The sequence below is a fragment of the Dreissena polymorpha genome, chromosome 7, assembly GCF_020536995.1.
Source record: "Dreissena polymorpha isolate Duluth1 chromosome 7, UMN_Dpol_1.0, whole genome shotgun sequence".
In the NCBI taxonomy this organism is placed as follows: Eukaryota; Metazoa; Mollusca; class Bivalvia; order Myida; family Dreissenidae; genus Dreissena; species Dreissena polymorpha.
This window is the reverse complement of record NC_068361.1, coordinates 54,034,416-54,150,383: the sequence shown is the minus strand read 5'-3', so window position 1 is coordinate 54,150,383 and position 115,968 is coordinate 54,034,416. Positions and strand designations below refer to the sequence as shown.

The window sequence follows — 115,968 nt, the reverse complement described above, 5'->3', positions numbered from 1 at the left end:
AATACCGGTGATATACAAGCAATTCAATAGGCTAAACCAGCTGTACAACTGCGGTTGCTGTTATTTGAAATTAAATATATAACTATGCGCTTGTCAATGAATGGGTGTATTGTACGCATGGGAAAAAGAAATGGGCAATATCTCCCCCAAAGATCAAATGATCGGAGGGACCTGACTATATACTCGAGACATTTATAACTCAAAGGGCAATAATTCCGTGGAAAATCGTTGTAGCCAATCAATATTAAATTACAAATACAAACAGATAATATTAATTTATCCACACTTTAAGGGTACTGCAGTTAAAAAGAACATCGGGTCATCTGTCTACGAGACGTACCGACATGTGCAATACTTAATGCCTCTCATTCCAGGAGGGTATTAAAATGAAATACTTATATCGAAGGGCAATAACTCATTGAACAAGAGCACCGCATAACGGGTGCCAAGCTCGGCTACGGTGCAGTTTTTAATAAATGAAAGCTTGTCAGAATTATTTTTTAGAGGTCACAGTGATCTTGACCTTTGACCAAGTGACCCCAAAATGGGTGTGGCGTGTAGAACTCATCAAGGTGCATCTACGTATGAAGTTTCAAAGTTGTAGGTGGAAGCACTTTGATTTTAGAGCCAATGTTAAGGTTTAAGCACGACTCGGACGGCGGACGTTAGACGGCGGACGTCGAACGACGAGCTGGCTATGACAATACCTCGGGTTTTCTCCGAAAACGCCGAGCTAAAAATGATTGAAATCATTGGTTGCTGCATATAGGTTCCTAGAGTATGACGGATAAAATTGTCGGCGAAATTGTTTTACACCCGAACAAAATCTGTTTGATACGTAAGAAATCGGATAAAAAAGCGACAGCTGTGATAGAGTATTTTTCCAAACTAATAGTTTTCCTCATAACTTCAGTTTGGCCTCATTAGAACAGTAAGAGAATAACCAGCTGTATATCCACAGTAACGCATAGTACAGCCCATAGACTAATGCAATTAGATAAAACGCACGTTGTGCAGTAAAGAACACTGGAAATGAGACTGGATGCACGTCGTGTGGTAAAGATGCGGTAAAAAAGACCAGTGTTCTTTACCGCACGACGTGCGTTTTATCTAATTGCATTTTACTGCACGATGGATTTTCAGTATAACCTGCGGAGTTCTTTATACACAAGTCTTTATAAACTTCAATCATTTACTGTTACACTTGTATATTATAACAACTCGTATATTATTATTAAAAGCTTCAGTAAGAATACAGTTAATTCAAAGAAAAAACAATAAAAACGTTGTTACATCAACAAGAATATGACAATAACTCTCATAACATAACAATTGAGACATGCATGTCAATAAAAAAAGCCTCATAAAATGATTATAAATCATTGTTAAATGTTAAATCCTGGAAATGAAAATTATGATATCAAACATAAATATTTGTTTCAAATCAATTGCTGCATACAATTAAACAGATCATTCAATCAAAATGGAATTTATATGGTAAACAAGGTTTTATTTATATACGAATTACAAACAATGTATATATAGAGAGAAAGCTGAATAGAAAGAAATAAAAACAAAAACGTCTAAAAAATCTTATTCAAAAGAAAAAAGTAGATTGTCTACTTCTTCAATGGTGGAACATTTTCAACAAAATGGCCAACAATATTGCCGGCAGGTCGGTAGTTGGCAACAACAATGCACTTTCCTTTAGAGGTTTTTGCCTTGCCAATTCCCATTTCCTTTGATCCCTTCCATACCATTTGGGTGAAATGACCTGAAAATAAATAATAAATAGAAAATACAAGTACAATAACTGTAGCTTTTTTACAATGTGAGAATAGCATGACAGGTCTAATTTCTATGTTTTGGTTTTATTTGGCAGGGAGTCGCAACAGTCTAGCTGTACCTTGAATAACACAACCTTGGGAAAATATGGTTTTCATTGGCTCACCTCGGAGCCTATTTAAGGTGCACTAAAGTTGCCTACAAACAAAATAACAGCACAATAACTCCATCCAAACTCAAATTATGAGGGGAATCTTTCATCTATTTTTAGTAAAAGACGACCTTAACCTCAATGGCACGAAGTGCAAACCAGACATAGGTTTGCTTGTAAGCTACCTAGCTTAAATACAGAAGACAAATATCGAAATCCAGGTTATCAAAGAATACTATATTAACATGTTCAAAATAATTAAAGGATTCATTTTAAAACTTCATATATTCCATTTTTTTACCATATTAAATAACTTAACATTGTTAAGTCTAATAAGTTAACTATACATTTCCTGGGATTTTGTAATTAGATGGATTTCAGTATTTCGGATCTTGTGGACAAAGCTGCGTCACAAACGGCAGCATTCACATTCTAATGTTAATTGGATCTAAAGAAATCTTGTTTATTAAGTAACGGACAATTTTGGTCCTTATGTGTTCTTTACTTTTTGCACAGCAAATACCTGTTACTAAATTTGGAAATCCATTGATAAAGGGAATAAGGGGTACTTTTTTATTTTACCTCAAGCAATTCCAGAGAAAATAATTTAACTAAAAACGTTACCTGCATACACTGTAAAGTATATTTGGAAATTTGTAGTGCATCCCTTATACTTCCTCAAATTTCATACTTGAATTACCAAACTTGGCTGATCAACTCATTTTAAATACTTGAGGACTGAATTACGTCCTGTCAGTTATTCCTAAGAAACTAGAAGATATTTTTAAACTAGCTTGGATGCCGACTTTGGACCATGAGAATAGCTTGCCTTTTCTGTGAAAAGTCAAATACAAAATACCAAGAGCATTCAGGTTAAGACCTAACTACAACTACACACCTAATCAACTACAACCATATACCTGATCAACTACAACTACATACCTAATCAACTACAACTTCACACACCTAATCAACTACAACTACACATCTTATCAACTACAACTACACACCTAATCAACTACAACTACACACATAATCAACTACAACTACATACCTAATTAACTGCAACTACACACATTATCAACTACAACAACACACCTAATTAACTGCAACTACATACCTAATCAACTACATCTACACACATCTTATCAACTACAACTACACACCTAATCAACTACAACTACACACCTAATCAACTACAACTACATACCTAATCAACTACAACCTAATCAACTACAACTACAAACACAATAAACTGCAACTACACGCCTAATCAACTACAACTACACACCTAATCAACTACAACTACACATAATCAACTACAACTACATACCTAATCAACTACAACTACACATAATCAAGTACAACTACATACCTTATCAACTACAACTACACATAATCAACTACAACTACATACCTAATCAACTACAACCTAATCAACTACAACTGCACACACAATCAACTGCAACTACACACATAATCAACTACAACTACATACCTAATCAACTCCATAACCTTATCAACTACATCTACACACATTATCAACTACAACTACACACATAATCAACTACAACTACACATAATCAACTACAACTACATACCTAATGAACTACAACCACACACCTAATCAACTACCAACACAATCAACTGCAACTACACACCTAATCAACAACAACTACACACCTAATCAACTACAATAACACCTAATCAACTACAACTTCATATCTAATCAACTACAACTACACACCTAATCAACTACAACTTCACACCTAATCAACTACACATACACACATAATCAACTACATACCTAATCAACTACAACTACACACCTAATCAACTACACACCTAATCAACTGCAACTACACACCTAATCAACTGCAACTACACACATAATCAACTACAACTACACACATAGTCAACTACAATTAAACACACCTAATCAACTACACACCTAATCAACTACAACTACCCACCTGATTTTAATAAAAAAGGAACATTACAAGCTTGGGAAGTATTACTTCATATCGTCCTCTGGTGGATGCTGGTTACTTACTGGGAAGTATTACTTCATATCGTCCTCTGGTGGATGTTGGTTACTTACCCGAGCCCAGTGATCGGGGTTCCGAGCTGAAGTCATGCTTGCTGATCTCACTGTACCACTGCTCACATGCCTCACGACCTAAACACACAGAATGAGTAACTGAGTTAGAACTGATGTGCCTTACTTCATACTATTACAAGTTGAAATATGTCCAAAAACTTTAAATACTGAAACAATGTAGCATATTTCACACAAAATGACGATGTGCACCGTTAGTAAGAGGAACGCTCACCTGTGTAGTCGGCCCCTGCCGAGGACCATTTGCAGCAGACATTCTCACCAAGCCTTTCTCCATCCAGCATGCAGTCGCTGTGCTCAAACAGATCTTTGGACGCAAGGTGCTCCGCCCACTTTTGAGCAAATGCTGACAAATCTTTGGCATGCTTCAGTTTTCCTGTTCCGTGCTTGGCCCTACATAATTATTGTCAATACAATATATGCTTGAGCCTTGAGGAAACATTATACAATGTACAATGTACCTAGAGGGCCATGATGTCGCTTTATTGCTCACTTGACAAACAGTCCTTTTGTTACATATCAAATGCAGCTACAGATCAATTAATCCATGACTGAAATGTTTTGAAGATAAAGCTTATCTGGTGACTAAATTTTTTATCCCACGTTGCCCAAATTCAAACTTGCCATAGTTATAGTCAAAATAAACATTCTGACCAAGTTTTATGAAGAACAAGTCATAAATGTGGCATCTAGAGTGGAAACTTTTTTTCTAGAAGTGGACTTGGTGACCATGTTTCCTGCCAATTTTGACCTAGATTTAAACATGACTTAGATATTGTCAAGATTAATCTTCGGATCCTTATCTATCAAGAATGAGTCATAAATGTGGCCACTAAAATGGTAACAGGTTATTTTTTTTATAAGATTTTACTTTATGACAATGTTGTTGATCAAACTTAAACCAGATTTGAATATCGCGTAGATATTGACAAGATAAACATTCTGACCAAATTTCATCAAGAAAAAAAAATGTGACCTCTAGAGAAGAAAGGCGCTAGATGTAGACAATGACAAGGTTTTACTAACATTTAACTTGGTGACCTAGTTTTTTACTCACTTTAAACAGATTCAAATCTGGCAAAGATATTGTCTAGATAAACCTTTTGACAAACTTTCATCAAGATTTGATGAAAAATGTGGAATCTAGAGTGGTAACTATGCTCACCTTGAGCACTTCATGACTAGGTGTGGTACTTAAATATATATAAAAGATCAGTTCAACAATGGAGTGGAAAAACATTCCATTAATAAAGATCTATTATAAGTCAGTTCAACAATGGAGTAGAAACACATTCCATTAATAAAGATCTATTATAAGTGACAGTAATCACATAAAGGTATGCACATTTTAAGAACTGGCTGATTATACACGTTTGACACATGAGCACGTTCGACAATCAAAGACGTATAAGGTATGTACCTGAGGTCATTGTGCACTTTGACAGCCTCATCAATAAAGTCACTCATCTTCTGGGGTTTCTTCTTGGTGTCTTCATCCGAGGAGCTGGAGTGGCCCTGCTTACTCTTGCCATCCTTTGTACTCTATAATACAGTGGGGGAGTCTAGATGTGCTCTTTCAGTCATGTCATGTAAAACTTTACCTCCATCTTTTATTTTAGTCTCGTTCTGTGAAAATGGGTCTTACTGAATGTTTGTCTGCACAGGCTTATCAGGGACAATACTTTCCGCTTTTATTGCACTTTTTTGCTTAGAGTTAGTATCTTCTTTGCGAAAATACAGTTTAGGCTGTAAGTATCTTCCTTTATTAGCCTGTGCGGACTGTACAGGCTAATCTGAAACTTCACTTTACGCACATGCATTAAGACCTTTTTTCCCAGGACAAGGCTCAATTTTAACAAGGGCTGTTTGTAAAACATGCATGCCCCCCATATGGGCTCTCCGTTGTAGTGACAGCCATTGTGTGAATATGTTTTTTGTCACTGTGACCTTGACCTTTGACCTAGTGACCTAGAAAATCAATAGGGGTCATCTGCCAGTCATGATCAATGTACCTATGAAGTTTCATGATCCTAGCCATAAGCGTTCTTGAGTTATCATCCAAAAACCATTTTACTATTTCGGGTCACCGTGACCTTGACCTTTGACCTGAAAATCAATAGGGGTCATCTGCGAGTCATGATCAATCTACCTATCAAGTTTCATGATCCTAGGAATAAGCGTTCTTCAGTTATCATCCGGATACCATTTTACTATTTCGGGTCACCGTAAACTTGACCTTTGACCTAGTGACCTCAAAATCTATAGGGGTCATTTGCGAGTCATGATCAATGTACCTATGAAGTTTCATGATCCTAGGCATAAGCGTTCTTGAGTTATCATCCGGAAACCATTTTACTATTTCGGGTCACCGTGAACTTGACCTTTGACCTAGTGACCTGAAAATCAATAGGGGTCATCTGCGAGTCATGATCAATCTACCTATCAAGTTTCATGATCCTAGGAATAAGCGTTCTTCAGTTATCATCCGGAAACCATTTTACTATTTCGGGTCACCGTAAACTTGACCTTTGACCTAGCGACCTCAAAATCGATAGGGGTCATCTGCGAGTCATGATCAATGTACCTATGATCCTAGGCATAAGTGTTCTTGAGTTATCATCCGGAAACCATTTTACTATTTCGGGTCACCATGACCTTGACCTTTGACCTAGTGACCTGAAAATCAATAGGAGTCATCTGCGAATCATGATCAATGTACCTATGAAGTTTCATGATCGTAGCCATTAGCGTTCTTGAGTTATCATCCGATAACCATTTTACTATTTCAGGTCACCGTGACCTTGACCTTTGATATAGTGACCTGAAAATCAATAGGAGTCAACTGCGAGTCATGATAAATCTACCTATCAAGTTTCATGATCCTAGGCATAAGCGCTCTTGAGTTATCATCCGGAAACCATTTTACTATTTCAGGTCACTGTGACCTTGACCTATGACCTAGTGACCTGAAAATCAATAGGGGTCATCTGCAAGTCATGATCAATCTACCTATCAAGTTTCATGATCCTAGGCATAAGTGTTCTTTAGTTATCATCCGGAAACCATTTTACTATTTCGGGTCACCGTGACCTTGACCTTTGACCTCAAAATCAATAGGGGTCATCTGCGAGTCATGATCAATGTACCTATGAAGTTTCATTATCCTAGGCCCAAGCGTTCTTGAGTTATCATCCGGAAACCACCAGACCGACAGACCGACCGACATGTGCAAAGCAATTTACCCCCTCTTCTTCGTAGGGGGGCATAAAAAGTCACATTTGATTTTACTTTATAATAAAAAGGTCATTCACATCAAGTCACATTATTCCCACATAAGTGCAAAAGAATGGTATACAACGTTTAAAACCGATCTGCTCTACTGAACAGGTAATATTTTTATTAATCATAAGAGCCAAGGTATGTATACTGTGTGTGAAGGGATGTGTAACATACCGAGATGTTTGTCTATCTAAGGCGTGGCTAGACAACATATTTAGTATATTTCAAATTACATGCTGTGTGGGTTTTTCATTGATGTCTGTTATTGGTATTACTTATTTAAGCAAATATTTCTCTCTTATGATTAATTATTTTTTGAATTCTTTTGTTCACATCTTGCGACAAAAACAGAATTTGGTCATAAACCTCTTCCACTCTTATACATTTTTGTGTTTGTTTTGTAGAATTTTTTTCTATATTGGTTCATATAAACAAACATCAATTTGAATACAAAAACACTATTAAACGATTACCGATCTATTTATAACAAATACAACCATCGCAATGATATTCTTCCACGCAATTAAGCATGCTTTCTTTCCTGGAGCAATTGTTTATCAAAAGTCAGAATTATTGGAATGCATCATGTTTCAAAAAATAATTATGTAATAGACTATAGCATAAAGATTATTTTTTGTATTTAGTTCTTGATTTACATTTGGTAATACTAAAATATAAATTTAATACTTTAATAATCACTGCAGATTTGTGATACATTTCTGCATAAAGGACTGTGTCAGGTTATTAAATGTGTGAAAAGAGAAGAGACTGTGTTGATGTTGTGGGTATCCATGGTAACATGCAGCCAGTATACATGTTCAGTTTACCTTGTCATCATGCAGACTGAGGGTGGCCACACTGGTGTCACCCTGCAAACAAAGTACAGAGGCAGATACACATGAGTACATGCTGCGAAAGATAGACATGCAGTGGAAACATACAATATAGGCAAGTCCATCATCATGCATAGGGGATATAGGCCAGTCCATGAACATGCATTGGCCATAAAGGTCAGTCCATCATTATGTATAGGTCATAAAGGCCAGTCCATCAATATGCATAGATAATAAAGACCAGACCATCAATATGTATAGGTCATAAAGTGCAGTCCATCATCATGCATAGGTCATAAACGCCAGTCCATCATCATGCATAGGTCATAAAGGCCAGGCAATCATCATGCATAGGTAATAAAGGGTAGTCCATCATCATACTTAGGTGATATAGGCCAGTCTAACAACATGTATTGGTCATTAAGGCCAGTCCATCAACATGCATATATCATACAGACTAGAACATTCATATGCATGCAAAAAGTCAGTAAAGGGCAATTACTCCTAAAATCTTGAAGAAAGTTTAATTTCTTTTACCCAACTCTTCCTCTAAATGCCATATCAATGTGCAAAATTTCTTTCAAATAATTTCAATACTGAAAGAGTTTTCTCTTCACAAGAAAAATGACTTAAAGCTCTGTAAATCCTGACAAAAGCTCTATACTGTAAGTATTAGAAGTTTCATTTGAATTTCTTTATTACATCCAGAGTCAAGCTCTGCAAAATAAGTGGGACAAAATGACAGAATGAACAACGGAAAGATGAGTGGACAAGATATTGACCATTGACAGAATGAACAATGGAAAGATGAGTGGACAAGATATTGACCATAAGCCTTTCTTTTTGGAATAAACATGTAAGATCTATCAAAACATTCCATGTTCACCCAAAAAATTAATTTTGTATTTGAAATATTGTTTTCACGTGATACTGTACATAATCCCAAATATTTTTCATGTTTTTTATTTCTCAAATTAACTGCATACTCCCTTATTGTTATAGTGTGACTACATGCTGATTGTTTCCAGTTCAACACTTTCTGAGTGAAGACACTATGAACATCGATACATATCTAGTTATGGAGATTGTTTTTGAACATCGGTGACCGACCCCATAAACATTTCAATTGGCAGAAAAGTTACAAGGAATCTAAGTATAAATGACTCTTCCTTCTCGAGTTACTGAAGACAAAACACATTTATCTACAATTACAGTGACCTTGATCTTCAATCCACCCATGGCTTTGCAGTTCCCAGTAAGTTCTTGATAAACTGGCAGTATGTAATTACTAATTTTAACAAACATATCTCAATTCCTACATGATTTTATAGGCAGATGCAAATGTTCATGGTTGAATAACAAGGTTTTATATAACACAAATACCATTTTAAAGGTCAATAATAACAAGTTAGTATATTTTTATTTTTAGTTGAATGGAAATGCCACTTTAAAGTTGAGCCCTTTGTGTTCAGAGTATCTGTGAATATAGTTCCTGATAATCAATCAGATTAAATTATCAATGCCCAGCAATAGGAATATGAGAGTACTTTAAAAGATGTTGATCCTGCTGTTGTTGTTGTCTCCCTTGTGGTGGTGACCTTTGAACCATCTGGCTTGATGACCGTCTCCTCCACAATGGTCTTGGTTACCCCACCTATACACATGAAATGAGGTGCAGGCTACATGTATCTCCCTTTTCATTGTTAACTATAATTGCATGACCAATTTTACAATCATCAGTTTAAATAGAAAAACAGACAATAATCAAGTTATTTATTTTAAAATTATTGATGTTGAAATATCAATATTCCAAGAGAGAGTAATTTATTTCACTGTTTTTGTTTAATAACAGACAGATAAATTATTGTCTCCCTTTGTTTCTAAATTGCAAAAGCATCTGATGATCAAATTTAACGGAGTATTATATTTGGTTTCAATTGAATGCATTTTTGCTTTAAACATTGGCATGAAGGGCATTGTTTTGTTGAACAGTTTATAAGTGTACAAATATATTTTTTGCCCATCAGCATATTTAAGCATTTGCAACTCTATGTAAGTTTATTAAGGTAGACTGTACAAAATGCCCCAGTATTTCTATACAATATGTAGATCATAAGATTAAGCAAATGTTAACAACATAAGGTCATTGAAATCTAACAATAATGACTTATCTTCAATAATAATAATAGCTTTACTACTAATATTTGTAAATGTCCATGCAGCAACAGTGCAATTTTTTATAAAAAAAAGTTTCTGCTTGAGTAAGGTGTCCATTTCTGCAACTAAACTTAAGCACAATTAATTCGAACTGACAGGTCTCCAACATTATCTGTTCTTTACAACATTGTGATATAAATAAATACTCTGTTATAAGTAAAAATTTGAAATAAAATCAAGTACCCTCCGTCCTGGTGGTTGTTTTCACAGTCTTCTTCTCTGTGCCCCCGGTGGCCCCCTGCTCCCCTCCCCCCCTGCGTCCCTCCTCGAACCGGCCACTGAATGGCTTTGCTTCCTTGTCTGAAACAGCATGTTAGAAACTTGGTGTACATAGACAACACACATTCAGTAATTAGAGTGAATTAGCAACTCAAATTTAAATACAATAGTGGAATTGACTGGTATAACATAATCATACCATTTCTGCTTAAGACTGCTATTGTGTTCAAAATGGTTTTTTTATACACTGCTCAGTTGCAGGTAATGAAACAGTTCCTATATATAAGAGTTGTGTTTGACCTTTCTGTACTGGCAGCCTGATCTTGCCGTCCCGGGGTGGCAGCACGTTCTCTGCATAGTCGCCCATCATGTTGCCGGCTGGACGGTAGCTGGCCACCACGATGTACTTGCCACTCTTGTCCTGGGCCTTCCCCACGCCCACCTCCTTGCTGCCTTTCCACACAACTTGGGAGAAATGGCCTGCAAAATAGTTTGTGATGCTAAGTGGTGCTCTTGAAAACAAGGGATTGTGTCGAGAATATGCGTTATTTGTCTCAGATATTAACCTTAACTTAAAAATGAGAAGAGAGGTTATGTTAATAAGATATAAGAGGGCCTTATGGCCCTAAAGCACTAAACCGAGTACAGGGACATGAATTGTTGAAGACATGACCTTGTGATCTATTTTTTTACCCAACTTGACCGAGATTCTAATATGGCCTTCATATTGTCAAAATAAACCTTCTGACCAAGTTTCATCAAGACTGAGGCATAAATGTGGCGCAAAGTCAAACTCGGCCTTGATATTGTCGAAATACATTCGGACAAAGTTTCATTAAGATTGAGTAAAAAATGTTGCCTCAAGAGTGGGAACAAGGTCGTTCTAAGATTTTACCTTGTGAAATAGATTTTGGACACACTTGATCCAGAATCAAACTCGGGCTAGATATTGTCCACATAAACATTTTGATTGTGCGTCATCAAAAGTGGCGTCTTGAAAGGTTACAAGTTTTTTCTAAGATTTGACCTGGTGCTCAAGTTTTTATACAACAAGAGCTGTGTTTGTTAAACACAATGCCCCCTACTGCGCCGCTTTGAAGCCATATATTTGATGTTTGACCTTGAAGGATGACCTTGGCATTGACCTTTCACCACTCAAAATATGCAGCTCCATGAGATACACATGCATGCAAAATATCAAGTTGTTATCTTCAATATTGCAAAAGTTATGATCAAGGTAAAAGTTTTGGGACACACATACAATGACAAACAGACAGACAGGCCAAAAACAATATACCCCAGATCATTCGATCGAGGGGCATAAAAATGACCCAATTTTTTTTCTTAGCCTTGATATTGTAAAGATAAACATTCAAACAAGATTCATAGATTGGGTCATTATTTTGGCCGCTAGATGGTAAAAAAGTTGGGTTTCGGATTTGACCTGGTGACCTTGTGTTTGGACGCATATGACCCAGATTCAAACTCAGCCCGTATATATTTTTTAGACATTCTAACCTGGTTTCATCAAGGTTGGATGAAAAATGGTATATGTCTGTGTCACACATGTATGTATAGTATATGTTGATGTCACGTGTATGTATATTTTATGTCTATGTCACACATGTATGAAGAGTTTATATCTGTGTCACATATATGCATAGTATATGTCTATATCACATGTATGTATAGTATATGTCTATATCACATATGTATGTATAGCATATGGTTCTATTACACATGTATGTATAGTATATGTCTATATCACATGTATGTATAGTTTATGTCTATATCACACATGTATGTATAGCATATGGTTCTATCACACATGTATGTATAGTATATGTCTATGTCACATGAATGTATAGTATATGTCTATGTCACATGTATGCAGAGTATATGTCTATATCACACATGTATGTATAGTAAATATCTATGCCACATGTATGTATAGAATATGTTTCTGTCACACATGTATGTTTAGTATATGTCTAAGTCACATATGTATGTAGCATATGTCAATGTCACACATGTATGTATAGAACATGTCTATATCACACATGTATGTTTAGTATATGTCTGTATCACACATGTATGTATAGTATATGTATGTCACATGTATGTATAGTATATGTATGTCACATGGATGTATAGTATATGTATATCACATGTATGTATAGTATATGTATGTCACATGTATGTATAGTATATGTATGTCACATAGATGTATAGTATATATCTGTGTCACATGTATGTATAGTATATGTATATCACATGTATGTATAGTATATGTATATGTCACACATGTATGTATAGCATATATCTGTGTCACACATGTATGCATAGTATATGTTTGTGTCATACATGTATGTATAGTATATGTCTATGTCACACATGTATGTATAGTATATGTCTATGTCATACATGTATGTATAGTGTATGTCTATGCCATACATGTGTGTATAGTGTATGTCTATGCCATACATGTGTGTATAGTATATGTCTATGTCACACATGTATGTATAGTATATGTCTATGTCACACATGTATGTATAATATATGTCTATGTCATACATGTATGTATAGTATATGTCTATGTCATACATGTATGTATAGTATATGTCTATGTCACACATGTATGTATAGTATATGTCTATGTCACACATGCATGAAAAGTACATGTCTTTGTCACACATGTATGTATAGAATATGTCTTGATCATACATGTATGTATAGTATATGTTTTTCACACATGTATGTATAGTATATGTCTTTGTCACACTCGTATGTATAGAATATGTCCATGTCATACATGTATGTTTAGTATATGTCTATGCCACACATGTATGTATAGTATATGTCAAACATGTATGTATAGTAGATGTCTATGTCACATGCATGTATAGTATATGTCTATATCACACATGTATGTATAGTATATGTCAAACATGTATGTATAGTATATGTCTATATCACACATGTATGTATAGTATATGATGTCATATATATATATATATATATATTATGTCTATATCACACTTAAATGTATAGTATTTGTATATATCACACATGTATGTATAGTATATGTCTATATCACACCTGTATGTTTAGTATATGTCTATGGCATACATGTTTGTATAGCATATGTCTGTGTCACACATGTATGTATAGTATATGTCTGTGTCATACATGTATGTAAAGTATAAGTCTATGTCACACATGTATGTATAGTATATATCTATGTCACACATGTATGTATAGTATATTTATATGTCACACATGCATGAAAAGTACATGTCTATGTCACACATGTATGTATAGAATATGTCTTTGTCATACATGTATGTATAGTTTATGTTTCTGTCACACATGTATGTATAGTATATGTCACACATGTATGTATAGAATATGTCTATGTCATACATGTATGTATAGTATATGTCTATATCAAACATGTATGTTTAGTATATTTCTATGTCACACATGTATTTATTGTATATATATATATATATATATATATAACAAGTGTTACAAAAAATTTGTTAATATAATTTATCAATACCGCACACTTATTACAAACACATATGTGTAGTATATGTCTATGTCACAAAAGTTTGTTTGCTCAATTGTAAATAACATCTTTTTACTTGTTGAATCTGTGAAACAAAGATGCCAATCTGTGAACAAGTGGATTTAAGTCTTCAGAAAGTGTCTCAGTATTGATTGAATTTTTTCGGCGTAAGCTGCATTAGCCAGCTTTTCACCCTGACTTGACCTTTGTAAGTGTCCAATAAAATTCAAATAAAATTTCCCGCGGCTAGGTACGAATGAATACACTTCATTTATTCCATTGGCTGATTTGAGTATACCACCAGAACATTGGAAACATATCCGCGTCTTTGTACCACTGTTTAACTGTATGAAACAATTTTATCTCTAATGAAAAGGCTTAATAGATAGAACAGTTTTACACTCAATTCTCGACATCAATACAGTTTGTGCGTACACCTTTTATTTTCAGAGTATTACCAGCGCAAAAGCGTTTATACTTAAAAGGCTATGTTCTCATATTTAGTACTTACTTCCATATTCCTGTCAACATGTTAACATGTAAAAGTATAAAGAGCAGTGGAAGCGAGGCCTCACTTTAAAGAATTGCATTTCAACTCGCGAGGTTTCGGGTCAAGTCGCGGACATTCAGAGTTTATATACAGGTCATCACCGGAGTTCGCGGTCAGTAAAATAATCGTTATATAATAAAGACGCTATCCGTGAACTAGGTTACCTGGAATTTTTTTTAGACCAGAAATATGTTAAAAGAAGATATTCAGCAATATAATTATGGTATGTCAATAATAGATTCTTAATGTGTTTTCAACAATACAATGATAAATATTATTTTTAATAAATTTAACAATAATTATTCCACCATATTGCCTAATGTACTAAAGTGATATTATGAGCATGTAACAGTTTATAGGTGTCTATCGCAACCGTTGATTATTTTTGATGTTTCTACTTCATATACACTTATAGTAATTAATGCAGCATCAACATACTAAAACAATATACCAGAAAGAGAAAAATAATGCATTTGAATATTAACCGTACTTTCGTTTGACAACTGATCATGCGTTTACGAGTTGAACCTAAATTTAGTTTTAGTGCAGATTTGTTCATACGACACAAAGACACAATATTGTTTTACGGATCATTTCGGCTTACAGGACTGGGTGGGTCACGTAAGAATATCGAATATAAAATATATTTTTATAAACAACTGGTAGCAAGGTGAGTTGCAGATAATTGATCAGTAACCACATTTTAACTAACTATTTTGACCTGTTAATTCTTTTCAGCTCAATTCAACAGTGCAAAATGCCCATAATATCACTTTAAGCATGAGCACGATGATTCTCGATACTGTTAATAATCGAATCAAATAGCAATGCCCGACATACCACTAAAACAGGTTTGTTCTCGTGTGGCCGGTTGACTCATATGTTTAAATTTCACTTCCATTCTTCTTTTGGTTTTCTGTTTTGTATCTATAGGTTTATGACCAGCAATATGTTATAATGTAAAATAAGCCGCGAAAACTCCCCGTAACATCCCGTACTGCGTGTGATGCAGCTAAGAACTGCACAGAAAAAGACATTCGCTATCCTTGATCTCATTCATTAAACTATTTACGCCGTATATCTTTTTTAAAGATATTTCTTGTTTGAAAGAAGTTCATTCTAGGATGATTCCTGTAAATTTACCTTCATAATTTGTTAATATAATTATTGAAAAATGCCGAATGAAAAACATATAAGTAAATTGTGTGTCTTAATTTATGAAGATGCTGATTCTGTACCTGTTCCACTGCTGCCATTGCTGCCTCCAAATGTGTGCTTGGCCACTTCACTGTACCACTGATCTGTGCAATCCTGACCTGCAAACACGGCAACAGTCTGCTCCGAGGGATACAGGTCTCAAAGTCAAGTGTACAATTAATAACTTTAACATACACCACCACAAGTTAATTGGTCTAATTTTGGCAACAATTCCATTATGGAAATTAATACCTCTTCTTTCTTAGGAACTGTTATCAATATTTGTAGGTGAGGAATGTTCCTGAAGTATTATTTTCACAGAAGAGAGAGTTATGGTCCAAGTGATATGCACTCAATCTGAAAGGCTGCCATCCTTTCAAACCTATTAATACTAACAACAGGGCAAAGGGCGCTAAGGCCCTCACCTTGCACTTGAAGGAACATAACTTTTCTGAGAATGGTTGAACTGAAAAGGTGACAACTAGAGTTTTAACAAGGTTTCATTATATCCTTATTAAGACAACTGCACTGCCCTTTAATGTCCATGTTTTTCAGTGGACAGGAACAGTTTTCAAACTTGGCCCAGGTATCATCAAAACAACTATCCTGACCTAGTGTCATGAAGATTGGACTAAAAGAGTGACTTCTATAGTATGAACAAGGTTGAACTAAGGCAATATAATGGACCTTCACAGCCCCCTGGCAGCCTTATTTTGCAACAGACTTGAACCATTTTTTAACTCAGCAAAAATATTATTATTAGACCAAATATTCTGATCATGTTTAATGAAGATTGGACAATAAATGTGGCATCTAGCGTGTTAACAGGTAAATGTTGACGCCCATGTACTATTCCCTTCCTCTCTTTGTCATCTATTGTCATAAGAAGTATTATAATAGTTTGATTTTAATCAATACAAATGGATCTATGCTCCAAGAAAGAAGCCTACCTGACAAACAGATGGGCAAAAAGACAATAAGATTTCTTTATGCCCATAAACACAACTTCTAACTAGAAAAATGGCAAGGCAGAGGCCGACGCATATCCCCACGCCGAATAGATGTTATATTAAAAGGCAATTTTGGGTGGACAAGGCCTATGTTGGTGGGGCCCCGGGGTGGGTAATGTGGACATGGATGGTCCAGATAGACTGTGTTGTCATAAGAGATGTTCAGTATTAATTTGAAGTCAATTGGTGAATAAATGAAGAAGTTATTTCAAAACAAAGTTGTGGGTGGGCGTGGTTGGCCACTATCTCCTCCTACACTATTAGCACTAGAACCTTGAAACTTACACACATTGTAGCTATGAGCATATGTGCGACAGTGCACTATTTGGAATTTTGATCTGACCCCTTACTCAAAAGTTATTATCATGTGCGCCACATGTTGTTAGTAAAATGATTTTTTTTTACCAATTATTTACCCATAACTTTTAACCCAGGGTAAAGATACAAATTATGTCTTTGTCATTGCTACCATGTGTGTAAGTTTCAAGGTTCTAGTGCTAATAGTGTAGGAGGAGATAGTGGCCGAAAGGACAAACAGAAAGATGGAGATCAATACAATATCCCCACGCTTTGAAAAGTGGGCATAATAAAAATCATATGACATTAAATAGTTGTTTTGCTATACTTAATTTCAATCATGTTTTCAAGCTACAAGTTTGTCATGCAATTTTTTCATAACAGTTATCACTTTCCTGAAACAACAAATGACTGCCTTGTGTATTTACCTATTTCAATAAAACAAGTACCCCATGTTTACTAAATTCTTTGTCAGAGTACTTTAGCCTTGATCAATAACATAAAACTCAGCCAAGTGCAAACATCACAGTCATGTTAATTGAAAGTATACCTCTCTGTGACCCTTGTGTGAACATAAACTTCCTCTCCTTGAAGTCCATTTATGTGTTCAATGTTTAAGTTAATTATCTTGGCCTGACCCAATTAAGCACCATAAAACAATCACTGAAGTGTTTAATGGAATTTTAAATCTTGCATTAACATTCACTTGAACTAGAACTTCTTGACAACAACCACTATAAATTGCCTCATTTACTGGTTACGCATCTTAATGAATCATTTAACATACAAATTATTTATAATGTATAACACATAACACGCATTTAGCAGATGGCCCAACTGTAAACATTTAGTATTTAAAAAGCATAATACATTTCTGCTCTGTATGTTACTGACTACAACTGTGATCTAATGCATGCTATTTAACCGATGTTGAACACAAGTGGTATAGGTTGGGATATTTAACCGATGTTGAACACAAGTGGTATAGGTTGGGATATTTAACCGATGTTGAACACAAGTGGTATAGGTTGGGATTATCAGTCATATCCTGTTTGTCACCAATATGGACAACATATCACTTTAGGAAGGAAGTTAGTTGATGATGCATGACAACAAAACGTTTTCAGTACAATTGCCAAGTCTGTTGTTCAGGTATTAATGAGGTCAATACAAAATTAGTGTCGGTGTAATTTTCATATTTTGTCCCCCACAATAGTTAAGTGACACAGACTAATGGTATCTGATTTATTTGGTGTCTGTTCATATACAACAATGAAAATATTTAGTTGTTTTTTTAACAAAATATTAGGTAGTGACATTAAAATTATTGTGTATGTAAATTCTGATCAAAAGTGAAACAATATTAGGTTTCACAAAATATATTGCTTGACATTGCTTGACATAAAACAAACAAATAACCAATTGTTACTTACCAGTATATTCAGTCATACTGGAGTCATACTTCATGGCGATGTTTTCCCCTAACCTTTGACCTTTGAGGTCACATGGGCTGTGGTTGAAGGAGTTTGTGGCCACCAAGTGGTCCGCCCATTTCTGGGCGTAGTCTGTAAGATCTTGGGCATGCTTTAATGGCGGCGCCTACAGAGAGAAGAGTATCTGTAAGTCTAGACACATTATTATGACAAACTAGATCCGTAGAGGGATATTTCTACAAATGTGACTCACAATAACATCTTGTTTATGTGATATTTATTACTTGGATACATCTTAAAAACATGTTAAACTACATGCAAGAGAGTTAGGTCATTTTAAAATTAGTAATGAATGCAGCCTCATGTCGTCACATATTTAGTTCATACTAAAATACTTTTACATAAATAAAGAATAATAGGTGTTAATTATAGATCAGGTTTATCATGCGAAGCTTAATTATAGATCAGGTTTATCATGCGTGGCTTAGAAAACAAAAAAATAAATGCGGAGGCTCGAGCTTTTTCGTTTTTGTGCCAGTTTGTCTGGCATATATAAGTCTGCTATTAGTATCATACAGAATTTACTTTATCAGTATTCCTGAAGCATCAGTTTTTTTTAGCCTCTTTTCTTCTTCTCTGTTTTCAGTTTTGGCATTCCTTGCGTCATAATAATTTTGCAGAATTTTTTTAACATATATTTTCAAATATAGTTTCACTGCTGATGCAAGAACATATATTAATCTTTTGAATTTCACATGCCTTACTTTCTCATGTGTCAGGTAAAAAGATGGCTTTATGTGGATCTGGATACATACCTGGTGTGTTGCTCTGTACTCATTGTGGATACCTACCTGGTGAGTTGCACTGTACTAATTGTGGATACCTACCTGGTGAGTTGCTCTGTACTTGTTGTGGATACCTACCTGGTGAGTTGCTCTGTACTCATTGTGAATATCTACCTGGTGAGTTTCTCTGTACTAATTGTGATACCTACCTGGTGAGTTGCTCTGTACTCATTGTGGATACCTACCTGGTGAGTTGCTCTGTACTCATTGTGGATATCTACCTGGTGAGTTGCTCTGTACTCATTATGGGTACCTACCTGGTGAGTTGCTCTGTACTCATTGTGGATATCTACCTGGTGAGTTGCTCTGTACTCATTGTGGATATCTACCTGGTGAGTTGCTCTGTACTCATTGTGGATACCAACCTGGTGAGTTGCTCTGTACTCATTGTGGATATCTACCTGGTGAGTTGCTCTGTACTCATTGTGGATACCTACCTGGTAAGTTGCTCTGTACTCATTGTGGATATCTACCTGGTGAGTTACTCTGTACTCATTGTGGATACCTACCTGGTGAGTTGCTCTGTACTCATTGTGGATACCAACCTGGTGAGTTGCTCTGTACTAATTGTGGATATTTATCTGGTGAGTTGCTCTGTACTTATTGTGGATACCTACCTGGTGAGTTGCTCTGTACTCATTGTGATACTTACCTAGTGAGGTTCTCTGTACTCATTGTGATACCTACCTGGTGAGTTGCTCTGTACTCATTGTGGATATCTACCTGGTGAGTTGCTCTGTACTAATTGTGATACCTACCTGGTGAGTTGCTCTGTACTCATTGTGGATACGTACCTGGTGAGTTGCTCTTTACTAATTGTGATACCTACCTAATGAGTTTCTCTGTACTGATTATGGATACCTACCTGGTGAGTTGATCTGTACTAATTGTGATACCTACCTGGTGAGTTGCTCTGTACTCATTGTGGATATCTACTTGGTGAGTTGCTCTGTACTAATTGTGATACCTACCTGGTGAGTTGCTCTGTACTAATTGTGATACCTTCTTGGTGAGTTGCTCTGTACTAATTGTGGATATCTACCTGGTGAGTTGCTCTGTACTAATTGTGATACTTACCTGGTGAGTTGCTCTGTACTAATTGTGGATAGCTACCTTGTGAGTTGCTCTGTACTCATTGTGGATACCTACCTGGTGAGTTGCTCTGTACTGGTTCTGGATACGTACCTGGTGAGTTGCTCTGTACTCATTGTGGGCCTTAACCATCTCATCTACAAACTTCTTGTCTGGCATTTTGCTCCCCTGCAATCAACAAATGCTTGAGTAACTCAAGTCCTAGCAGCATTGAACCTTGTATATTCCATAACAAGATATATATTTTAAAAAGATATTGGGTGTATAACATAATTTTAAAATAAAGGAGGGAACTTAACATTTGTAAATAATTAAATTGAAAAAAAAAGGTTTAATTGTCGTTTTTTTTTTTCCATATGTTTCCTCACATTGCTTATTATGAAATTAATTTTTTGCCATAGTAATATACGTTAACATTTGAGTAAGATGCTGTTTTTTTTCCACACATTCAAGTCACATTTCTAGTTCCGCGTCATGTGAAAATGTGTTTTATGGAGAAGGCATCCAGTGTAGGTCAAGCGCAGCCTGAGGAAGTCTGTGCACATATGTTGTAAGACCCATTTTTGCATGATGCAGGTCTTTCAAAATTATTAATAGCACATTGGTAAATATCGGTAGCCTTATCCGCATTTAAGGATTTCCACATTATCACACTTTTAGTGCCGAATATGAAAATGTGTCTTATGGCTTAGGGGGCCTGCATTGCTCAAGCCTTGCCAGAGCAAATGCTCAGCCTGAGGAATTCTGGCTGCATTTGACCTATTTAAGCATGACGCGAGTCTTTAAAAATCTCATTGTATCATGTAAATGGAGCTTCTTACCATGATACTTTTTGATATAAAATATATGTCAGACTGTATGATTAATTGCACACTGGCAAATATAGGTAGCCTATTCTGGCTGACAGGAACAATTTGCAGACAAGCTGACACAATGATATATAAATGCTTTTTGTCTTATCAAAACACTCTTCTATTTCAGTACGTTTTTCGCACAATCCATTTCTTTCCCAAAAATTCGTGATCTTTGGTATTTTGATACTGAGTTACCCACATAAGGTGTTTATTAATTAGTCCTTTCTGTCTTTCCCTGGCCATTTACTGACCATCAAGAACTGACCCCAAAATTCTGCAAGATTGAATTTTATGTGTTACTGTAAAAGTGTCTATGTGTAGTATTTACATGCAGATACAAGTCTGGATGTCTCTACTCTGAAAAGTTTAAGTTTAAGTTTAAGTTTATTCTGTCTTTGATTCAAGGCCACCGGCCCATAACAAAATGCATATATACTGACTTGAATATAAGCATATATGTACATACATTAATAATTGTTATCTGACAGAGTCGGAACAAAAAATAAAAAATAAACAGTTTTATATATAACTAAACAATGGTTCAAATGCAAACAAAGTGGTTACAAAGTTGACATACTACGAAGGGTGTACTTGATCATAAGTATTACTTATCTTCAGTATATTAATACTATCTTCTCATTATATTATTTATCAGCTTACAAACAGCTAAAATTTCATAATTTCTTCCAGAGTTTAGTAAATTGTAAAATCTACCAACTGTAAAATGATTAGGTTGTATATTAGGCAAATAGAATGAGCGTATATCTGAGTACTTTTTACAGTCAAATAAAACATGGTGCTCATCCTCAACAACAGCGATATTGTGGTTTAAACAGTATGTACAAAACCGCTCAGCTCTTGATATACCAAAGTGTCTTCCTGTTTCAATTGCAAATTTGTGACTAGAACATCGAAACTTGGCATAGCTATTCCGAAGAGAAAAAGGCAAGTCCATTAATACATATTTTTCAGTCTCTAATAAAGATTTAAAATGTTTATAGTGATCACATCTAGGAGAAGAGTCAATATGATTTCTCCAGTCTTGTTTAAGGCAATCTGATACTCTAAGCCTAAAACAATGTATAAAACTATCAATGTCTCCGATGTCTTGAGAAAGCCAAACAAGTCCAAAACCGTACTTACAAAGGATTATTCTTACTTCTGATGCCCATGTATGCCTACCTACTGAGTCAAGATCATATAACATAATATAGGTTTGTTTAGGATACCTATTTGAACTCATTTGGAGTATTCTACACCAGTATTTGATAAAACGACTTACATAATCAACATAAAGAGGTAATCTGCCACATTCACCTAAGACCATATCTGTGTTTGTCGAGCGTGAAACACCAAGAAACAATTTACAATAGTGCGTTTGAACACGTTCAATTATAGGCGAAAATTTAAAACCCCATATCTCTGAACCATAGAGTAGAATAGGTTTAACCATAGAATCAAACAATTTAAAACACTCATGAAAATGAAAATATCCATATTGTTTTTGATAATTTCTAATACAGACTATAGACTTTGTTGCTTGACATGCAAGTTTTCTTTGCGATCGGGACCATGACAATTTAGGAGTAAAAATTAGACCCATATATTTGTAAAATGAGGCTATATTAATAGGGCTTGTTCCATAATTCCACTGTTCTATGCATTTAACTGGTCCACCATTTCTGAAGACAACAATTTCAGTTTTGCCAATATTCAGAGCCATCCCAGAATTTTCACAAAATGTCTTTATCACATTAATTTGTCGTTGTAAATTGATAACTGTATCGGCAGGATTAGCAACGTCATCTGCGTACATAAGAGTTAATATTTCAGGGATGTCTTTAGTTACAAATATGCCGTTTGTACATGTGTTCCTGAGAAGTGTATTAAGGTCATCAATAAAGAGAATGAACAACAACGGGCTGCTTATATCACCTTGACGGGTACCTTTAAGACATGGAAAGCTCGCTGTTAAACCACCATTAGTTTTCACAGATGCCCTCATATTAGAGTACATAGATCTCAAAGCAATGAGGAATTTTCCATTGATGTCCTTATTCATGAGACACGCGAAGAGTTTATTGTGAAGTAAATTATCAAAGGCATCCTATAGGCTGTACAAAGACACAGTAATATTGCCAACGTTCTGGGGGATTTCTCTCAAATCAGCAAGTTAAAAAATTCTGATGTATTCATTCAGGTCTAGTGGCAGGAAATTTCGCTTCCATTTAATAGGCTGATGAGAAAGGTCATTTAAGGTAAAAAGCTGGGTTAAACATCTGCTCATTCTTGTGATGAATACAGTCAATCTTGTATTAAGAGACCACTCAAGGGAGTAATCAAAAGTGGTCTCTTAATAAAATGGTCTTTAGATAAAAAAGGCCATTCTGGAAGAATGCTTACCCTCAGTTTTAATCTATATGAAGGATAATCTCTTTTGTCAACAATGATTTTAATTTTAATAATAAAATGAATATAAACACAATACATAAACAATATTTAACTTATAATGTTTTTTATTTTTTCACTTATTATAAATTATCATTTATTATAAATGAAATGTGTGTACATATTTATTTGCATAGACAAGGAAATATTTTTCGCATTTTTTTCAACTGACACATTATTTTTCCACGTCTTCAAGCTTTACGCTTAAGAATGTTCTGAATTTGAGTTTTACTGACTCCAAACTCATCTGCGATTTTACGTGCACGTTTACTCTTTGACAATTCCAAAACCCGAATTTTCTCATTCAACGTTAACACTTTTCGTTTTGACATTTTAATTTCTGCATGTACGCTTAAGAATATCTGACTCGATTTTGATACATAATGAGCTGAAAAAAATAAAACACGTCAATTGAAAACAAACAAACAGACCTGATTGTAAATTTATTAAGTAAATAACAATGTGATTGGCTAACAAATATCTACTAATTAGCATAATTACAAATTGGTAATGTACAGATTTCGACAGATGTTGCCGATTAATAGTTTATTTTCCGCACTTCTCAGGAAATGTTTGTCGCGTACAGTGCATTGTTTCTGCACCTGTTATCTATACTCGAGAAAAATCGGCGTTGTCTCTTAACGTTGAAGACTGTGCGCAATACGTTCCTCTATTATTCAACTCAATAAATTGATACGCAGTTTACAACAATACCAGTCAGAACCGGTCAACGAGACAAAGCATAATCATAATGGTTGGTGTGAAAACAAAGCAGAGGTGTAACAGTACGTCTTATCGGCTTAGATAAACAATTAACACGGATTTGTCCCTGAAAGATCAATAGATTAACCACTTTTACCTCCTAGTGGTCGCTTAATTCAAGATTCGGACATCAAAATACACAAAAATCAGCGGTCGCTTAATACAATATCATTATATAGCGAAAAAGCTCCGTGGAATTTCAAAATGGTTGCATAAGACAAAGGTCGCTTAATACAAGTGGTCGCATCCACAAGATTGACTGTATAAGGTTAAATCTCTAATCATTAAAGTGAATTGCTTTATGGTTATGTGGGTAAATTTTAAACTGTAAATTTTATGTTTATACTGGACGCTCTTTGCACACTTCATCTAATAATTTGGGGTGACAGTTTAACACCATAGTATGCTGCAGATAAGCATGTTCAGGCAATGGTGAAATGTAATTGTATATTCATATGTATTGGGACAAAAATGATAATAAATCTGCTCATTTAAATAAAAGAAACATCATTTAATTGAAATAATTAAATATAGTTATGCTATAACTTTGAGTTTTTATTATAGTTTAATTATAAAGTATTAAGAATATAATTTTTATAGTGGTCACATTTAAGTTGATCAAAGAAATATGAGTAGGACCTTCAAATAAATGTTTGATTATGAGTAGGACCTTCAAATAAATGTTTGATTACTTTTTTTTTAACTCCATGTAACAAAAAAAAAAATCATTAGTCTGCGATGTGCTTAAATTATTTGGATTGACTGTTTTTAATGAAAAATGTTAATTCAAACTTTGAATTTACTGTTTTACATTTGTGATTACATATTAAATTCTATGTGAGTACTGTCATTATTAATAAACTTGTATACCATGTCTCTATAAATCTGCATTTATTTTTTCGTTGAGCCCTGATCAGTAACTGGCACTCCCTTAAATCCAACATTTAGCCATGTCCTGTTGGTGATCGGAAAAGAGAGAGTTACAAACTTTATTGGTGTACCTGTATACATGTATATAGCGGTTGCAGATGGAGCAGTAACTGTATCGCAGTATGAATATTACATGTCGTTATTTCAGAAATTTGTTGTTAATGGTTCATCATATCTGCGTATACATTTGTAAAATGATTATTATTATGCCCCCCTTCGAAGAAGAGGGGGTATATTGCTTTGCTCATGTCGGTCTGTCTGTCGGTCTGTCGGTCGGTCTGTCGGTCGGTCTGTCGGTCGGTCCGTCCACCAGGTGGTTGTCAGACGATAACTCAAGAACGCTTAGGCCTAGGATCATGAAGCTTTATAGGTACATTGATCTTGACTCACAGATGACCCCTATTGATTTTGAGGTCACTAGGTCAAAGGTCAAGGTCACTCTGACCTGAAATAGTAAAATGGTTTCCGGATGATAATTCAAGAACGCTTATGCCTAGGATCATGAAACTTCATAGGTAGATTGATCATGACTAGCAGATGACCCCTATTGATTTTCAGGTCACTAGGTCAAAGGTCAAGGTCACGGTGACCCGAAATAGTAAAATGGTTTCCGGATGATAATTCAAGAACCCTTATGCCTAGGATCATAAAACATGATAGGTACATTGATCATGACTGGCAGATGACCCCTATTGATTTTCAGGTCACTAGGTCAAAGGTCAAGGTCACAGTGACCCGAAATAGTAAATGGTTTCCTGATGATAACTCAGGAAAGCTTATAGCTAGGATCATGAAACTTCATAGGTACATTGATCATGACTCGCAGATGACCCCTATTGATTTTCAGGTCACTAGGTCAAAGGTCAAGGTCACAGTGACAAAAAACATATTTACAAAATGGCTGTCACTACAACTTAGAGCCCATATGGGGGGCATGCATGTTTTACAAACAGCCCTTGTTTGTATAGGTTTTGTATAAACAATTTTTCTAGATCAATATCATTATTTTAATGTTGCACTTTGAATCAGCTCTTAATTAATTTTTTTATAAAGATGATCAAATGGTTTTCTATCCAACCAAATTGTACAATTTACAGCTCAATGAATTAATGTCTATGCAGTGCTTTAAGGCCATGGCCATTACATGCAGAGATGGATATTATACCTTCCCATCTAATTAACTCTTTTCCAAGATTTTTTCATCAAAATTATGCTGTTTGTGATAATTTTTTAACTTAATTTATGCATGCATAATACAAAATCATTTTAGGTGTCTTTCTTTATGCATACAAGCATACAGTTTCGTCATAAAACCCATTTTTATTATGCACTAATGTATGCAGGTGTCTATTCTTCTATTCAGTTGTCAATATTAATTATTGCAGCGTGCAACATGGCATACAAAGCATTCTTGAAATTCAATACCGTTTATTCAAAGATTTACGTTTCATTCCGAATTCCCATAATAGTTGGTTATACAATTATATAAAATGTTATACATGTACAAATGTTTATACTGAAACATGATCATTCTGCATGAAAAGTATTGTGTAATTTTAAAGGGAAATTCCTTTAAATTTCATAACCACTTTTTGTAAGCAAACCTGAAATTTTGATTTCATAATAACTATCAGCGTAAATGAAATGCAGTGATATTAATGTATGAATTCCCCCAAACCTTAATCCAATATTTGAACTATATTCCATTTAAAACTAATATTTTATATGTGTATGATCAGTTTAGATAATTGCAGTATGGTCATTTTATTTGGGTACAGCAAGAGATTTTAAATTTTTACAATGCATTTGTAAAATATTATTATAATTAAAATAATTATAGTAAATGTTAACATAATTTTAAAGGGACCTAAGTTTTCACAGACTTTGGCATGTATTGAAGTTTGTCATTAAATACTTTAAATTTAACTTTAAATTTTTTAATGAAAACGTTGGACCTAAAAATCTCCAGTACAAAAAATTAATAAAATAAAAGCAATAAAAAAAGTAGTCCTTAACAGGGCTCAAACCTGCACTCACCCTTGGAGTAAAAGGCTAACACTTTAACCAATTGGACAACCAATCGCATACACTCAGATAGAAGTGTATTTTATACGTTGTATAAGCGATCCCTACAGTTGTCTCACAAAATAAAACAAAAACAACAGAGCTCTCCAAATTATTCAATCATTTTGCATTTGTAAAGCTTTATAATTTTCATGTATTTAAATGGTCAAAAGATTCATATACCTATTGGATATTTTAGAGCACATTAAATGTTCAGTATTACTGTTTCCTCGTAAATATCATAACTACAACACAAATGTGCAAATCTGAAACTAATTTTTGAACTTTGTCATTAATGACCAAAACGCGAGGTCCCTAAAATGAAATGTAGCAAATAGCTGAGGTCTGTACAACACATTCTGAAGTTGTCAATGTTATGTCTTATTTTATACTAAGCACTATTATTATGGACATTCTATGAACAAATACAAATAAATATATATGAATCAAAACACAAAAGCTGTAAACATGGCTATATCCCATGCTAGAAATGCAATATATCAAGTCAAGAACAGGCACACACATGATATCATTCACGGGGCTTTACACAATTTAGAAGACAAAAACATTTTTTAATCATTTTAAATAAAAGCATGTATTATTCCAGATACATTAAAGCATATTTACATGGCCGTTAATCACGCACACCACCTCTTTTTTGAGATGCATTATCAAATGAGCCATGATGCTACTTTCGAGGTGGCGCTCAGGCCCAGATGTTTGATATTTAAGGGATACTTTTACAGGGTGATTAGGTTTTATATGTTTTTTTCAACATATTTAGTTTTTTTTTAAATCGGCAAATGTAGTGCGATTTGGCGATTATTAATCAACCACAGATATATAATCTCAACCCATTTGGAAAGTGAGGACCTTTATAAGTTGTGGCATGGAAGAATTTCGTAAAAGCAAATTGATGTCTTTTGCCTGTGTGACGAGCTTATTCCCAGCCATTTAAATAGTTCATTACATAAAACGATTGCTTTGAACCTGTACAAGTTAATGCGTGCACAAGAACATTGGTTTCTAGCCAATCTAATAGATAAATTTGCATTTTTCAAAAAGAGATGCAGTCAATGCCAAGTATTGGTGCTCAGATTAGGAGGTGGCGCCAATGCACATTCAAAGCTATTTCAAAGTGGAATATTTTATGTAATGGTTATTATTATGTTTTCAGGACTTACATATTTTTTTGTGAGTTTACTACTTCAGCACATTTGAGTTGCATGCATTTTAAGTTAGAAAAAGTAGTTTTCTAATAATGTCTTGATGGATTTAAACGCTTGTCTTTGTAAGATAAGAACATTTAACATGTATTATACAAAAAAGTTATTGGAAAAAGACCAGCTATCTTCATTTTTTTTAGTTGATAGTGGGAAAAACAACATATATGAGCCTAATTAAGATTTGTTGACATTGACCTTTAAGTAAATAAAGCATTTGGATTAAGGGACACAAATCATCGTCTTAAGAAGAAGTATTAATTTATATTTATTTCGTGAATTATCATATTGTATACAAATATTGCTGTCAATAAATTATTTTGATAATGTTGAACATTAAGTTATTGGTTTTATTTAGTATTACAAATGTTTGGTAATCGTACAATATGTTTTATTCATGTTGTTGACTGCTTAATTGATTTAATCACTTATATAATTTTTAAAAACTACATTTTATTTATTGTAGAATGTGTTTATGTTCTGTGAAGATTTAGGCCTTCATATGTACATTGCAAAATAAATTAAATATAACAAATAACATAATCTATCAAATGTACATCATGTGATAATGTTATTGCGATACGACTGTTAATTGATACACCCTGCATTTGCGCGACCTCCTTTAATTAGTGCCAACTCCTAAGCATTGGCACCATCTCTTTTAGAATAATGCATAATTATCTACTACATCGGCAACAAGCCAATGTTTTTGTGCATGCAGCATCTAATAAATGTTGTACGCAATTGTTTGATGCCGTTAGCGAGTTAATTGGGTGGAAATTTTCTAGTAACACAGGAAATACTCATCGATGTGCTTTTTAAAACTCCACCATACCACAACTTAGCATTAGGTTCTCATGTTTTTAAATAGGTTGAGAATGTATGTTTCTGTACATTTTTTGATGAATTTATCTTCCATGATTCTCTCTACATCTCCTGATTTAAAAAAAATGCGAAATATGTTGAAAAAACAACAACAACCTAATCACCCTGTAAAATTATGCATGAAATTTCATAACATCAAGGCCTGAGCGCAACCTTGGAAGTTGCATTGGCTCATTTATTAATGCATCTCAAACAAGAGATGTGTTTGTCAGAAACACAATGCCCACTACTGGCCGCTTTGAAACCATATATTTGACCTTAGACCTTGAAGGATCACCTTGACCTGTCACCACTCAAATGTGCAGCTCCATGAGATACACATGCATGCCAAATATCAAGTTGCTATTTTCAATATTGCAAAAGTTATGGGCAATGTTAATGTTTTCGGACGGACGGACGGACTGACTGACTTGCTGACAGACTGACGGACAGTTCAACTGCTATATGCCACCCTACATGCAATTCTTATACTGTTGGTTTATACAACTCAGGCCTGTAGCCAGGGTTTTGAAAAGGGGGGTGCGAATTTTGGCCATCGACGATTGTTATTGAGCAACGAAGTGGCGAAGGGGGTATGTGCGGGAAGGGATGTCCCTCTTCTGCAATCGGGGGCTTTGGAGGTCCTCCCCCTAGAAAATTTTGAAAATGAAACGTAAACTACTGCATTCTGGTCACTTTTTAACTGTATTTAGAGACTGAAGTTATAGAGCATTTTTATATGAAATTTCACTTTCATTGACCATACTCAATGACTGATCGACATGAATATGATATAACATACATGTATTCCCCACCACGTTTTTCAATAACCACCTTGTTTGATCAGTCACGGATATACATCATTTTATACGGTGTTTAACCCGACACTAGTATGCGCGCACACACTTTGTTTACATATGCAACAACAAATTTATAGAATGTTAAATCAAACAATAAGAACGGTATAAAATATCATTATTTATTTGAATCTTGGATCCGAATCTTGATAAAATTGGTGTGTTTCACCATTCCAACATATTATACCATTCATAAATCGAGCAAATTAGATGGAAATATTTGACTTATTTTCAAAACAATTGTTTGTCTGCTACTATGGATAGTACCAGAGGGTTAGCATTGCTCTAAAGGTGATTATAGTGTATTGTACAACAAACACTGATTAACAAAACTGGGTCTTCTCTAATCTGCATCAATACTAAAAAGAGATCAAAATGGTATGACTGGTTATTTTATTTATTTTTTTAAAACTATTTTTAAGAAATAAGTTATCTTTTTCTAAACGAATTTCAGAAAAATATAACACTTTAGGCTTCATTAAGACTCTTTAGTCACAAACTACTGGTCCTATGGTCTCAAAGTCCTTAACAATGTATACCAGGACTTCGAAGCAAACAGATGTACTTATTTGCCCATTATATGCTCAAGATCCGTCACAGTTGATGAACATTAAACGTTAACGTCCACCTTATCATATGTTATAACGTTTTAAATTCATTATAACAACTGTTTGAGAGTAGGGCATTCCAAGTGTCAAGTTTGACATGATTAAAACATTGTGGAAAGTTATGTATGTGGAGCAGAACAGATGCCATTAAGTGTTAGTAAACTACAAAAAAAAAGCTACATTGCTTTGTAGAAATGATTTGTTTTCTTGTCATCCAACAACAAAATTAGCCTGTCTTGAGCATAGCTGATATTTTTGTTGCTGAAAACCCATTTAGGGGATCCGAAAATGGTTGTACGGGGATATATCAAAAAGACAGCGCAGTTTGTCGAAAATGCTGTGCACAATGTGTAATTGTTATAAGTCGTGGCTTCATCATTTTGTTATGATATCTATTAAAGTTATGGCTTTAACAGACATTAATAACGATGACAAAAGTTACAAAACAATCATTTAGTATCAAATGATACTAAAGTATCGATTTTATACGGATTAGAGTGCCAGGTTAATAATTATGAATTACACAGAAAACAAATATCCATTTATAGCAAAGAATCCAAATCCATTTTGTGGGGACCGGCTTCCTAGCCCTTCTCAAATTTTGCTATCAAAACTTCTGTTGATTTCAACAATTCTACGGTAAAAAAGTTGTAAATCAAAATCACGCGCTATCTTGGGAATGACTTAATCGAGAAATTAATAATATGGTAACCTGTCAGTTGCATATTGACAACATTATTTTAACGCTTAAATACGAAGACTCGCTGGGTTCCTGGAAAAAATAAATAACCGTTTTCGCGTCAAAAAAAGTTGGTTACAACTTATAGTACATTTTTTTTACTCGTCCAAAAAGATTGGGTGCGAACGCACCCAACGCAGCCCCCCTGGCTACGGGTATGCAACTTATTATGGAAAGGTTGGTTATGACATAAATTGGTTTCGGTTACTTGATCAAACTGTTGAAAATGTGTCTTACAGAATAGATTACATTGACAAAAAGGTTTATTGGGTATTGCTTGCTTAATTTGTTTGTTAAAAATCATGCCAATATTTCTTACAAGTATCAAGTTATTATAATTATATCATACATACATAATTGTTATTATTATATAGATTCAATGGAATTGTCATTATCATGCAAGCAAAGAGGCATATCTGTGCACACCACTGGCACAAATGGTTGATATCTGCTCTCTTTACTGGTCTTAAAATTAGTGAATGCTTTGCCCTCAAAATTTTTTTTCTGTCTTACATAAAACACCTATTCTTTTATTCCAACTCTTTGTTTGTACCTGATTGGTTGACTTATTAGGTTGTTTGACAGCGGGAGAGTGGGCTATTATATGAATTATATCATGCTTCATTTACCACCTGAAATTAAGGTACTATTTAAAAAGTTGTTTTTATCCCAGTTTAACACCTGAACTGTCTCAGAAAATTAAAAGATAAAACTGCTAAGTGCTGTTGAGAATAAGATATTTAATTTATGAACTTTGGATTGAGATTGTTCCATCACAAGATTTATCAATAATATGATTCTAATTTTACTTTAACACATGTGTGCATCCCTTTCATGAACATTTAAAACTCCTTTTTAACTATCCAATTTGTTTACCAATTTTTTTTTATTCCAATTATCAAGTGCAATAAACAGTTCAAGTTTTATAACAGTGTTTTAGTAACATAAAAGAGCAGTTGATTAAAAATTCATGAACATGTTTATTAAATCAATGAGCTGGGTATTTAATTTAAAACAAGTGCAAGGCTGAAAGATAGATTTCCATGGTCTGGTGTTTGGACAAAAAAATTCAATACTGGTTAACATTTCAACAATCATCCTCCTCCTCCTCCTCCTCCTGCTCCTCCTCCTCCTTCTCCTCATCATCATCAATCCCTTGACCAGTTTGGCCGTTGGGGAGAAATAAGGGATGATACTACTTTAATAATCAAGGACATCTTTTTTTTATCAAACTTCACCAACCTAAAAACAAGGGATCAGCTGAGACCCAATGGAATTAAACTGTTTTACAAAGCTTCTTTGACTTTTCCATAACCATTTAAAAACTCAACCAAGATATCATTAGAACAAATGTTCTGAACAAGCTTTATAATGATTGGGCAAAAATATGAATTCTAGAGTATTCACAAGATATGACTTTAGCCATATAAAGAAAACTGCCTAACCTCCTGTGGTCATGTATTATGTTAACCGGGTACTATACAAACAGGGCCCTAATTCTCCTTATCTAAATTCACATTTTGATACAATTAAGTGATCTTGGGAAAAAAATTCCAATAGGTAGCATGTTGAATGAGGAAACCAAGTTACCTTAGCCAGTGGGGCCAATTCTGGACACCTAGAGTGCGTTTCACTAAGCTTCATACGCAAATAATTTCCGTAAATATTTGCGTACGCAAATCTTGTTCTCAAAAACGCGTTTCACTAAACAGCGTAAATTAACGCAGTGCGTAAATTCTGTGGTAAATTTACGCCACATATGTACTTAGCGTAAATCAGAAAAATTGGCGTAACGCCAATCTGTCGTGGCTGCCGTTGCTGAAGCGTAAGCAGTACGCGAGATACGTCCTCGAATATTCCGAGCACAAATCGACCCCTTTTTAAGTTATCTAATGCCTCAGTCAAAAATAATCTGGTCGCTGGCCGATGTGTCCGATCTCCAGGCATCGTGAAGACTGGACACGTCGGAGCCGTCCGCCGTTCGATGGGTGACAAAGTTTAAAACCTCAGTCACAAATAGACACCGATCACTGTCCGATCAGCAGCCGACGTTTTTTTCCGCTCATCGGGCTGGCGCCGGCCGATGATCGCATGCACATCGGGTCATTTTGTAGCATCGGGCCGCGTCCGGATTAATTTTTTATATCACAGTTTGTTTTACCTGACATAGGGCCCGGAAAGAATCGAGTTGAGATAAAAAAAAGATCGGACGATCAACGAACGGTTATCGCCCTGCGTGCGCCTGACATTGGATTCATTATATGTGTATCATAACGAGCATCGTCAGGCGTCCGTCTGGGATCGTGCGAAGGCCCTCTGGCAATCAGACGGTCGCAGGCCGATGTATATGCCTCTGGGAAATACCTTTACTTTTGCCGATACACGTTCAATTAATCCGATGTCGGGCGATCGCAGGGCAATACCCGTGCATTGATCGTCAGATCTTATTATCAGAGTAAAGGTCGTCGGTAGACTAAATACGGACAGTTTCACAAAACAAAACTATAAATACCCATTCTCTTTCTTAAAGTAAGACTTTAATAAATGATATTTCAAAAATTATAAAACATATAAATATTTTATTATAATTATAAGTGGTGTGGATGCGATAATCAGCGATCGAAATTTAGTGTTAGAGGTGCATTGAATCAGTTATAAAACAAAGCCCTAAAAAATTGCAATACATTACAATCTTCAAATATAGTTTTTAATTTATTTACATTGAATGAATTTTTGTTTCGTTTACATTGAATGAAAATATTAATAAAATTGAACATTCAAATAAAAAAAAACGTTCATCCAGGACCTGAATATTTTGTAAATTGAATGTCTGTGCATGTGCATGAATATTGAAAACTTTTTAAAGTGATAATGATCAATACAAATCTAGCCATTTTATGATACCATAAATCGATACATTTAATTTATTTTACGCAAGTATTTTATATCCCTTTTATGATCAAACGTGATTGCTTGCATTCATGATGATGTTTCAAAACTGCAGTATACAGAATTGTATTGATACCCAGATTTTTGAGTTGCAAATATATGTTCACTAAAAAATGCAATTTCAGTCTAGCAAAAATTCATCACATGTTATACTTTTACAACCAGCACCAGTTATAAGCTCCAACAATGAAAAAAAACAAACGATAAAGAATAAATACATGTTTTCAGATTTAACACTGTAACTTAAATTTAGCAATGACACTACATGCTTAAATTGTATCAGTTTAATTTCAAAAAGGGGCTTCAGGAAAATTGATCGATCATCAGTTACTAAAAAGTTTATATCTAAATTATTATCCCCATGTTTTTCGGAGAAAAAGTGGGGATATTGTATTAATCTCTGTCTGTCCGTCCATCCGTCCTGGCCACTATCTCCTCCTACACTATTAGCACTAGAACCTTGAAACTTACAAACATTGTAGCTATGAGCATATGTGCGACCCTGCACTATTTGGAATTTTGATCTGACCCCTGGGTCAAAAGTTATGGTGGTTGGGGTGGGGCCAGGTCAGAGATTTTCACTCATTCTTTTATGTTATTTTACATTTACTTCTTCATTTCTACACGGATTTACTTCAAATTGATACTGAACCTCTCTTATGACAATACGGTCAATCTCAACTATGCATGGCCCCATTACCAACCCTGGGGCGCCCCGCCCACATAGACCACACCCACCCAAAATTGCCTTTTACTATAACTTCTTTATTTCTACACCGATTCACTTCTAATTGATACTGAACTTCTCTTATGACAAAACGGTCAATCTCAACTATGCATGGCCCCATTACCAACCTTGGGGCGCCCCTGGGTCAAATATGCGACGTGGGGATACCCGTTGGCCTCTGCCGCACCATTTCTAGTTGTCTGAATTTTCTTTTGTTTCTTGAATTTTTGTGTTGATATGATTAATCTGGGGCTTTGCATGTCGAACCACTAACGCGCCCGTTCCATAACGCTTTCCCAAGCTTTTCTTTGTCCGAACCAGTGAGGGAAACAGACAGATCACCTTGAGCACGTCAAACTTGTTTTCATACTGGAAACGAGCGTTTCAAACTCGTTTTTTGACCAATTTGTTTTCTTTTTCTTTGTTTTCACGTCCATTGTAACGATTGTTTACAGCGCATATATACAATCTTGTCAAATATTTATGAATTAATATAAAATGTGTAAAAAACTTATTAAACATATATTTTTATATAAATTAAAATAAAAGTTAAGAAGAACATATGTCTAAAAATGCTAAATAAACCAGATATTTAATTCTGAAATCGAAAAAGGCTGTACAGTCGAATTCGCCAGCATGTAAATCATGCATGTACGATGTGAATCTAAATTTAGTTTAACGGTTTATTTTAAATTTCTGCAACAATACCTATTCATACGACACACAAACACTAACTAAAAAGACGAATGCTTCGGTTATTGTAGGAAAATATGTACGAAATACATTCGTCACAATCGGCTCGGGGCGCTTATTTGTCTTTGCTGCATGTTATGAAATTCGTCTTCAATGTATAATTTTTCTTGCCTATTTTATGTCATTGTAACATATTTTATCAATATATTACAATTTAACACATGTAAAAAATAGTATAATCTCGCTTTACAGTAGATACTGTTGCAGACGATTACTTTCTTACGCGTCCGCGCGCACCTGACAGGCAAAACAACACTTACACGCAGCATAAATTTTGCGCACACTTTAGTGAAACGGCGTACACATTAATTTATGTTCGGCGTAAATTCTGTGCGTAAACATAAAGTTGCGTAAATATATGCTATGTTAGTGAAACGCACTCCTAGTCAAGACTTCAAACAAAATACCCACTAACCTCTGGGCATTGTGATTTAAGAAGGAAAGAAACTATGATGTTACTGTGTACAGATAAGTAAAACAAGTGGGCTCAAGGGAGGGTATTTGTACTCAATTGCCATAAGTTTAAGTCATTTTTATATCAAGTCTATAATAAACTTGTTATCAAATGGAGAAACAAGAATATTTGTTGAATTGATATCCCCTGCCAAACAAACTTTGTTTATGGATCGGTTCAAATTCCTTGATATACAGTATAGTCATTAAGTGTAGGGTAATAATTATTAGGCAATAATAAAGTGTAGGGTAATTTGTTTAATTAATTGCAATTCTCCTCATTGATATCTTCACACACATGAAGTTTCATGTTGAAATCTTGTAGCGTATCTGAGATATAACCTGAAAAGTTCCATCATACAAAAACAACAAAGGGCAATAGCTCTTAATTTAGAAAGTGCAGGTTTATGGTTCTTGTGCATGGCAATTCTTCCCATTGATTTCTAAACACCCATGAAGGTTCATTTTGAAATGTTGTATCATATCTGAGATATAGCCCTGAACAGTTCCATCATGTTAAAACAACAAAGGGAACTTACTCTTATTTAAACAAGAGATGTGTTTGTCAGAAACACAATGCCCCCTTCTGTGTCGCTTTGAAGCCATATAGTTGACCTTTGACCTTGAAGGATGACCTTGACCTTGACCTGTCACCACTCAAAATGTGCAGCTCCATAAGATTACACATGCATACCAAATATCAAGTTGCTTATAATCTTCAATAATGCAAAAGTTTTGGACCAGTGTTAAAGTTTTTGGACAGACAGACTATCTTTGACCTTTGACCTGGAAGGATGACCTTTACCTGTCACCACTCAAAATGTGCAGCTCCATGAGAAACACATGCATGCCACATATCAAGTTGCGAACTTCAATATTGCAAAAGTTATGACCAATGTTTAAGTTTTCGGACGTACGGACAGACTGTCACTGACGAACAGTTAAAAAACTATATGCCACCATTCGGGGGCATAAAAAGTGAAGTGTTATGGTTCTTAAGCATAGTTTTTCTCCTCATTGATATCAATACACCCATGAAGTGTCATGTTGAAATCGTGCATATTATCTGAGATATAGCCCTGAAATAATTCATCATACAAACAACAAACATAGGGCAATTACTCTTATTAAAGAAAGTGTAGGGTTATGGTTCTTGAGCATGACACTTCTTCTCGTTGATATCTATACACATATGAAGTTTCTTGTTGATATCTTATAAAGTTTCTGAGATATGGCCCTAAAATGTTTTGTGACAGACATATGGACATCTTGACAGATGGACCAACGGACAAGTCCAATTCTATATCCATCTGCCTTTGACAGGAAATACTATATTAAAGGTTCACACAATTACATTAATGACCCCAGGGTGGGGCCAATGTTGACCCCAGGGCCATAATTTTAAAAATCTTCATAGAGAACAGCCATAAATGCTATATGCCAAACAGCTAAGGCCTTGATGTCTCTGTAAAGATTTCTTCAAATTTCATACAAACATATTTAAGGGAAACAATTAAGTTTCTCCCAGGGTGGGGCTAATTTTTAACTGAGGGGCATGATTTGAACAGACTTGGTAGAGGACCACCATATGATGTTACATGCAAAATACAAAATAAATGTTTGGGTCAAGCTGTTAAAGAGGACACAATGTTTTGAGTGTTCACTAAATACATATGAGGAAAATAAGCAAACCCCATGGTGGGGCCAATTTAGATCCCAGGTGCATGATTATTTGAACAAATGTGGTAGACGACCACTATACAATGTTACATGCCTAAAACCAAGCCTTGAAATTACAAAGAACATTTATGTCCTCAGGTCAGTTTAAAATAAATTGAAGCATACTTGGCATTGAACAACCATGGTCAACAATGGTAAATTATGTTCACTTATAAAAAAGGCATGATGGACAACAAGGGACAAAATTGTCACAAAACCAGGTTTTCATTGTGAAAAAAAATATGATAAAGGGAGACAACTCAAACTGAACTTTTGAAATGAACAAACAAAATTAACCCCCTTTGTAAGTTTGTTTTAAAATAAATCTTTTTTTAGTAAATCCATTTTTAGTCGTGGCGACCTTGACATTGGAGATATTGACGTGATTCTTTCGTGCGACACACCGTCCCATGATGGTGAACAAATGTGCCAAATGATTTTAAAATCTCATAATGAATGACATAGTTATAGCCCAGACAAGCTCATTTATGGCTATTTTTTACCTTTGAACTCAAAGTGTGACCTTGACCTTGGAGATATTGATGTAATTTTTTCGCGCGACACACCGTCTAATGATGGTTAACAAATGTGCCAAATGATTTTAAAATCTCACAATGAACGACAAAGTTATGGCCCGGACAAGCTTGTTCCGCCAGCCCGCCAGCCAGCCAGCCAGCCCGCCAGCCAGCCAGCCAGCCAGCCCGCCCGCATTCGCCAATCTAATAACCAGTTTTTTCCTTCGGAAAACCTGGTTAATAAGAAAACAACAGGTCATATTTATACTGTTCATGAACCAATTATGAACCAAGTGTTATAATTAATTAATAGTGAATGAAACTAAAATCGTTTTCAATTGTAGTTAATGATCAGTTTATGGAATTGAAGCTTCTGTAAGTCAGTTCTCTGCAAATCATTAAAATGTTGACATGTTCATAGCTTTAAATTTGGCAACAATGTTGACATGTTCATAGCTTTAAATTTGGACAACATTCCCTTCCACCAGGAAACTAAAGGTTGAGGTAGAAGAAATAAACCAGGAGACAAAGATCATATACTGAGATGTTAACATTGAGAGAATGGTAATCAATACCTTTAAGTCCTTTGTGTAACATTTGTCTGGCCTGTAAAAGGCTCTTACCATTAATTAACATTTGGAGAAACACACATGAATGACAAATTACTTATATTGGTTATACACTCATGGTTATTTAAGCAAGTATCTTACATGTACCATACAATTATTAGTGCCTTGTATGCCAATTTCAATGTGAACGATAGAATGCTAAATTTTGTTTCATTATACAAACCAATACCTAAACCTAACTTTCAATAGGAGAAATGTTTTTTTTTAATAACAGGCAATTTCAAGGTCTCTTTGGCCTGCATGCACTCTTTATCTTTCATACACCAGGAACCCATTGCTTTATAAAAATGAGCATTAAACACTTTTAAGACTTGTTATGAATAAGACAAAACTCTTCATTATAAAAGATTTAGAATCATAAGTGTTGATAATGCAAAGATCAAAATCTTTCACTTTTATAGCCAAGATTCAGGAAGTACATGAAGCAAACTTGATATTATCAGCAAAGAAAAAACACTCAAACAAATTTCCTTATTGCTAATAATTGCATGTTTCATATATAGTTTGTTTTGCCCATGAATTAAGTTTTCTCATCGCAATCTATCTCATATGGACTTTTGTTTTCCCCTTTTTCACCCAAGTGTTTTTTATCAATTTCAATTATAATTGTATTATATTCTCCATATTTATAATTAATCATGCTTCATCTTCAGAAATTCTAAAATGGTTACATGTATACACAAATACACAACATGTCTTTGGTTATATCAAATCAGTATATTCAATTTACGACAGGTCACTTTGCATTTTGGAAACATTAAATTACTAATTATAAATTATGTCAACATACTGTTTGATTGTACATTATTACATCAAAAACCCAATAAACTAATCAAACTTGTTGGACTAGACATGTTTATATGTTTTTGTTTGCAAATTTGTGCAATTCAGCATTTCTATGGTGTTTATTTGCCTTCATTAGCTGAAATAATAATTTTATACAGTTTCAAAAAGACTGAATATGTTGTGTTTTTTTTTAACATTATGACCGTTTAAGAATGAATTGTACTCTATTTTTTTTTTTAAATCCCTATTATCTTTTTTCAAAGAATTCTAAATACTTATAAAGAAAATATTATGAAATTATTTAAGATAAAAAAAATGTTGTATAAAAACAGCACATACCATTTTAATAGTTCACCAGTTGGAAAATAATTTCTTTTTAACTATCAATAGTATGATTCCTGAAAAATTATAAATAGCTGCAAACTCCTAATAGAATAATGCAAAATAAATCAAATATATTTTCGGTCAATATCATACAAATAAAATAAAAAAAAAAGGGTTATTTACATTGCACATGACCATAAGTATTTTAAAATGACAAAAGGAAATTATCAATTCAAACCTTTGTTAATCCAAAGTCTATATCCTTGAATTGAAATAGTTAAACGTTGCGGACCTTAAGGTTAGCTTTGAGCAAGCTATTGTGCAGGTCCCAATATTTATTGTGTCTGTTCATACTGGGTGATATATCAGAGAGACTATAGTACCATCATAACTTGGTTAAAGGCTAGCACCTTAAATTGAAACAACACTTCTCAGATACACAACTGGAAATTAATACAAATGGAAGTCAACTCGATCTTTCCATATTTAACAACTATGGGATGGATCATATCATTAAATAGGTTTCTCTGTTATTGCCAGTTAACTTTATTAATTCCATCAAGACTTTGCAGGTATTGTCAGCATTAAAGAAACATCCTCATTAAAGTCATCTGACCTTTTAACTCTGTATGTAGTTCATGCATGCTTTTTAAACAGGATACCAAGTTGCTATCATTTCTGTTGAACTTACTCAGGAGTATACTTAGTTGCTATCATTTCTGTTGTTCTTAATCAACAGTATACAAAGTTGCTAGCAATGCTGTTGAAACAAGGGCTGTTTGTAAAACATGCATGCCCCCCATATGGGCTGTCCGTTGCAGTGGCAGCCATTGTGTGAATACGATTTTTGTCACTGTGACCTTGACCTTTGACCTAGTGACCTGAAAATCAATAAAGGTCATCTGCGGGTCACGATCAATGTAACTATGAAGTGTCATGATCCTAGGCAAAAGCGTTCTTGAGTTATCATCCGAAAATCATTTTACTATTTCGGCCCCCCTGACCTTGAGCTTTGACCTTGTGACCTCAAAATCAATAGGGGTCATCAGCAAGTCATGATCAATCTACCTATGAAGTTTCATGATCCTAGGCGTATGCGTTCTTGAGTTATCATCCGAAAACCAATTTACTATTTCGGGTCACCATGACCTTGACCTTTGACCTAGTGACCTCAAAATCAATACGGGTCATCTGCGAGTCATGATCAATCTACCCATGAAGTTTCATGATCCTAGGCGTATGCGTTCTTGAGTTATCATCCGGAAACCATTTTACTATTTCGGGTCACCGTGACCTTGACCTTTGACCTAGTGACCTCAAAATCAATAGGGGTCATCTGCAAGTCAAAATCAATCTACCCATGAAGTTTCATGATCCTTGGCGTATGCGTTCTTGAGTTATCATTCAAAATTCATTTTACTATTTCTGGTCACCGTGACCTTTGACCTAGTGACCTCAAAATCAATAGGGGTCATCTGCGAGTCATGATCAATGTACCTATGAAGTTTCATGATCCTAGGCCCAAGCGTTCTTGAGTTATCGTCTGTCAACCACCTGGTGGACGGACCGACCGACAGACCGACAGACCGACCGACAGACCAACATGAGCAAAGCAATATACCCCCTCTTCTTTGAAGGGGGGCATAACTAGTAAATGGTCTATATCAACAAGATATTAGTCACTTTACATTTGAATACTCCATCACATATGAAAAAAAAACTAAGTTATTTATGATTGAATTGTGAGTAATACAATTATTAACTATTCAATACTCTTTTTTCTTAATCAATTAAGAACAAGCACATAATTTACAAAATCATGATGTATTAGCAACTACTGAGACCCAAGCACCAGGGCAATCCTAGCACTTATGACCTGTATAGTAGGCCTAGAATGTAACAGAAGACTTGGTTTGACATGAAATACTAAGCATATCCATTCATAACTGGTTGTGAATTATAACCATTATTAAAATAATATTTAGGTGCTTCTATATGCAACCCACTTGTTCTCTATACATTGAGTAACACTAGTATATAATGTGTAGGTAATGTTGTATGCAATCTTAGAACTTTTCACATATAGCCCGGTTTATCAAAATTTGATGTTTTGATGTCAAGAACTTATTTATTTATATCAATAATTTAATTGCTTTTTGAAAAAGATAATATTTATTGATATCAGCAAATTATTAATTGAAATTCAACAAGGGCTGTTTGTAAAACATGCATGCCCCCCATATGGGCTGTCCGTTGTAGTGGCAGCCATTGTGTGAATACGTTTTTTGTCACTGTGACCTTGACCTTTGACCTAGTGACCTGAAAATCAATAGGGGTCATCTGCAAGTCACGATCAATGTACCTATGAAGTGTCATGATCCTAGGCAAAAGCGTTCTTGAGTTATCATCCGAAAATCATTTTACTATTTCGGGTCACCGTGACCTTGACCTTTGACCTTGTGACCTCAAAATCAATAGGGGTCATCTGTGAGTCATGATCAATCTACTTATGAAGTTTCATGATCCTAGGCATATGCGTTCTTGAGTTATCATCCGAAAACCATTTTACTATTTCGGGTCACCGTGACCTTGACCTTTGACCTAGTGACCTCAAAATCAATAGGGTCATCTGCGAGTCTTGATCAATCTACCCATGAAGTTTCATGATCCTAGGCGTATGCATTCTTGAGTTATCATCCGGAAACCATTTTACTATTTCGGGTCACCGTGACCTTGACCTTTGACCTAGTGACCTCAATATCAATAGGGGTCATCTGCGAGTCATTATCAATCTACCCATGAAGTTTCATGATCCTAGGCGTATGCATTCTTGAGTTATCATCCGGAAACCATTTTACTATTTCGGGTCACCGTGACCTTGACCTTTGACCTAGTGACCTCAAAATCAATAGGGGTCATCTGCGAGTCATGATCAATCTACCCATGAAGTTTCATGATCCTAGGCGTATGCGTTCTTGAGTTATCATCCGGAAACCATTTTACTATTTCGGGTCACCGTGACCTTTGACCTAGTGACCTCAAAATCAATAGGGGTCATCTGCGAGTCATGATCAATCTACCTATGAAGTTTCATGATCCTAGGCGTATGTGTTCTTGAGTTATCATCCGGAAACCACCTGGTGGACGGACCAACAGACCGACAGACCGACCAACATGTGCAAAGCAATATACCCCCTCTTCTTCGAAGGGGGACATAACAATAACTTTCCTGATATAAATAATAGTATTTCTTGACAAAAATAATAGTTTTTTTCTTCTTTTTTTGGACATAAATAATAATGTCTCTTGATATAAATAATTGATGTTTTCTTCCTTTTTTGGACCAGTACCAAAGACCAACTTGGCTGAGATATCATAAGAACAATTTTGTAAAGAGATTTTTATTTTGTTCCTGGAAAAAATGTGACTTCTGGATTGTTCATTTGGCTTTATTGCAACCATAAAAAGACCAGATCATTTTGGAACTCCACTTAGATATCATTAAAATAAATTTCATGAAAAATTGTCAAAACAAATTTTGACTCTAGTGTTGGCAAAAAAAAATTGATGCAAAAAGAATAAGGCATGAAAAACAATGCAAAACAAGCGATGTGTTTGTGAAAAACTATGTCCCCATATATATAATCTTTGACCTTGAAGGATGACCTTGACCTTGACCTTTCACCACTCAAAATGTACAGCTCCATGAGATACACATGCATGTCAAATATCAAGTTGCTGCTGCTTCAATATTGCAACAGTAACATTAAATGAGCGATTTTGATCCTTATATTTGACCTTTGACCTTGAAGGATGACCTTGACCTTTCACCACTCAAAATGTGCAGCTCCATGAGATACACATGCTTGCCAAATATCAAGTTGCTATCTTCATTATTGCAAAAGTTATGGCAAATGTTAAAGTTGGGGCAATTTTCAAACAAACCAACAAACAAACAAACCAACAGACAGGGCAAAAACAATATGTCCCCCACTATAGTGGTGGGGGACATAAAAACACACAAATTTGTTGAATTTATGTTTCCTCAAATACAGTTTGTGTATCGGTGCAAATCCCTTGATAAACACTATAATCATTTAGTGTTGGGTGATAGTTAATAGATTATAATTAAGTGTAGAGTAATTGTTTTTATTTTTTGCAATTTTCCCAATTGATATCTACACAACCATGATGTTTCATGTTGAAATCCTGTAGCGCATCTGAGATATAGCCTTGAAAAGTTACATCATACAAAACAAGGGCAATAACTCTTAGTTAAGAAAGTTCAAGGTTATTGTTCTTGTGCATGGCACTATTCCAATGGATTTCTACACGCCCATGAAGTTTCATGTTGAAATGTTTTATTATACAGTGAGGTAAAGCCGTGAAAAGTCCCATCATACAAAAACAACAAAGGGAAATAACTCTTATTTAAGAAATTGAAGGGTTATGGTTTTTAAGCATGGCACTACTTCTCATTGATATTAATACATCCATGAAGTTTTATGTAAATGTCTTATATAGTTTCTAAGATATAAGCCTAAAATATTATATGACAGACGGACGGACTGACGGATGGAAAGACATACGAACAAGCTCAATTCTATATCACTCCGCCTTTAGCGAGGGAAAAAAATTTGATCACAAATGCTCAATGTGAGCATGTTGTGCTCAGATGGGCCAATAAAAATACATAAATGAAAAAAAAAAGATTTGCAAACGAACTCAAGTATACTACAGAAAACAAACTTATGGTACATCATATAATTCTGCTCTGTTTGTTGTCACTTCTTGTATATATACATATGTTTTATTCTTTGTTATCTTCTTATGATTTGCTTCTTGTTTATCAAGATTTCTATGATAACAAACAAACTTATACAAATTTTAACATCTATCCCGGTCAAAGTTTATATATTTAAAATAACCCTTTAAGCCTGTTGACAGTTGACTGATGGGCAGGTCCAGTTAAGACAATTTATGACAGCATACCTGAGATAGCCTCCATATTTAGATTATTGATATTCACCTAATAAAAGTCTTGTGTAAATATTTGGGCAAATTGTGTGGGCTGTGATGAATTGTGGAGATAACAGGTTATCTAAGAGTTCGATAGAGGGCTGTCACCCCCACCCAGTTAGACAATAAACATGGGGACTGGACTGTCACCAAATTGCTCAGTGACTCTTTGGTTGTTGAGCTGCATGTTTGCATTGAGCTCCAACATCACACTGGATCAGCTCTAGGTGTAGGGCAAGAATTGGGACTCAAAGGCTTGAGGAAATAGCACAGACAGGATTTTTTATCACATCATCTTGCATGAGTGGGCCTGCATTTCCAGTAATGTTGATTCCTTAACAAAAATGTAATGACTGAATTAGAGAAATATTTTTGACATTTTTTTAAAACTCTGTGTCACTTGCATAGGTCAAGAGGACTCAGGTTCAAGCACAAGAAGATTATTATTTTGTATACTTATATGAAGGAGACAAATCTTTTAACTATTACAGGTATTATCATGCATAAGCATATCCTATCTTTATATATCGTTGGTCAGTGCAGTCTGTATCATATCCTATCTTTATATATTGTTGGTCAGTGCAGTCTGTGTCCATGTATGTTCTATTATTGTGAATATTATCTATGGAGGTATGTGTCATCCTGCATTGGTATCCAATGTTTATCAATCCATGTAACCCTAGATTAGATACACAGTGACCAGTAAGAGAGACATCATGCAAGGTGAACATCTGCTAAGATATGTATGAGCCGTGCTCTGAGGAACTGGTTCAAAATGCATAAAGTGTCCTCCCAGATTAGCCTGTCAAGTCTGCACAGGAAAATCAAGGACGATGACACTATCTGTCTTGATTAGATTTTCATGGTAAGTGTTGGAAAGCCAAAAGAAAGCAGATCATATTGAGTTAGATAAATGTCTCAGTTCATTTTTTCAAAATTCTCTCCTCAGACATGGGCATAACTCTTGCATGTTTTTCAAAGTTTGTTGAAAAACATTGCAGAGTTGACAAAATAACGCTATTGATGTGGGCCATGAAATGTATATCACTAAATGATAACAACACCGTGAAACAGTGAAACATGAAATGTATATCACTAAATGATTATAACACTGTTGACGATGATATGTTTATCCCTTAATGATTACAACACTGTTGGCCATGAAATGTTTATCACTAAATGATTACAAGTGGACCATGAAATGTACATCACAAAATGATTACAACAATGTGGACCATGAAATGTATATCAATAAATGATTACAACACTGGGGACCATGAAATGTATATCACTAAATGATAACAACACTCTTGACCATGAAGTGTACATCACTAATGATTAAAACACGGTGGACCATTAAATATGTATCACTAAATGATTACAACAATGTGGACCATGAAATGTACATCACTAAATAATTGCAACACTGTGGACCATGAAATGTACATCACTTAATAATTACAACACTGTAGACCATGACATGTATATCACTTAATGATTACAACAATGTGGACCATGACATGTATATCACTAAATGATTACAACACTGTGGACCATGAAATGTATATCACTAAATGATTACAACACTGTTGAACATGATTTGTATATCACTAAATGATTACAACACTGTGGACCATGAAATGTATATCACTTAATGATTACAACACTGTTGACCATGAAGTGTATATCACTAAATGATTACAACACTGTTGATCATGAAATGTATCTGCACGATTACAACACTGTTGACCATGAAATGTATATCACTTTATGATTAAAACACTGTTGACCATGCCATGTATATCACTTAATGATTACAACACTGTTGATCATGACATGTATATCACTAAATGATTTCAACACTGTGGACCATGAAATGTATATCACTTAATGATTACAACACTGTTGACAATGAACTGTATAATGATTACAACACTGTGGACCATGAACTGTATATCACTAAATGATTACAACACTGTGGACCATGAAATGTTTATCACTTAATGATTACAACCCTGTGGACCATGAAATGTATATCACTTAATGATTACAACACTGTTGACAATGAACTGTATAATGATTACAACACTGTGCACCATGAAATGTTTATCACTAAATGATTACAACACTGTTGACCATGAAATGTTTATCACTAAATGATTACAACACTGTGGACCATGATGCTTATGTGCTAAGTTTAGTTTATGAAATATTTTACAAAATATTTGTTGATATTGGGATTTAAAAAAACAAATTAACAATTTGAAATTGATTAAGTATACCAATTATGCATTAATTCATAGCAATTTTATAATCCAAATAGTTTTAAAAATAATTACATTATTTATGAACCTTTTATTTATGTGTTGTAAGACTGGATTTGATATGTGATATCTTCATTTAAGGTAAACTAACTTCTAACCCAACTCTGCAGTCTGGCGCACAAGCAACATATGTTACACAGATATATTGGTCTGAATTAGGATGTTTTATGAATATACACATTTAAATATCATTTAGTTTGAAACAAAAAAATCAAGTCAATATATTTGAAACCATATTACATTATAATATCTATTGGTTTTAGATAATTATCAGCTGAGCGACATCTGGGATCTCTATTCCAACAATGCCACAAGTGAATTTTAAATGAAGCTGTGGATTGGATTACAATATGAAATGACTGGAAAGACAGTGTGCAAAACAAAATGAGTTTTTTTTTCGGCATAGATGTCTTACCTAGCTTTTCACCTTAGCTGACCTTTGTAAGCGTTTAATCAATTTGAATATAAAATTTCCCGCTGGCTGGCGATAAACTTTTTGAATTAGAAAACGTGCAATCTTCAAACAGTTTTCACATTTACATTAACATGATATTCAACTGACTTTCTATTTTAGGGAAGTATAAGGTATGAAAAGGGATACCACAGTGCGTTTTGCAATGATTTTAACTTGGTCCTTGTATATACAGTCTTTCATTTAACAAAAGAAACATGAAAATCAATTCATATTATTTCATACTCCCATTTTCTAATAAACGAAACAAAAACAAAATATGAAAACAAAATTAAATTGTTGTACTATATAATTATACAGCAAAACAAGAACACAGTTCATATTTTGTTTTAATTTTCATATAACAAAAACCAATTATTAAAACTTGAAACTGATTGTTTAGTTCCGTTTACCATTCTTGGTTTGATATTACGGTCAACGAAAATTGAAAAACGAGTGGTGCTGTGCAAAGATTTATAAATTAACTTGTTTATTTATTGGCATTTTCTCTGTGCTGCTGTCTAGGGAAGGTAACTGATAAGTGGCCTTTTGTGCATATTTTTTCCCCTTACATAAGAATAAGTCACTAATTTCCATCAGCATGGCTTCTTACGTGCTTTTTTTTCGGGGAGAAAGACACGCCCTAAGGGAAGAAGAGGTGAATATGTTCAGTCGTTTTTCCAGGTATTGTATTTTCCCAAATAGAAAGGATCACAATCTTGACATCTAAATTATTTCCCAACTTACCGGTATTTCATGTCAATCCAGCCGAATAGATAGGGCTATAATTAGTCTCTTATCACACTTCTTGTTCTTTGCCCCTTTGCTATGTAAATTCAGAACTGATTTTACAAAAAACTCATTTAAGTCCTATATTCATTTTAAGAGCTGTAATACCCCTTCCCCTGAGTCCCATATTCCTACTAGTATTTCCTCTTACACCCTCTTGACGTTTTAAGCAGCAAAATAATCGGCAGCAGATGCTAAAATGTGCCCTATGTTTAACTTTTAACGTCACCTTACATAATAGCATGTTTAGGTTGTATAAGTACTGCCAATATTGAAAGAAAGAAAGGACAAAAGAAGAATAAATAAAACAATTGTTTAAATCTTATGGCAATGTAAAAGGTGTTTAATATATAATTTCCAATTTGTTCTATAAGAACAAATACCTGTGACATTTAACAACTGAACGGTGATATGTTAAGTGATTTAAGCTATAAAACAAGAGTTGTAACCAAACCGTTTTGCACTTTAACATAACCTTGAAAAATATTAAAAAATGTGACTATTCAAAGCGAGATTTTGTCAAATATTTATGAATTTATGTAAAATGTGTAAAAAACTTATTATACATATATTTCAATATAAATTAAAATAAAAGTTAAGAAGAACATGGGTCGAAAAAATGCGAAATAAGCCCGATATTTTATTCTAAAATTGAAAATGTCTGTACAGTCGAATTCGCCAGCATGTATGTCATGCATGTACAATGTGAATCTAAATTTAGTTATAGTGCAGATTCGTTCATACAACACAAAGACACAATTTAGTTTTATGGATCATTTTAATATCCTGCAATGATATCTATTCATACGACACACGAACACTAACTCCATTTTCTAACAAGAGCTTTCACAGTAGTGCCAAATCCCCGCCGAAATGTGTTTGCTTGTATGACAACATTTGTTTTAGAGAGTAGAATAATATTTGTAAAACAAATAAAGGGAGATAATTCAAAAACTATGGCTGAGAGAGTTATGGTTCATGTTCGCTGCAATTCTCCTAGTTGCCATCTGTTAATATTTCTAGTTACAAGTAAATCCCTTCAGTAGATTTAGAGTTATGCTCTGGACAAAAATTTACTTTGTAATTATAAAAAGGGAGATAATTCAAAAACTAAGGTAGATAGTGTTATGGTTCTTAGTCACTGCACTTTTCCTACTTGCCATCTGTTTATATTTAAAGTTTCAAGTAAATCCCTTCAGTAGATTTAGAGTTATGCTCTGGACAAAAAATTACTTTGAAATTAAATAAAGGGAGATAATTCAAACAATAAGGTAGATAGAGTTATGGTTCTTTGTCACTGCACTTATCCTACTTGTCATCTGTTTATATTTCAAGTTTCAAGTAAATCCCTTTATTAGATTTAGAGTTATGCTCCGGACAAAACTTACTTTGAAATTATATAAAAGGGGAGATGATTCAAATACTAAGGTAGATAGAGTTATGGTTCTTAGTCACTGCACTTCTCCTACTTGTCTTCTGTTTATATTTTAAGTTTCAAGTTAATCCCTTCAGTAGATTTAGAGTTATGCTCCGGACAAAAATTTACTTTAAAATTATATAAAAGGGGAGATAATTCAAAAACTAAGGTAGATAGAGTTATGGTTCTTGGTCACTGCACTTTTCCTAGTTGCCATCTGTTTATGTTTCAAGTTTAAAGTAAATCCCTTACAAAAATTTACTTTAAAGTTATATAAAAGGGGAGATAATTCAAAAACTAAGGTAGATAGAGTTATGGTTCTTGGTCACTGCACTTCTCCTAGTTGCCATCTGTTTATATTCTAAGTTTAAAGTAAATCCATAGAATAGATTTGGAGTTATGCTCCGGACAAAGTTTCGGACAGACGGACGGACAGACGGACGGACAGACGGACGGGACCAATTACTATATCCCCTCTGAAATTTTTTTCGGCGGGGATAACAAGAGCACCGCCTTGCAGGTGCAGACCGCTCATCTATTTTTTTTTAAAGGGAAGGGGTTCTATAATAATAATAATAATAATAATAATAAAATCTTTATTTAAAGAAGATAGACTTGTTAAGAAATACATCAGATGAAATTACATAATATGCAATTTATATAATACATTTCTTATTTTCAACAAGGTCTTCTAACAAGAAACAATTTACAACAAATACATCATATTTCATCTTGAGCAATAAGAACAAAACATAAAGAATCATATATGCATACACATATAATGATATATATTATAATTAAAAACAAAATGACAGACATAAAACTACAATGACCATTTATGCAAGAACAGTATTTAAACATTAAACTAATGTTATTTACTAAAACAACATGAAGCATGTTCAGTTTATTTCATAAAGTGTGGAAGAAAGATAAGCTTTTAATTTTTTTCTTAAATGTAATTAAATTGTTTGTTTGACGTATAGATTGGGGTAACGAATTCCAAATTGTTTTGCTAGAAAATTCAAACGATTGGTTGAAATAGTTTGTTTTTGGTATTCGCACTAGCTTTAAATCCCCCTTTTCGCAAGATCGCAAGTTATAGTGAATATTTTGTGATGGTGTCAAAAGGTCACGTATGTATGTTGGGGTTTGATTGTGAAATGCTTTAAATACAATAACTGACGTGAAATAGTGATTACGCTGTTCGAAAGTCAACCATTTTAGATCTTTAAATAGTGTTTTTGAATTTGTGCTGTACTTTTTATTTAAAATATGTGCACCACAACGCTTTTGTATTTTGACTATTCTATTAATTTCCGTTTTGGCCGCTGAACTCCAGGTAACGCATGCGTAGTCGGATATAGGTGAGATATAACCATTATAGAAGAGCTTACGCATTTCAGGGGTTAAATATGGTTTTATTTTTTGCAAAAGAAACATTCGTGATGACATTTTTGAACAAACGCTGTTAATGTGTAGTTTCCAAGATAGAGTATTGTCAATATAAAGGCCAAGAAGTTTTTGACAATTTACTGTTTTGATCACTGTATCTGAAATTTAAGTTTTAGATCTGTCATGTTTTGAGCTTTCCGTTTTGACCCTAATACCATACAAGTAGTTTTTAGTGGATTAATAATCATGTTATTAGTTTGGCACCAATCATTTACAATTGAAAGATTTGTTTGTAGCTTATTTTGAAGTGTTTGAATATTTGTTCCCACAGTGTGCAATGTTGTATCATCAGCATACATTGCAGAATCACATGTAAGATCTAGCGAAAGATCATTAACGTAAATAAGAAATAGAAGAGGTCCTAAAATAGATCCTTGGGGAACACCAGCAATGATGCTTTTACAAGTAGAGGTAGTGTTTTCTGCTTTGATAAACTGAAATCGATTGCGGAGATATGAAGAAAATAGGTCGCATGAACTATCATTAAAATGATAAAGTTTTAATTTGTGTAAAAGAACCCTATGGTCCACAAGATCAAATGCTTTTTTAAAATCCAAGAAAATTGTACCTACCAGATTTCCATTATCAATTTGTTTAAGCCATGAATCAACTATATTAATCAATGCTGTTTGACAAGAATGATATTTGCGAAAACCCGACTGGGTTTTGTTTAATAGACCTGTAGATTCTAGATATATATGCAATTGTTTAGCTATATGCTTTTCAAATATTTTAGATATAGTAGGTAAAAGTGATATTGGTCTATAATTATTGGGATCTTCTACCGATCCACCCTTGTATAAAGGTATTACGTTTGCAATTTTAAGCATGTCGGGAAAGGTTCCATGTGATATACAGTTATTTATAAGAGCAGTGATTGGTTGTATAATGAAATCTTTGCAAAGTTTAATAATGCTGGGTCCTATACCATCAGCCCCAGCAGATTTGTTTGAATGAAGTTGATTAATTAAAGTACTAACTTCTGATGTGGTAATAAACTGAACAGAGAAATGCTTAGACTCTAGCTTAGCATCCAGATATGTTTTTAGTGAGTGGAAATCGTGTTCAGCAAATTTAGTCTTTTTAATAAGTTTCGAGATGTCAACAAAGTGATCATTAAGTGCATTAGCTACATTTGTTTTACCAGATATTATCCGATCATCCTTCCTTATTACATTTGGCAAAATAGAGGATTCTGTGTGTTCATTTGATGCTAATTTAATAGTTTTCCAGAGCGATTTCGCACTTGTTTTGTTTTGTACCGCATTCGAAAAATATTCTTTTTTAGCCATTTTGATTGCACTGTTACATTTATTACGCCACAACTTATATTGTGGCCAATTAGATTCACGTTTATATTTATCCCTTAAAGACCTTGCTTGTTTTACGTTTTCGTTGTACCAACCAGGTTGTTGTAATCTCTTCACTTTTTTATATTTGATAGGGGCATTCTTATTAAGGACTGAGTTTAATATGTTATAAAATACTTCAAATGCCTCATTAGCATCCTCTATTGTTTCAACCATATCAAAATTAGCATTTGCTAAGTCATTTTGAAAATTGATTTCATTAAATTTGTTAAAACATCTGTACTTAATAATTTTATGATCATCTGTTTTAACAATTTTACCTTTGACGCTTAATGTAAAAACTACTGGGTAATGGTCACTTATGCCTATTTTTGGTATGATTATCTCAGAAATGTTGTCATATTTTGAATACAAATGGTCTAATATTGATGATGAACGTTCCGTAACCCTTGTTGGAAAAGACACGTGTTGTTTTAAATTAAAATCAGTGATAAGTTTTTCCCATTTCTTATTGTTAAATATGTTTTGGCTTAAACAATGAAAATTTCTATCTCAATACTTCAATCACAAAGGAGGGAGGGGTGGGGTGGAGAGGAGCATATAGTCTGGGGGTGTGGTCATTTATTACATTATCTTTCAAAAATAAGACAAAAAAGCAAAACAAATATGTTTAATTTTTTTTGGGGGGGGGGGGGGGGGTGGGGGGATTCTAGGGTGGGATGGTTGGACTACAAAACATAATATGGCTTATGCATAGAGCTCTTTGTTGTGTCAAATTGTCGGCCTTTCAGTCTTCAGATAATCTTTACTTTGATGCTAATGACGCGTTTTTTAAGATGCCAATAAATGTATTTGTTTCGATTAATTGACTAAACAAGCGTCATTATCTATATGTTTTGCGTTTCTGCATAAACCTATAACATACATTTTTTAAGATTTTTAGCTTTATAGCTGTTAAATGATTCCAAAGATGAAAATCTACTCAAATAGATATATTCACTTTCTCTCCATCTTCCATATAATCTCCTAAACGATCGTCAAGATCAATATCACTCTCCCAAAAGTTCGGGTTTTTGTACGAGACATAATTCCAGCTCACAAAATTAAATTTAAATCCAAACAACAATTTGTTTATATCTGATTTCAGTTAGAACAAGAAAAAGAATGGAAAGCGTATCAAAAATACCATACTTAAAACAATATGTTATGATTTTAGAGTATAGAGTTTTACCCATTTCAAACAGCGTTAATTAATTGCGCGAGAATCTTTAATAAGTATAATCTGCTTGATGTTGCGGCTATTAATATCAACACAACAATACATGCGTGAATTGTTTGTAATGAGTTATAAGTAAAATGTCTAATCAAAATAATATGAGCAACTGAACCGGCAAATTTTCGCCGATGATTACCACTTTTTTTTACACACACACACAAAACAAAAACACAAGAGCATTTTAATTTTTTTATTTGTAAAAATCAATCTCAACTTCAAACAATCAATTTAACAACAAAAAATGTGATAATCGCCTGAAAATAATTCATTAAGTAACTTATTTATCCGACAGAGATGTCGGATAAATAAGTCGGAGACGAAGCGGGTATTCGCTACGTCTTCGGCTTTTGGAATCGCTGACTCGCAGAAGTTGGCAGTAGTGTAATGGCGGACAGTCACGTGACTGACAATATGGTGGCGGTCAATTTATTGATTCTGGAACGGTCTATAGTAGTGTTCAAAACATAACTGAGGACTTATGTCCATAGATACATGATGAACTCTGGCTATGATCTCTTTGATAAACCACAAGCCTTGGTTGTCAGTGATGTCTGACTTGGTCATTTTTGACTGTCTACAGACCCGCCCCGGGTTGGATTGGACAAAATCCAAGGGAAGTAATAAGCTTTAAAGGGAGATGATTTCTATACCTGCCAAATGATAAATAGAAATTTTATTTCAAAGTGGCGCAGTAGGGGGCATTGTGTTTCTGTTGAACACATCTCTTGTTGGGTCACTAGGTCAAAGGTCAAGGTCACTGTGACCTATAAAAAAAATAATTCTGACAAGCTTTCGCAGCAGAGTGTGGCACCCGTTATGCGGTGCTTTTGTCAATTTTCTAAGTATAAAGGGCCCATAATTCTGTCAAAATGCCAGTCACAGTTACATAACTTTACCTGCACAGTCCCCCTATGATAGTTAGTAAGTGTTGCAAGTATGAAAGCAATAGCTTTGATACTTTAGGAATAAAGTGGACATAAACACAAAACTTTACCAAATTTTCATGTTTCTAAGTATAAAAAGGGCACATAATTCTGTCAAAATGCCAGTCAGAGTTTCATAACTTTGCCTGCACAGTCCCCTTATGATAGTTAGTAAGTGTTGCAAGTATAAATGCAATAGCTTTGATACTTAAGGAATAAAATGGACCTAAACACAAAACTTAACCAAATTTTCAATTTTCTAAGTATACAAAGGGCACATAATTCTGTTAAAATGCACGCCAGAGTTATCTTACTTTTCCTGCCCAGTCCCCTCATGATAGTAAGTAAGTGTACAAAGTTTGAATGCAATAGCGTTGATACTTTATGAAAAAAGTGGACCTTAAACACAAAACTTAACCGGACGCTGACGCCTACGCCAAGGTGATGACAATAGCTAATATTAAAAAAAAAAAAATAGATGAGCTAATAAAAAGACGAATGCTTAGGTTATTGTAGGAAATATGTATGAAATATCTTCGTCACAATCGGCTCGGGGGGCTGATTTGTATTTGCTGCATTTTATGAAATTCGTCTTCAATATATAATTTTTCTTGCCTATTTTGTGTTATTGTAACTTTTTTTTTTCAATTTATTACAATTTAACACATATAAAAATCGTTTAATCTTGCTTTAATGACTAATTAAGACTAATTAAACAACATATTTAATGTTCTGGGAAGAGCACAAAATATTTTACCCCGCTGTATTAGCAAGCACTTTTAACGAGGTTACTTAACAGACGCGTGATAGTGTATTCCACATTAGTTGTTGATCAGCAGTAGTTTTGTTTTCCCTTACCTATTAATAGCCTCAGATATTGAATGACCTGTGCAGGGCAAAAATACAACGTGATTAAGAGGCAGCAAATAGTGGACTATTTTAATCAGTCACAAACATTCTCTTCCGCGACAGGTATAATTTAGCAAGAGCACCGCCTTGCGCCTTGCGGGTGCAGACCACTCATCTATTTTCTTTTTAAAGGTGAAGGGACTCTCATTTTCAATCACAAAGGAGGGCGGGGTGGAGTGAAGATGGGTGCATTGTGTGGGGGTGTGGACATTTATTACATTATTTTCCAAAAATGCGAAAAAAAGGAAAAAAAAAATCGGGGGGGGGGGGTAGGGGGGTGGGGGGGGGGGGGGGGGGTGGGGGGGGGATTCTTGGGTGCGATGGTTGGACGGTATTTCAAACATAAAATAATAAAAATAAATATTTGTGTTTTTTAACCTTTTAAAAAAAAACAAATTGGGGGGGTGAGGGGGGGGGGTATAGTGTGATTTTGTGGTGGTAATTTGTGAGATGATCTTAAAAAAAAAAAAAAAAAAAAAAAAAAATTTAGGGGGGGGGTTTCGGGGGGGGATTCTTGGGTGCGATGGTTGGACGGTATTTCAAACATAAAATAATAAAATAAATAGTTTTGTTTTTTAACCGTTTAAAAAAAAAAAATTGGGGAGGGGGTGGGGTGGGGGGGGGTATAGTGTGAGGGTGTGGTGGTCATTTGTGAGATGATCTTAAAAAAAAAAAAAAAAAAAAATTAGGTGGGGGGGGTGATTCGGGGGGGGGGGGAAGGGGGGGGGGGGCAAGGGCGATGGTTTGGGTGGAGTCTATTGTGGTATGTCAGGTAAGAGTAGTTTTGTCAAAGTATCAATCAAATCTAATCATAAATAAAGAAGTTAAGGCAATTTTAGCAAAATTTAATAATTTGACCTTGAGAGTCAAGGTCATTCAAAGGTCAAGGTAAAATTCAACTTGCCAGGTACAGTAACCTCATGATAGCATGAAAGTATTTGAAGTTTGAAAGCAATAGACTTGAAACTTAAGAAGTAAAGTGGATCGAAACACAAAATTTAACCATAAATTCAAAGTTACTAAGTTAAAAAAGGGCCATAATTCAGTAAAAATGACATTTAGAGTTATGCAACTTGTCCTTTTACTGTACCCTTATGATAGTTTGCGAGTGTTCCAAGTATGAAAGCAATATCTATGATACTTTAGGGGTAAAGTGGACCAAAACACAAAACTTGACCAAATTTTCAATTTTCTAAGTATAAAGGGCCCATAATTCCGTCCAAATGCCAGTCAGAGTTACATAACTTTGCCTGCACAGTCCCCTTACGATAGTTAATAAGTGTTGCAAGTATGAAAACAATAGCTTTGATACTGTAGGAATAAAGTGGACCTAAACACAAAACATAACCAAATTTTCAATTTTCTAAGTATAAAAAGGGCACATAATTCTGTCAAAATGCCAGTCAGAGTTACATTACTTTGCCTGCACAGTCCCCTTATGATAGTTAGTAAGTGTTGCAAGTATGAAAGCAATAGCTTTGATACTTAAGGAATAAAATGGACCTAAACACAAAACTTAACCAAAATTTTCAATTTTCTAAGTATAAAAAGGGCACATAATTCAGTCAAAATGCACGCCAGAGTTATCTTACTTTGCCTGCCCAGTCCCCTCATGATAGTAAGTAAGTGTACCAAGTTTGAATGCAATAGCATTGATACTTTCTGAGAAAAGTGGACCTAAACGCAAAACTTAACCGGACGCCGACGCCAACGCAGACGCCGACGCCAAGGTGATGACAATAGCTCATAATTTTTTTTCAAAAAATAGATGAGCTAAAAATTGTTTATTGATTTTTTTTCTTTATACCTCTGGCATAAATGATACAACTCTCTGTCGGCCCATGATGCAGCAGTTATCAGGTTTTGGATCTCTAACAAATCTGGCTTGGAAAATGTGGTATAAATATAGAATATTATGTGAGTTTTGGATAAAGATCAAGTTTATCATGCGAGGCTTATAACCAAGGTAGCGCAAGACTCCACTTCTATTTATCCTATTATTGCCTCCCTATTTTCCATTAATAATGATCAAATATCGCATTTTTTTACAATTTTGATTTTCCGTATTGGACAAAAACAGATTTTTCAATTTTGGGAAAAACCCAAATCTGGTCTAACAAGAGATGTGTTGATGTGTTTGTCAGAAACACAATGCCCCCTACTGCGCTGCTTTGATTTATTTTATTTTTTTATCATTTGGCAGGTACAAATAATGTTTACAATGGAAGTAATAATTTTTAAAGGGATATGATAAAAATATTACTTCCCTTGTGAGAATGAACTGAACCTGCCAAATAATAAATTATCTCCCTTTAAAGCTTGTTACTTCCCTTGGATTCGTTTTTTTGACCTTTGACCTTGAAGGATGACCTTGACCTTTCATCACTCAAAATGTGCAGCTCCATGAGATACACATGTATGTCAAATATCAAGTTGATATCTTCAATATTGCAAAAGTTATGGCCAACGTTAAAGTTTTCGGACGGATGGATGGACAGACAGACGGACGGAAAGACGGACGGACAGACAGACTGACGGACAGTTCAACTGCTATATGCCATCCTACCGGGGGCATAAAAATAGCGATAGTATAAAGCTCAAGTTTATACGATCGTTGTTATACTATTGACTTTCATCTGGTATTGGATAAACATTAGTCATTCTAAAAATGATGCAGGTTAGCAAAATTGTAGGCTTACTATAAACTGTATCCACTTTGTCATTTATTCAAGCATACAACTTTTTGAAGTACAGACATGAAAAGATTAGTGCCTCTGGTTTTTTATGTTAAAAAAGAAATATCATTAAAAAAGATATTCAGGGCATATCCTGATTTTTTAATAAAGGGAGAATATAAACATTTGTAAATAATTTAATTGAAAACAAAGGTTAAATTGTTGCTGTTGTTATTTTCACTTGTTAGTTGCATACACAGCATGAAATGTTTGTTATGAAGTGAACATGTATTCAAACATCAATATTGTTCGTAGATAAAAAGTGTACTATGTTCAATCACATATATGTGTCCTCACATTATAAATTTTCTGTCCACTGTATCAAGTCACACTTTTAGTGCCAAATCATGCAAGAATGTGTCTTATGGCGTAGGTGTCTAGCGTAGTTCAAGTCTGGGCACATATGTTGTAAGACCCATTTTTGCATGATGCAAGTCTTTAACAATCTCATTGTGTGTTGTAAAGGGAACATCTAACCACGTGCGATATTTGTTGACAGAAAATTGAAGTCAGACTGTGTTATTAATAGCACATTGGTAAAAATCTGTAGCCTTTTCTCCATTTAATGATTTCCAGACAAGTTGACCGTCAACGTCATGAAAGATAAATGATTTCCCTCTTATCATGTTACTTTTCTATTTCGGTACTTTTTTCTCACAATGCATTTCTTGTTATGTGATATTTTTAAAGTAATACTGAGTTATCGACATACAGTGTTTATGGATAGTTCATTCTGTCATTGATGGGATGATTTACTCACCAAGAACTAACTCCGAAATCTGTGACATGGCATTAAATGCGTTACTATACCACGATCAAAATGTGTGCCTATTTGTTGTATGAACATGCCGAGAGTAGTCCGGATTTCTCTACACTGAACACTGTTACATCCTATAAGCTGTACAAAGACGCAGTAATGTGGCCCATGTTCTGGTGGATTTCTCTAAATTCAGCCAATTATAAAATTTAGATGTTTTCATTCGGGTAAAGGGGCAGGAAATTTCCCCAACTATTGAGAAAGATCATTAAAAGTGAAAAGCTATCTGGGTTAAACACCCAAAAAACAATATATGACTAATTTAATATTGACACATGGAGATGCGTTCCCTCTATTCTTCACTTGAACTCAAGTACCAGCATGCCCATTAAATCTTATCAGTTCAGGTTTTAATATCAGGCGCAAATAATGACTATTTGTCAAAGAAATCCAATTTATTCACAAGTACATGCCTTATCATCTGGTATAATCAAACCTCATAAATAATGCTGTTAAGTTTTTATATAAACAGTCCACGCTATAAAAACGCCTACACCACCATAAAATGTGCAAGTATTATACAAGAGGAACATATATAGTGAAAAATACTCCAACCAAATAGCCAAATAAGCACTTCATACCCAACATTCACAAGTGCATGCCAGTCAGCATCATGTAAAGAAACATGTCCAGCCCTGGTTGTTAAGAAATTTTGTAATTATTTAACATACACCATGTTCATGTTTGACCTTTGACCTATACAAAAGACTTAGACATAATTGCAAGGAAAACAGAAATTGCACATTACATGCCTTCTTTACATAGTGAGCCTTTGTGATAAATCATGTTTGAATTGCATAATTAAGTATTCAGATGTTGTATTTAAAAACTACTTCTCTCTACTACCTCTCGAATGTAGAACATTTGCCCCTTCGGACATCTGCCCCTTCATGAAATCAGGACTAAACAGACATCTGCCCCTTCACTCAAATTCCCAAGGTGGACATTTGCCCCTTCACTCAATTTCTCAAGGTGGACATTTGCCCCTTCACTCAATTTCTCAAGGTGGACATTTGCCCCTTCGGACATTTGCCCCTCGATTGCATTAATAATCAACATTGTTTTTTATCATTATCTTTATTAACTAATTTACAAACATGCATGCACATAATAAACACAGAAGATTTCGACGCTTGCAGCATATCCAACGAATCAGTCTCTAAGAGGAGTTCTTCTTTGTATACATGAACTCAGGACTAAACAGACATCTGCCCCTTCACTCAAATTCCCAAGGTGGACATCTGCCCCTTCACTCAAATTCTTAAGGTGGACATCTGCCCCTTCACTCAAATTCTCAAGGTGGACATTTGCCCCTTCACTCAAATTCTCAAGGTGGACATCTGCCCCTTCACTCAAATTCTCAAGGTGGACATCTGCCCCTTCACTCAGATTCTCAAGGTGGACATCTGCCCCTTAACTCAGATTCTCAAGGTGGACATCTGCCCCTTCACTCAAATTCTCAAGGTGGACATTTGCCCCTTAACTCAAATTCTCAAGGTGGACATCTGCCCCTTCACTCAAATTCCCAAGGTGGACATCTGCCCCTTCATTCAGATTCTCAAGGTGGACATCTGCCCCTTCACTCAAATTCTCAAGGTGGACACCAGCCCCTTCATTCAGATTCTCAAGGTGGACATCTGCCCCTTCACTTAAATTCTCAAGGTGGACATCTGCCCCTTCACTCAGATTCTCAAGGTGGACATTTGCCCCTTCATTCAAATTCTCAAGGTGGACATCTGCCCCTTCATTCAAATTATCAAGGTGGACATCTGCCCCTTCACTCAAATTCTCAAGGTGGACATCTGCCCCTTCATTCAGATTCTCAAGGTGGACATCTGCCCCTTCACTCAGATTCTCAAGGTGGACATCTGCCCCTTCATTCAAATTCTCAAGGTGGACATCTGCCACTTCACTCAAATTCTCAAGGTGGACATCTGCCCCTTCACTCAAATTCTCAAGGTGGACATTTGCCCCTTCACTCAAATTCTCAAGGTGGACACCAGCCCCTTCACTCAAATTCTCAAGGTGGACATCTGCCCCTTCATTCAGATTCTCAAGGTGGACATCTGCCCCTTCACTCAAATTCTCAAGGTGGACATCTGCCCCTTCATTCAGATTCTCAAGGTGGACATTTGCCCCTTCACTCAAATTCTCAAGGTGGACATCTGCCACTTCACTCAAATTCTCAAGGTGGACATCTGCCCCTTCATTCAGATTCTCAAGGTGGACATCTGCCCCTTCACTCAAATTCTCAAGGTGGACATCTGCCCCTTCATTCAAATTCTCAAGGTGGACATCTGCCCCTTCACTCAAATTCTCAAGGTGGACATCTGCCCCTTCACTCAAATTCTCAAGGTGGACATCTGCCCCTTCATTCAGATTCTCAAGGTGGACATCTGCCCCTTCACTCAGATTCTCAAGGTGGACATCTGCCCCTTCATTCAAATTCTCAAGGTGGACATCTGCCACTTCACTCAAATTCTCAAGGTGGACATCTGCCCCTTCACTCAAATTCTCAAGGTGGACATTTGCCCCTTCACTCAAATTCTCAAGGTGGACACCAGCCCCTTCACTCAAATTCTCAAGGTGGACATCTGCCCCTTCATTCAGATTCTCAAGGTGGACATCTGCCCCTTCACTCAAATTCTCAAGGTGGACATCTGCCCCTTCATTCAGATTCTCAAGGTGGACATTTGCCCCTTCACTCAAATTCTCAAGGTGGACATCTGCCACTTCACTCAAATTCTCAAGGTGGACATCTGCCCCTTCATTCAGAGTCTCAAGGTGGACATCTGCCCCTTCACTCAAATTCTCAAGGTGGACATTTGCCCCTTCACTCAGATTCTCAAGGTGGACATCTGCCCCTTCATTCAGATTCTCAAGGTGGACACCTGCCCCTTCACTTCATTTTTCAAGGTGGGCATTTGCCCCTTCCGACTATATTTCTATAGTGCCTATGGTTGTGAATTCAATGATGGTTTGACGGTTTGACGAGAGTTCATTCGTGATATGCTTATAGGTTGACCTTGACCTTTCACACTCAAAATGTGCAGCTTCATGAGATACACATGCATGCCAAATAACAAGTTGCTATCTTCAAAGTTTTTGGATGGACGGACAGACGGACGGACGAACGGACTGACGGACAGTTCAACTGCTATATACCATCCTACTGGGGGCATAAAAATGTCTTTATAACAAGAGCACCGCATAACCGGTGCCACGCTCGGCTGCGGGTGCAGTTTTGAATAGATGAAAGCTTGTCAGAATTTTTTTGTATTTTTTTTTAGAGGTTACAGTGACCTTAACCTTTGACCTAGTGACCTAAAAATGGGTGTGGCATGTAGAACTCATCAAGGTGCAGCTACATATAAAGTTTCAAAGTTGTAGGTTGAAGAACTTTGATTTTAGAGCCAATGTTCAAAACCTTGACAAAATGTTAAGGTTTAAGCACGATGCGGACGACGACAGACACGACACCACACAACAAGACACGAAACGACATGACGAGCTGGCTATGACAATACCTTGGGTTTTCTCCGAAAACAGCCGAGCTAAAAAGACAATCAGCCTTGATATTAATGCTTAGATGGTAGGCTCAAAATTAAATAAAAGAGAACCAAGATAATCAGTATACAAAACTGTGCCTTATCTCTGACATTATTATATACTAAGTACAATAAGTATTATTGCAAATACAGGGTTCATATATAAATGCAAAGTTCAGGCTATATTTGTATTGTAACTAATTTTGTTTAGCCTAAATAAGACATTATATCAACAATCCTATTGTTCATAAGATATATATTTTATAAGTCTTGTTTAGTGGTGCAGTTAAGCCTAAGATAAGGTACATGTATACATGGATTTTGTAAATTCCGGGACATTTGACAGATTTCCGGGACAGCGGGACAAGTTCTTCATTTCTGGGACTGTCCCGGACAATCCGGGACGTATGGCATGTATGGATAAGAAATGCTTACCTAAATTCAGTTTACAATATGAGTAGACACATGTTTAGTTTCCACTTATAAGATTTTACAAATGATTACATTGAAACAGTTTCAACATAACCACTTGTTATATTTTAGGCCCTATACCGACATTTAAACGGTTGTCAACATGACTGCTTATATAATACAATGTTGGGTATTTTAGGTCATTGGAGCGATTAACTATCTAATATAATGTAGTTAGCAGAAAGCTTGGTAAAAAATATAGTTCAAACACTTATAGTTTTGAGCTTTAAATTTACAGGGGTTGTCATACAGAGCGAACATTGCCAATCCTCAAAATTTGTTGTGGTCACAAAAAATGCAAACAGGTTTGAAAACTCTTTGTTGATCCACTTAACTTTGACAGACATGTTCCTCATGTTTGAGAGCCACTTATGCTTTTATTTATTGATGCAACATTAAATAATTTACCACAGACTATGTCAAACTTGCTTTTCTTAAGTTTTTGTGTTTGCAGAGAACATGCATTGGATGGGGTAATGAATTTCGTTGTTAATGTGCTTTTTCTCCCCTACCATTGAATTGACTGTAGGGCTGTTGTCAGTTATTGGAATACAAATGTAACTTAGTACTGAACAAACTGGAAACAAAGTATTAAAACAAGAAATATCTTTAAACATTTAGGGCTGTTTGTAAATCACGCATGCCCCCAAAATGGGCTGTCAGTTGTAGTGGCAGCCGTTGTGTGAATACGTTAGAGTATGATTGGCTAGCATTCGTGAGTTATCATTCGGAAACCATTTTACTGTTTCAAGTCACTGTGACCTTGACCTTTGACCCAGAGTACTGAAAATCAATAGGAGTCATCTGTCAGTCATAACCAATATCCCTTTGAACTTTCCTGATCCCAGGCTTAAGCATTCTTGAGTTATCATCCGGAAACCATTTTACTGATTCAAGTCACTGTAACCTTGAATTTTGACCTAGTGACCTGAAAGTCAATAGGGGTCATCTGCGGATCATGACCAATGTCCCATTGAACTTTCCTGATACCAGGCCTAAGTGTTCTTGAGTTATCATCCGGAAACCATTTTACTGCTTCAGGTCACTGTGACCTTGAACTTTGACCTAGAGTCCTGAAAATCAATAGAGGTCATCTGCCATTCATGATCCATGTACCTATGAACTTTCCTTATCCCAGGACTAAGCATTCTTGAGTTATCATCCTGAAACCATTTGGTGGATGGACGGACTGACCGACAGACCGACCAACCGACATGTGCAAAACATATACCCCCTCTTCTTCAAAAGGGTGCTTAAATATGAGAACACAGCCTTTAAGTACAAACACTCTGGCGCTGACAATCTTCTAAACATAAAGGGTCACACACGAACTGTAATTATGTCAAGAGTTGAGTGTGAAACTGCTCTATTTCTCAAGCCTTATTATCAGAGATAAAATTGTTTCATGCTGAACACGCAGTGAACATTGTTGCTAAAGGCACTGTAGTATCTCTTTTCATACCCTATACTTTCCAAAAATAGAAAGTCGATTTAATAAAATATTAATGTAAATTTGAAAACTGTTTATAGTTTTCGCATTTTCTACTTGGAAAAGTTTCAGGCCTGCCGGCAGGAAATTTAATGTTCAAATTGATTGGTCGCTTACAAAAGTAGCTAAGGTGAAAAGCTGGTTTAAACAGGTATGCCGCAAAAAATACATAAGAATAAACTTATTTTAAGCATTCTCTCCTGTAAAGTGGCTCAATCAAATAGAAAGATGATGGCCCATGTTGGGAAGTCCTGCCTGACCAATGACAGAATGCACCTGTTATACTTGGTTAGAAACACATCTTCAAGTGAACTGTTAAATGGTATCTTCAGACCCTCATTGTTTCAAATTCTTTCAAAATGAGCATTAGTGTTAACTAGAAATGGCGCGGCAGAGGCCGACGCGTATCCCCACGCCGTATGTTTGACCCAGGGGGCGCCCCAGGGTTGATAATGGGGCCATGCATAGTTGAGATAGACCGTATTGTCATAAGATATGTTCAGTATCAATTTGAAGCAAGTTGGTGTAGAAATGAAGAATTTATAGTTAAAGGCAATTTTGGGTGGGTGTGGTCTATGTGGGGGAGGGCGCCCCAGGGTTGGTAATGGGGCCATGCATAATTGAGATTGACCGAATTGTCATTAGAGATTTTCAGTATCAATTTGAAGTAAATCGGTGTAGAAATTAAGAAGTTATAGTAAAAGGCAATTTTGGGTGGGCGTGGTCTATGTGGCCGGGGGCACACCAGGGTTGGTAATGGGACCATACATAGTTGAGATTGACCGTATTGTCATAAGAGATGTTCAGAATCAATTTGTAGTAAATCGGTGTAGAAATGAAGAAGTTATAGTAAAAGGCAATTTTGGGTGGGCGTGGTCAATGTGGGTGGGGTGCCCCAAGGTTGGTAATGGGGCCATGCATAGTTGAGATTGACCGTATTGTCATAAGAGATATTCAGTATCAATTTGAAGTAAATCGGTGTAGAAATGAAGAAGTTAATGTAAAATAACATAAAAAATGAGTGAAAATCTCTGACCTGGCCCCACCCCAACCCCCATAATTTAATTTTTTTTTAAATATTAATTTTCAACATACATCTCAATTACAACAAGGTTATACATATAAAGCTGCATAGATATACATACTGAAGTATCATATATATTTACTATTAATATGCAAGCAAGTGATTTTGGTATATATTAACAATAACACGTTATTAATGCATTAACTTGCTTATGCTTGATATTGTTCCCAGAAAATATATTTTTGAGACGATGCTATAGCATTTTGGTTAAGAGTGAAAGAGAGAGCGGAGAAACTATGTTAAATCAGAAGAGAGAGGTGGGATTGATAAACATTATCAAAAATCATCAAAAAGCATTAGTTTTTTGTAAAATTTCTTAAAATATTTACAAAAAAGGAAAGATAAAGAGAGATAAATAAACAGTACTTCAAAGAAACATCCTATGATGATGAGGATGTAGGCAAGATTTTTTCAAGGTGTTGCAAAGTTGTGCCATTTTCTATTATGTTGATAAATTTTATCTTTTTCAAAAGCAATTTGTTTTTCTAATATAATTTTCATTCTTAGAGCATTTTTGAAGGTCTCAATATTTGGCTTTTCGGCTTTTGATTTAGTATTAAATACGTAAGACTTCATCAGAATAATTATATAGTTTATCACTTGATAATAATAGCCTCCTTTTTTTGTACCAAATACAATATCATTTATTTTCAGATCTATGTGTAATTGTCTACTATTTAAAAATAATGTCAGCTCCCGCCATATCGGTTGTTCAGAATTACATTCATATAGAACATGTATAATTGTTTCCTTAAAACTTGAGCAAAAAGTGCAGAGACTTGAAGATATTAAATTACATTTATACAAATATGAATTAGTTGGTAATATGCATTGCAGAATCTTGTATTGAAAATTGCGTAAAGTATTATCAATGTTGGCTTTAAATGGTGTTATATAAGCATGTTTCCAGTCTATACTTTGTTCATAGGAGGACATTATTTCTTCCCATTTCTGTTCTTGTTTGGTTTTATTTTTTTTTCTAAGGTTTGTTGTAGATTATATAAGTATTTACCATAACTTTTGATCCAGGGGTCAGATCAAAATTCCAAATAGTGCAGGGTCGCACATATGCTCATAGCTACCATGTGTGTAAGTTTCAAGGTTCTAGTGCTTATAGTGTAGGAGGAGATAGTGGCCAGGACGGATGGACAGTCAGACGGACAGACGGCGAAGATAACCACAATATCCCCACGCTTTTCAAAAAGCGTGGGGATAATGATCTTTAATAATGGATAGATATTTTTATCATCATTCTTGTAAGCATGACAAGAGTAGCTATGAGAGATTCTTCACCTGTCTTAATATACATCAAAAAAGGTTACTGGCATGTGATCCTAATCCAATAGCTGAGATGGTTAGTAGTTATACTTACGTTATACATCTGGTACACAGCTCGTCTGTGGCACCATGTCTCGTGGGCCCGAGCAGAATTCATTGCTCCTGACAGCAGCCATGGCGGGGTCTCCAACACCGCCGCCAATGCCACACACATCCCGCAGCTACCTGCATCCCTTATAGCACCCTTCGCAGCCACAGTGCCGTCAGAGATCGTCATACTAGCCCAAATCCCTAGCCACCCTGAAATATCAAACATTCACAGGTCATGGAAGGTTGTAAGTATCAAAGTATGTGAACATCCCTCATACCTCAGTAACTGTGTTATCATCCATCATACCTCAGTAATTGTTTTATCATCCCTCATACCTCAGTAATTGTGTGATCATCACTCATACCTCAGTAATTGTGTGATCATCCCACATACCTCAGCAATTGTGTTATAATCCTATACATACCTCAGTAATTGTGATATCATCCTATACATACCTCAGTAATTGTGTGATCATCCCACATACCTCTGTAATGTTGTTATCATTCCACATACCTCAGTAATTGTGTGATAATCCCACATACCTCAGTAATTGTGTTGTCATTCTAAATACCTCAGTAATTGTGTTACCATCCTATACATACTTAGTAACTGTGTTATCATCCTATACATAGCTCTGTAATTTTGTTATCATTCCACATACCTCAGTAATTGTGTGATCATTCCACATAACTCAGTAATTGTGGTATCATCCCTCATACCTCTACTTGTGTGATCATCCCACATACCTCAGTAATTGTGTGATCATCCCACATACCTCAGTAATTGTGTTATCATCCCACATACCTCAGTAATTGTGTTATCATTCCACATACCTCAGTAATTGTGTTATCATCCTATACATACCTCAGTAATTGTGTTATCATTCCACATAACCCAGTAATTGTGATATCATCCTATATATACCTCAGTAATTGTGTGATCATTCCACTTAACTCAGTAATTGTGGTATCATCCCTCAGACCTCTACTTGTGTGAGCATCCCACATACCTCAGTAATTGTGTGATCATCCCATATACCTCAGTAATTGTGTTATCATCCTATACATACCTCAGTAATTGTGTGATCATCCCTCATACCTCAGTAATTGCGTTATCATCCCTCATACCTCAGTAACTGTATTATCATTCCACATACCTCAGTAATTGTGTTATCATCCTATAAATACCCCAGTAATTGTGTGATCATCCCTCATACCTCAGTAATTGTGTTATCATCTCTCATACCTCAGTAATTGTGTTTGCATCCTATACATACCTCAGTAATTGTGTTATCATTCCACATACCTCAGTAATTGTGTTATCATCCTATACATACCTCAGTTATTGTGTGATAATCTCTCATACCTCAGTAATTGTGTTATCATCTCTCATACCTCAGTAATTGTGTGATCATCCCACATACCTCAGTAATTGTGTTATCATCCCACATACCTCAGTAATTGTGTTATCATCCTATACATACCTCAGTAATTGTGTGATTATCCTATACATACCTCAGTAATTGTGTTATCATCTCTCATACCTCAGTAATTGTATTATCATTCCACATACCTCAGTAATTGTGTTATCATCCTATACATAACTCAGTTATTGTGTGATCATCTCTCATACCTCAGTAACTGTGTGATCATCCCACATACCTCAGTAATTGTAATATCATCTCACATACCTCAGTAATTGTGTTATCATCCTATACATACCTCAGTAATTGTGAGATCATCCATCATACCTCAGTAATTGTGTGATCATCCCACATACCTCAGTAATTGTGTTATCATCCCACATACCTCAGTAATTGTGTTATCATTCCACATACCTCAGTAATTGTGTTATCATCCTATACATACCTCAGTAATTGTGTTATCATTCCACATAACCCAGTAATTGTGATATCATCCTATACATACCTCAGTAATTGTGTGATCATTCCACTTAACTCAGTAATTGTGGTATCATCCCTCAGACCTCTACTTGTGTGAGCATCCCACATACCTCAGTAATTGTGTGATCATCCCATATACCTCAGTAATTGTGTTATCATCCTATACATACCTCAGTAATTGTGTGATCATCCCTCATACCTCAGTAATTGTGTTATCATCCCTCATACCTCAGTAATTGTATTATCATTCCACATACCTCAGTAATTGTAATATCATCTCACATACCTCAGTAATTGTGTTATCATCCTATACATACCTCAGTAATTGTGAGATCATCCATCATACCTCAGTAATTGTGTGATCATCCCACATACCTCAGTAATTGTGTTATCATCCCACATACCTCAGTAATTGTGTTATCATTCCACATACCTCAGTAATTGTGTTATCATCCTATACATACCTCAGTAATTGTGTTATCATTCCACATAACCCAGTAATTGTGATATCATCCTATACATACCTCAGTAATTGTGTGATCATTCCACTTAACTCAGTAATTGTGGTATCATCCCTCAGACCTCTACTTGTGAGAGCATCCCACATACCTCAGTAATTGTGTGATCATCCCATATACCTCAGTAATTGTGTTATCATCCTATACATACCTCAGTAATTGTGTGATCATCCCTCATACCTCAGTAATTGTGTTATCATCCCTCATACCTCAGTAATTGTATTATCATTCCACATACCTCAGTAATTGTGTTTTATCATCCTATACATACCTCAGTAATTGTGTTATCATCTCTCATACCTTAGTAATTGTGTTATCATCTCTCATACCTCAGTAATTGTGTTTGCATCCTATACATACCTCAGTAATTGTGTTATCATTCCACATACCTCAGTAATTGTGTTATCATCCTATACATACCTCAGTAATAGTGTGATCATCTCTCATACCTCAGTAATTGTGTTATCATCTCTCATACCTCAGTAATTGTGTGATCATCCCACATACCTCAGTAATTGTGTTATCATCCCACATACCTCAGTTATTGTGTTATCATCCTATACATACCTCAGCAATTGTGTGATTATCCTATACACACCTCAGTAATTGTGTTATCATCTCTCATACCTCAGTAATTGTATTATCATTCCACATACCTCAGTAATTGTGTTATCATCCTATACATACCTCAGTTATTGTGTGATCATCTCTCATACCTCAGTAATTGTGTGATCATCCCACATACCTCAGTAATTGTGTTATCATCCTATACATACCTCAGTAATTGTGTGATCATCCATCATACCTCAGTAATTGTGTCATCATCCTATACATACCTCAGTAATTGTGTGATCATCCTATACATACCTCAGTAATTGTGTTATCATCTCTCATATCTCAGTAATTGTATTATCATTCCACATAACTCAGTAATTGTGTTATCATCCTATACATACCTCAGTAATTGTGTGATCATCTCTCATACCTCAGTAATTGTGTGATCATCCCTCATACCTCAGTAATTGTGTTATCATCCCACATACCTCAGTAATTGTGTTATCATCCTATACATACCTCAGAAATTTTGTGATCATCCATCATACCTCAGTAATTGTGTGATCATCTCTCATACCTCAGTAATTGTGTGATCATCCCACATACCTCAGTAATTGTAATATCATCTCACATACCTCAGTAATTGTGTTATCATCCTATACATACCTCAGTAACTGTGAGATCATCCATCATACCTCAGTTATTGTGTGATCATCCCACATAACTCAGTAATTGTGTTATCATCCCTCATACCTCAGTAATTGTATTATCATTCCACATACCTCAGTAATTGTGTTATCATCCTATACATACCTCAGTAATTGTGTGATCATCTCTCATACCTCAGTAATTGTGTTATCATCTCTCATACCTCAGTAATTGTGTATTCATCCTATACATACCTCAGTAATTGTTTTATCATTCCACATACCTCAGTAATTGTGTTATCATCCTATACATACCTCAGTAATTGTGTGATCATCTCTCATACCTCAGTAATTGTGTTATCATCTCTCATACCTCAGTAATTGTGTGATCATCCCACATACCTCAGTAATTGTGTTATCATCCCACATACCTCAGTAATTGTGTTATCATCCTATACATACCTCAGTAATTGTGTGATCATCCATCATACCTTATTAATTGTGTGATCATCCATCATACCTCAGTAATTGTGTTGTCATTCCACATACCTCAGTAATTGTGTTATCATTCCTCATACCTCAGTAATTGTGTTATCATTCCGCATACCTCAGTAATTGTGTGATCATCCCACATACCTCAGTAATTGTGTGATCATCCCACATACCTCAGTAATTGTGTTATCATCCCACATACCTCAGTAATTGTGTTATCATTCCACATACCACCGTAATTGTGTTATAATTATATACATATCTTTGAAATTGTGTTATCATTCCACATACCTCAGTAATTGCGTTATCATCCTATACATACCTCTGTAATTTTGTTATCATCCCACATATCTCAGTTTTCATTCATTTAACTGAATACAAAATTACCTAGTAAGCTAAAGGGAAGTAACTTCTCTGAAGGTCTGATGGACAGGGAGTTTTGTGTGCGAGGCAGTTTTCAAGAAGAAGAACAGGAAGAAGCTGTTAGATTTTATTATGGAGGATAAATGCCACCTTGACATCTAAAGTTGTGTGCATTACTTTTTTAAAATTATGTTTCTATCTTGATGTAATGTAAACTAGAAATGGAGCGGCAGAGGCCAACGCGTATCTCCACGCCACATGTTTGACCCAAGTTTTGGTAATGGGGCCTTATTGTCATAAGAGAAGTTCAGTATCAATTAGAAGTGAATCGGTGTAAAAATGAAGAAGTTATAGTGAAAGGCAATTTTGGGTGGGTGTGGCCTATGTGGGCTGGGCGCCCCAGGGTTGGTTATGGGCCATGCATAGTTGTGATTGACCGTATTGTCATTAGAGAAGTTCAGTATCAATAAGAAGTGAATCGGTGTAGAAATGAAGAAGTTATAGTAAAAGGCAATTTTGGGTGGGTGTGGTCTATGTGGGCGGGGCGCCCAAGGGTTGGTTATGGGGCCATGCATAGTAGAGATCGATCGTATTGTCATAAGAGAGGTTCAGTATCAATTGGAAGTAAATTGGTGTAGAAATGAACAAGTAAATGTAAAAAACCTAAAAAAATGAATAAGTTATAGTAAAAGGCCATTTTGGGTGGGTGTGGCCTATGTGAGCGGGGAGCCCCAGGGTTGGTAATGGGGGCCATGCATAGTTGAGATTGACCGTATTGTCATAAGAGAAGTTCAGTATCAATTAGAAGTGAATCAGTGTTGAAATGAAGAAATTATAGTAAAAGGTAATTTTGGGTAGGTGTGGTCTATGTGGGCAGGGCGCCCCAGGGTTGGTAATGGGGCCATGCATAGTTGAGATCGACCGCAATGTCATAAGAGAGGTTCAGTATCAATTTGAAGTAAATTGGTGTAGAAATGAAGAAGTTACACACCAACCCTGGGACACCCCTCCCACATAGACCACACCCACCCAAAATTGCCTTTTACTATAATTACTTCATTTCTACACCGATTCACTTCAAATTGATACTGAACCTCTCTTATGACAATACGGTCAATCTCAACTATTCATGGTCCCATTACCAACCCTGGGGCACCCCGCCCACATAGACCACACCCACCAAAAATTGCCTTTTACTATATTTTCTTCATTTCTACACCGATTCACTTCAAATTGATACTGAATCTCTCTTATGATAATACGGTCAATCTCAACTATGCATGGCCCCATTACCAACCCTGGGGCGCCCCGCCCACATAGGCCACACCCACCAAAAATTGCCTTTTACTATAATGTCTTCATTTCTACACCGATTCACTTCTAATTGATACTGAACTTCTCTTTTGACAATATGGTCAATCTCAACTATGAATGGCCCCATTACCAACCCTGGGGTGCCCCGCCCACATAGACCACACCCACCCCAAATTGCCTTTTACTATAACTTCTTCATTTCTCCACCGATTCACTTCTAATTGATACTGAACTTCTCTTATGACAATACGGTCAATCTCAACTATGCATGGCCCCATTACCAAACCTGGGGTTCCCCTGGGTCAAATATGCGGCATGGGGATACGCGTCGGCCTCTGCCGCACCATTTCTAGCTTATGGTATTTTTGAAATTATTCATTATCCATTCCTAAGTTTTGATTCATTATTTAAGCATAAAATTCTGCTATTTTAACAAAATTTAGTCACAAACTCCTTTGAACTGATTTTTCCCTCCTTTGACAATAAACTTAAAGGAACATCTCATACTATACATTCTATTAATTTTTATATGAAGTAGGCTGGAATGTATTTTTTCCAAGCTTGTATCAGTAGTACATTTAAGAAAACTTTAAACTGATGAGTCTGTATAAAAGGAAATGCGCACAATACATTATACATGTACTACTACTGGCCCTATAACAATAAAACATAACCATGAGTTAATTTCTTCATCGTGGGACTAAATCTGTACAAACAAATATACTTGGAGCACGTTTTGCTACTTTTATAGTACATAATCATAGTGCAATCATCATTTGTCATGAATGTTGGGAAAAATAATTTAATGTCAAGAGGGCCTTACAAACCTCCCAAAATCAGGACAAAATGGGGACGTATGGACAGTAAGTTGAATAAAGAACTTATTACACCTTTTTCAGTATAAATGTTGTATACATCAATTGAATGGCTGGTAGTAATAATCTAATGTGGAGATTTGATATAGAGCACTATCTGTATAAGGTTAATTACTAAAGATCACCCATATTAACCTGGCACTGACCTATATGCATTAATATATTAAAGTATTGTTACAAATAATTGATTGATGACCATACAGGAAGCAATTTTAATCAATTGAAGCATACATTACAGTATACATTTATAGTCTTATTAAACTCGTGCAAAACATACACAAACAAAACCGAATGTTAATACAGCAAATAATTGTCCATGCTTTAAGTTTATGTTAATGGAGTTAAGGAGTGCCAGGTAGATCTGTATGTGGTCAGCTAAGAGGCCATGCAACATTTGAATGTTTAAAGATGTAATATTAGCTCTATATTCAGTTATTCACAAAACATCTCATGCTGTCTGTGTGGCAAGTACATCATTTATTGATGTAATTTCTTAAAATGCCTTTACTGTAAAAACACTTTGATATCGCCTGAATTCATTTTATTTTAAGTATAACAAGCAATGCTCATTAATACTTTCAACAAAGTTATGATTTGTTTAAAGACATTATTAAAATGGAGATCTTTTATTTTTATCAAGCATTTATCAAGAGATTTATGATTAATACAGAAAACATGCTCATTGACCAAAAAGTACATGCAGTATTTAAATTCATTTCATCACAAGTAAGCAACTAGGTACATACCTCAGTGTTGACAGCAGTTCTGATGGATAGTAGACCTGTTTAATGAAGAAACAAACATATACATTGTAGTCTGCCACATTAACCGTCTCTTTATCAAACAATTGCATATCAAACTTTTATAAAGTTAAAACTCAGAAAGTCAGTGAACCATTTTAATGCATTGCAAATGAAAGTAAAATAGTTGAAAGTGTAAAGGCCTCAACATATACTTTTAATGTAGACCAACTCAGCTTTTATTTAAAGGACAGCTTTGAAATGAAAAGTCTAAAAAAAACAAAAGAACACTAAAATACTAAAAACAATTTGTCAATTATTCTAATTAATTGTATACTTACCGGTACAGAGTAATACTACAAAATTATACAACAATGTTTAAAGCTTTAGAAGCCAATTATTTTTTTCCTCGAGTTTCATAGCTTTTTAATTTTTCTTAATTATTTACTTGTTTTATTCTTTCCTGAATGCACTGCAAATCTGTGTGTGCACCTCTTTGATTGCACATATGAAGTGAATCTGTGGCGAGTCCCTCCACTGTCACATTAAGTTAAACAGAACGCATGGAAAGTTGGGACAAATTTAAAATTATTGCTTCATTTCCCAGTCATCCCATAATATTTTATTGTGCTGGAACAGATTTTTTTTTGTATGTGATCTTGTGCGGTGGTGGGAAACCAGAGTACTCAATGGCAAGACCACATCCCGGTGACCACCAAACAAGCTGACTCTATTAAGTGAGATGACATGGTACCGACCACTGAACTAGCCACACTAGAGTGTCCAAGGGTGTACCTTTAACTTGCAGTACACAGAAGCAGTGAGGTGTGACAGTTACTGCACTCTCTCTAGAGAGGTAGGTCATAAATCAACACACTCTGGTCTGTTGTAACTTGCTCTCCTACAAGGACAGTCTACCTACTAACACATAATCATTTGTCTTTATGGTTGACACAAAAAAGTATGGGTTTATTTGGAGTAGCTGTCACAACCAGGTTTTCACCTTAATTGACCATTATCAACAGCCAAAAAATGTAGGAATTTCCCACCAGGATGTTCAATTGACAAAAATCTTTGCAATATTTCTGTCTTTATGTAAAAATTTCTAAAGTGAATATGATCAAATGCTTGCAAAAATAATCAAACAAACAAAGAGTAAAGTGTCTGTTGGGTTAGTAGGAAAAAACTATTTTTTTGCCTTACATCTAAAGCTATCTGGTGGGTAAAAAATACATGTGTCGAGCAACAAAGATATAAGTTGTTTTTTTATTTTTAGTGTGTTTTTTTTAATAAGTGACAATTTTAAAATCATGCACTTAAAACCTAACAAACACATAAAACAATTAAAGCGCTGAAGGCACTGAAGTTGTTCGCTGTTGTCGTCCTTGATTAGCTTGTGCGCATTGCACAGGCTAATCAGTGTGCACAGGCTTATCTTATTTGACGTTCTTTAAGCCCCGTTTTCCCCTGAAAGCAGCCAATATGTACAGTCAATGATAAACACTAGACTGGCCAATGTCGTCTTACAACTGGTATATACACTCACTGCTAGAGCAGAATCATTTGTCGTCTGCTGCAGACAGGCAGCGGTAATCGTCCCTAGCAGAGTGAGTTGCGGTTCTTACCGTAGCTAAGGCTTCTAAGCACATACTGATTTGCAAAATATGCTCTGTAAATTTAGTCGGCCGCTAACCCGACCAACTTAAAATTTAATCTACCTGAGTTACATGTGTGTGAGTTACATGTGTGTAACTAATTAAACTAACTATTTTCTGAGTTTTTGAAAAAAAATTATAAAACAGCAATAGTTATCATTCCTGTAATGGGAGCAAAATATCCCTCTGGACAGAGAAATACTCCACAAATACCATTGTGTAGAATAGAAATAAGGGAAGCCTATCAAGGCGTTCAGGAACGATTTCCAGACGTGCTGACCGAGTACAGCAAACATTATCTTGACACTATACAATTTCGGTAATGTTTGTTTTCTCATCTTGAAAGCAAAACTGTGTTTATTGATAGTCAATTATATATTCCCCGGACGATTTAGTGAACAAGTACTGATCCTGAAATTCTGCGAGATGGGTTTTAACGTCTTATTGTAACTGGGCCACAATTTGTGTCGTTTGAACATATAGAGAGTAGTACGGAATTCATTACACTGCGGTGATGTAGCCAAAGTTAAGAGTTTTATCTCCAATCAGCCTATAAATTTTCGAAAATATTCACGTGTGTCTGCTGGCGTTATGTAAAAGTCATTTAAGGTGAAAAGCTGGGTAAAACAGTTATGGCCAAAAAGCGGATAAGTGCTCTATACCTATGTTTAGGTCAGAGTTGCTGACATCATGTGAACTGCTAGGGTATCAAGTAATGCATAAACAACAAAGTACGGGTCAGCAGGGCTGTCTTTATGACTACCTAATTTGTGAGTAAAAAGTATTGCTCGCAGATTTATTTTTTATTTATTTATCAATTATCTTATTGTATATTTTGAATTTGTATATGGTGTCAAAAATCAAAAATTTTGTACAGAGAATTTTTATCATGAAATTATATTCTTATTGAGATAGGTATTCGATATTCCAACAATTATTTCATTTAATATGATGGTGATTGCAAAGTGTCTTTATATTCAGTTCACATTACCATTTTCATCATACTTTCTATGCTTTTAGAACGTCCAAAAAGGGCCATGTTGTTGTTATTTTGTCTAAGTCATCTCTATAAAATTAATAGGATGATAAAAAGTGCACACACATCTTGACCCGTGCGTTATGACGCACTCTTTATAAATTTGAATGGCGTGTGTTCATTTCAAACTTGCGATTAATTTTGAAAAATGAGTTGCATCTTAAATTTTGCAATAGCAAACAACTTCAGTGCCTTAATCGCTTTGATTCTATCGTCTACGAGAGTGAACATGCCTAGGTCAGATAATTGTTCTGAAAACGAAAGGCTCTGTCTGTTTGAAAAAAATTAATAAACCATTACCATGAGCTGGTCAGCTAAAAGGCTCAAACGGCAATACGATGCCAGCTGAAACATGTAAATCTATACTGACAAATTTGCGAAGGTAATTAGCTAGTGTGGGTGCAAATTATTATTTTTTAAGTAAATCATGTGTTTAACATGTGATATACATCTAGAGATGAAAATGTTGAAATGCTTCCAAAAAATATTAATTAATTAATGATTTAAAATGCAAACATAATACCTGCTCAGACATAGTCGTACTTTTTTAAGTGTTCTGTCTTTCAGGGGCGTAGCTAGCGTTTATTTAGCTGTAGGCCCGGATATGATACATAAAAATGGGGGGTCTGGGGGTTTTCCCCCCTGAATATTTTTTAATCCTATATCGCCTGTGGTGATATTTTTAAGTATATCAAAACAAATAATAAGATCAGAAAATATAAGACTTTGGCCTGTTTTTCTTTGATATTATACTGTTTTATCTCTTGTCAGGGAACTAAATTTTGTTTTTGTTCGGCAACAAGGGACCGCACCAACCCGGATTCAGTCAATGGATCGGGATACGGGGGAAAGTGCTCCATTTTAAATTTCCACGGTCATAACATTCAAGTGTGGCCATACCACATGGTCCGTGACGACATTTTGGTTAGCACGCCAAGTAGAAAATTTTTAACATTGTCTCCGCTAGGAAACTTAAAATCCACGCAAGTATCTTATTATTTACTCTATTTTGACGAAATAAAGCGCAGGCTATGGGTAAAGTTGAGCACTATTCCCGGTTATATAAATATTTGACACCAGATAAGTAGTTTGGTCTATCATTAGAGGCAAATTCCTAGTTTTTACGTTACAATGCACGCAAGCATGACTAGCACATTTTAAATCTTCCAAAATATCTATTTAATATTCCTTTTTGCAGTGCACTATTAATATATATTATTCATATTATGACAATAACGTAGTGACGTCACCATCTATGTATAGAATGGGGTCATAAACATCATTCGGAATGTTTCTTAAAAATCCAACTATAATGGATTACAACTTACTGTAATGTTGAAAGGGAGACAAGTAGATCTACATGTAGATCTATGTAAACTTGTAACAGCAAGTCACGTGAAAAGAAGCGAGCTAAAATCTATGCACATAGAAAGAAATAGAGCTAATAACTGGAAGATATGTCCTTTTAACACGACCAGAATCCATTGTCTGGGGATTATGTCAATATGAAATGCAGATTTCTAACACCTCACCTCCCTCAGGGTCAACATTTTAATGCGTTTTTCGAAGTTGAAGCATTTTTTTTCAGGTTTCAAAAAAAAAATGTAGGCCCGGACCAGCTGTGCCTAATAGCAGCTACGCCCCTGTCTTTTGTAATAAGTAATTTATGCATTTGTAACCCATCACATGCATTAAACTTGTAGAGGATAGATCCAGTTAAAACCAACTTAAGTCAATTCAAATTATATAGTTGCTGAAAAAAGCCTGCATATTTGTAACCTCTCAGTTTAATCGGTGTTGTTGTCATTTTTAGTTTTATAGTTTTCCTTAAAAAAAAAGATTGTTCAAATTCTATTGGAAATATGAATTTATTTAAGCATTTCTGTGGTAAATACGTTTACGTAAATATAGTACACAGAAAAGGGATAACTCATAACGAAGAACAACATTAACAATTATCGATACATGTCCCTGTTTAAACCTGTTCATTGACAGCTGTTTTTGACGGCATAACATTATTATTCCATGTGAAAACTTAAGTTGACAAAGCATTAAATTCTTAAAGAATTGTCAATTATCAACACGATTTCATGCGCGCGCTCACCATAACATCTCAACGTGTCATACATCTTTTTAAGGCTAGAAAACAATAGCATCACAACATAACAAAAAGCACAATGTTAAATTTGATACGGATGTTTAAAATCAGCTTCATCAATGTGCCAATGGCATGTGAATATTTTCACAGCCATATTCAACTCTTGATTTTACAAACCAGGGGCGTAGCTAGCATTTTTTGAGCTGTAGGCCTGGATATGATACATCAAAACGGGGGGTTCGGGGTCCTCCTCCTGATAATTTTTAAATCCTATAATGCCTGTGGTGAGATTTAAAGCATATCTAAATATCCAACGATAATCAATTACAAATTACTGTAGTGTTGAAAGGGAGACAAGTAGATCTTCATGTAGATCTATGTTAACTTGTAACAGCAAGGCACGTGAAAAGAAGCAAGCTAGAATCTATGCACATAGAAAGAAGTAGAGTTGATAATGGGAAGATATGTCATTTGAACACTACCAGAATCCATTGTCTGAGGATTATGTCAATATGAAATGCAGATTTCTTACACCTCACCCCTCTCAGGGTCAACATTTTAATGCGTTTTTCGAAGTTTAAGCAGTTTTATTTTTTCATGTTTCAAAAAAAAAATTGTAGGCCCAGGCCAGCTGTGCCTAATAGCAGCTACGCCACTGCAAACGTAACACGCATGTGATTTAAAAACCATACATTTGAAATGCAAAATTAAATTGAAAGCAAGCAGTTCTCCTATAACATTTAAGTATTTAATGACTCCCGGTAATTCCAGCTACCACAGACAATGGTGATAGTTGTTCATACAGTTCCATTGGATACGCAATGTGTCATGTAATCCAAATGGCTACATGTATAATTAATGTGAAAGTGTTCATTATCAGCACATGTCTATTGCAAGAGCCTTGGGCATCAAATTGTTTTGTGGTTCTAAGTCCTTGGATGAACCATCACGTAATATATAATGCTATACTAGTTTGCAGCAACAGCTCGGAATGTCCGTTTTATATTCATGTATAATTATCTGATATAACAAGGAACCATGTGCAAACTTATATTACCCGAAATATGCATTTACTTTAGGTAAATATATATTTTCCCATGTAACAATATCAACTGGCATTTCCATATGAAAATTAACCCCACGCTTATATACTAGTTTAGCATTTAACGTTCTATGGCTTACAGTGCTTGATACACTTGATCTCTGTTCAACGCAATCACAATATTCTTTGCTGTAATGCTAACATTCCCTGGGAGCACGTGAGATGTTGCAAACTAGTCTAATGGATAGGGATATGACATAAACAATTTGGACTAAAGACAGTCTGAAGCAAAATGAATTAATATATTATGTATTATCATATTACCACCGTTACGCTCTCCTGTTGTCAAAGCGTGTTTGTTTAACTATTCTTCATTCAAAACTGACTCAGCGCTAGCATAACGATTCGCATTAACGTTTAATGAGCTTAAAGGGACCGCCAACCACAAACGACAAAAAAACACATATTTTTTTACAATTATTAGTTTATATTGATTGTAATATCATGACTGGTATATTACATTTTTTGAAATGCCAAAGCAATATCCCTCCGCCTATGGCGGGGGATAACTAACGACTTGATTATTTAACAAAGCATCATCATCAAGGATGTCTTTTAGTACATGAATTGTTACATTTAGAAAATATATGTAATTGTTTATTTACCAAGCTTCTAGTATGACAATAATATCCATGTTTATAGACTCTGCACTCTCTATTATTAGGTAAAAATACATTTTAAAGCCTTCTTGTTAATGTCACTTTGAGGATTCTCAGTACTCATGATCTCCAATACCCATTAGAGCCCATGGTCAGTTTGCAAAAAAAAAATCACTTGAAAAAGTGTTAATAGGAACAAGAAATATCTTTTAAAAAGATATACGGCGTTGATTGTGGTCGATGTTTATGAACGATCAAAAGTTATCTCTATGAGATAAAAGTAGCGGATGCCTTTTTTCTGCGCAGTTCTTAGCTACATCATAAGCAAATCAATTACGGGGTGTTGCGCCAGATTTCGTGGCTTATTTTGCTTTATGTGATATTATTACTCAGATATCTATATTTACAGAATAGAAAAACACAAGAAACATGAAAATAAACGATTGCATATAGGTCAGCCGGCAATACTCGAATCTTATTTAATTGCATAATTATAGTATAGTGAATTATTGTGCTCATGCTTAATAAACTGGTCTAAATGGATAAATATTTCTAATTATTTTTATCAAAATTGGTCCTTATCATGCAAATGTTAAAACCATATTAAAAATCGATGATTGACATACCACAATAATATCGCCGAATATCTTTATTTAGTATCTTTCTGATTAAAACAGACTTCAAGTGCACAAAGTTTACGAGACGGCGTTTATATAAAGATTTCTGCAACTGACCGCAAACTGACCTTGATACCTTGCGGATTGGAATGCAATGCATTACAGTCAGTACGTTATTGTCAGTAAGACCGGTGTAACACAATGATCGCAACCCCTTCTGCGAACTCCGGTGATGAACTGTATATAAACTCTGACTTTCACAAATGGCCGGGAGTTGACCCGAAACCTCGCGGGTTGAAATGCAATGCAAGTAAGTACTAAATATGACAACATAGCTACTAGTATAAACGCTTTTGCGCTGGTAATTCTCTGAAAATAAAAGGTGAACGCACAAACTGTATTTATGTCGAAAATTGATTGTAAAACTGTTCTATCTATTGAGCCTTTTCATTAGAGATAAAATTGTTTCATGCAGTAAAACAGTGTTACAAAGACGCGGATATGTTTCCAATGTTATGGTGTTATACTCAAATCAGCCAATGGAATAAATGAAGTGTATTCATTCGTACCTAGCCGCGGGAAATTTTATTTGAGTATTATTGGACACTTACAAAGGTCAAGTCAGGGTGAAAAGCTGGCTTATTCAGCTAACGCCGAAAAAGTACCTTCAGTATATGATCTTTAATGAAGCTTGAATAAATATGAAGAATATTTAAGAACACTTTCTTTTGCAAATTTGTAACCCAGTATTTACTTGAACCAAAGCATGAGGAAGCAAAAACTGATATTTGGGTGTGTTGTATAGATCTGCCTATTTGGAGAATATATAATATTAAGGCAATATATCAATTTAAATATTTTTAACTATCACTTTACGACATTTTCAACTAAACAGTTGGATCATATGCTGCCTAATATTGACTGCTGCTCCCTGTACTGGTGCGTTGTTTGTAACCGCAGGATCCCCACCCTCTGATATTAGAATTATAACAATGAATTAATTGATTTCAATATCAGAGGGTGAATTTTTTCACGGCTCTTTGTCGATTTTTCTCTCATTAAACATGATTTTATATATTTTTTTGAATATATTGGGCTCTTGGGTCCACATACTATCCAGGATATGTTACTTCCACCTGTGACTTTTTCTACGGGTTGCTGCTGTCTGCAAAAACGCATTCAATTGGCTAACGCCCTTGTAAACGTTGAATGTGTTCAACAAAAGCGGCCTTTTACTGAGTACTGCTTTATAACATGAGACAGGTTGAACGCTTGCTCAAATGTTTTTGCTCAAACTCAAAGGTGAGTACTCAAAAACGTTTCGTGATCACCAACTTGAGCAAGGTGTTAACACTCATCTCAATAATTGAACAAAATCTCAAAGTTGAATCAAAATATCGACTTAAGTATGTTCGTGATACTAGGACCGGGTCATAAAATTCATACGTGTTAGACTGTGCAACATGCAAAACCACTGATTTTATCCAGATAAAGCATAACTTGGAAAGTGAAATGTTAATTCATTCATTTTGAGTTCAAATATGTGACATGACTGGTAGAATACAAGTGACTTGGGTATAAAGAATCAGATGAACATGATTTGACCATGGCATTAATACCTAATATTGTGAAAATAACACACACAATATTGGGTCCAGAAAAGACTCACACCTATTTTGTGTAAATTCTAGTGCTTAGGTTGGTATTTTTACACACAATAAAAAGACAAATTGAGTAATTTTCACGTTTAAAAAAAAAACACGAATTTTTATTATTCTCTGACTTACATACAGTATTTCTTTATAAGTCTGTATAAATAGGTGAAATCATGTTTCTTTTAAGTTCCTATAAGTTAAACATATTATTTCTTAAAATTTATAAATATGCAGGCATTAACAAATGTATACTTGATAAAATTTGGCATGTTGAAACATGTTTGGTATTAGAATACTGTATTTTTTGTGTAATTGATGCCAGGTTTGGTATTAGATGCCATAATGACTGTCATTTTCATCAGTGAGTAGCACACTCCACGCAATAGTTATAAAGATGATTCTTTGGAGCAGTGGTCTAATGGAATGACGCTGGCTTAGGGATTGAGAGGTCCCGGGTTTGAATCCCGCCCTGACCACTGGAATTTCCTTGGGCAAGAAATTAATCCAAAATCTGCTCCTCCGGGCCCCACCCAGGTGTATAAATGGGTACCTGTGAGGGAAATAAGCCAATGTGCCGTGGCTGCATACTGCGCCAAGATGTTAACGGACGACTTATGACCCAGTGATCATGGAAAAAATGTAAAGCGCCTTTGAACACACATCTCGAGTATGAAAAGGGCACTATCCCAGTGGACATCAAACGTTGTGCAAACGTTGCTGCAACGTAATATTTAGGTAGCAACGTCGGCAACCATTACCGAATGATGCCACAACGTTGCATACATCTATATGAAAGTTTTCCCGACGTTTTTTTCCAACGTTGCTGCAACGTTTTTTCCAAAGGTTGAAGTTTGGTTGTACCAATGGTCTATATGAAAGTTTTCCCTACGTTTTTTTCCAACGTGGCTGCAACGTTTTTTTTCCAACGTTGCTGCAACGTTGTATTTAGGTTGCATTCAAACGTTGCAGTTTTGTTGTCACAATATCCAACGTTGCTGCAACGTTGTATTTAGGTTGCATTCGAACGTTGCAGTTTGGTTGTACCAATGGTCTATATGAAAGTTTTCCTGACGTTTTTTTCCAACGTTGCTTCAACGTTTTTTTCCAAGATTGCTGCAACGTTGTACTGTAAAACCATTAAATTTCGTGTGTTACGAATTTTCGTGGATTTCGTTGGTCAGTTGAACCACGAATTCAAGTTCCAACCATTATTTATACATTCTTAATCCGAAATCGGTAATTTCTGAATGTCATTTTCGATTGAGATTGAGATATGCTAGTTAATACAATATGTTGTTTTCTTGATAAGTGTTTGGGTAATAATACTTTTCAATCAAGCACGGTATTTAAACTGTACATCAACGATTGTTTTCTTTTACCTGACGTCGTCATATTAACAGTTTGCAGATTTATCTGATATGTCAATTAGGGTTAAAAGAGACATAACGGTTTTCACACTTGTATTTTGAGGACCTTATTACTCAATTTTTACTACTAGGGGACCGATTGCGCTGAGAATTGCAATTATTGTCAAAACAATGTTGATGGCAATTAGAGAGCGGGGACCCACAAGTACGCCGCTTAATCGCTCTTATCGACAATTATGGGAAACATTGTCATGCTTCAGTGCATATCAACCTCAAATCTTGCTGTAAACACAGATAAGCAGATTATGCTTCGTTATTACTCTGGTTGTTTTAATAAAAGTTTATATTATGACGGTCAGTCTTCCCCAAAATTATAAATCCACGAAATTACGTGTCAACGAATTAGTTGTTTATTATTAAACCACGAAATTTCATGCCGACGAATTTCTATACGTTTACAGTATTTAGGTTGCATTCAAACGTAGTATTTCTTTTTTTAAATAATATAAAAAATAAACAAACTATTTACTGCCAACCGCTCTTTCGAGTATTATCGGCAGATATGCACACTGTCGAGTCCGTTTTCTAGAAAGAACCAGTACTTGGTGTCTACAGAGGGGATAATGAAACGCTCCCCGAGTAGGAATCATACTTTATAATAATACAGTTCATGCATATATGATTTATTGTACATTTTATAATTTTTTTTTTTTTAATTTTACATATCAGTTGCTTAAACTTTATGATGCTAAATATAAACTTTAACTCAAAATCGCCGGATAAAATATATTGCTTAAGTTGCGTTTTGCATTAAAATGGTAGAATCTAGTTTCAAAGTTTCAACCAAAAATTAATAGTCAACATTTTTGTCTGTAACATTCAACAGTCGCCGTGGTGTAGTGGATGAGATATCTGCCTAGTGATCCGGAGTTGGTGGGTTCGATTCCCACTCGGGGAGCGTTTCAGGGAACTTTCTCTAGACATCAAATAATGGTTGTTTGTATGAAACAAACTCGATAATGTTCCATAACTGCCGATAATAATCGAAAGAACGGATGGCAGTTAATAGTTTTAAATTTTTATATTATAAAAAAAATATAATTTAAAAATATTGCGTTTTAATGCAACCTAAATACAACGTTGCAGCAACGTTCGGAAAAAAACGTCGCAGCAACGTTTGGAAAAAACATCGGGAAATCTTTCATTTGGACTCTTCGTACAACCAAACTGCAACGTTCGAATGCAACCTAAATACAACGTTGCAGCAACGTTGGATGCCCACTGGGTATATAAATGTGGTATAAAAAAAATGTGTGAAATGTACATAATGCATATACTAGCTGAGGAAGAGGGTTTATTGCAAAGGATCTTCTAATACACAGCATAATTATTCATAAGTACCTTAAGTGCTTAGTACATAATAGGTGATCCCTCTGTTAGTTTCTATTAGTTACTGTATTATAACAAGAGTTGAAATTAAGAAAATTATAAAGCATGCAAAATAAAAAACTATTAAATACTTTGGGATATTTCTGTTATTCTCATCAAAGAAATAAAATCTTGTAAAATGCTGTTATTTTTCATAAATTATGTCTTATTAAAAGTTATGAAGTGGATTGTACAAGTCATTTTATATAACAGAGAACGGAGAACAATTTTAAACATGTGCCTGTTGTTTTCTGTTTCAATGAAAAAATATTTTCAAATTGCTCTAGGGTCAATAACCTAAATAAACAAGAGATGTGTTTGTCAGAAACACTATGTCCCCTAAAGTTTTGGTGTGTTTTTTTTACCTTTGACCTTGAAGGATGACCTTGATCTTTCACCACTCAAAATGTGCAGCTCCATGAGAAACACATGCATGCCAAATATGAAGTTGCTATGTTCAATATTTCAAAAGTTATTGCAAAACTTTACTGTAAGGTTAAAGTTTTGGGACAGAATGACAGACAGAAAGACAGACAGACAGGCCAAAAACAATATACCCCTGATCTATCAATCCGGGGGCATAAAAAATAGTGGTTTAAACAAAAAATTTGCCCACCCTCATCCAAGTAGATAAATATCCAGAAAAATTAGAAAAAATATCAATAAATCAAAAACACATCAGTTGCAGTTTCTGTCCCAAAGGTTATTTATATGTGAAAGTTTGTGAGACAATTTGACAAGTTTAAAAAGTAGCTTTATATTGTCAATCAGAGCTCTTCTAGTTGTAGAACCACTAGTGAGCGGAATATAAAAACAAAGGGGGCAAGGGATATATTTTTGACCAAATTTCGAGTTTCGAAAGGCGGCAAACAGTCAAATCCATTTCATCAAAACAGAAAGTGACACAAGAAAGCCTTTTTGTGTCAGTGTCATAACATAGGCAATATACATTGAAAATACAACCAAAGACATTAGGCTGGCTTCTTCACTTGTGAAACTATGGCCCTTGATCTTTCCCCCCCCCCCCCCGACCACCTCATTTTTAATGAAAAATTGAGAAATTTGACCCATTTCATGGCATGCACAGAACATTCAAACAGAATGCAATCCTAGTTTTGGCTACATCACTCATTAATTTCATCCCTGTGCTTTGTTTATTTACCTAGAAAAGTGTCTCCCATATGTTTAGATTTTTCACAATTTACCTTCAAAGTTTTGTTCTGTTTGCAGCGAGAAATATTGACTTCCGCCAAAAGTGAAGACCTCCTTTTTTGAAGATTCAAAATTTTCTTGCTAGTGAGCTGTGGCTAGTTTTAATGTTTTTTTTCCAAAATTTTGAGACATTCTTTCTACAACCTAACACAAGAAATACATCTTATAAATACCTAATTGATTTTTAAAGACCATAGGTAACCCCTACCCTAAAGATATGTAATTTTCAAAGGGGACCCCCCTTTCACTGATATATCCCCTGCCACCCAAGTTAAATTCACATATTAAGCACCACTTACTGGCGTTTAAATCAGTAAAAGTTAAAAGGTGGAACCCCAAAAAGTCACGTGATCCTGCACCCTGAATAAGAAGTGCTTCTTCACAAACATATGGCTTAATTTACGAAATGAACATTTTATTTTAAAATTACTTACAATAACATTTCAGTAATCAAGCTGACAAATAATTTGTTTTCTATCTACTGCTTTCTTCTTGGAATAGATTTCAGAAATTTGCTTTATTTAGTTTTTCAACATTTAATACCATTTAGCTTTCTTTCAAAGACAATAAGTTAAAATATAAGGCCATCATTAAAACAAAAAAAGAATTTAAGCTGAACCCTTAAAAAGGACCTTTTCACAGATTTTGGTATGTATTGAAATTTGTCATTAAATGCTTTATATTGATAAATGTAAACTTTGGATCTTAAGAGCTCCAGTAAAAAACAAGGATACATTTAAAAAGAAACAAAAAAAGTAACCTTTAACTGGGCTCAAACCATTGATCCCTAAAGTAAAAGTCTAACCACTCCATGCTCATACAATGAGTGATGTATTTAATATTTTATATAAGCAATCCCTGAGTGTCACACAATAAAGTAGCAACAACAGAACTCAAATTATTCAATCCTTTGCATCGCAATTCTTTATAATTTTCTGTTGTTTTTTTTAATCGTCTAAAGATGCCTCTAATGGATAATTTAGAGCATGATAAATGTTAAGTATTACTGTTTCCTCACAAATATCATAACTACAACAAACATTTGCGAATCTGAAACTTTTTTTTTTATTTTGTCAATTTAAACCAAAACATGAAAGGGCCCCTTTAATTATTTCAGTATGTCACATTCTTTAATATTTTATGAAATCGAAATCATATTTTTTATAATTTGGTGAATACAAAATAGCTCTGATTTGAATTGGCATCTTAGTATGTATGGTTCGCAGAGAGCATAAAGATACTTTTTCAAATAATGAGCTATTAGCCTTATGACTGAATTTGTATTGCTTCTTTTGATTTGATTACAATTCATGCTGAAATAAAAACAACAACATTGTTCTTACATCATAGAAATAGACATGACATGATAAATATTTATATGTTTATTGTATTGTAAATTATGAAAGAAAACTGAGTTATTAAAAATGAATAATTATTGTGACTGAACCATTTATATTGAAATACTATCACGCCTTATTTTGTTTTGGTTCTGTCTAAATATTAACTCTTAGATGGTGCCCCTTTGATGCTAATTTGTATCATGGCATTCTTGTATAATTGTGAGATAGAATTTTGCATATTAACATCACAGGTGGTGTGGTTAACATTATAACTGTAGTTACTAAACAAATATTTACATTATTATTGATATAATAGAAAATTGACATAAAGAGTAAAGTTTGAAGAGTTAAAATGTGCAAACCCAGTTGTGGACACTGTAAGTCCTGTATACCCACCTTTAAGTGGTTTTCTCCCTTGTCAAAAAAGTGAGCAAAATCCGGTTATAACCCAGTTTTAAACTGGGTTTAACCCTGCGGTATTGGCACCGAGCTAAAAGCGAGTCTTTTAAACACACTTTTTGCTTACCGACTTGGTTTTATCTGAGTTGAATCTTGGTTTAACTCGCTTAAAGCCAACATAGTGGTTTTTTTAACCGTCTTAAGTGGGTTTAAAGTGAGTTTTTTTTCAGGCATCTGTGTTTAACTCTGCGGTTTTTGCACTGTGCTAAAAGCGGGTTTTTCAGACACGCTTTTAGCTTACCGACTGGGTTTTTTAGCTTACCGACTTGGTTTTTTCTGAGTTAAATCTTGGTTTAACTCGCTTTAAACCAACATAGTGGGTTTTTTAACCATCTTAAGTGGGTTTAAATTGAGTATGATTTTCTACAAGTTGGTTTTTTGAGGTTTTTTAAACATGCTTAGACCAACATCTGTCTGTGGAGTTGGTTTTAAGTGGGTAAAAAGTGTGTTTTTTATGTGAGCTATAAGCAGGCTAAACACGGTTTTTAAGTGAGCGAAAAGTGAGCTGAAAGCACGCCTTTGTTAGTTTTTTTCACAGTGAAAACATGCTTTTAACTCGCTTTAAACCTAGTTATTAACAGTATTTTATCTGTGAAAAAAACAAAAGCAATTTTTGGGTTTGGGTAAGTTGATTTTTGTGGGTTTTAACAGTGTTTCAGTGAGTTTTTTTAAGAAAGTAGGTTTTTTTGTGAGCCTTTTGTGGGATTTTGCAGTGTGAAAAAAAATAATTTTGGACTGATATGTTCTAGAAAAAATGGTTTTTGTGAAGCAATTACAACAGTTCATTATGAGCCCCATGTGGTTATAAGGGAAAAAAACACAATGTGTACGAAAATTATGTTTATATGACAAAAATAGTACACCGCAAATTAATAAAAACAGATTATTTTTACAATACATTATACAATAATAGACATTTATGGAAGATTTTGAAGCAAAAGGTTGACCGCAATGGACCACTGCGGGTGGAGTATTTAGACCGCAGCTGCTGCAGAGACCTGGATCTCAGCTGTTGGAGGTACCTGAACCGCAGTGGAGGAACCTGGATTTCAGCTTATGGAGGGACCTTGACGGCATACGGTGTTGGGACCTGCACAGCAGCGACTGGAGAGACCTTGACCGCTAGGGGACCTGGAAAGCAGCCAGTGCAGGGACCTAGACCTGATCTTGGCGGGTGGAGGGACCTGGAAAGCAGCTGGTAGAAACCTGGGCGCTGGAGGGACATGTAGTTGTACCATTGATGCTGCTTGTGTCCTTCTCCTCTTGAGCATCTCTTATGCCAGTTGATCTGCAAAGGATTAATACCATATCACTTTCAAAAGGGCAAGGCATTCTTCAAACATGTTGATTGGTTATGTTTTCGTTCCACTTAACTATGAAATATTGCTGTTATGGTAATCTTGTTGCTTTAATAATAATAAATTTAAGTTATTTGCTTGTTGTTTTTGTTTGTTTATTTTTGAAATTTTAATCCCGTGATCACATGTGACTTAGCACTTTTCATCAATTATTAAAAGAAATTGCGTTTGGTAGAAAATGCAGTTTGAAAATGTACCAAGATGCGTGGTCTCATTTGGCTGTGTGGTCTGGTGGCATTGTAAATGCAATAACCTGTATAGTTTACCTCTCAACAAATCGAGCTTTCTTGGTCAAGGACAGGGCGAGGTTTTCCCACTCTTGTTCCCCTCAAGTTTGCCAGCTTGTGCAGGGTAAAAACCAGGTTTATAAGTCCATACATCAGGCAGGCGATGATGCACATTCTTTCCAAAGGATCTTCCCATCGATGTCAATTTTGCCTTGTGGCAAGAGTTTAACCTTCAAAATTAAAATATATAAGTTCTAATTAAGTATGAGGGAAAGAAATCCGTTCAGTAATAACCAGAAATAGATATAAATAAAATTTTAGATGACAATAACCATGAAACACAACCATAATTATTCACTGTACACAACATTTACACTATTTCATGTGTAAGTTTATCTATTTTTGCTTCAAAATGTGTTGTTTATCCTTTAAATTGCAATACAATAACTTATCCATTTACATTTCCCAGTGACAATACATAAATATGATAATGATCATAATTAATTCAATAAACTAAATAAAAAAGGTGTGAAGAAATGACAATACAAACCTGTTAAAACTGTTCTTCAGTATTCCAAAAACAACAACAGGCAGTTCAACCCCCTTTCCAACCAACTTATTATTGATTTCCACATTGCAGTAAAAAACACATTGTTTTCATCACACAATACTTCATGCTGACATAATTTCAAGACATTTTACACTACCATTATAAGTCTTTCACTTCTTTATATTAATGTTGCTGAATTAAATTTAGCTCAATATTCAATTGCTGACACCAGCTTGTTTTTCAAAAGTTGTTTTTTTCAAAAAGATAACTTCCTCAGTGCAATAGCCAATCAAAAGCCTTATATCTTATTCCACACAGCCTTATCTCTAGGCAAACCCCATCAGTAGCCTTATCTGCCCCTTAATCAGTACCCTGTTTAGCTCTGAATGCCTGACAGATTGTTATCTGTTTATTGTTAGTGGTGTGAAATAAATTGTCTTGTTATTTTGTTGACAGTTTATGTAACACAGGTCATGTTTGGCATTTTATTATTTTATTGCAAATTAAGAAAATGGATATGATGGTATCATATGCAAATATCAAAATCTTGCATAACTTATGTACAAAAATAAATAGATTATTTCCAAAATAATGTTTCCAATACCATAATTATTTAAATATGCAGATTTAACAAGTAAATACTGTTTTAAACAAATATAAACAATCATATGAGATTTTTTTTTTAAATAAAAAATTAAGACATAAAACAATCATAAGATATTGTTAATAATAAAAACAAACATAAAGATAAAAATTCAAAGTGAAACACAAACTCTTTCATTTTCATGTATAAAACTAAGCTTGACCATTGTTATAGTTTTTGTCAGTGAAACTTGTTGTCCATCTGTGAACCTGTGATGTTCTGAAAGAGCCATTTTCATCCAATATTCCCTAAAAATTATGGGGAGCACACAAATGTACAATAGGGACAATGGCAAACAAGCTGTAAAAAAAGCCCCTTTACAATTGACTTGTTTTATTTATGGCTATAAACATCAAACAAAGACCCAGTTGAAGAATTATTGTTTCATTGATGAGTTATATTAATAAACAAAAGACCAACTTGTTGAAAAGTGTGTTAAAGTGAGTCTTTAAGCCTCGTTGCAGCTCTCAACTTATTTACAAAAAGACCAAGTTAAACTCGCTTAAACCCACTTCTGTTTATAAAAAGACCAACTTCTGTTGTAAAAGACTCGCTTATAAAACAAAAAGACACACTTAAACACACATAAACCAACTCATAAATAAAAAGGCTCACTTTTGACACACAAAAAACCGACTTCTTACAGAAAAAAACTCGCTTAAACACACATCTTCTTAAAATAACCAACTTTAAACTCAGTTAAGCACAGTTTAGCGCACATAAGACTCACTTTTATTAGCAAAAACCAACTTCCGCTAAGAAAAACTCAGAAAAAACACAGTTTTATGTTGGTTTAAGTGTGTTTTGGTATGAAAGTGGGTTATTTTTTGACAAGGGCTATATGGGTAGGGCATGGAATCAACCAAGCATTAAATGTAAATGTATACTCTGAAAATATTGTCACATTACTAACCAACAAGGTGTGTTGGTGAAGAAATTATTTTATTGGATTTAAAGCATTTATTGAGGTATCATTTTCCATCTGTTTTCACCGGGGTTTTCACAATAAAATCTAGTTAACAAATGCTCAAAGTGTTAAAATACAGTGTATTATTTTTAATGATATTTGTATTTTAAACATTACTTAGATCAAAATATGTAACCCATGTTGATATTGATAAATGTGTTAAGTGTGACTGGTGGGTGGAGGTGTCAATGTCTTGTGTAGGTACATTAGGTAGCCCAATCTTCTGTTGTCATATTTAAAAGTCCATGAACTGTGTCCATGTCTCCTCATCTGCAAAAGCCATCCAACTTTTCAAGTCTATCTGTGAGATTGTGTCTGTATTTGAATGCTGTGTACAAAAATATCTTCTGTTTGTGTGAGTGTTCACCAATGTAATGCTTTGGTTAAGGTTTGCATTTATTACTGAAAATATCTCTTTAATTAGTAGAGGTATTCAATTGTTATTGCAAACATCATAGGCGGATCAAAGGGGGGGGGGTTACCAAAGTAAAGTCAATTCATTTGATGTTTCACACTTAACTAGATCTAAATCACCTATTTGAACTCCTGTTTCTTGTTTTTCGTACACAACATTTCCCATTTCACATAAGGCGTGGCATGCTCAAGAAGTGGTTGTCAAAGCCTTCAAAATCACTAAAATTGGGTTGCATTATTGCTATCAAAAGGACCCCCTTACAGAACTTTTCCCTGCACACACCTGGGGCCCGCCAGGGCCCCCTGGACCCCAGCAAATCTTTTAATATCCCGCCCCTCCTAAACAGAAATCCTGGATCCGCTCCTGAACATGTATCTCTGGCATGCAATTTAGAAAAATGATGACTTATCTTGTATTATTAGTTATTTCAGGTTAAAGAGTGTGGCAACAATCTAATGGCATAACAGACATAAAATATAAAGTTCATTTGTGTGTTCAGGGTATTTCTATAGTGTTATTATACACTGCTGCAGACCAATGACTGTAGCCAGATTTTTGCACAATTATGCTCATGTGCACTTACGCACATTCAGGTTAATGACTCTTTCAACAATTAGTATGCATCAGTGTTTCTGCTACAGATGATCAATTGAAATTTTTTAAGTCTTCAGGATCACATCATATTGTCATGGGCAAATTTTGATAAGTGTGACTAATATTCATGTCAAAGTGAGCATTCTTTTTAGGAATAGCTGTTTAACCAAGCTTTTCACCTTAAATGACCGTTTGCATAACGGCAGCAGACCCAAATGAATACAAACATTTATTCAATTGGCTGATTTGAGCATAATCACCCAGAACATTGGCAACATCACTGCAGCTTTTAAGTACGGTATAAGATGTAACACTGTTCAGTGTAGGGAGATGCGAACAATTTTGCCCAGTTACAATTACACAATTGCATCCCCAAGACTTTTAGGGTCAAAGCTGGGTCAGTAAATTGTCAGATGAAAATTGTCATAGTATTGCTTTCTATATATTAAATCAGGGGTTTTTTTTAGAAAAAGGGGAAGACGCTGGACGCTGGGTAAAAGGGGAAAATAGAGCGCGAAAGAGACATATTTGGGGAAAAAATAAAAACTGTTTATTTCAATGTCTATAACTCACCTACAGACTTCAGGTTTTTTTTTAGAAAAAGAGGCATGTCTCTGACCTTTTTGTTCTTAAACACATGAACAAGTATGATATTAAAGTCAAAGTCCTAAATAAAGTTGCAGGTGTAGATCTTATAATGGGAAATGTTTTCAACTGGGGCCGGGGAACGATGTCAATATTATGATTTCAATTTCATGATGAATGGGTTGACGATCTAGATCTGCTACAGTATTGGAAGGGAAAGGTGCGGCAGCTGCCAATTGTCTACTTTCACTTTCACAATAATCCGACAGTATTAATCGATGTTGATTACATGTACCTCCGAATCCTGCTGGGTTTCAACGGTTTTTGATGATTCATTCTTAAAAAATGTGTCAACGCAATTAATATTTTCCGAGTCCGAACGTTTTATTTTGTTCGTGTATGAACGCCAATTGTGAGACTTTTTTCTGTTTTAACGTTTATATCTTAGCTTTCACATAACCCGGATGAAAATTCGACTGGTTTCCAGTAATTAATTGACGAAACACCCTTCTCGCGCAATACCGGCATCCAGTCAAATAGTCACATGATTAATACGATTAGTTGCCCGGTTTCCATGACGTAATTTAAGAGCTATATATAGAATAACTGGCATTCCCAGATTTGAGTGTTCGTCGGGAGAGAGAGAGAGAGCGAGAGCGAGATCGTTGTACATGGTACAAATTGGATAAGTGTCGACTTCCCAAAAGAAAAAAAACAACATTTCTTTGAGGGTAAAATATTATATTTTGGTGAAAAATTATATTTTTGGAGGGGAAATGGTATTTTTAGGGGAAAAATTCTGGTAGGGGGAGACGCCGAATATCAGCGTCACTTTCTTAGTAAAAAAACCCTGATTAAATAACACAATTGTTAGGGAGAGAAATGAATAAAAACCTATAGCTAAATGCCATTTGTCTTGAAAAAAGAACTCAACAATACTTTAACCTTTATTATTAAATTAATAAATTATAAAAGTCAATTTTCTACCTTTATTTCAAAGTCAGGATATGCGTCGAATTAAATCTTTTGTTAAGATATATCTTGTTACGCATAACAAATTTCAAGTTGACATTAACCTTTTCCTTTACCTCTACAGATTTTCAATGTAAACTTAAAATATATGAGCCTTGCTCTGGGAAAATGGGACTTAATGCATGTGTGTTAATTGTCCCAGATGAGCCTGTGCTGTCCATACAGGCTAAAAAGGGATGACACTTTCAGACTAAACTGGACTTTTGCTAAGTAGCGATTTCATTTAAACAAAAAATAGAGTGTTGTCCTTGATTAGCCTGTGCAGACTGCACATCTGCATTGACCGGACTAAAATGATTTGCTGGCAATAGTTGAAGTGTTGTTGTGTTACCAATAAATCCATTGTGACAAGGGTTGATATCTTACCATTTTGCAGTTGCATGTAATGATAACTAGAAATGGCGCAGCAGAGGCCGACGCGTGTCCCCACGCCGCATGTTTGACCCAGGGGGCACCCCAGGGTTGGTAATGGGGTCATGCATAGTTGAGATTGACCGTATTGTCATAAGAGATGTTCAGTATCAATTGGAAGTGAATCGGTGTAGAAACGAAGAAGTTTATGTAAAATAACATAAAACAAGAGATGTGTTTGTCAGAAACACAATGTCCCCTCTTGCGCCACTTTGATTTATTAAAAAAAAATATTATCATTTGGCAGGTTCATTACTTACCTCCCTTTAAAGCTTATTACTTCCCTTGGATTTGTTTTTTTTACCTTTCACCACTCAAAATGTGCAGCTCCATGAGATACACATGCATGCCAAATATTAAGTTGCTATCTTCAATATTGCAAAAGTTATGGCCAATTCACCATACTGGGGGGGGGGGGGGCATAAAAATTAGTGAAAATCTCTGAAACCGCCCCACCCCAACCCCCATAACTTTTGACCTAAGGGTCAGATCAAAATTCCAAATAGTGCAGTGTAGCACATATGCTCATAGCTACCAAGTGTGTAAGTTTCTATGTTCTAGTGCTTATAGTGTTGGAGGAGATAGTGGCTAGGACGGACAGACGGACGGACAGATGGACGGCGGAGATAACCACAATATCCCCATGCTTTTCAAAAAGCGTGGGGATAATTACAATTATGTAAATATTGTCTAAGCTGGAAGTGTGTGTTCCCTTACGGGCCTCACTAATGGAGATGAGACTCAGGTTATCAGATATGGGCCTCACTAATGGAGAAAAGACTGGTTATCAGATCAGTCTCTAATGTGTTAATTTGCTGGAGGGAAGATCTAATGGATGTTGCTCTTACTTTTTACACAATAACTGAGGACATAGACCACACTGATTAAACCAAACTTTTAAGAAGATACATAAAAAACAACATACATTTACCACTGTATTTACTGCTCTTTAAGATTTGTTCTGTCTACTGGCCATTCCTTAAAAAATTCTGTGAGTGAACATTTGCTGATGGTCTAAGATTGACCATCTGTGTACTCTATATAAAACAGGCATACATTTGTATCTACAAGCGCAGACCAACTCTATCGCAAACATTTATTAAACAATTTCAAATACAGTGTAAATTGTCTGTAGATCTCTATTTGGTTTTGTTTTTTTACCCAACATCTGTAAATGATACCAGTCTTGACAGTTTTTAAACCTAATGGATCTGAGCTTTGTTGGGCAACAAACTATAAACAACTTACTTAAACTCACAGCTTCAACAAACTATTCAACAACCCACCTAAACTCACAGCCTCAACCAACTATAAAACAACCCACTTCAACTTACAGCCTCAACAAACTCTACAACAACCCACTTAAACTCAAAGCCACAACCAACTATACAACAACCCACTTCAACTTTCAGACTCAACAAACTATACAACAACTCAATTAAACTCACAACCTTAACAAACTCTGCAACAACCCACTTCAACTTACAGCCTCCTCAAATGGATCATTGTGTCAGGTTACTGACCTAGGTCTATAAATCTGACCTTCAATTCAGTAGAAGTATACCCCTTTTTGACGATGCTGGAACAGCAGAGTCTAAGGTATGATAACCATCAAAAAAAAAATTACAATGGCGACCTATGTAAAAGACCGAGCCAGTCCGATTGAGGTAACTTGATTTTTCAGTTACTTCCCTTTTGCATTCGCCACTGCGTAGGAGAATGCTCGTCATTGATAACATTCTCCTAGCAGAGTTGTCGTTCGTGTTTCAACATTCAACAATGGCCGCCCCCATGAGAGTCTCGATTCAAAACTTTCTTACTGCATAAATTGGCTTGTTTCGCTATTTAGAAACTGTCATTTAGGATATATGAATTATTTATTCACTAAATCTCCGCTTATGACAACAATAGTTGGAATTCGAAGGATATACATGTATACTCGATGTGAATGAAGGACTTTCTGGATCGTAACAGCTTGACACGGCAAAACTGGCATACTGGTATTTTTAGTTATCAATATAAGTCACATTGTGCTTTATAAATTGTATTCGAGCATTTTGCGACTTATTGAATGACTATGATACCCGATATCAACATTTCATCGGGGATTAGCAGATCACCATGCTGTCCTGAAATTCAACATTGATTTCAAACTCTTTACTGGTTCGTACTCTTTCTTAGTGTTCGTACTTTTTATCATTTTAAAGTTAAATGAACTGTGTCACAGTAAAAGAGACATTAAGGCGATTGTGGCCAGTTTGGATCTAGATCAGCCTGCAGTCGCTTGAAAGCTGTTTGCTTAAAAGTGTTTTTCTGGCAATAACAAATAATTTAATTGGATACTGATTTGACTGCGCTTTTCCTGTGACCTGGCTCAAATAATAGAATTGTCATTAATAAAATTATTTATTTCAAACATTTATCAATTGTTTTTCTTGTTCCTCGGGATCAATGACTCCAGCACTTTCCTGTTGAGAATTGAATACTGCTAAAGGAAATGCTAGGGGGCGTGAGAGATGTTGCACCTTCCAGTACCGCTCGATTGTTCATTGTCGGCTCGGGTACTACGTACATGTACCCCGGGAACTCTTAAGTATACTTACATGTATTCCAGGTACGGTAAATATTCTTAAATGTACCCGGGAAATTTAACCCTAAATCAGTCGTTGTTGACTATTTTTTTGTAATAATTATATATACAAATTTATGTCAATTTTCTGTAGAATGGCCTCTATATAATCGGAACACATACTCAAAAAGCATGTTGATGCAGTGTTTTTTTAAGAGAAGTGTGTTTAAGATAATCGGCTGCGCGTTTTACGACATCGGATTTTGGGCGCGAATACAACTCGGGTACAGTCTAATATGGACCGAGTACAATTACGTTTATTTACCGTACCTGGGGTACATGTAAGTATACTTAGAGTACCCAGGGTACATGTAAGTATACTTAAAAGTACCCCGGGTACATGTTAGTAGTACCAGAGCCGACAATGACCAATCAAGCTCCATTATCCCTCATGAACCGACTCAAAAAACCGAGTCGGCAATATTTGACTTAATTTTTGGTTTGGTTGCTCTCGAGGGATCGAAAATTTCAGAATCTTCCTAAAAGCCCTACTGGTTTGATCCCCAGAAGCGACATTGAAAACTAGCATACTTTGTTATCTAAAAGGCTGCTAAACCTGATATAAAATGATAATGTGAATTTTTATGCCCCCCTTCAAAGAAGAGGGGGTATATTGCTTTGCACATGTCGGTCCGTCAGTCTGTCGGTCGGTCCGTCCACCAGGTGGTTTCCGGATGATAACTCAAGAACGCTTGGGCCTAGGATCATGAAACTTCATAGGTACATTGATCATGACTCGCAGATGACCCCTATTGATTTTCAGGTCACTAGGTCAAAGGTCAAGGTCACAGTGACCCAAAATAGTAAAATTGTTTCCGGATGATAACTCAAGAATTCTTAGGCCTAGGATCATGAAACTTGATAGGTAGATTGATCATGACTCGCAAATGACCCCTATTGATTTTCAGGTCACTAGGTCAAAGGTCAAGGTCACAGTGACCCAAAATAGTAAAATGGTTTCCGGATGATAACTCAAGAACGCTTATTCCTAGGATCATGAAACTTCGTAGGTAGATTGATAATGGCTGTCAGATGACCCCTATTAATTGATTTTCAGGTCACTAGGTCAAAGGTCAAGGTCACGTTGACTCGAAATAGTAAAATGGTTTCCGGATGATAACTCAAGAACGTTTATGCCTAGGATCATGAAACTTCATAGGAACATTGATCATGACTCGCAGATGACCCCTATTGATTTTCAGGTCACTAGGTCAAAGGTCAAGGTCACGGTGACCCGAAATAGTAAAATGGTTTTGGGATGATAACTCAAGAACGCTTATGCCTAGGATCATGAAACTTGATAGGTAGATTGATCATAACTCGCAGTTGACCCCTATTGATTTTCAGGTCACTATATCAAAGGTCAAGGTCATGGTGACCTCAAATAGTAAAATGGTTTCCGGATGATAACTCAAGAACGCTAATGGCTACGATCATGAAACTTCATAGGTACATTGATCATGACTCGCAAATGACCCCTATTGATTTTGAGGTCACTAGGTCAAAGGTCAAGGTCATGGTGACCCGAAATAGTAAAATGGTTTCCGGATGATAACTCAAGAACGCTTATGCCTAGGATCATGAAACTTCATAGGTACATTGATCATGATTCGCAGATGACCCCTATCGATTTTGAGGTCACTATGTCAAAGGTCAAGTTCACGGTGACCCGAAATAGTAAAATGGTTTCCAGATGATAACTGAAGAACGCTTATTCCTAAGATCATGAAACTTGATAGGTAGATTGATCATGACTCGCAGTTGGCCCCTATTGATTTTCAGGTCACTAGGTCAAAGGTCAAGGTCACGGTGACCCGAAATAGTAAAATGGTGTCCGGATGATAACTCAAAAAAGCTTATGGCTAGGATCATGAAACTTCAAAGGTACATTGATCATGACTGGCAGATGACCCCTATTGATTTTCAGGTCACTAGGTCAAAGGACAAGGTCACAGTGACAAAAAACATATTCACACAATGGCTGTCACTACAACGGAGAGCCCATATGGGGGGCATGCAAGTTTTACAAACAGCCCTTGTTTTTCACATGATGTTCATCAGTCATATTATATAAAAACTTACAGCAGTAGTAAACAACTGGACAATAATAAATGAACGCATCTTTCATTTGTCTTTGACACTTTGATTTTGACATGGCCTAGATTTAAATATGTGACTGGACTTTACCAGCACTCTTGTAACAGAGCTAAAGTTTAAATGTACCATTGAAGATCACCTAAATCCAGATTTGCTATTATAGACGTGTGGAAAGTTTTAAGGGTGTGACAAGTAAGCAAAAATTGGTCATTGCCCAGAGGCCACAACTGATCTATGACTGTATTAAAACAAGAATAATCAGTGCCTGATTTAGATTTCCTTAGATAGTTCAATAAAAACTAATTTCATAAGCCTGGTAACAGTTTAACAGTAATGCTACCAATGTGTCACACCAGGGCCTTGAATTTGAAATCTAGGACAAGCATGGTCATTTCTTCATGAAATTAGGACACAAAATTGTATTTTAAGTCCTTAATTGACCTGGCTATAGTTCTCAAATTATTATAAGCTCAATCAGTATATTTATATCATTATTTATGCTTTGTTTATTGTAAACATATACACAATCATGCAGTTACTTGATAGCAATAAATAATATCAAAGCTACCCATACTATAAAGGTCATTGACAAAGCCTATGGTCAAAATGTGAACACATTGAGTGTAATCGCCCTCTCGTGCCAGCAAAAACAACACGTTGACAGGTTGTCATTTTTGACAGTTCTACTTTCACTTTCATTTTGTGATATCAAACTATTAACAATTATGTGGCTGAGAAAAATATCGCCATTGCTTTTTATACCCCCGGTAGGGTGGCCTATATCAGTTGAACTGTCAGTCAGTCAGTCAGTGTGTCAGTCTGTCCGTCTGTCCGAAAACTTTAATGGCCATAATTTTTTTAATATTGAACATAGCAACTTGATATTTGGCATACATGTGCATCTCATGGAGCTGCACATTTTCAGTTGTGAAAGGTGAAGGTGAAGGTCATCCTTCAAAGTCAAATGTCAAATATAAAGCGTCTGTTTGTCTGTCCGAAAACTTTAACATTGGCCATAACTTTTTCATTATTGGCGTGCATGCGTATCTCATAGAGCTGCACATATTGATTGGTGAAAGGTCAAGGTCATCCTTCAAGGTCAAGGTCAAAGGTAAAATTTTGCAATATTGAAGATATCAACTCCATATTCGGCATGCATGTGTATGTCGTGGAGCTGCACATTTTGAGTGGTGAAAGGTCAAGGTCATCCTTCAAGGTCAAAGGTAAAATATATGGCTTCAAAGCTGCGCAGCAGGGGGCATTGTGTTTCACAAACACAGCTCTTGTTTAATATATTTTCTGCACATTTCTTCAAAAAACTTACATCAATACACGATTTTCTTCGTTAATTCAATCATTCCTGACAGACTTGTGTACATATTTCGCTTACATTTTGACGCGCGTAGGTAGGACTGCATTACCGCTTCCGAAATGTGTATTCATACTTTTGCCTTCGAGGAACTTATCTGATGTTTGACGGAAAGGGCTGAAAATGTGCGAGTGTGGGTCAAGTTCCCCACAGGTACTACTTTCACGTTCCCCCAATTTTTTTTCCGTACCAAAAATTTTTTTTACCCAATTTTTTTCGTACCCAATTTTTTTTTTGTACCCAATTTTTTTTTGATCCCCAATGTTCTGTTCGTACCCAAATTTTTTTGGGTCCCAATTTTTTTGTTCCCAAATATTTTTTCGTACCCAAATTTGTTTTCATACCCAATTTTTTTTTCGCAAAATTTTTGTACCAAATTTTTTTTGGTACCAACATACACAATTGTGGTGATTGTGGTGATGTAGATAAACTTAACTTGATGCTTTTATATCCATCCTCTCAAAAGCATCGTCACACCAGTACTGTCAGTACTTTGATTGTATTCAGAAATTTGGTTGAGGTAAATATACAACTTCTCAAAATCACTATTTCTTCAATGGGTATTCAATTGAAACTTTACACATGTGTTTTTGGGTCATTATGTGAGGTCAGTGACCATTAGTTTCATATATTTGGAATGTAACAGCACTCTACTAAGTTAGTCAAAATTACCTTCTCACTGTGGTCTTATCTGTGTGGTGGTGTGAATAGACTTGTATTGCAAGATAATTTGTGTTTTAATTATGCCCCTTTTGTCAGAAGTGGCTCAAAACCAGTGGTCTAGAGTATTATATTATAGAGTATTAATATCCAAATTATTGAATAAAAACATTGCAACAAATGCATAATTATTTTATCCTTTTCAATTGAGGATTATAAATATTCTACATGATATTGATTCTCGTCCTCTTGGTCATTTGCGCAATTTGCAAACATGTCCCTTTAAAAATGATCTTCCAATATTAATGTTATGCCAAGTCTCACAAAAGCAATTTTTAAGGAAAAATGATTTCATCGCATGACTGAGAAAGAATATAATGTACATAATGTTACTCCAAGGCTGTAGTTTGATCACTGAGGCTTAAAGTCTATCATTGAGGGTTGTTAACTAACAAAAAGTAGGCAGTTATAGATGGAAAGGATGTCACATTAGTTCATTATTAACCAACTGGGTATTTAAGCCCTCCATAACCAGCCCTACCAGTGCTAGTCCAGGTATGAAATATGGAAATCGTAAAGCTGTGATGTTTATGTCAGAGTATGACAATAAAAGTACGATTTTATAGTGAATTACCAATTTATATATTTTTCCCCCATCATGAAGGAATTAAAGTGTTTACCCTGTCCTTGTTAGTGTATGGGTGTGTGGGTTTTCATTCCAGCACATACCTTTGTCTTGCATGATTGGGTTTCAAAATAAATAGAGACATAATTATGATCATCATATCAAGATGACATGTCACGTGCCATGTTGCTTGTTTAGATGGGAAGGTTACAGTGGACATTTGTTCACATTTCTTATATTGGTAAAGTGAAGATCACATTTGTGCCTGACCCATTACTTAATTGTGCATGGTGGGGTTTCAAAATAAATTTGCACAAATAATCATTATAGCAAGACAAAATGTTGCCATAACTTGCCATATTGCTAACTCCAAGGTCAAGTATACCATTGACACATTTTATTTTTTGCATCTTCATTATAGATGGACATAATGAAAACAGACGTTCGTTTCTATCTCATTACTTTGTTTGTGCATTATAGCAATTGAAAATAATTCGCACAAAAAATACTTCCTTATAGACAAAATGTTGCATGCAAGAATCATGTTGTTTTCATGAAGGTCAAGGTCACTGTGAGTGTGTAAACTTTGTGTGTATTCGTGATCAAACAATCTCATGAAAGTGGGTGTTCCTGTCCTGCCCACTTCTCCTGCATGTCCATCAATTCCATGAATTCCATATTCCAAAATTAAATTGGCGCAAAATATTGAGCTGATTTTTGGTATGTGAGTCCACCTACATGACCTACAGATGAAGAGTAAAATTTGTTCCGGTCTGTTGATTTTAAACGACGATACAGGCCTTTGACTGATCTGAAGGGTGATAAGTTTTATATATCATTTTGCATGTACAGATCATTTTTGACAAAGGAAGTAATATTTTTCCGTTTTTAGGGATGTTTTTTATGCAATACTGTCAGATATTTAGCTGATTGTTTGAATGTGAGTTTACCTACATGACTTACATATGAAGTGTGAGACTTTTTTCCTAAAGGCTTATAAATACTGGCCATATATTTGGTGTATGAGTCTACATACACAACTAACAGACTGATGAAGTGTGGGTTTGTTCCGTTGCTTTTTATGCCCCCTTTCGAAGAAAAGGGGTATATAGTTTTCGCACTGTCTGTTTGTCTGTCTGTCACACTTTTCATGTCCGCTCTCTTATTCAAATAGTTTTCATCCAATCTTTACGAAACTTGGTCAGAAGTTGTATCTAGACAATATCTAGGTCAAGTTTGAATATGGGTCATGCTGAGTCAAAAACTAGGTCACGAGGTCGAAAAAACAAATCCAAGGGAAGTAATAAGCTTTAAATGGACATAGTTATCTGACCTGCCAAATTATATATTTTTGTTAGATAAATCAATGCAGCGCAGTAGGCGGCATTGTGTTTCTGACAAACACATTGTGGTATAAGATCAAGGTCATTCTTCAAGGTCTAAGGTCAAAAATACAAATCCAAGGGAAGTAACAAGCTTTTAAGGGAGATAATTATTCAATATTGAACATAGCAACTTGATATTTGGCATGCATGTGTATCTCATGAAGCTGCACATTGAGTGGTGAATCTACAGTCACGGTAGTGGCTTTAAATTATTTGCTACTAAAAATAGAGATTTGTTAGAGACAATTATTTTCAAGGGAAGTAATTTATATAATTATAAATCTCAGATTATATATTTCCTTACCAAGAATATTTAAGTTCTTTTCACAGTTACTGTACAGATTTTTTATTTTGATTATATATAACTCAAATGATTGATTTGTCAAAGTTTTTTTTTGAATGAAATAATTATAACACTGTATTATGTGAATTGGGAATAAGACATCAATTTGGGAATAATTTGTGTTTTATCAAAAGTGCATAATATGCAGTTTTAGATGTTGCATTTATCTAGTTTTACAAATTATAATTAAAACATATACTTGCATATATAATAGCTTCATTTAAATTGATTTTACTTCAAAACTGGATTTTTTATTAATTAAAAAAAATCCTCATGAAATGAAACTTTAAAAAAAGTTTAAAGTTTAAAAATACACTTTAAATGATACTAATTCAATCACTGTTAATGAGAAAGTCATGGAAAATTTCTTATTAAGCTTAAATTATAGATAATATATTACAAAAATATATGTAGATTATGAAATGAATTGTTTTGTTTGAGAAAATCACCAAAATGATGTCCATTCCCAGTTTGATGTCTTATTCCCAATTCACATAATACAGTGTTTTATCATTTCTTTCCTTTACTAATTTGTGAATGGTAGGGTTCATTACATACCTGTGGACTTATGTCCATAGATACATGATGAACTCTGGCTATGATCTCTTTGATAAACCAAAGGCCTTTGTTGTCAGTGATGTCTGACTTGGTAATTTTTGACTGTCTACAGACCCCCCCCCCCCCTAGTTGGATTCAACAAAATCCAAGGGAAGTAGTAAACTTTAAAGGGAGATGATTTCTATACCTGCCAAATGATGAATAGAAATTTTATTTCAAAGCGGCGCAGTAGGGGGCATTGTGTTTCTAGCGAATACATCTCTTGTTGGACTTACACATTTCTCTATAATAACTGTTTTTCGGAGATTTTTAATGAAACACTTTCAGATATTTAGCTTTTTTGTGGAATATGATTATATCTACATGACTTTCAGGTGAAGTGTGAGTTATGTTTCGGTCCATTGATTTTGGAAAAGTAATGGGCCTTTGACTTAGTAATTTTTATTTTTACCGGAGGTTTTTACAAACGCTTTCAGATATTTAGCTGATTTATGGTATGTGAGTCTACCTACATGACTAACAGATGAAATGTGAGTTTTGTTCTGGTCCCCAAATTTTTTGAAAAGTTATGGGTCTTGGTTTTAGAAGTTTTCTGTATAATAATCTTTGTCCTGAGGTTTTTACGAAAAGCTTTCATATATTCAGTTGATAATTTGTATATGCAGTGTTCTTACAATGTGTTAAAGCACTCATGCTGTGCACTTGTGTATTTCCCAGTTGTTCAGGCATTTGTGAACCTTATAAACCTCCTAAAGGAGTAGATTTCCCATATAGGACCATTTCAGTGTTTGCGTGATATATCTAAACTTTACATTGAAACAACAAATATCAAAACCATGTAAACAAAAACACTTTCAGTCCTGTTACAGTGATATTTAAAGGCCCATACCATGTTGACCATGGGCCAATGTTACAAGCTGTTGGTTGTTTCAGAGGGTGTCCTTTTCGTTCCTGAGGATCAAACAAGCAGTGCAAGCCTACCCTCAATTAGTATGGTGTGAAACCATCTGTGCTCAGTCCAGAACATCCTAGTTCACATCAACGCAATGGGTCTGTAACAGAAGTGATCAAGAAATATGATACTTATTATTATTAGCTCAATAATAATAATAATAATAATAATAATAATAATAATAATAATAATTATTATTATTATTATTTTAAACATTAAAAAATTATTACTATAAGCATACTAATAAGGAATTAATAATGATTATGCCTACAATAATCATAATGAATAAATATTTTCATGTGTCCATTTATATGAATTTATAACAGCACTTTATTGAACATATGACAGATAAGTTAACTAATCCACAATGGCCTTGTTCTGGAGGTGCTGTTTTCTGGTTTGTTTCAGCTCTGACAGATGAGCATAAGATCATTATTGGTGTGTGTGTGGGCGTGGCAGGCCTTGTTCTCCTGGTGATAGTTGTGTTCGTCTGCTGCATGCTAAAAATGCGCGAAACTAAAAGGTACCCACTCCTTAGTATCTTGTATTTACTAAGTTCTTGTATCAGTGTGTAAAACTTGTATGGTTAGTTCTTAAGGACTGGGATCCAGTCAATAAATTATTAAATCATTCTAGCAATTGCACACTGTAACATGCTGATATTATATAACCCATACATGGGTAAAATATAATTGTCAAACCAAGAAATTCAATAAATGGGTAATTAAAATTGTATAATATTTCAGTTAATATTCATATTTATTGCAATTTGTGTGGCAATTAAAAAAAACTTTGGTATAATTGTACCTTCCTTTTACTTTTTCATAAAAAATGTGTTGAACATCTTTCTGCAAGTGCAATATGAAGTTAAAAAAAGTCACGTTATGCAGCGCATTTTTTGTAAAGTAATATTCTCTGATTCACTAAGCAAGAATACAACCAGTCCCGTACTAATGATACACATTTTTATAAAACCCGTCTCTATGGAGTAAAGGGGTATATTTGAATCATCATGGGCATCTGTCTGACTCATCATTTTCACTATTGTACATGTATCAATAAGTGGCTTCAAGGATAATCTTTGTTATTTTGTGATAAACTATATTTGTATGTAATATATTATTTGGTCCAAGAAATAATGTTACCATACACCTTGGTCGTTTTATGGTTAATTTATAGAGTACAATCTCAACAGTAATTTCAACCCCTATTGTTGTTTTTTCAGGTATTTATTATGCCCCCCTTCGAAGAAGAGGGGGTATATTGCTTTGCTCATGTCGGTTGGTCGGTCGGTAGGTCGGTCGCTCGGTCAGTCCGTCCACCAGGTGGTTTCCGGATGATAACTCAAGAACGCTTGGGGCTAGGATCATGAAACTTCATAGGTACATTGATCATGACTCGCAGATGACCCCTATTGATTTTGAGGTCACTAGGTCAAAGGTCAAGGTCACAGGTGAAGGTCACAGTTACTGGAAATAGGCATTATAAGGATTTAGCATGGTTCAAACAAGGGAAACAACTACGGTTTATGCATGTTCTTTTTATAACAGATTTGCCTCCCTTTAATTCATTCAAAACCTCATTTTACAGCAGAGATTCCAAATCTTACCTGTAAATGAGCCCCATGTTTACTGCCAGTGCTAGGTTACCTTTTCCCATTTGATCATTCTTGTATTGGTATTGTAATGCTGCTACTGCTGCTGCTACTGCTACTGCTCCTCCTACTGCTCCACCACCACCACCACCACCACCACCACCACCACCACCACCACCACCACCACCACCACCACCACACCACCACCACCACCACCACCACCACCTATTCTACCATGTCTACTATTACTACTTCTACTACTACTACTGCCACTACTACTACTATTTTTACTACTACTACTACTACTACTACTACTACTACTACTACTACTACTACTACTACTACTACTACTACTACTACTTCTACTACTACTACTACTACTACTACTACTACTACTTCTACTACTACTACTACTACTACTACTACTACTACTACTACTACTACTACTACTACACCACCACCACCACCATCACCACCACCACCACCACCACCACCACCACCGTTCACAGTGACAAAAAATGTATTCACACAATGGCTGCTACTACAACTTATAGCCCATATAGGGGGGCATGCATGTTTTACAAACAGCCCTTGTTGTTAATTGATTGGTCTTGATTTTGGTAATGTTATATTGACCAGTAATTACAATCATTCGGAGTTTTGATACATACAAGTGCTATCACATTTTAGGTTTAATAGATACACATAAGAAAAATAAAGATTTACTAATTGGCAAATACACAATAGTGCAAACAAATGATTCTAACTTGATCTGACAAATATTTTCACCACTGACACGAACAGAGTTTGACAAATATTAGTTTTACAACAATAATTGTGTGTTTGCCTATAGACCAATGACAATCATGTTAAAATGCATACACAATCATGTTTTTTAATGTGTTCAAACAGATGTTTTTATATTTTGTAGACGTTACCGTAACAAAGATCGCAGCATTATTGATCAAGATGTATATTATGACAGGAAGCCATATACGTAAGTATAGAATCTTATTTGTCTATTAGTTACATAAGCTAAAGACATAATAATGTATTGCACGGGACTATTAACACAAAGCTTTTGGAAGTCTGTACCTAAACTCATCATGCTTTCTGCTATCAGGGTGTATGAGAAGACGCCACCCCCCTTCTATGATCCCCCGTACCTGCCCCCACAACCCCCGCCACCCCCAGTGTTTTACAACCACCCTCGCCCCCTGGAGACTCCTCGCTTCTATGATTCCTTTGGTGGACGAGGCGAACAGCCTCGAATGGAGAAGCGCTACTACAGGTGAGTTTTTAGCTATGTTAGGCAAAGCTACTACAGGTGAGTTTTTAGCTATGTTAGTCAAAGCTACTACAGGTGAGTTTTTAGCTATGTAAGTCGAAATACTACAGGTGAGTTTTTAGCTATGTAAGTCAAAATACTACAGGTGAGTTTTTAGCTATATAAGTCAAAATACTACAGATGAGTTTTAAGCTATGTAAGTCAAAATACTACAGGTGAGTTTTTAGCTATGTTAGTCAAGGCTACTACAGTTGAGTTTTTAGCTATGTTAGTCAGAGCTACTACTGGCGAATTTTTAGCTTTTAGCCAAAGCTCTACAGTTGGGTTTTTAGAAATGTTAGTCAGGGCTACGTAACAGTTGAGTTTTTAGGTATGTTAGTCGGGGCTACTACAGGTTTTTATGCCCCCGGTAGGGTGGCATATAGCAGTTGAACTGTCCGTCAGTCAGTCAGTGTGTCAGTCTGTCCGTCCGTCCGAAAACTTCAATGGCCTAACTTTTTCAATATTGAACATAGCAACTTGATATTTGGCATATATGTGCATCTCATGGAGCTGCACATTTAGAGTGGTGAAAGGTGAAGGTCAAGATCATCCTTTAAGGTCAAATGTCAAATAAATGGCGTCTGTCCTCTGTCCAAAAACTTTAACATTGGCAATAACTTTTTCATTATTTAAGAAATCAACTTGATATTTGGCATGCATGTGTATCTCAAAGAGCTGAACATTTTGAGTGGTGAAAGGTGAAGGTCAAGTTCATCCTTCAAGGTCAAATGTCAAATATATGGCGTCTGTCCGTCCGTCCGAAAACTTTAACATTGGCCATAACTTTTTCAATATTGAAGATAGCAACTTGATATTTTGCATGCATGTGTATCTCATAAAGCTGCACATTTTGAGTAGTGAAAGGTGTAGGTCAAGGTCATCCTTCAAGGTCAAGTGTCAAATATATGGCGTCTGTCCGTCTGTCCAAAAATTGTAATATTGGCCATTACTTTTGCAATATTGAAGATAGAACTTGATATTTGGCATGCATGTGTATCTCATGGAGCTGCATATTTTGAAAGGTGGAAGGTCAAGGTCATCCTTCAAGGTCAAAGGTCAAATATATAGCATCTGTCCGTCCATCCAAAAACTAAATTTCTCCATAACTTTTTTATGCTTCTGAAGGGTGGCATATAGTATTTGAACAGTCCATCTGTCTGTTCGTCAGTCAGTCTGTCTGTTCGTCCGTCCTTTCGTCCGTCTGAAAACTTTAACATTGCCCATAACTTTTGCAATATTGAAGATAGCAACTTGATATTTGGCATGCATGTGTATCTCATGGAGCTGCACTTTTGAGTGGTAAAAGATTAAGGTCAAGGTCATCCTTCAAGGTGAAAGGTCAAGGTCAAAGGTCAAATTGTGCAATATTGAAAATAGTAACTTGATATTTGGCATGCATGTGTATCTCATGGAGCTGCACATTTTGATTGGTGAAAGGTCAAGGTCATCGGTCAAGGTCAAAGGTCAAATTTTGCAATATTGAAGATAGCAACTCGATTTTTGGCATGCATGCGTTTGGCATGGAGCTGCACATTTTGAGTGGTGAAAGGTCAAGGCCATCCTTCAAGGTCAAAGGTCAAATTTTGCAATATTGAAGATATCAATTCGATATTTGGCATGCATGCATATCTCATGGAGCTGCACATTTTGAGTGGTGAAAGGTCAAGGTCATCCTTCAAGATCAAGGTCAAAGGTCAAATTTTGCAATATTGAAGATAGCAACTCCATATTTGGCATGCATGCGTATCTCATGGAGCTGCACATTTTGCGTGGTGAAAGGTCAAGGTCATCCTTCAAGGTCAAAGGTAAAATAATGGCTTCAAAGCGGTGCAGTAGGGGGCATTGTGTTTCACGAACACAGCTCTTGTAAGGTTTAAGTCAAGGCTTTTACAGTTGAGTTTTTAGCTATGTTAGTCAGGGCTACTAAAGTTGAGTTTTTGACCAGGTTTTCGGAAGGAAAAAACTGGTTATTATATTGGCGAATGTTTGCGGATGGGCGGGCGGAACAAGCTTGTCCAGGTAATAACTATGTCGTTCATTGTGAGATTTTTAAGTCATTTGGCACATTTGTTCACTATCATTGGACTGTGTTTCAAGCAAAAGAATTACGTCGATATACGAAACGTCAAGGTCACACTTTGAGTTCAAAGGTCAAAAATGGCCATAAATGATCATGGTCACAGGGATGACTAAACTGCAAGTCTGTGAGGGGGGGGGGGGGCATACATCTCGTGATTTAAGACTGGCTTAAAGTTTTATAATCACATTATTTTGAATATGTTTTCAAACATAATCTTATAATAACTTAATCAAATTGCCTATTGTTTGTGAAAAAATACATATAAGATATCAGGGACACAAATGATAGCAATTAAACTACTGATTTACTGTCCTTCAGCCTAGCTACAAATCATGTGGACTCTGTCAAATGTGCCCAATTTTTTCTGGACATTGTCTGCCATAAGGTCCCTTCCATAATAATGACAGTGTTTATGCCGACTGCAATCCCAATGATGTGTTAATGTTTCCAACACACAGTGAGGCTCGGTACCAGCAGGAGCCTATCGTAGTGCCGATTGCAGAGCCAGAGGTGGTGTACAACGACAGGCCACGAGCAGAGCAGGACGTCATCTACCTCAAGTATTTTTATGAGCTCTGGGAAAACCGGTCTTAATCCATGTGAATGTAATCTTAGATTAGCCTGTACAGTTTGCACAGACTTATCAGGGACAGCACTCTTTTATAAATCAAATTGTTAAATGGAAGTTTCTTCTTAGTAAAAATCCGCATAAAGTGGTGAGTGTTGCCTCTGATTAATACATCAGACTGCACTGGCTGATCAGGGACACTTTAGGCACATGCATTTAACCAAGTTTTCCCAGCTCATATATTGAGCAAGTTTGCATAATATAGTATAGACTTTTTCGCTTAAATCAAGAAGTTAAACACTGTTTTATTTTGATTTAAGTGTCAAAAGCTTAGCTTAAGTTTCTAATGATATGAACACAAATTGCCAGTGACATTGTTTCTCTGTTTTGTCTTTTCTTCCGGGTACATTTGACGTTTCTTTGTATTGACATGTTTGAAGATTACTAACAGTCAAGAATCACAATTATACTCTCCAGAAGATCGAAAAGAGCGCTGATAAGACCGCAATGATATTTTGTTGCCCGTTTGTGTCATTCTGGCGGGTATTTTAGTAGTTCTTTTGTTTTTGCTGGTTTGAAGATTGCCAATACGACAACACACCAGTAGGATATGGCTGAAATAAGCCACCATAGCAACACAGCAAAATGGTTATGTTTTCCTTATAGTGGAATTTATGGCAGAAAGTAAACAATTGATACCGCAACAGGGGCATTTATAAGTGAATCTAGGGTATTTAACATTATTAGTACTAGTACTTTATTATACTTGCGATCAAACCACCCTGGTACAGACTTTGTACAAGATGTTTGTTACTTCATATTTAATAAACCAACCATTGGTTCCATAAGCTTGTTAAAGGTGTAGCCTGGCAAGATACTGAGTCTCTATCTTTTGTAGTTGGATTAAGAATGCATTTCTACATTTTTAATTCCAACCATTTCTTTTGTGATGACTTGTGCACATAGTTGCCTTCGTTCTCACTGCCCCTGCATGGTTGCCATGGTTGCAGATATGTTGATGACCAGGCCCTGCTTCCCAGGACCAACTACAACCGTAGGACCTACTATGAGCCGCCTGTCAGACGAGCCAGAAGTTTTACAGACATGCGCAACACAGCGTAAGTACAAATCATGTTTGTAACAGTTTAACAATGTGTTTATTTACTACGGGTTTTGGGTAAATGTTATAAGAATATTTAAAATATCGTGTAGATTTAGATAATGTTTCGTTAACACTAGTTATGTGTTTCTTATGAGATAAAAGTGCCTTTATACCAACTGCTCTGTTTTAGTTTAGTCTGTGATTCTTTTGACACTTGTCCATGTTTCTTTGACAGGTATGTGGGTGAATGGAACAAGCGACCAGACAGGCTGGAATTCAATGAGTCAGTACACAGCTCACCCTTCTGTTCTTATCCTTTAATGTGGATATTGAATAAATGTCCAGTATCCATGAATTACAGTGTAATTTTTTGCTCATCTGTCAAACAACTTGCAAATTGTGGCCTTTTGTTAATTATGCGTTTTCCATAAACTTTTCATTGATATCCCCCTCCCCTAAACTTCTGGGCAAATTAAAAAAAAAAAACTCCACAGAAATGATTTTTAGCTTGACTATTATATATGAAATATATATAGTGGAGCTATCCTACTCATCCCGGGGTAAGCGTGAGCGTTGGAATGTTAAAATTTGCGTACCACCTCAAACATGTCCCTTGACATATTGCTTTTATATTTTGCATACTTCTTTACCAACATGGCCCCCAATCTATAAACAAAAGCAGACAACTGTATCAAGCATTTTGTAAGAATTATGACCCTTTTTCCACTTAGAATATGCATATTATGGATAAATCTATGTTAAAGTTTGCGTACCACCTCAAATATAGTCTATGTCCCTTGACATATTGCTTTTATATTTTGCATACTTCTTAACCAACATGACCCCAATCTATAAACAAGAGCAGACAACTGTATCAAGAATTATGTTCCCTTTTTATCCTTAGGATATGGATATATATAAAGGATATATGTCAATTGAACTTAATAACTGATAAGAATTGACGGAGAATGAAGCTGCAATGTTTTGTAAACATGGGACCTGGATCAAACGCTTCAGCCGCGCATGTGAGCTTGGATGGTTTCCTCCTCGTACTCCAGTCCCCCTCCCCTCCCCACAGCACAAGACCACAGCAAAATTGAATATCTTTCAGTAAAATCTAAATGGCTGGAAATCGCAGGTTTATTTAAAAATTCGTCCAAACTTAAGAATGTGTAGTTAGTTAGCAAGGATGTGATGCTTAGACCCACGCCAGGTCCTCATATAATGCAGCCTTGGGTGGGTATGGACCTCAAAAAATTCTAAATACACAAACTCATCATATAACGTAAGCTGAACTTTCTGATACAGTTTTGTATTTAAAAAATATTGATGTCCCAATGACCAATGGAAGTAAACATCTCTATTGAATATTCATATTTCCAGAGTCTGGAAAGCAACTATCGTTTGCTCCGATGACTAAATATTACAAAAAATGAATGGATAACGGTATAATAATATGAAAACGCAAAAATCGCTTGCCTTGTAAATGTTTAAATGAAGGGTTGTTTCATTCAGTATATTTGCTTGCAAATTTGGATAAGGAATACATTTGATGTGTCATTAATAATTCATGAAACTGCTGAGTACGAAATAGTGCTGGCCTTATCGGTGAAGAAGCAAAGGGCAATTTAAACAACATGGGTGTAGACAATGAATTTGGTCGATTTTCACAGCAAATGAATTAATAACGATATATAATTTAAATTTAGCACATGTCATCGGGTGTTGTAATAT

The 115,968-nt window shown here is 35.3% G+C and overlaps 2 protein-coding genes across 4 annotated transcripts in view; one reads left to right on the top strand and one right to left on the bottom strand.

Annotated features, from left to right (window-relative positions):
- Positions 1-1,174: 1,174 nt before the first annotated feature.
- LOC127838325 (uncharacterized) lies at positions 1,175-75,751 on the bottom strand. 3 transcript variants are annotated; one of them, XM_052366020.1, is made up of 13 exons: positions 75,599-75,751; positions 68,189-68,394; positions 20,692-20,766; positions 18,662-18,827; positions 15,963-16,040; positions 10,904-11,083; positions 10,568-10,684; positions 9,715-9,821; positions 8,162-8,203; positions 5,476-5,597; positions 4,270-4,448; positions 4,038-4,115; positions 1,175-1,774 (listed from the first exon to the last, which is right to left on the bottom strand). In XM_052366020.1, the coding sequence occupies exons 2-13, from the start codon at positions 68,369-68,371 to the stop codon at positions 1,620-1,622; spliced, it is 1,482 nt and encodes a 493-aa protein (XP_052221980.1). In that variant the 5' UTR covers positions 68,372-68,394; positions 75,599-75,751; the 3' UTR covers positions 1,175-1,619. The 3 variants fall into 3 exon arrangements, with proteins under 3 accessions (XP_052221980.1, XP_052221981.1, XP_052221982.1); XM_052366021.1 differs by lacking the exon at positions 8,162-8,203; XM_052366022.1 differs by lacking the exons at positions 68,189-68,394; positions 75,599-75,751 and adding an exon at positions 41,041-41,375.
- Positions 75,752-93,827: 18,076 nt separating this feature from the next.
- Positions 93,828-115,968, top strand: part of LOC127838334 (uncharacterized) — a 22,456-nt gene continuing 315 nt past the window's right edge. The window contains exons 1-8 of the mRNA XM_052366038.1: positions 93,828-93,906; positions 107,542-107,658; positions 107,969-108,083; positions 110,086-110,151; positions 110,278-110,445; positions 113,023-113,124; positions 114,143-114,250; positions 114,470-114,517. Of these exons, the coding sequence (XP_052221998.1) occupies positions 107,655-107,658; positions 107,969-108,083; positions 110,086-110,151; positions 110,278-110,445; positions 113,023-113,124; positions 114,143-114,250; positions 114,470-114,517 (611 nt within the window). The 5' untranslated portion in view covers positions 93,828-93,906; positions 107,542-107,654. The remainder of the gene's footprint in view (positions 93,907-107,541; positions 107,659-107,968; positions 108,084-110,085; positions 110,152-110,277; positions 110,446-113,022; positions 113,125-114,142; positions 114,251-114,469; positions 114,518-115,968) is intronic.

What these genes read in the sequence shown, in the direction of transcription:
- LOC127838325 (XM_052366020.1), bottom strand. Translation starts at nt 68,371, where the DNA reads ATGACGATCTCTGACGGCACTGTGGCTGCGAAGGGTGCTATAAGGGAT. An exon ending in AGTACAGAGCAACTCACCAG is followed by an intron (nt 18,828 to 20,691) that starts GTACGTATCCAG and finishes TTCTCTCTGTAG; the next exon opens with GCGCCGCCATTAAAGCATGC. An exon ending in CAGGCTGCCAGTACAGAAAG is followed by an intron (nt 10,685 to 10,903) that starts GTCAAACACAAC and finishes ATGCTGTTTCAG; the next exon opens with ACAAGGAAGCAAAGCCATTC.